We start from the raw sequence: 144179 nt of genomic DNA on the forward strand, positions 1-144179 counted from the left end.
CACCCTATCTAAGCCAGATTCAAATGAGACAGGTAGAATGCACCAGTATACACAGGGTGTTGGATTAGACAGACTTTACCCAGGGTATTGTCACTGGACAGGTCTGTATATATATCTTGCAAAAATTCTGTACAGGTGTATGTAAAGGTATAGAATTCTGTACAGGTGTATGCAAAGGTATAGAATTCTGTATAGGAGTATGTAAAGGTATAGAATTGTGTACAGGTGTATGTAAAGGTATAGAATTGTGTACAGGTGTATGTAAATGTATAGAATTGTGTACAGGGTGTATGTAAAGGTATAGAATTCTGTACGGGTGTATGTAAAGGTATAGAATTCTGTACGGGTGTATGTAAAGGTATAGAATTATGTACGGGTGTATGTAAAGGTATAGAATTCTGTACCGGTGTATGTAAAGGTATAGAATTCTGTACGGGTGTATGTAAAGGTATAGAATTGTGTACAGGTGTATGTATAGGTATAGAATTCTGTTTCTGATGTCACTGAAGTACTACATGAATACCTCATTTCATTCTAGCAGACGGCAGATGAAAGAAATAAGAACTGTTTTATTTAAAGAAACACCCAACACATTTCAACTACGGTTATATAGCTTCAGTCATGTGGTTAACGACCACAGATAATTAGAGAGGAAACCCACTCCATGGGCTAATCTTTTCAATTAATTAGCAGCAAGGGATATTTTATAAACACTATCCCACAGACAGGATAGGACATACCATAGTCTTTGTTAAGCCAGTCATGGCATACTGGCTGGAATGAGAAGTAGCCCACCGATGGTAATCAATTGAAGACTGACCGAAGCAAGTTACAGTTAAAAGTTTGTTTTGTTTGATGACACCACTAAAGCACATTGATTAATTAATCAAATATTTGGTAATTATGACTCATAGTCATCAGAGGAAACCCGCTACATTTTTCCATTAGTAGTAAGGAATCTTTTATATGCACTTTCCCAGTTGTGGTGTACTGGTTGGAACAAGAATAAACCCAATCAGTTTCCACCGTGGTGGTTTGATTCTGTGACACATTCACCTCTAGTGAGCTTTCAACCAAAGAAGGTATACATCATTTTATCTTCCAATCACTATCACGAACTCAAAATATAGCTTTTTGGGACTGAACTACTTTTACACTTGTCATGATTAGCAAAGTACTGTTGTATTGTTCAGACTTACTTTTTTTTAAATTTCCAGTACAGTTTTAATTTTTAGAATCAATTATGAATACAATTTTATTTTAAAAATAAGAAATAAATTGTTATTTGAGAACTATTTTGTTTTGGTGTATAATTATTGTTGGTGACGAGACATTCAACATGTTTAGTCACACTACTATGGAAACCAGTAAAATTGTTTCATGTGGATTGCAGGACAAATAAAATAATTGGCTTTATTCTGCTGTGATCTAGTATCAAATGCCGCTCTGCAGAGTCTTGCTACATTCGCCATTTTAAAGGATAAAGCCGATATCTTAAAGGGACATACCCTAGTTATAAACATTAAGGTGTATTTTTGACTATTAGAGCCGTTTTTGATAACTGAAATCATACTTTACTTAGATTTTATTGTTTAGATTATCCATTTCCGTACATTCGAAGTGTTTTTGGTCATCCTGGTGTTTATAATACTACAAAATGCATTTCTCTTATTTTTAAAAACACACGTGCGTCTGAGTAGTAACAGATATGGAGTCGAGTTTAGTCTATTTTTAGAGGGTATTTCACCATTTCAAAGTCACAGACTCATGTTTCACTTATTGTAACTTTATCCAAATGTGTTACAGGTTTGTAAATTAACTCAACTTAGTGTGCATTTTTGTGGGCTGAAACTAGGGTCTGTCCCTTTAAGACAGTAACCAGTTATTCCATATATATTGTATAGATTATGAGTGGGACCTTCTTGAATGGTCACTGCATTGTCCGTACACAAGTTCTTAAAGCCACATGTTAGTTAGTCCTTGGTCTGACCAGGTCACTTCATTCTGTTTACCAACACTCACATTTGACATTTGCGATGCAGGTAGTATGGAGATCCTGTATGAGAGATAGTGACCCCACACCTGTCGGGCAGATAACCCATCCTCACAGATAACTGCATCTTTATCTTCATCATTCCAACATAATCACGGGGCAGGACATAGCCCAGTGTTCACTTGATGCAGGTAGTATGGAGATCCTGTATGAGAGATAGTGACCCCACACCTGTCGGACAGATAACCCATCCTCACAGATAACTGCATCTTTATCTTCATCATTCCAACATAATCACGGGGCAGGACATAGCCCAGTGTTCACTTGATGCGCGGTTAGTCTAGGATCAATCCCCGTCAGTAGGCCCATTGGGCTATTTTTCATTCCAGCCAGTGCACCACGACTGGCATATGAAAGGCTGTGGTATGTACTACCCTGTCTGTGGGATGGTGCATATAAAAGATCTGTTGCTGCTAATCGAAAAGAGTAGCCCATGAAGTGGCGACAGCGGGTTTCCTCTCTCAATATCTGTGTGGTCCGTAACCATATGTCTGATGCCATATAACCGTAAATAAAATGTGTTCAGTGTATCGTTAAATAAAATATTTCCAACATAATCACATGTTCAATTCACTTATGGATGGTTTTTACAAAACAATTATTAAATATATTTGAGGCTAGTCTTAACAAATAATTTGGTTTGGTGTAATATTTTAGTTTTAGATCAGTCCATTGGTCAAAGCATCTTCAATTTTATGTCTACAATATTACAATAGAAACAAAAGAGGGAAAAAAGAAATAAAATTATAATTGAAACAGAGTTTGGAGGGTGGGATTCTGTTTTGGTGTTGTTTGGGGGTTTTTCAAGTGAACTTTAAAGATACAAAAATTTAAAAATTTCATGTGGGATGTATAAAAGGATCAGATTAAATATGAAACAATGGTATGATAGGATGGATGGATGGATTTATGAATGAATGAATGGGTGGTTTTGTGTGAGTGGGTGGATGATTGAATGGATGGAGGGAGGGAGGGAGGGAGGGAGGGAGGGATGGATTGAGGTATGTGTGGGTGGGTTTATGTGGTTGGTTGGGATGGATGGATGCATGTATGGATGGGTAGATGGGTGCTTGGATGGTGGATAGATGGATGAATAAATGGATGGATGGATGGAAGGATGGATGGAAGGATGGATGGACGGATGGATGGATGGATGGATGGAGGAACTGACAGACAGCCTGGCTGATGGACAGATATTTAAATTTGTATACTAGTATACTGTTGTATATTAAGGCTATCTATTTACAATGCACCGGAAAGCCTAAGTACAGCGTGATGGGCTGGGACATGGAAGTATGGATAATATCCTTAGAATGCCAGCTCATTACTGATCATGACAGATTGCTTACCACAGGGGGTAACTTAAGAATTTAACAAAAGCAGTGCACAAATTTCCATTAGTTTCTCTACACAGATGGATCAAGACATAAGCATCTCTAAATACTGCAGGAGTTTTCAAATCACTGGGGTTAAACTAATAATCTGAGCACATGTGCTTTCAGAGTGTGTGAGTCAATCGCCAATCAGCAACGTACTTTCAAACCAATTTACCATTTCCAGATGAGGAATTAGGCTACCATTTCCAGAGGAGGAATTATGCTACCATTTCCAGAGGAGGTATTACATGTAGACTACCATTTCCAGAGGAGGAATTACATGTAGGCTACCATTTCCAGAGGAGGAATTAGGCTACCATTTCCAGAGGAGGAATTACATGTAGGCTACCATTTCCAGAGGAGGAATTACATGTAGACTACCATTTCCAGAGGAGGAATTACACGTAGGCTACCATTTCCAGAGGAGGAATTACATGTAGGCTACCATTTCCAGAGGAGGAATTACACGTAGGCTACCATTTCCAGAGGAGGAATTAGGCTACCATTTCCAGATGAGGAATTATGCTACCATTTCCAGAGGAGGAATTACATGTAGGCTACCATTTCCAGAGGAGGAATTAGGCTACCATTTCCAGAGGAGGAATTACATGTAGACTACCATTTCCAGAGGAGGAATTAGGCTACCATTTCCAGAGGAGGAATTATGCTACCATTTCCAGAGGAGGAATTACATGTAGGCTACCATTTCCAGAGGAGGAATTACATGTAGGCTACCATTTCCAGAGGAGGAATTACATGTAGACTACCATTTCCAGAGGAGGAATTAGGCTACCATTTCCAGAGGAGGAATTATGCTACCATTTCCAGAGGAGGAATTACATGTAGGCTACCATTTCCAGAGGAGGAATTACATGTAGACTACCATTTCCAGAGGAGGAATTAGGCTACCATTTCCAGAGGAGGAATTAGGCTACCATTTCCAGAGGAGGAATTACACATAGGCTACCATTTCCAGAGGAGGAATTACATGTAGGCTACCATTTCCAGAGGAGGAATTACATGTAGACTACCATTTCCAGAGGAGGAATTACATGTAGGCTACCATTTCCAGAGGAGGAATTAGGCTACCATTTCCAGAGGAGGAATTACATGTAGGCTACCATTTCCAGAGGAGGAATTAGGCTACCATTTCCAGAGGAGGAATTACACGTAGGCTACCATTACCAGAGGAGGAATTACATGTAGGCTACCATTTCCAGAGGAGGAATTAGGCTACCATTTCCAGGAGGAATTAGGCTACCATTTCCAGAGGAGGAATTACATGTAGACTACCATTTCCAGAGGAGGTATTACATGTAGACTACCATTTCCAGAGGAGGAATTAGGCTACCATTTCCAGGAGGAATTAGGCTTTGTAGTTCAATAAAATCTGGGAACACAACAGCAATAAAAGAAGGCAAGACAAAAAAAAACTAAAATAAAAAGATAAAAATTAATACTGGAACACTTATTCCATTCGAAGTAGCGGCATGTGAAAAGCGAAAATCTGTCCATTTTTAAGATCTAGCAAAAATCTTGGAATGTACATGTAACATGAATAAAATAAACTAAGACAAAAACCTCTGAAAAGAAAAAGATAAAATTTAATACCGTAATATTTATTCCATTAACAGGGCTCAAAATAGTGGCCTAGTGAAAAGCAAAAAACAATCCACTTTTGAGACATAGCCGGTAAAACAGAAATTTACCTGCTAAAATCATTGTTAAAAAATCACAGCTCATTTGTCAATGGTCCAAGAGCCAATAGGGTTTATTGGTACTTTTGGGGGAATATGGCTCATAGTAATTTTTAGCAAGGTATGCATATCTAGGGTTAAAAAATAGGTGATAGTTTTTGAGAATTATTACCCTTTTCCTGACCCTACCCTAAAATAATAATTTTTAAAATATGACCAACACACAGTAAAACGACCTATTTCAACCCAGTGCTACTTTATCATTAAGCAGTCCCTGTCAATGACATTTGTCAACCTGTGGTAATGTGAGATAACATTTTAGAAAACATTTAATAACATGTTGAAGTTGACATTTTTAGCATTGGTAATACATACATTCCGGTGCCTAAAGTTTGAATAATGCAGTAATTCAGTTACTTTTTTTTATCTGTCAGTTAGTTTTAAAAAGTCAATCAAGGGTTTGGAATACATACCATTACACATGTTTGTGGTTATTTTATAGAGGAATCCAAATAACTGAATATATTTTATGTAAATTGTATATTACAATCAGTAGAACAAAAAATGTTAGCCCTCCCCCAAACAATTTTTTTTTATTATTTTTAGAAATTGTGTTTCATTTTCCTGTTGCTGTTGAAGCATACTCTTCTGAAATCAACTAGACGTGTATAGTAACATGTTGTAATTATTGTAAACTGGCCTCAGGGGTATAGTGATTAAGCAATCAGACTTATGTCTGGTAGATATTTGGTTCGAATCCCTTTAGCTCCAAGCCAGAGAGAGTTTGACGACTCATTGGGTAGGTAGGTGTAAGGAACTACACTGAATTATCTCTCACCAACTACCATTATTAAAAGAATGTTTTTCGGTATCATCAATATCATATATTAGGAATAAAAATAATGTATTATGCTCGCCAAAGGCTCGCATAATACAATTTTTATTCCTAATATATGATATTGACGATACCGAAAAACACTCTGGTAATAACCTCTATATATATATTATATTCCATTTAAGTCATATAGCCATAGATTTTTTTTCAGTTTTGTCCAATTTGGTTCCATTTTCATTTGAGTCCGTTTTGGTACGTTTTGGTTTTCGCTATAACCCGTTTTCAGAATGTTACGCTTGCACAGTTTGGAACTCTGAATTCGTCAATGCAGTACATGAATTGTCTATTTGAACTATTTCATCATCATTCTGAACAGTTTCTTTCAATGATTTAGAATTTTTGTATGGCTTATGCGGAGTCACGGATTCAATGTTAAAAATACATAAAATAAATTTAAGAGTCAGTCAGAAAAAGACAGATCGCCCATCGGACTGATAGTAAAGTAAAGTAAAGTTTGTTTTATTTAACGATGCCACTAGAGCACATTGGTTTTTTATCTTATCATCGGCTATTGGACGTCAAACATACGGTCATTCTGACACTGCTTTTTAGAGGAAACCTGCTGTCGCCACATAGGCTACTCTTTTATGATAGGCAGCAAGGGATCTTTTATTTGCGCTTCTCACAGGCAGGATAGCACAAACCATGGCCTTTGTTGAACCAGCTATGGATCACTGGTCGGTGCAAGTGGTTTTACACCTACCCATTGAGCCTTGCGGAGCACTCGCTCAGGGTTTGGAGTTGGTATCTGGATTAAAAATCCCATGCCTCGACTGGGATCCGAACCCAGTACCTACCAGCCTGTAGACCGATGGCCAAACCACTACGCCACCGAGGCTGGTCGGACTGATAGTTGCATTTTTCAACTTCAATTTTTACTCGCATTTGGCGAGCATGCGAGTACTTTCTGCAACCAGTAAGAGTTCAAATTTGAAACTGCAAATAAAACACTGAATGTCAAATAACACTTAGTACATTAGTTTTTCACCAAATTATTTTTAATTATTTTAAATTATTTTGATTATATTAAATAAGAATAATCATTAAAAAGCACTACCAGGGCAATGCAAATCAGGAACTAACATGTATAAAAAAGAAACAATTTAAAAGATAACAATTATTGCAAGTGCTCTTTGAAGTTAACCAGACTACGTCTAATTATGTATTATTATCCATATGGTTCAACATAACCGAGTTAATAATAATCATATGAAGCACACGTGTAATAACAAGTGTAATGACGTAATTTTGGGAAGCGACATCATACCATGACATTACTTCTCCAGTCCTAGCTCAGACTGTGCATTTGAAATATGATGTCATTTCGTTGTCTCCTTCTAGTTGTGGCTGAAACACTTTGAGTTGGGTCTTGTTATTCATAAAGATAACAGCAATAATAATATGGATAATAAAGAAATTATTACACTCGCGTGTGAGTCGTACTGATTTTGCGGCAACTCGTATACAAAAATCCTGAAACTCGTTTCGTAAAATCAGTATGACACACAAGCTCGTATAATAATCTCTATTTACGTAGTGAGGCTCTCTGCCATGTATGAACACCGACAACCATACACAAGATCATTTCATTCTGCTTAGTCGGTGATCAATTATTCTGTAACTATCACCGTAATCCTTGACAGTTAGGACCACCCGAGACAGGCGCGCTTCGTCTGATTGACCTGATTGACAATGATTTCATCTTTAAAATACTATCAGCAACAACAATTTGATCAATCCACATGCATCGAGTTTTAGAGGTGCATAATCTATTAAATCTTTATGGCGGGACCAAAGAATTAGGTCAAGAGTATAAGTTTATCGAATGTTCGAAGTTTGAGTTTTCAAAGGCCATCATTACTAGTTTGTATAGCAATCCAGCCAGGCGGTGACGGTGTCAGAGACAATGATTTATCAGAGACATGGCGTGTCAGAGACAATGACGTGTCGGAGACAATGGCGTGTCAGAGACAATGATGTATTAGAGACAATGACGTGTCAGAGACAATGGCATGATGTATCAGAGTTAATTACGTGTCAGAGACAATGGCGTGTCAGAGACAAAGACGTATTAGAGACAATGACATGTCAGAGACAATGGCGTGTCAGAGACAATGACTAGTCAGAGACAATGACATGTCAGAGACAATGGCGTGTCAGAGACAATGGCATGATGTATCAGAGACAATTACGTGTCAGAGACAATGGCGTGTCAGAGACAATGGCATGATGTATCAGAGACAATTACGTGTCAGAGACAATGGCGTGTCAGAGACAATGGCGTGTCAGAGACAATGACGTATTAGAGACAATGACATGTCAGAGACAATGGCGTGTCAGAGACAATGACTAGTCAGAGACAATGACATGTCAGAGACAATGGCGTGTCAGAGACAATGGCATGATGTATCAGAGACAATTACGTGTCAGAGACAATGGCATGTCAGAGACAATGGCGTGTCAGAGACAATGACATGTCAGAGACAATGGCGTGTCAGAGACAATGGCATGATGTATCAGAGACAATTACGTGTCAGAGACAATGGCGTGTCAGAGACAATGGCATGTCAGAGACAATGACGTATTAGAGACAATGACATGTCAGAGACAATGGCGTGTCAGAGACAATGACTAGTCAGAGACAATGACATGTCAGAGACAATGGCGTGTCAGAGACAATGGCATGATGTATCAGAGACAATTACGTGTCAGAGACAATGGCGTGTCAGAGACAATGGCGTGTCAGAGACAATGACTAGTCAGAGACAATGGCGTGTCAGAGACAATGGCATGTCAGAGACAAGGACGTATCAGAGACAATGGTGTGTCAGAGACAATGGGGTGTCAGAGACAATGGCATGTCAGAGACAATGATGTATCATAAACAATGGCGTGTCAGAGACAATGGCATGTCAGAAACAATGACGTGTCAGAGACAATGGCATGTCACAGACAATGGCGGCATCAGAGACAATGGTGTGTCAGAGACAATGGCATGTCAGAGACAATGGCGTGTCAGAGACAATGGCATGTCACAAACAATGGCAGCATCAGAGACAATGGTATGTCAGAGACAATGGCGTGTCACAGACAATGGCTGTCAGAGACAATGGCATGTCAGAGACAATGAGACAATGGCATGTCAGAGACAATGGCGTGTCAGAGACAATGGCAGCATCAGAGACAATGGCGTGTCAGAGACAATGGCGTATCACAGACAATGGCATGTCACAGACAATGGCTGTCAGAGACAATGGCATGTCAGAGACAATGAGACAATGGCATGTCAGAGACAATGGCAGTGTCAGAGACAATGGTGTGTCACAGACAATGGTGGCATCAGAGACAATGGTGTGTCAGAGACAATGGCATGTCACAGACAATGGCATGTCACAGACAATGGCGGCATCAGAGACAATGGCATGTCAGAGACAATGGCATGTCAGAGACAATGGCGTGTCACAGACAATGGCAGCATCAGAGACAATGGCGTGTCACAGACAATGGCTGTCAGAGACAATGGCATGTCAGAGACAATAGCGGTGTCAGAGACAATGCCGTGTCAGAGACAATGGCAGCAATTATTATGTTTAGTTGAATGTTAATGTTTCACATCTATCTCCATTTCTTGAAACTTGATTAATAATTACATTAATGAATTATTTGAATTTTTTTATTATATTAAAAGTTTAATTTTTAAATGAATGCTCGCGCAAGGCTTTTGGCCTGGTATGCATATTCAACGATATATAATGCACATTATTGCTTAATATCAACAAGTATTATCTTATAGTTAATTAATAAAATGGTTAAATATGATGGCTATTATATATAATGGACACAGCCATTTTGTACCATCTCAGTGAATACGCCTTCTGGCAAGCCAATGGTTATGTAATACTTAACGTGTCACATCAGGAATTAGTCTTAGAACTGAAGAAACAAAATGTACCTGATTTTTCCAGATGCATCGCAATGTTCTGTGATAATATCCATACCAGTAAGCCAGCAATAAGTATATATTATTTTTTTATACAAAATAAATTTAAACCACCATTACAAAGTGTAAAAATAGCTGTATTATGTTTTGTCCATACATTAACCAATGTACTGAAATGATAATCAGAGTGTTTGCTTAGTTAATTGATATTTTCTTTCTGTGGCCTGTACCTGTGGTTTCTGATTGGCAGGTGTATAATTGGATGGTCACCAGTGACTCAAGGTGTCTAGACAAAAAAAAAGTGTGCCTGTTTTATTAAGATCACAGGGTATTGTGAAATAACCAGCCACCCCTAAAGTGGTAATGGACAGTATCAGCCGTTCTGCTTTATTACTATAAATAATTCTGTAAAACCCTTGATTAAGTAGACTTTCCCCATCTAAAATCACAAAACTGACTAATTACGTAGTCCCAAAGAAAAGAAAATTATCACTTGGGTATTATGAGTGGTCATTTTTGCTCCAACATACCCATCAATAGGTCTAATAATATGCATTTTTTGTTTGGATTTTTTAAGAGAGAAAAATACTTTAACTCCATTTTGTTCTATTCATGCAAATTGAAATATATTTAGTTAAATAGTTTATTATATTATCAATTCATTTATGTTGTTTAACAAGTCAGGTTGATGAAAGGAATGCTCATGCAAGGCTTTTGAATTGGTATGCATATTCAACGATAAACTTATAATGTCCATTATTGCTTAATATCAACAAGTATAATCATATATTTAATTAATAAAATGGTTAAATGTGACGACTATTATATATTACAGGCCTGTACCTGTGATTCATGATTTGCAGGTGTATATTTGGAAGGTATCCAGTCAAAATAATTAAATACTGCTATCTAGACACACAAAAAATATGTGCCAGTTTTATTAAGATGACAGGGTATTGTGGGATAAACCTGCCACCCCTAAAATGGCAATGGTCATTATCAGCCGTCCTGCTTTATTACTGTAAATAATTCTGTAAAACCCTTTATTAAGTAGACTTTCCCATCACAAAACTGACCAATTACGTAGTCCCAAAGTAAATAAAATTATCACTTGGGTATCGTGAGTGGTCGTTTTTGCTCCAATAGGCCTAATAACATGCTCTCTTTTTTTGTGGATTTTTTTAGATAGAAAAATAAATGAACTCCATTTCATTCTATTGATGCAAATTGAAATATATTTAGTTGAATAGTTTATCATACTATCAAGTCATTTATGTTGTTTCACAAGTCAGGTTGATGAAAGCTTAGTGCCTTGTCATAAATTAGAGCATTTGTTTACACTGTGCATACATGAGTTGGTCGGAGCTGATGTCACTTCACCCCAAGCTAGAATTCCCGACGCAACGAAAACAAAAAATGGCTGCCCCTAGTTAGCCGAAATAATCACTTTTTTTTTATTAACTCTAAAATTACATGTTTTTCATTTGTTAAAGTGTCAGTATGTGTTGGTGGTCCGGGTATGCATCTTTCCAACACATAAGGCTCTTGTTGGAGTTTAGTTTACCTTTAAAGTGTCAGTATGTGTTGGTGGTCCGGGTATGCATCTTTCCAACACATAAGGCTCTTGTTGAAGTTTAGTTTACCTTTACGGTGTCAGTATGTGTTGGTGGTCCGGGTATGCATCTTTCCAACACATAAGGCTCTTGTTGGAGTTTAGTTTACCTTTACGGTGTCAGTATGTGTTGGTGGTCCGGGTATGCATCTTTCCAACACATAAGGCTCATCTTTGAGTTTATTATCCCTTTAAAGGTTTTTGTAATATGCATTGAGATGAATGATGTAATCATGAGTGATACCAAATACGTTTAAGGTAGGTGAAACATTCATTCCACAGAATCCTTGTTTAAACAGACATTGGAGTTCACATACTTCCGATACTATTTATCAATCCGTGTTTAAACAGACATTGGAGTTTACATATCAATCCTTGTTTAAACAGACATTGGAGTTTACATACTTCCAATACTATTTATCAATCCGTGTTTAAACAGACATTGGAGTTTACATACTTCCGATATTATTTATCAATCCTTGTTTAAACAGACATTGGAGTTTATATATTTCCGATACTATTTATCAATCCTTGTTTAAACAGACATTGGAGTTTACATACTTCCAATACTATTTATCAATCCTTGTTTAGACAGACATTGGAGTTCACATACTTCCAATACTATTTATCAATCCTTGTTCAAACAGACAATGGAGTTTACATACTTCCAATACTATTTATCAGTTTCCTAAAATGATACTAATGTAAATCAACTCAGTGACTGAACTAAGTAAACTCCCACTACACCCTTTGTCATAAATGAGTATACAATATCAAAATTGCCCAAAACGTAATTTGGTGGCAGTGTATCATTATCTTAAGGAATTGCTTTCAACCAGAAACATATTCAGTAAGATGAACTCAGTATGGCCAAATCTACCAATTGTCCATTGAATCATATTAGCTAACCCACCCAGCAACCCACAACAGTGATCCAATCCATGCACTCATTCATCCATCCATCCATCCATCCATCCATCCCACACACATATTCATATCATGCATTCCATCCATCCAACAAACCAATTCATCCATCCATCTCACTTCCCCATACACATCCCATCCACCCATTCGTATCACTCAATCCATCCATCCACCATTCTAACTCACACAACTATTCCATCCATGCATCCATTAGTGGTGATGTTTTTAGTAAGTCAATGTTTTGGTGTAAGCCATTGTGTATTATTGTTGTCGAAGGTGGAAAATACACTTTCAAACACAAAGCCAGATTCAGACCTTCTGCTTCTGTAACTAGCCTGAAAGATCTCGCCCAGTTAACCTGCTTGGTAAAGAATTCCATATGCTATGTTTTCTCAAACAAACCTTTTACACCAAACAGCTGGACAGGAAGGAAAAAAATGTGTTAAATATACAAGACTATGTGCATGGTATTTTTACCAGTTAGTCTTAAAATTAGGTCTTAAAGAGAATTGCCAGACATCAGTACCAAGTCATATGTTCTAAGTCACATGTGTGGAGTTCTCAAAAACACAGAAGAAAAACTTTATGGAGACCAGGAATCCCTCAATGTTACTGTGAGATTCATCCTGGCAGCAAATATCTCCCTGTGATATCATTACAAGAAGGAACGAACAGAAGAAGAAGACTGTGAGATTCATCCTGGTAGCAAACATCTCCCTGTGATATCATTACAAGAAGGAACGAACAGAAGAAGAAGACTGTGAGATTCATCCTGGTAGCAAACATCTCCCTGTGATATCATTACAAGAAGGAACGAACAGAAAAAGAAGACTGTGAGATTCATCCTGGTAGCAAACATCTCCCTGTGATATCATTACAAGAAGGAACGAACAGAAGAAGAAGACTGTGAGATTCATCCTGGTAGCAAACATCTCCCTGTGATATCATTACAAGAAGGAACGAACAGGAGAAGAAGACTGTGAGATTCATCCTGGTAGCAAACATCTCCCTGTGATATCATTACAAGAAGGAACGAACAGAAGAAGAAGACTGTGAGATTCATCCTGGTAGCAAACATCTCCCTGTGATATCATTACAAGAAGGAACGAGAAGAAGAAGAAGACTGTGAGATTCATCCTGGTAGCAAACATCTCCCTGTGATATCATTACAAGAAGGAACGAACAGAAAAAGAAGACTGTGAGATTCATCCTGGTAGCAAACATCTCCCTGTGATATCATTACAAGAAGGAACGAACAGAAGAAGACTAGTTCGAATACCAACCACTATTACAAAGTACATTTATAATGTATTAAAGTTGACACCTCATATCTGTAAAGGTAAAATAAACGTTACTGTTACACTCAGACCAATTGTTTACAGACCAAACTTGTATCTTAATCTCCCATCTTACTCTCTGACACATGCTCACTGCCATGTTTAGCTCTATCTGCAATTTGATACAAACTTTTTATCTGTGTGTGTGTGTGTCTGTGTGTCTATGCATGTGTCTGTGTGTCTGTGCGTGTGTGTGTGTGTGTGTGTCTGTGTGTGTCTCTATGTGTGGGGGTGGGGGTGTGGGTGGGGGGTTGTTGTGCTTGAGAATATGGAAGCAAGGGGGTCTGGGGGCACTGGCAACCCGACTCTAAAGATTATTTGTTGGTGCACCACCCTCCAGCTGAAAGGTAAATTAATATACATGTTGTATAAACTTCTGACGCCTATGTGTGTGTATCAAGAAAGCATTAAAAAAAATTATTCAGGTAATTTCAGGTGGCAGCTACTTTTCTTAGAGACATCATATAAGACACTGTCAGTCATTTTGCATCTTTACAATTTCTGACAAATGAGACCTTCAGTCTTTAATCATCATAGATGACTAGTGCACATATCTAAAACTGACCTCTGCTCACACCACACCTAAATAATATTCTAATAATTTCTGTTATCATTTTAATTTATTTTATAACAGTAATTATAATAAAAAATATTTTATCAAAAAAAATAATAATAAAATTACATGTATCTCCAGGAAATAAATGATGTAACGAAGGAAAACAGTTCCACTCCTAAATATAAGTATATGATAAGGCAGCAGATAGGACTGATTACGAAGCCACACAAGATGTTATCAAGGGTACAACAGCCGTCTGTTTGTGGATGAGATGTCATCCTCAGACAAGGCTGTGAGCAGCTGACCAAACTAGCAGCACTGGGACCACAGTAATGTAATTACACAGTCTTAGTAAATTACACTCACTCCATTGTAACGGGAAGGGAAATAATCATTTACAAATTACACCAGCTTCTGCAGATAGTTCTGTACACATTAACAGGTCACTATATATGAACCATTGTTCTGGTTATGTGTAAGTTTTGCAGATTTAAATCTATATCACTTTACCAAAAGTATCAAAGGTAAGATTCAGTAAGGTACACTTATAATGAACATGCCTATAACGAACTACGGCATAGAACGAACTGATCATAAAGTACTTGTTTCCATTGAACTACTCCCTAGAACGAACTGATAGTAAAGTCCCATTTTATCTCCTTATACATTAATAACCAAATTATGCCAATGTGTACAATGAACTACTGCTATAACGAACTGACTATCATGGTCCCTTGTGGTTCGTTATAACAGTACTTTACTGTACTTGTTTCCATTGAACTACTCCCTAGAACGAACTGATAGTAAAGTCCCATTTTATCTCCTTATACATTAATAACCAAATTATGCCAATGTGTACAATGAACTACTGCTATAACGAACTGACTATCATGGTCCCTTGTGGTTCGTTATAACAGTACTTTACTGTACTTGTTTCCATTGAACTACTCCCTAGAACGAACTGATAGTAAAGTCCCATTTTATCTCCTTATACATTAATAACCAAATTATGCCAATGTGTACAATGAACTACTGCTATAACGAACTGACTATCATGGTCCCTTGTGGTTCGTTATAACAGTACTTTACTGTACTTGTTTCCATTGAACTACTCCCTAGAACGAACTGATAGTAAAGTCCCATTTTATCTCCTTATACATTAATAACCAAATTATGCCAATGTGTACAATGAACTACTGCTATAACGAACTGACTATCATGGTCCCTTGTGGTTCGTTATAACAGTACTTTACTGTACTTGTTTCCATTGAACTACTCCCTAGAACGAACTGATAGTAAAGTCCCATTTTATCTCCTTATACATTAATAACCAAATTATGCCAATGTGTACAATGAACTACTGCTATAACGAACTGACTATCATGGTCCCTTGTGGTTCGTTATAACAGTACTTGTTTCCATTGAACTACTCCCTAGAACGAACTGATAGTAAAGTCCCATTTTATCTCCTTATACATTAATAACCAAATTATGCCAATGTGTACAATGAACTACTGCTATAACGAACTGACTATCATGGTCCCTTGTGGTTCATTACAAAAGTACTTTACTGTATAATTTATATGACAGTACAATCAAGCTAGTGTAATTTTAGTTCCCAGCCATAAAGTTGGCTGCTACACTATTTAGGGTCCTCTTAAAAATAACAACAATGATTTTGGGAAACAATTATTATTGTACCATACAAAGCATACATATTGATATATATAGTATGACAGCAATTTATTATTCCACGGTACAGATGTCTGTCATTATCCGACAGGGTTAATTACCCATGACCCGGACTCCACAGCCCTTTCTAGTCTTCCGGCAGATTACACAGGTAATACACCTATACTGTAACGGCAATGACCGGCAGATTACACAGGTAATACACCTATACTGTAACGGCAATGACCGGCAGATTACACAGGTAATACACCTATACTGTAACGGCAATGACCGGCAGATTACACAGGTAATACACCTATACTGTAACGGCAATGACCGGCAGATTACACAGGTAATACACCTATACTGTAACGGCAATGACCGGCAGATTACACAGGTAATACACCTATACTGTAACGGCAATGACCGGCAGATTACACAGGTAATACACCTATACTGTAACGGCAATGACCGGCAGATTACACAGGTAATACACCTATACTTTATCGGCAATGACCGGCAGATTACACAGGTAATACACCTATACTTTATCGGCAATGACCAGCAGATTACACAGGTAATACACCTATACTTTATCGACAATGGCAGATTACACAGGTAATACACCTATACTGTAATGGCAATAATCAGCCGATTACACAGGTAATACACCTATACTGTAACGGCAATGACCGGCCTCCCATAGCTGACATGTGCCTTAATTACAAAATGAACCCCAAAAAATCATAATTACATGTTTTGATATGAATTTTAGCATTATTCATGGTAGAGGTACATGCCAATTCATTGGTTCCCTTTTCATGCAAACGGACTATAAACTTAAATTAAATCTTTTTTTAGTGGGTGTTCATTTTCAAGTGAAAAACTAATTTCCATGAACTGAGATGGGGAGGATTGAACTGATAAACACAAACAAGATACGTGTGCCTATGTTTCACATACCATCAACACATTTAAAAAGAAATCATTTGATATTGTTATCCAGCAGTTGTACAAATGTGAATGTTGGCAAGAGTTTTATCTCTCATCTTCCTGAGTCTGATACTTGGCACCATTCACTATGCTAAAAATAATATGGACAAATTTCCTGTATGAATGTCAAACTTCTGACTTTCTTATTTAAGATTCATGCACTGATGCAATAAATATATACGTACACGTGTGAAGAAGAACATGGCTTGTTATAATTTAATTTATCCTTAATATTTTAATACCAGTATAGACTAATATATATGAAAATTTAAGTGTCTATCTGTATATTAATATGTCTTTCCATTCATCCACCAACCAATCCATCTTCCAAACAACACATCCATCCATCCATCCATCCATCCATCCATCCATCCAATTATCCATCCATCTATCCATCCACCCAGTTAAACAACCCATCCAATGCACCAATCCACCCATCCATCCATCCATTTAAACAACTCATCCATCCATTCATTTAAACCCATCCATCCATCCATCCATGCATCCAATCATCCATCCATCAGTCCATCCATCCATCCATTCATGTATGCATGCATGCATGCATCAATCAATCAATCAATCAATCAATCAATCAATCAATCAATCCATCCATCCATCAAGTCATCTATCCATCCATCAAAAAAATTTTTACATGAAGTTTTAATTTGACCCATTATTTTCATACTGGGATGTTGAGTGTATTTATTATTAATAATACGGTCATTGAAAATAATCATGTTGGCTTGTAACCGACAATATTGTTATTTTTCAACATTCTTCTCAGGCATTAGCACCATTTTCTACTGGTATAAAGTCTTTTATAGACATGTTTGACTTTTTACAGAAATACAATTTTACATATTCAAGTAGTGTGGACAATATATTTGCCAGTAGAATTGTATGTAAGTTGCGTATCTCCCAGCAGAAAGCCATACAACACTACACATATTTTATATCACTGAATCTTAACTCAAACAATAACAACAGTTTCTATTACCCATAACACAATACAAGATAAAACATCTACATTATGTGCATTGCATTCATGAATGAATAAATAAAAACTCCCATTCATTAATAAAGAAAGAAATGTTTTATTTAACGACGCACTCAACACATTTTATTTACGGTTATATGGCGTCAGACATATGGTTAAGGACTACACAGATTTTGAGAGGAAACCCGCTGTCGCCACTACATGGGCTACTCTTTCCGATTAGCAGCAAAGGATCTTTTATTTGCACTTCCCACAGGCAGGATAGCACAAACCATGGCCTTCATTGAACCAGTTATGGATCACTGGTCGGTGCAAGTGGTTTACACCTACCCACTGAGCCTTGCGGAGCACTCACTCAGGGTTTGGAGTCGGTATCTGGATTAAAAATCCCATGCCTCGACTGGGATCCGAACCCAGTACCTACCAGCCTGTAGACCGATGGCCTAACCACGACGCCACCGAGGCCGGTCATTCATTAATAAATAATTAAAAACTCCCATTCATTAATAAATAAATAAAAACATCCTAACTCTAATGATATTATATAATTGTACACTTAAATTTTTTTGACTACCATTCGACTCTTAGTCTGCTCCCTGATTTAAGTAGGGCTTGAGTTTGGGAGGTGGTGCTGGGTATGGGTACTCTTTTAATGTGCCCCTATCCACTTAGGCACGCCCATCTCGGGCTCGACCTCTGACTTCGCCAGTGACCGATCTGGAGATGGGAGGAGGCGGTGCTGGGATGTAAACCTAAAAGCCACCAGCATTAAGACTACACCACCAAGGTCGGTTTAACACACATTCCTTTGTTCCATGATATACCTTCTAGATGGGCCAAAGAAAACCCACTGTTCCTGTGTGAGTAACCTAATCATCGTTATCATGAGAAGACCAATTATAAGCATGTCGAGACAAATTATCAACGGCTGGAGGAAGTGTGACTGACGCGAAACACTCCACAGGTCAAACTGCCACACCAGTTAGTACAGCAAATCAAACTAAACTCAAAATATACAAGGCCATTTGGCTGGTTTACTCAAAACTCAAAATATACACAACCATTCAGCTCTTTTACTCAAAATTGAAAACACACATGGTCATTTGCCAGCTTTACTAAAAAAAACCAGTAAACCAAGCTATTACTTCATTTCCCTCCTGACAGAGACACCACATGTTTTATCTATAGCATAATATGCAAGACCTGTTCAAGTTTCCCCATCAGTCTGATCACTTTATTTGCACTGTCACATACCTACGTTTTACTTATCCAATGCTACACTTCACAAGTATCCTTTTGTGCTCATGTCCAGTCAACTACCATACACACATCATGCTAAATACTGAGTACAAAGATGAATTCCATAAATACAACCTTCATGGATGCAGCCATCTTTATGATGAAAAGTGTTTATATAGCGTCAGCTAATGAGGGCTGTCTATCTACGGTGGTTATAATTCAGGTGAATGGTCATCACATCTGATGGAAATTTTCTTATGCAAAGCATGGGATATATCTAGTTGAATACGCAATGAATATTATCATATATAAATAAACTCTTTTATCATCTATGTGTAAGTTACTCTATCTGTTTTCTACAACAGTTGCATTTCTATTAAAATTTATCTACTCTGCACGGAAAATCTTGAATGATGCCAGCATATGTGTATTTTCCACGCCTAGTCATGAGTTATAACTTTCTGGTATACTTTAAAAAAATATAAAAGCCATTTAGAGCTTGATAAGATAAGTATCCTTTTAAAAAAAATTCCAATTTTTACAAACATGAAAATATTCACTTTCAATAAAGTTCTGATATGCAACAGACCTACACATCTTTCAGTAAGTGATAGGTGTAGAAGTAAATACACACATAATTACATACACATGTATGGATGGATGGAACAATGGAAGGAAGAATAGATGGATGGATGATTGAATGATTGAATGAATGAATGAATGGATGGATGGTTGGATGGAAGAATACAATGAATAATAGATGAATGAATGAATGAATGAATAAATGAATGGATGGATGGATGGATGAATGGATAGAAGGAAGAATGAAAGGAAAAATAGATGAATGAATGAGTGAATGAATGGATGGATGGAAAGAAATGTTTTATTTAACAACGCTCTCAACACATTTTATTTATGATTATATGGCGTCAGAGAAAGGAAACCCGCTGTCGCCACTACATGGGCTACTCTTTCCGATTAGCAGCAAGGGATCTTTTATTTGCACTTCCCACAGGCAGGACAGCACAAACCATGGCCTTTGTTGAACCAGTTATGGATCACTGGTCGGTGCAAGTGGTTTACACCTACCCATTGAACCTTGCGGAGCACTCACTTAGGGTTTGGAGTTGATATCTGGATTAAAAATCCCATGCCTCGACTGGGATCTGAACCCAGTACCTACCATTACGCCACCAAGGCCGGTGGATGGATGGATGGATGGATGGATGGATAATGGATGGATGGATGGATGGAAGGAAGGAAGAATGGAAGAAAGAATAGATGGATGAATGAATGAATGAATAAATGGATGGATAAATAATACTAAACTCTCAATATTGGCCACTGTTGTTTTAATTTACTCAAGCATGTAAACCATCTTATTAATTAGTAGATAGTTAATACTAAATTAAACTCAATATTGATCATTGTTTGAATTTACTCATCCATGTGCTAGTATCATATATCATATCTCATTAATGGATGATTACTAAATATGCACATAATTATTTTTATTATATTAAGCAACACTAATCTTCAAATTCATGAATGAATTACATTTATAGTGCTGTACTTTATTAGAAAATATATATCAGTAGTCTGTTTAAAAACAAATTGTTTTAATATTTAAATTTTGGCGGCAGCATCAAGCCATCATGCATGTTGTAACCATTATTGTGTCAAATATAGACCATGCATGTTGATTTTATTTGGTTGCCATGTGAACCGACATTCAGGGGAAACAATTGAAGAAACTGGCTTACACTGAGCAACCCCACCCATACCTATTGTTTATAATATCTTACTTATTTCAGGTGACCCAGTTCAGTTTCCGCTAAGTTTGAAATGAATCTTGGCCTGTCTGCCCCATTTGGAAGTTATGAAGATATTAGGTAGTTTGAACTGAATCTTGGCCTGTCTGCCCCATTTGGAAGTTATGAAGATATTAGGTAGTTTGAATTGAATCTTGGCCTGTCTGCCCCATTTGGAAGTTATGAAGATATTAGGTAGTTTGAATTGAATCTTGGCCTGTCTGCCCCATTTGGAAGTTATGAAGATATTAGGTAGTTTGAATTGAATCTTGGCCTGTCTGCCCCATTTGGAAGTTATGAAGATATTAGGTAGTTTGAACTGAATCTTGGCCTGTCTGCCCCATTTGGAAGTTATGAAGATATTAGGTAGTTTGAACTGAATCTTGGCCTGTCTGCCCCATTTGGAAGTTATGAAGATATTAGGTAGTTTGAACTGAATCTTGGCCTGTCTGCCCCATTTGGAAGTTATGAAGATATTAGGTAGTTTGAACTGAATCTTGGCCTGTCTGCCCCATTTGGAAGTTATGAAGATATTAGGTAGTTTGAACTGAATCTTGGCCTGTCTGCCCCATTTGGAAGTTATGAAGATATTAGGTAGTTTGAATTGAATCTTGGCCTGTCTGCCCCATTTGGAAGTTATGAAGATATTAGGTAGTTTGAACTGAATCTTGGCCTGTCTGCCCCATTTGGAAGTTATGAAGATATTAGGTAGTTTGAACTGAATCTTGGCCTGTCTGCCCCATTTGGAAGTTATGAAGATATTAGGTAGTTTGAATTGAATCTTGGCCTGTCTGCCCCATTTGGAAGTTATGAAGATATTAGGTAGTTTGAACTGAATCTTGGCCTGTCTGCCCCATTTGGAAGTTATGAAGATATTAGGTAGTTTGAACTGAATCTTGGCCTGTCTGCCCCATTTGGAAGTTATGAAGATATTAGGTAGTTTGAATTGAATCTTGGCCTGTCTGCCCCATTTGGAATTTATGAAGATATTAGGTAGTTTGAATTTTGTTGGAAAGTGACTTCTGATGAAAAGTTCCAAAAAACAATGTTTTATAAAATAAAATATTGTGGACCTAATAACTGATAATACCAATGATGTATACTGACTGTTGTTTTTGATGGTTTGTAAAATAATATCTGTTTGTTAGTCCAAACAATTCAAATTCAACTTTACATTAATCTTGTATTTGACATCAGCACAGTTAAACAACCCAAAGTGTGCAGAAAAAGTCAAATAAATATTATATATCATTAAATAAAATTATATTTTCTAAATACACTTATGTATATTTTCATAATAACTATTTTTTAAAGACAACTCACTCTTAAAATACTTTTGTTTACACATTAATTGTTATATATTCTAGATTTCACTCTGTTTAACTTTAATGTTGACATGTTTTGTGAAATAATTAGGCTATCCTAATTATTTTAAAGTGATATAACTTGAAATTAAACAAACACAAATAAATAAATAAATAAATAAAATTAATAATTACATGGATTTGTTTTCAGATGATTTATGAAAACAAGTTAAAAAGATTATCAAAGAATTTTATTTCTTGTTCCAGCCAGTGCAGCACAACTGGTACATCAAAGGCCATGGTATGTGCTATCCTGTCTATGGAATAGTGCATATAAAAGATCCCTTGCTACTAATAGAAAAAAAATGTAGCGGGTTTCCTCTCTAAAAGTCTAAGACTATATGTCAAATATACCAAATGTTTGACATCCAATAGCCTATGACTAATAAATCAATGTATTCTAGTGGTGTCGTTAAACAAAACAAACAAACAAACAAAGAATTCTCTCACCTTGAGTTTGACCGATCCTTCACCAAAGACTGGGTGGTTTGTGAATGAGAGGTGAAATATTTTGCCCACATAAGCCGTGGAATCAGGTAGTCCTAGATCAACCCTGTCCACTGGAACCTGCTGGACAACTGGAACCTGCTGGACAACTGGAACCTGCTGGACAATCAGGTTCAGAGAGTCCCCATCATGTCTCTGACCACTGTTAGCCATCAAACATAACAACAAACACACACAGACCCCCAACACACGAACCGGTACTCCGTGATCAGACATTGTTCAAGACAGTCACTTTAATCCAGTGGCCATTTTCTTTGTTTTTCTCCCAGACCACATGCCGTTGTCTTTCCAGTGAGTGATCCTGGTTTGAGTTTTGAGTTGGAGCACCTCTAAAACAAAACACATTGGTTTGACCTGAATATATGGTGACAATATGATATTTAATCTTACACTAAGTGTAAATTACATCATGCTGATAAAGATGAAGCTTATATCAGATTATACCAGAAAGGGCACAATGGGGGGGAGGGGGGCTTATCTGTCACAATATTTAATACCAGGAAGGGGAGAATGAGGCTGGTGTACCGTACCCAGAGGCTAGTGTAATGTACCCAGTAACTAGACAAAACAAACTGAAATCCAGACCAAAGCCATTAAGGTGAATATAATTACTTAATATTCTAGTTGATTCAGTGATATTTGTCACCACAACAAAGAAACAACTTACATATAACATACTGGCTGCAACCAAAACCTGTTACAAGTAAACTAGAACACATTAAAAAAAAAAAACTTTCATAGTTGTTATTTATAGCAGCAGATAAAATGATAATAGTTTTACTCTAAAATACAACTTTAACCAACAGAACTGAAAAAGATATGAAGAGAAAGAAAACTGTTTCAAGTAAATTACAAAACTTGTATCAATAAACAAAAATATATCTAAGTAAACTAAATTAGATGTGAAGAGAAAGAAAATGTTCTCACATCTGTTAGATTTAGATGAGTCTCCACCAATATCCTCACTTGTGAATGAAAACCAACAGCTCACCACTGGGATGAGTGTAGAAAGGAGATTTGTGTTGAAAAGTAAAACACATGTGAATCACCGAGTATCTCCTGAGTTTCAATGAGTGAGCACCCACAGCATGGGCAGAAGTGGCACTGAGAACCGATTAAACAGAAAGCATGCCACATACACAGCTAGCGGAAAGCCAGGTCCGAGAAACAGACCGCCCAATCCGTCTTTGATGATGACTATGTGCAAAGCAGCAAGGTAGAGAAAGAGAGAGGGAGAAATGTGCGACACCCTCCTCCAGAGTGGATAATGCCAAGTAATGCAGACCATGTGCTGAAAGTGGGACAATCCACCAACCTGGTACTGCCCAGCCGCTGCCAGCCGTTAGCACTGGATGTGAAACATACACCTCTTGTAGACGGGCTTTCAACAATGAGCCCACTGGTTTCACTTCCTCTTTCATTCCTTCACATTCCACAGGCTTGTTCAATCACCAGACTGGGAGGTACTGGGTTCAAGTACTGCTTCCTACCCAGTCGGAAGGTTTTAACAGTCACTTCAGCAGTTTGGTTCTTACTACTGTCCTTGACAGATATTTCAAATCACTGAGGGATGTGTCCAGGATAGTGTGCTTTAAAAGTAATTAAATATAATCACGATAATAAAGTGAAAAATAAATTCAAAGAAACTGGTTCCATGTTCAAAAACATACTTAAGTCAAAGTATGATATTAATATACTTAAAGTTGTAAACGAACACCGAGATATCTCTAAGTACAGAAATAGTAAACAAATTAGGGCCATAGGTATAGTGGGGCTTGGGGGTGGGCTTTAAGTTGAGAAGTGCAATTTTGTCTAGTTGGAGAAAACATTTTATCACCGAGACCCGATTCTGTTTTTACTGCCCTCGCCCTACACACAACCCACCTACTTGCCTTGTTTGTAACTGCCACATTAGATTCTAACTATGGTATTATTTTCTGCAAACACCAAATAAATACCATATATAATAAAACTAGATATCATGCCCATATGGTGGGGGAGAGGTTCAGATGAACCCCTTAATATCAGAATCATATAAATTTAGGTGTTTTTTTTTATCTAATGTGTGCACACTCAATGCAAAATAATCCTACACACATACAGAAAGGTTGAAGACAGATAACCAAGATGTGAAGACCAAACATTTGCCACCATCAAAGAAACCCCATCTCATGACCCCCCATTTGAAGTACCCTTTTTAATGCTTTTTTTTCAAACTTCATCATCCACAATTGATATACAACACTAAATTAAATTGCCCAGAAAACATGTCTGTGATCATGTTAACAGATTTCTCTTTGTTTGGGAGCTTGTCTCATTTGGCTTGGCCAAACTCAAGCTTGTCCTTTTCAGAATTTTGTAAACCCCCCTTCACAGAATCGTGGATAAATCCTTGGATATGTATTCATCTCTCTGATGGCATATTTATTATCTAGATGAGTTCTTAGCATACTCAGTTTGTGCAGACTTATTTTAATTTGTGTACATTGTAAACAGAGAAGATGATACTCCAAAAATTTGCTGCTCCAAAACTTCGTCAAGTCTTATGTCATTTCACAACTGTGCAAAACAATTCCCACATATATGCAATTATAACATGGCCTACCTCTTGGATTAAGGTTGTGGTTATGGGTTAAGAATGCAGTTTAGACATTTGGAATAACGGATGTATATAGTAATAGACCTTTGAATATGGACATGCCATCATTTATAAGAGGTTTACTCTAAAAGCTGAACTCACCTTCAGATTCCTCCGAGTAAAACTTTCAAACCATCTGTAATTCTTCAGTAAAGTGTAAACAGCATTTGCACATGGCCACGGTTACTCATAACAGCAGATAAAGAAAAACAGTGTGTCATAGGATGGAGAAAACAAAACAATCTACATTACACTGAATACTTTACAAATATTTTTGAGGAAATGAAAGGTATACACCTTTAATGACACCTTGGCACATTCTAAACTCCGACGATTTGATGTGTAACATGTAGTTATTTCAACATTTGATAGAGAGGAGGGGGGGGGGGGAGGATGGAAGGAAGGAACAAAGATTTGTTTAACACCTGAACCAGGTGGGGGGGGGAGAGGGGAGTAGGGGTTGAAAAGAAATCCTCTGCTCTTAAGAAAATGTTCTTTCTCAGTGTATTTTGTGGGGAATATGACCCAACCCTCCTAAACACTTCACTTGCCTATCTAGATCCACCCCCTGGCACATGCACCTGTGAGCCCTTTTTAAACTATGGCTACTTGGTGTCTAACATGGTTATTAGAACAAATAGTCAATGGAGAAAAGAGAGGAAACTCACCGATACCCACAATAGTTGTTAATTTTACTGATAAAACAGCAATGGATCTTTTATTACGCACTTTCTCATAGACAGAACTGAGAAACTCATTACCACCTGTAATATTGGCTATTATAAACTGATGGCGAGTGTGTTCTGTATTGTGATTGGTTAATTACATTCTTTTTCCGGGATCAAATAAAAATAACACCCAGAAAGCTAATGACATCATTAGAAAGTGATGTAATTAGCAATTGGAACAGGCCAAGTTGACGGCTCACGGGTCTACAGTTAGATTGTAGCCAGGTAGTTTTTTCAAGAAATACCAAATATACAGTTAGTATTTGATGCCCACAAATGTTTAATTTTTAACATCAGGCGCATGCCTTTGGTAAAAAATGTCACTTGCAGGATCAGATAAACAATAACACCTGCAAATGTAAAAACTCCATATGGTTATCTCCTAATTTTTACAGATATATCAGAAATGGATCTTATGCACTTTCTCCTAGACATAACAGATGTACGAGTGATGGGGTGGAGAAGAGACGTAACAGATTATCAGTGATGGGGCACTGGTTTGGGTGGAAAAGAGATGTAACAGACTATCAGTGATGGGACACTGGTTTGGGTGGAGAAGAGACGTAACAGATTATCAGTGACGGGACACTGGTTTGGACGGAGAAGAGATGTAACAGATTATCATTGACGTGACACTGGTTTGGGTGGAGAAGAGACGTAACAGATTATCAGTGATGGGACACTGGTTTGGGTGGAGAAGAGACAGTCCACAGAGGTGGTTCGATCCTGTGACCTATCACACCTCAGGTGAACGCTCTACCACTGAGCTACATCCTGCCCCTGAGAGAGGAAATATGCTGCTATCACACAGGCTACTCTTATCAAAAAGGCTGCAAGGGATCTTTCATATGTACTTTCCCCAATAGACTAGACAGTACATACCATAGCCTTTGATATACCAGTCAAGAAACAGTGGTAAATATTTCAAATCTTTTGATGATTATTTTATTGTTTGGATTTTTAGGTTATGTCTTCATTACTGAATAAATTTTGACAAGTTTTGTTGTATTATCACAGACGATGTTTGCGTGGACATGTTGATATGCTGGTAACCTATGCCATTTCCTGATCCAAATTAATAGTGTATGTTCCCACCCTGGGCTGCAGTCGCTGCTCTAACTCTCCTTACCACTGACCCGATCAAGTTGTTTATGGTCCTTTGTGGGATAATTGTCCACTCATGAAGAAGGGCCTGCGTGAGCTGAACGATGTTGTTTAGGACGCCGGCGCACTTCATGACCCTCCTGTCCAGCTTGTCCCACAAATGCTCAATCAGATTCAATCTGGACTGTAGGGTGACCAAATGAGCACTGGAACATTGTTTTGGTTGAGGAAGTTAAGAAAAATCCTCGCAATGTGTGGCCTTGCATTATTCTGCTGCCACGTAAGGTTACACACATGGATAGTTGGAAGGATGGGAGGCCTGGTGACCTAATCCCGATATCTTACGTCTGTAAGATTGCCCTGGTGCATGAAGTGTATTCATACCATAAGAAATTCCCCCCAAACCATAACGGACTCTCCTCCACCTCGCTCACCACGATATCGATAAACACATTGTTGTCCATCTAACCTGTAAAGCGAGAACCGAGACTCGTCAGAGAATAAATAACATCTCCAGTGGGCCAAGTGAAACTGATTTGGTGCATGTGCACGCAGCCATTGCAATTGACGATGACGTCGCCTGGGTGTAAGTTGTGGTCCAACGTAGGGACGTTGTGGCCTTAAGTTGAACTCCCACAACCGATTCGTAACTGTTTGTGGACACACTAGGTGACCATGAGTGCCTACAACCTGACTCACCATCTCCATAGCCATCTGAAATTGATTATGGAGATGTGTGAGACATATGCCTCTATGTGGATGTGGCAACTTAACACGCTAATCTTCCTGTGGCTCTGAGACACCCAATTAAATGAGCTATATTTGACTCTGTACCACAAATTGCTGGGCACTGTGACGTTGCGATTGGCCCTGCATAATTAGAGCAATAGCCCTACCTCTATCAACTTGTAACATTCACAACATTTTGCTTTTAAATTGTGTTGAAATGAAATGTTGTGCACTCGATGTGTATTGTTCAAAACTTTGATTTGGTATGGTGTTCAAGTCCATAGCACGTGGCAGTAGACCAGATTTGCGCTTTCTTGACAAATCAGTAAAAAGCATGCAGCTTTGCATGTGCTCATGGTTGACCCAATTTTAACCAAAGATTCCTTAGACAGTACAATGAGGTAGCTATGTGTCAAATATTACTACATTTGGTATATGAACAAAAAAAGTTATATTACCAAACCTGAACTTGCGGTTGCTTTTTCCATCACTATATGATTTAAAAAATTGGACTGGTCTTAATGATTTAACGATGCACATTATCTAGCTCTGATGACAAAGGCCTGATATTACTACACAGACTTCATTATACTGAAGTGGTCTATAGATGTTGGTTTATTTATGTCACTATTTGAATTTCAGCCAATGAATGACCACTAATTCCATTAAAACAATGTTCCTTGTCTTTTACTCATGTGTGAATACAAGCATTTTTGGAATGACTGATGAATTAACAATAATCAAGCACTAAAAAAACAAAAAACAAACAAACATAACCCACCCTACTTTGTAGCTTTAACAAACAGGACTAACATGTATTCTTTCATGATTTGTTTCAGAGAACAGATTCTGAAATCCTGATTGCTTCACAGATCCAGAGGGGCCCTGAGGGAGTCAATGTGACACCTCCCACCCATCTGTAGTGCCCGTTTTAACACGTTAGGGTGGGGGGGTTTTCAATTAATTATCCACAATATGTACAACACTAAACTGCCCTGAGAATGTTTCTGAGCATCTTTATTTTTAAAGAGAATCCCACCCCACCCCCCACCCCCCCAACTCCGAACCAACCTACTGAGCTCGACTCACTTTCGACAAATTCAAATTATCCTTTAGTTATGTGGACCCCCCCCCCCCCCTTACAAAATCCTAGATCCACCCCTGGTTCATGGCGAAGGGACGTAGAATTTGGTTCATTTTAAATATGCTACATAGAGAGAAGCAACTGGCCGTGCACGTTAAGAAAAGTATTCTTGGAACCGGCGTGACGTCACACGGTCTAGTTACCGATCATCCGGGTCTTTGGAGGTGAAGCAAAGCCTTAGTGATTACTGGTTTACATAGAATAAAGTTATCATATTAACTTTTTACATGCCTTACATATTGTCATTTATTTTCTGTAGCTAACACAGTTCCAATACGTCTTATGTGTATTATAACAGTTTGGGTTGCCATATAAGAGAAAAGAACAACGGGAATCTGAATTAGTATAATCTATATTTAGTACCGATGTGTTTCCGTGTACTTTGAATGTCGAGGGGACAGGGCAGGTTGGGCAGAATATAATTTTTGTTGATGCAATTTTCAGGTAATGTTAATTATAAATTTTAACAATTTTGAAATGATAAGATAATTATTAATATAATAATTATGATGTGGGCTACAAAATATATAAAATGTATTTATAATAAAATTTGTATGCATGATTAAGTTAATTATTTTTATGATTTAATAATTATTTTATTTCCAAATAATATGTAATAATTAAACAATGGTAAAGTTGTTACTTTACAACTTCAAAATTACAATAGTATTATTGTCATATCTTATTATATAGATGTATTGGCAATAGTATAATGTTCCAAAAATACATTCTTTTATTCTTAAAACAAAATACAGTTTCTTGAAATAATGAAATGCTTTTGTTTTTACAGATTGCAAAATTACCACATGATGTTGCCCTTCCTTACCGGTTGAATGCAGGCAACAAAAAATAGCAATAATAAAATATTGCCATCCTCAGACCTTGACGTCTAGGGGGAGCAATATCTCTCTCTACTTACCCATCACACCTGAGATTAGTTCAAGGAGAATAATATATAGTTTCCTTTGGCATGTGAATTTATATACATGTAGTATCAATATGGTAATATTTTAAATTGCCCCCCATAAACTACATTAGGGAGCAAATAATCAGTTTCCTCAGTTATTTTCATGTCGAGGTCTACAACCTAATAAAACATAAGTGTTACCTCATCGAACAAACATGCAAATGTTTTAATAATAGGGTTTAACCTGGTATATTTAGTAATAAAACACAAAAACTTACCTGAGTAAATAATGGTTAATATATATATATATATATACGTGTATATATATATATATATATATATATATATATATATATATATATATATATATATATATATATATAATATTGGTGTTGTTTTATATCTAGTCACAATGGATATTGCAGATATTTTCTTGTTCAGTCATGTGCTGTATTGGAATTGTTATTGCAGTTCAATTTAAGTAATATCTACAAAACTAATTTTTAATAGTATACAATGTACAGCTGGAGAAAGGATGGTTGTTAATAAACTGATCTATATCGGTATGCCTTCTACTAGACTACACATATTTAACCTAAGTTGCTTTTAACCGGTGTTAAATTACCTCATGTAGATGCACTTATGTAGCATATTCAAGGAAAATATATGAATGAGATGGTTAAATGCTATATTCTTCATGTCAAGCAGTGTTTTTAAAATGGAAAAGAAATATCAGATATGACAGTTGACCATTCATTTTATTGCAGGTAATTGCTAAAGCAGATTACACACACAAACACACACACACTGAACTGTAGAATACCATGAAACTACATATATATGTAAAAAGGTAAGTCCTCTAACTTGAACAAGCAAAATGTACCACAACCACCAAATTATATTGATCCACAACAGAATAGATTTTTATGTATTTTTATATTTATGTATATGTATGTGTGTGTGTGTGTACATATATATATATATACATATATATACATATATATATATATATATATATATATATATATATATATATATATATATATATATATATACATATATATATATATATATATATATATATATATATATATACATATATATATATATATATATATATATATATATATATATATATATATATATATACATATATACATATATACACATACACATACACATACACACATACACATACATATATATATATATATATATATATATATATATATATATTGTATGTATGTATATGTATACAAATATATATAGATATACACACACACACACACACACACAATTTATATATATACTGAAACAAAGGCACACACATTATTTACCCTCTGCACCAAAGTAAATACTAAACACACGGAGAGAAGGGGGGGGGGGGGAACGACCTGTATTTTCTTACTGCAGGCCTGCTACAGACACATTTGCACAAAAAAAAAAAAAAAAAATTAAAGTTTAAACAAGAATTTAGGCCTATATTATAATTATTATATGTGTGTAATTTAGCAGTATAAACTTTTATTTTAAAATTAACAAATAAATAAATAAGATGTAGTAGCTGTAGTAGCCTATAGCAAAATAAATACAAGTATAGATAATATCCAAACAACTATGATTAAATGAAAAATAAAGACCACACAAATTTAATAATAAAGGAATATACTCTTTATTCAAGAACTGGATGCATCGTTTTGTTGGGGGGGGGGGGGGGGTTTCATGGAAGACGATGGAATTGTGTATTTTATTTACAGTATAATGTGGGATTTTTATCACTGAACATGCTTGAACTATTTTGTTTGCTAAATTAATCTCTGTTGGTGTCAACAAGCAACAACATTAAAGTCAACGTAGTCACATTCTGTGAGGGAAGCCATGAAAATCCATCAGGTTTGTCGTTTTAATGGGGACCAGACAACTCGGCCCGGGGTACAACTCGGCCCAGACAACTCGGCCCCGTGTCATAGTATGATAGTTGGCCATGTCGTAGTATTGTACTATAGTAATAATAATGTATTATACTGATAGATACCGCTAACTATATGGTCACCATTAAAAATGACAATTGTGCATGTCGTACGCGCATATCGTAGTGTCGGATGGGTTTCTAGAAGTATTGTACTATAGAAATATATATACGTAAAAAACCAACAAAACACATATACATAAATAGTTATAATAATGAAATAAAACACCCATCACCAAAAGAACATAGAAATAAAACGTCCAGCAAGAGATAAAAGTCAGTGCGCAAGAGGGGCGTAGAGCTTTCCACAGGCCGACAGGAATCTAAGTGGACACGTCACCATCTGTGTAGCGTCCCCACAGTTCGAAAATTTCCCCTGTAGATTCCTGAAGGCCTTCCTCTGTCGCCGTCGCATCTTCCTCTCCGAGACAAACCGGCATAACAAATATAAACATAAGTTTAAAGATCCACATATTCGCATAGTCACGTGTCTCAAAGTCTGTTACAAATTCAAGAAATGTATTTTAAATGTTTAATCCCCTAAAATATAAATAGGCTACCTGTCTCAAAATCGTTTCGGGACGTTTAGGTTAAGGTGGGACTAATTCAATACCAACAAAAACACATTCTTTTATTTCAGTGAGAGTACTTTAATTTAAAAAACAACACTTGTCCAACAAGTTGTCTCTGAACTCCGGGTCGAATTGTCTCGCGGTGGGTCGGGTTGTCTCAGAACTCTGGGCCGAGTTGTCCCGACGTGGGCCGAGTTGTCTGGCATTCTTTTTAATGACCCTATCCACAAGCGGCGCCTAGTCTCTTCTTTTGGAAATTTGTAAAACGATATTTTTTTTAACATCATGTTATGGTTTATGCAGCCAACTGCACAACATGTGTTAGGCATCGTGACCGTTAACTGTTGTAAATGATCGACCAAAGTTGCCTCATTTCACTATCAAACCATACGTAACTAAGGAGAAGCTTCACCGCATCACGTAATAAACAATGGCGGCCAGGGGTCGAAGTACCCGTATGTTCGGTTCCGAGAATTGACATAACGGGCCACGTGCACTAGGCGAACACATTGTTAAATTAACTGTTAACGACTGAATCTAGAAGATATCCAGATTAGCGAATTATGTGATGGGGCAATGTGGATTATCTATTATAAATGGTCAAATAACGGGGGGGGGGGGGGGGGGGGGATCGATATTGCAGCCTTAAATATGCCGCCATTTCAACACAGACGGCCTCAGATTACAGTTATCTTCCCATTTGGTTGTCCAAAAATCCGGAAGTTTCACCGCGCAAGTAGTCTGCTGTTTGACTGTGATTATTTCATGGCAGACAGCTATGAAGTGGCAACTGTTTGACTGAAGTGACAGGGGATAGCATGTAGTTTGTAAACATGTGTAACTTGTTGACATTGAAGACTTGTTTGTGGTAATTCCGGCCCATGCAAAAGTAGTGCTTTTTGTGTAAAATGGGTGTACTCCGGCCTGGTTTAGAGGGTGTGTCTGTTTAAACCAATATGCTGGGAGAAAGAGCTGGACAACAGGGGTTGTCCTTTTCAGGGTATGTGTCCCCCATGCAGGCAAAGGTACATACAAAACTTCACGGGCCTGCTGATATTAATAAAAATGTTATAGCCACTAAGGCTATATAGAAACATATAGCGAAATTAATTGTGGTCTGAGGCCAGACGGCTGCAATAGATCACGTGATACAGTAAACGTTCCTCACAAGCGAAAGATTAACATCCGCCAAAACAATAACATGTGCATCTGCCAATCGTACCAAAACCTACGACCACCAGACAATGCAAGAAAGCCAGGACCTGTGTGAGGGAACAGAACGTTTTCCCGTCTTTCTTCATGACAGGCAGCGAGCTAAGATATTGAAGACATTCAAGGTATTTCAAAATCAAGATTGCACATCCCTGGGCACGGTTCAGTGTTCAGTGTCCGTAAGGCTATGTTCATACTAAACACGGACGGACGTCCACGCACGTTTTCCGTGCGTCAGTGGCCGTAAAAGTAGTGCATGCACGAACTGAAATTTTCCGTCAGTGGACGTCCGTGCCGTGCCGTGCTTAGTAAGAAAGACTTTTACGTCTCCCATTAGAATTAAATGTGATTTGCCGTGCACGAGTTTTTTTTTTGGTACCGACGATTTCGGTGGACGTCCGTGTTTAGTATGAACACAGCCTAATAATAATACAGTGCTGTCCGGTGTATCGGCGCACCTAAGCTTTCAAGGACCATTTTCTATGTGAACATTGTGAAATATTTAATAAAATGCGTCTCTCACCAATGAAGAAGTGCATAATCTGAAATACACTACAAACTGTTTTATGTCTGTAGTAAATAAACATTTTAAAATGGTGCATAAATATAGGCACCCCCTTGTATCCAAAACGATTTGCATGTCCGGTGATTCGGCGCAGTAGATGTAGATCGTTGACCCCGCTATTTATAAACCGCCCATGACCTCACTTTTAGCCCATAAACGCTACACTATTGTCCCAGAATTATTTTAGTACTTTTTTTTTTGTTAAAAATATTACTATGAAAATGAACGATCACATATGACACATCTCATGATCAGTTTCGGAATCGTTTTCTTGAGTGGCACAGTACTGCAGATGCATACATGTTCATTGTCATGCATGGCTAAGATGCCTACATGGATTTTATTTTTCTCGGGTAGATTGTGCACACACGTGGATCTTATTTCGCTTTTATTTTTTATAACAATGTGACAATTGTGAACTGGAATGACTGTCAATTAAGGGGTAAAATTTTCGTTTTGTTTGCATTTGCCTGTGTTTTGTTTTTCGTTTTAAATAAAAAAAAATAACCGAACAAAAATAATTACATTTATACTGTTTATTCTAATTTTTAAAATGCGGGAAAGGTGTTTTTAGACTGGTTTTAACATTCTTAATATCAATAAGGATGACCTACTTCGCGTTTATAAACACGAAAACAGATGAATGATTTATTTTGAAATTATTATATAATTACTGATAATTCTATAAAAAAAAAAAATTGCACCCTTAACAAAAAATATGTTGATACTTTATTAACCATTGAAAAAGGAATTGAACTTTAATTCGTTAAAAACTCCGACAACATGACAACTTCCTAAGCATACTCAAGCAAAATACCAAGTGCGCCGATACACCGGACACGGTTGTATACGTCCAACATTTGAGTTACGAGTACTCTACGGTTGCTAGTCAGTTCGTACCATGGTCATTTCGTACCATTGCAAAAAGTCATTTCGTACCATGGTCATTTCGTACCATTGCAAAAAGTCATTTCGTACCCTAGTCTACTAGTCATTTCGTACCTTAGTCATTTCATACCATAACTAAAAGTCATATCGTACCATGGCATAACAATTTATAACAATCACCCGGTAATGTATTTTACAAAATACAAATTACAAATTTCTGGTTAATTTAAGGGATATTTTATCAGGAAAAGACTAAAAATTATTGCCACTTTGTATAAACATTAGCAATTGGCTAATTTGGCAATCAGTAAGGTAGTTAATGTTTTAATGGTTGTTATTGTTTATTTCTTAAACAAATAAGATGCAAATAAGCAAGTTTGAAAAGAAGACCTAATAAATAAATAATATTTGGTTGGTCCATTATATTGTTTTGTTGTTTTTGACTAATTATCTGGAGCCATTTCACACAAAATCAAAGTTGGCAGTTAGTAGTAAATACCATATACGGCTCGTCAGGTAAAATGGAAATAACAGTTGATAGGTATTATGGGTATCAATAACGATATGCTGCACAATAACGTGTTCTGATTTTCAAACTGTCAAAATAAAGTTTTAAAACAAAACCCACTGCTTTTATGCTATAGTCAATTCGTTTTCTATATACTGGTACGAAATGACATGGGTACGAAATGACTTTTTGCAATGGTACGAAATGACCAAGGTACGAAATGACTAGGGTACGAAATGACCAGGCAGCATGGTACGAAATGGATGGTACGATATGACTTGGGTACGAAGTGACTATGATTCGTACTCTGCAGTTCGAGTGCTAGACGGATATTTGGACGGTTATAATCACTTTATGAGGGAATTAATTTTAATTTTAGGGGCGCACGACAAGTGTTACTTTCGGTTTAATAGAAATTAGGGCATCAACTCGAAAATGATTGATGTAAAGGTATTTCACGTCAAACATAGGGTTGTTGTGGTATTAGAGCGGAAATCTTTGCCAACTTTTTGGTGGTCGGGAATTGCCAAAACAATACATAGCTTGGTCTCTGACTGTAATGAGAGCGTATTTATGTCCAAATGTCCGTCTAGCTCTCTTACAGTCAGAGTACTCGGACTACCTAGTTACCTACCTACCTGTGAGAAGGAGGACACAAGTTCAGTGGACAGACAGTGTTTGCTGTCATTGCTGTTCATTAGAATTTTAACCCTAGCTGCTTTCTGCCAACGAAACATAATTTGTTGCATACCACCAAGTTGGCAAAGTGTACCGTTTTACTACAACAACAATCCTATGTTTGACGTTAAATACCTTATTGATCATATTCATGTTGACTTATGAAAAACATCATACATTGTTGTATTAGTGTGGGAATCTTTGCCTACTTGGCAAAAATCACACATTTTCATTACAGTTGTCTCCAACGGCAAAGAGCAAAGAGAGATTACAACCATGAAAATGTATGTCTAGCTCCATGTCTTGATCCAGGATTTCATAAAGGGTAGGGGGTTCCCAAATCCTAAAATTTAAGGCGAGTTTGACTTTGTAAAAAGCAATTGATCTGAGCTCCCAAATGGTGTGGAATATGTATGGGGAGAGCCCAAGGGTTAGGCGTTCTCAGAAGTTTTTGAAATAAAGATGGTTAGATGTGTTTTCAGGGCAATTTAGTGATGTTTTACCATTTTTCTATTTGGATCATGTGCCAGACTATCCTATATTTAGGGATTTATTTATCAGAATGAATACCCAAATGATTTGTTCCGCTTGATAAAGATTCAAACTGTCTTTATTCAGATCAGATTACTATAATATGGTTGAGGCGTTTTAATTGATATTATTATCACTGTTATATTTGTGATTGTGTTCATTACTGAAGTGACTGGCAACTGTGTATTTTATTTGAATTTGAGTATTGTCTGGTATGTCATGGGGTGCTGACAGAAAAACCCAGCTTGTGATTTTTGAGGCCTTCATAGTGTCTATACTACAGTATGGTGCGCTGGCCTTTGGTTGTGCTGTCCAAACCCACTTAAAAAAGCTTGATGGAGTGTACGGTAGAGCCCTCAAGATAATTATTGGGGGCAATATCGGCACCCCATATGATAGCATAATGGTGGAACTTGGAGTATTGCCATTAACTCTGAGGAGAATCAGGCAGGTTTTTAGATATCTAAATAAAGTTAGAAAACTGGTGCCTGACTCTCCAATTAACAAATTGACACGTCAAAAAATCAATACTGTCAGGGATAAGGACGTGTCCATTATATCTTATTTAAATAAATTTGCCACTGACTTAGGGGTGGTCGGATTGACCATGAGTACAGCCAATGATAAGTTGGATGTCCCATGGCGATTCGAACCCCCAGTGGTTTGTTTCCACATTCGAGATGAGATTATTAAATATGAAAACCCAATGTTTAAAAAGATAATTTTTCAAGCAGTGGTGGAGAATTTTTACCCAGATAGTGTACATGTGTACACCGATGGGTCAAAAGACCCCACCACTGGAAAAACAGGTATGGCTTTTATTATTCAAAATATTACTAAACCGATAGCCATTAGGGCCAGGCTTACTGATAATATTTCGGTTTATACGTGTGAACTATTGGCCATACTTTATGGGTTAATGTGGATCCAAAATTACAATAGTAAAAATAAAGGCCCTAGTGGATACGTCATTTTCATTGACAGTTTGAGTGCTTTACAGGCCATAATGAGCCGTGGCAGTGTAAGACCCGAAATAATAAATAAAATATATAAATGTTATAATAATATTATCACCAGTGGAACCTTGGTAAAACTGGAATGGGTACCGGCGCATGTGGGTATACCTGGAAATGAGTTGGCTGACATTAATGCCAAAAATAGTCTGCGTGACGTCAACATAGGCATTAGCGTAGCCTATAATTACAGTGAGGTCAATTTCTTATTGGAGCCACACCTTGGAAGCTTATGGCAAACCGAATGGGACCATCATACCAGGGTGTGGCACTCATATATCAAACCGAAGGCAGCCGGGCCTGGACCAGTTTCTTTTAATATCAGATCTACTAAAATTAATTCAAAATTAAGAATGGGAGTGTGTTTTGGCTTAAATTATAATAAATTTAAAATTAAGAAATCTACCACTCCCAATTGCTTGGTGTGCAACCAGGTTGAGGACGTTAAACATTACCTGATGGTGTGCACCAAGCATTTGTCTAAAAGACTGAAACTGGAATTTTTTTTGGATAAAAATAACATAGTGTTCAGCAGCTATAACTTATTAAATCCACCTGCTGAACACAAAAAAGTAATTGACAGGCTGCTGATTGCCTTTGTGTTTGAAACAAAAACTATTATACGAGTTTTGATAATTAATCACTGTACGGTTGTCCGTTTGTTATTGTAAAATGGCTTCTGTAACAGTCCATATAGCGATATAAACTTATGGCGGTGCCGGGCTGATCGGCTGATAAAGGACGTCCCGAAGTGGCATTCGGTAAGTTCTGGTGATGGTGCGGGGAGCAATACTTCAGTTGTTGCGGCCCCGGCCTAGCTGGAACTCCCCCTGTTAAATGCACATTAGTCCATTAGGGTATGCGCTTTGGGATGATCGTCTTGCTGCAGTCCGGTGCTGGACGAAATTAAACATAATAACAATAATAATTTTGATTTTTTCCACCCCTTATCTATATATCAATTGAATTATTGGTTTAATTATTTATATTGTTCTTAAGGCATTTAGTTACTATATCACTGATCTATTGTTATAGGACACTGAATTGGTTCCTAATAATTTATGCTGATCTAATTATAATTTATAGACTTCTCCCACTCGGGGTTAGTGCGTGTACGGCCCTATCTCACCACATGTTGTGTATTATCCTTCTGTGGTGAGTGATGGGCCCAATATATAGTCTATTTTAAACTACTTTAATTCAATTTGCCTGAAGACAAGACGTCCTTTTGCGGTGATGGACTTAAGGTATCAGCAATAGTTATAGATTTATTAATACCTTATTATAACTTTAATAATCATTTTATGGAGTGAGTTGAATTCGTCTGCCGCTGTTTGCGCTTGTCAGGCTAATATAAGGCTAAAAGTACGACTTTTTAAGATTTACGGGTTTTTAACTAATTTTAAAATTAACATGTATATAAATTGGTCAGTAGACCTTTTTTTTTTTTTTTAATATATATATTTTTTCTTTTATATGTTGTGGTGTGGTGTAAATGATATGTAAGTGTCAGCTTCGGGTAAGTAGAAGGGGGGTTCTATTACCTGGCAGTAATATGCTAGGGGATAGGACGCTTAGGCGTAGGCAGTTTCGGCCATAGAGAGAGTTAGGTATGTCCGGGGGGCTGCCGCCCCCCCCTCTCCTTGGGTTACCAATACGAGTGCTGCACCTCCTTCCAACTACTAAATAATTCCTGAGATGGATACCCCAACCTTTCCTACCAACCTCCCCTTCCTCCTCTAGTAGGGCTAATTTTAAAATTATATTGTTTTAATTTAGACCGCCCGATCTAAAATGGGCCTAAATTATTAAATAAAGAATAGATATAAAATATAATATTAGGAATGCGCATTAAAACTGGTAAAAGTCCCATGTTTATTTTTGGGTGTAAAGTTCAAAATTGTCCCTTATATTTCTGCCCTGGACCAATTTACTGGCTATCCAGAGATCGGGCCTGGGACAGACATGCTTGAAAACCTAGTGGTATATGAGCATGTAAGTAAATATTGGAATGGAATGTGTTCAAACTGTCTTTATTCAGATCAGATTACTATAATATGGTTGAGGCATTTTAATTGATGTTATTATCACTGTTATATTTGTGATTATGTTCAAACTGTCTTTATTCAGATCAGATTACTATGGTATGGTTGAGGCGTTTCAATTGCTGTTGCTATCACTGTTATATATGTGATTATGTTCAAACTGTCTTTATTCAGATCAGATTACTATGGTATGGTTGAGGCATTTCAATTGCTGTTGCTATCACTGTTATATATGTGATTATGTTCAAACTGTCTTTATTCAGATCAGCAAGGCTCAATGGGTAGGTGTAAACCACTTGCACCGACCAGTGATCCATAACTGGTTCAACAAAGGCCATGGTTTGTGCTATCCTGCCTGTGGGAAGCGCAAATAAAAGATCCCTTGCTGCTAATCGGAAGAGTAGCCCATGTAGTGGCGACAGCGGGTTTCCTCTCAAAATATGTGTGGTCCTTAACCATATGTCTGACACCATATAACCATAAATAAAATGTGTTGAGTGCATCGTTAAATAAAAAACACTTCTTTCTTTCTTTTATTCAGATCAGATAACTATGGTATGGTTGAGGCGTTTCAATTGATGTTGCTATCACTGTTATATATGTGATTATGTTCAAACTGTCTTTATTCAGATCAGATTACTATAGTATGGTTGAGGCGTTTCAATTGATGTTGCTATCACTGTTATATATGTGATTATGTTCAAACTGTCTTTATTCAGATTAGATTACTATGATATGGGTTGAGGCGTTTTAATTGCTGTTGCTATCACTGTTATATACAGTCGAACCTGTCTATGGCGGCCACTCGTGGGACATGACAGAAGTGGCCTCCATAGAGAGGTGGCCGCCGTATGCAGGTCATATATAAGTCCAAATTTTTAAAAACAATTACAGGCGGCCAACTCTTGAAATGTACAGTTGAACAGCTGCTTTGACTTGGCCAATATAACTAGAGGCAAGTCATCGTCGACGTCACTGGCTGCACTAATAGCTACTTCAGAATCTTTGAACCCACATTTTGCGAAGCACTTCTGGATGGTGGATGCTTCCACGTGTTTCCATGCATTGTGGATCCAGTAGATGGCCTGCAGAATGTTGATTTCTTTCAGAAGCTGTGAACCACACTTGCTTGTATCCTTTTCCATGGCAGAGATCACGTGCTGTAGTTGTCTTTTCCGGTATTTGAGCTGCATTGTTTGTATGATGCCTTGGTCCATCGGTTGCAATTTGGAAATGGTATTTGCTGGCAGAAATACTAATTTCACATTACTGAGTTGAGTTGCAGGGTGAGATGGGGCGTTATCGACAAACAGTAACACTTTTCTTCCTTGTCTCATCTTGCGGTTAAATCTCTGCAGCCACCACTCAAACAATCCGGTGTTCATCCATGCTTTCTTGTTGTTGGTGTTTGTTACTGGTAGAGATTCTGGTGTTATGTTTTTAAAACAGCATGGTTTCTTGTTGTTGGTGTAAGTTACTGGTAGAGATTCTGGTGTTATGTTTTTAAAAAAGCGTGGTTTCTTGTTGTTGGTGTAAGTTACTGGTAGAGATTCTGGTGTTATGTTTTAAAACAGCGTGGTTTCTTGTTGTTGGTGTATGTTACTGGTAGAGATTCTGGTGTTATGTTTTTAAAACAGCGTGGTTTCTTGTTGTTGGTGTAAGTTACTGGTAGAGATTCTGGTGTTATGTTTTTAAAACAGCGTGGTTTCTTGTTGTTGGTGTATGTTACTGGTAGAGATTCTGGTGTTATGTTTTTAAAACAGCGTGGTTTCTTGTTGTTGGTGTATGTTACTGGTAGAGATTCTGGTGTTATGTTTTAAAACAGCGTGGTTTCTTGTTGTTGGTGTATGTTACTGGTAGAGATTCTGGTGTTATGTTTTTAAAACAGCGTGGTTTCTTGTTGTTGGTGTATGTTACTGGTAGAGATTCTGGTGTTATGTTTTTAAAACAGCGTGGTTTCTTGTTGTTGGTGTATGTTACTGGTAGAGATTCTGGTGTTATGTTTTTAAAACAGCGTGGTTTCTTGCACTTTCCTATGACTAGAGGAACACATTTTTCTCCGGTCATACTTGCACATAGTGTCACGGTCAGTCTCTCCTTCGAGCGCTTACCGCCAGCACATTCATCACCTTTCACTTTAAGGGTTGCCTTTGTTGTATCCCTGTAAAACAGACCGGTCTCGTCCATATTGAAAATGTCCTTAGGAGCATACCCGTCACACACCACTGGCAACTTTGACTTCCAGTCCTCAACTGCAGTGTCACTTACGTCACCTCGCTCCCCACTTAGTGTACCTGTGACGATGTTGTGCCTATGCCTGAATGAATCCAGCCACCCATTTGAGGCTTTGAAACTCGCTATTCCCAAATCTTCGGCAAATTTTAACGCCTTCTCCTTAATCAGTGGACCGCTGACATTTATTCTACGAGCAGTGGCATCTTGGAACCATTTCCAAACCAACATGTTAATATCCTCACTGCCTGTAAGTTTTCTCTGCCTTTTTCTGTCAGAGGGCTGGTTGTTATCATAATCTGCCAACACCTCCGCTTTTCTCTTTAAAATGCCATCAATCTGAGTTCTACCCACCCCAAAATGTTCAGCAATTTTTCTAGCTCTCAATTTGTCTTTCTCTGATTTTTTAATGACCTCTACTCTCTGTTCCAACGTTAACGTGATCAGCTTACTGGGTTTAGGTGGCATTTTGAAAATAAATATCAGAAATAAACTGCAGCAGTATTTAATTCCTTCTAGAGTTGACACGTTTAACTCCAGTTGTTTTAGGCTAGATACCCTCTTATCAACTGTGTTTAATGACCACTGCCGATGACTAGTACATCGCACCATTAATCCAGATTAAAAACACTTGTTAATTAACGAAAACAACTAAGCGACAGACGACCTTTAAAGGACCGCTGTTTATCAAGCCAATTGGTTATATCAACAAAAACATCTTACGTTTATTTTTACGATTGCCGACATTTCTTTATAACTTGCACTAAAAAACAATTGTGGCCGCGATAGCAGGTTCATTTTTGCTTTTTTATGACAAAAGTGTGGCCGCTGGCCGCGTTGAGCAGGTGGTTGCCATATAGAGGTAAAATATATAGTAAAATTCATTGGGGGGACCTCAGGGTGGTCACCATGGACAGGTGGCTGCCATATGAAGGTGGCCACGAAGGCAGGTTTGACTGTATGTGATTATGTTCAAACTGTCTTTATTCAGATTAGATTACTATGATATGGTTGAGGCGTTTTAATTGATGTTATTATCACTGTTATATATGTGATTATGTTCAAACTGTCTTTATTCAGATGAGATTACTATATGGTTGAGGCATTTCAATTGCTGTTACTATCACTGTTATATATGTGATTATGTTCAAACTGTCTTTATTCAGATCAGATTACTATGATATGGTTGAGGCGTTTTAATTGATGTTATTATCACTGTTATATATGTGATTATGTTCAAGTTTAACCAAATTGCAACTCCAGTTAATACAATAATAAAAGTATGCATGTATACCATTACAACATTTTGTTTTATTGTTTCAAACATCAACCTTGATGTGGCATGTTTCACAAATGAATAAACACAAAGTAAAAATTCTAGGCATACCTTTTTTGAAAGTGAAAATCAGCCTAATATATCCAATGTCCATTGAACCACCAGCCAAGTAAACAAAAACACTGCCAGCCAGTGTTTCTGCCAGAAAGAAATGTTTGGGTATGGTGCTATGGAATTGAATATTTACAATGTGTATGCTGAATGCAACTGCAGTTAACAGGGGGAATGGGGGGGCCTGCCCCAGAAAGAAAATTGGTTACGTTTAGGGTTAAGAAAATCATTCAACAATGATAAGTAATTTTGTAAAAATCTGCAAACAGTTTTGGACATGGTGCCATACCTGTTTTACCCTCTGGCAGAAATCCTGCCAGCAGAAAAGCAAATATTCAGCTGTTAAATAAATATGAAAAGGAATATGTTCATGGCTCTACTACAGTACCGTATCTGCAAACTGTGTGAAATGTTTGTACTAGACAGACGAGTTGACATGTTTTCTTCAGTTGTGGAGATACACCAGGAGAACACCGGACAAACCAAGAACACCAACACTGTGGTATTCATACTGCCTCAGTGGAAAGACAAGAGGAATTTCATTCAACAATCATTAATGCTTATAGATGTGACAAACTACAAAAAAAGTAGAATCCAATCAGATAGACAGACATTTTAGAAATAGATTTTGAAATAATTCATAAAGTGTGCTTATGTGACTTTAGAAGAAACACAATGTTCATAGTTAAAATTTTGCAGATTTGCCATTTTTGTAGCAGATGTTGGGGAGCCCATACATGTAAAGCAGTACAATGAAGAATAAACAACTTTGTTGAAAATCAAACTTCTGGAGCAAACTGCAAACTCTGTTCCTGTCTCGTTGATGGCAGATGATTGATGAAGGCAATATGGAACAAATGGAAATTTTTGGAAAGTTTGTAAGCAGCCATGGGCATGTATCTGAACATTATCTTGGAATTCCTAGCATTGACCACACAGATGCAGAATCATTAGTTAAGTACATCAAGAACTTTTTAGAATCCAAACAAACTGACATTGAAAAGGTTCAGTTCACAGTTTGTGATCACTACAACACAATGTCAGGCCAAAAACCCAGACTGAACAAAGATTCACTTTGAATCTCCATTTACATTATACATAAACTGTTTTAAACCATTTCAAACACTCAGTAGCTGCCCAAAGTTGAAGATGTACAAGAAGTAGATTCTTGTTTAGTTTCCATAGCAATACTATTTTGCTATGATGCTGGGACAAAATGCTGTGCAGAAGAATGTACAGGAGATAAACAATGAAACCCGGAACTTTGAATGTAGTATTTCCTTCAGTCAGGAGGTGGCCTTCTCACAAAGAAGCATGTGTTACAGTGTTCAACAGGTGCCAGACTATTTTGATACTCTTGACCAAAGAAACAGAACGGGCCAGATGTGGATTAAAATGAAGCAGTGAAGGTCAAAGTCATAGCTCTTTGTGATATTTTGACAGACTATTATTATGATACTCTTGACCAAACCTGTGGGCAAACAGTTAGGGCCAAAATGATTTATGTGAAAAGGAAGCACACTTGGAAAGTCATCGGAATAGCTCTTTATGTGATATTTTGACAATAATCTTTCATTATTATGATCTTGGTGCACTGTGGGCAAAGAGTTAGGAGCAAAATTGTATTTTTGTCACTCTAAAAGAATTAACCACACTTTGTCATGAAAAATTACATCACAAACAATTAAATGGCCACCAAAGACCACTTAAAATAGTCTAATGAAATTTAGTGCTGCATTAAGTAGCCAATATGGTATTCTGATATTAATCTCACAACAAAACATATTTCAACACATTGACCAAAATACAGAACTTTATTTAAAATTTAAAAATTGCATGTTTTGTAAAATCATTCACTGTGCAATTGGCCAGATGATTATATTGTGCTAAAGTGATGTCATGTATGTTGATTGATGTTCCATGTGGTTCAGTTTGCAAGCATCTGTTTAGATATTTTGTTTATCGAAACATTTTAATGTTATCAAATGCATTATTGTGGGTGCATATTGCTCTCAGGTTAGAACATGCACAACTGGATTTATTATAATGACTATTGATGATGTCCCTTTATTTGAAGATTTATGTCTTCACAAAAATCTTTAATTTAATAAAAAGTTTGTTTTGTTTAACAACACACTAGAGCTCACTGATTTATTAATTGGATGTCAAACATTTGGTAATTTTGACATATATAGTCTTAGAGAGGAAACCCACTACATTTTTCCATTAGTAGCGATGGATATTTTATATGCACCATCCCACAGGCAGGATAGCACATACCATGGCCTTTGATATACCAGTCATGGTGCACTGGCTGGAACGAGAAATAGCACAATGGGCCCACTGACAGGGATCGATACCAAACGAACCGCACATCAAGTGATTGCTTTACCACTGGGCTAATTCCCGCTCCATAATTTAATTTTTAAAAACCCACTGGGCCATTAGTTTCCACTTGGTTAGAAATTGTGTTTTGATTGTATTTGACAGAGTATCATTTTATTTGGAAACCAATGGATTTCACAGGGTTGTCAACATAAGACAGAATACTAATAAATCCATCTGTTTTCAATAAAAAATAATACCTCCTATCCCCACACACACACTGACAGATGGCAGAAATGTATTTAAAATAATACCTCCTATCCCCACACACACACTGACAGATGGCAGAAATGTATTTAAAATAATTTCATCAGATTTGTATGCATACATGTATATTAAATTAATAATAGGATGTTTTTTAGTACTTTTACACATCAAACAAACAACCACCAGGCACTGAGAGAGAGTATCATCATGTGTTTAACAATATATAACGTATACTTGTCACTAAATGGTTGCTAATTTGAGCCCTGAACACGTACGTTTAATACCAGAAGTAATCTTGAAATTAAATGACATAAGATTTAGACTCATTACTTAGCATCTGGTCATTGGAATTGTTTTAATTGAGTTTTCAAGACTACACGTAAGTGTGCTCATGCTCAATACTCACATATAAACAGGCCTACCTTCATCTGGCCATTTTTCATTAAATGTTTGTAATATTTTTTGACTGGATCCTGAACTGGTCATATGGTTTAATGTGTAGCATAAAAACCAGTCCAGCAACAAAAGGCTGGTTGAACTTACCCAAGAATATCTCGAGCTAGAAAACACTGTTTGTAGGTGAGATGCATTTTCAAAGTTATACCACAACATTCGTACAACACAACAAATAATGCATGCATATGAAACTGTTAGTTTGTTTTATTTAACTACACCATTATAGGGCTTATTCATTCATTACTGTACATCAAACAATTAATCATTCTGATGAATTGGCGTAGAGGAAACCTGCTACATTTTTTTAATTAGTAGCAAAAGAACTTTTATAAGGACTTTCAAATAGACTGGCCAGCACATCTTTCATATACCAGTTGTGAAGCATTGGTTGGGATAGGGGGGAAAAACAATCAAAGAATGGATCCACTGAGGTGGTTCTATCCCATGATGCAAACACCTCAGACAGGTGCTCTGAAGACCGAGCTGGATCCTGCCCACTACGTGTATATGAATGACAAGTATTGTGGGTCTAATGCATATTTTCTCCCAAGTTAGATGACAAATGTTCTTTCCTCCCTTCTTTTCCGTTCCCTAGTATGTGTTAAGATTAATACACGTCACCAGAGCAGCTTGGTTACATTCTCAATTCAGTTTCTAACTGTTGGAGGTTCATATGCAAGTGCTAGTTGCAGGGAGGGTGGAGTAGAATTTATTTCAACTTTGATGTCCACAGACAGATTATAAAGTATTGCCATCTAGTTTTGTTATGAAGTAGTGAGTACACTGTCTAGATTCAATAGTAACTTGAAGTAAGATTGTTCATTTGTGTTCCAAAAACCTATTATATGTGTACATAATGTACTCAGACATGAATGTTTTTCAGATATTTAATCATCTGTACAGTGTTATCGGGTTTTCAGTGGTTGATTTCTTCAAAGTTTTCCATATTCTTTGTCCAAAACATACGATGTGGTCTAACTAGTGCTTTATATAGAGAATGCTACATGAGTGACCATTACAAGTTGTTTCAAAATGTATCTAACGAGTGAAAGCAGTTGGATACGTTTTTAAATGAGTTGTAAGATAAATTGTATCTAACAGACACAAATGTATTCTATTCGCAAAAATTAGGTTTTAAGCAAAAAAAAATTTTTTTACTAGAAATTATTTACAGCCCTTGCACTTGTAGCTAACTTACACATCACAGACAAATGATTGTCAGGTTAACAATATGTCACAGTGTAATCAATTTCAATCGTGCTGTTTTTTCATTGGATGTATGGTATTGGTGACCTGGTCATCACCAACAGGTGTGTAAGAAATATATTCTGACTTGGAGCCTCCAGTTTAGACCATGGTGAAACCCTACCCCTAGGGCCAATCTCGGTACCACTATTAAAATTTCCTGATTTCTTTTGTAACCTATTTTATCTCTGTGTACTGTACATGTATTAATAAGTGATTAGTTTTTTTTTAGAAAATGCAATTGATTTACAAATTATGGTCAGCTGGTTAAACAGTTCCTAATGTTGGCTTTCATTTTTCACTTGGAATGGGATGTAGCTATGGGTTACAGGCTCACTTTAGAACCATAACAAGTTTACCATGATGCGGATTCGTGTAGGCCAATATATAGCAAAGTCGATAGCCTTGTTGCTTTTTGGTAAGAGTTACCCATGTGGCAGCAGTAGGTTTCCTCTCTAACTATCTAGATCAAGTGTCAAAATAACCATATATCTAGCTATAGGTTTTGCATTTTGTGAGATTACTTGTCAAAATGTTTTAATCACCCAGAGCTGGCCCTGCATTCCTTTGTTTTTTTCTTTTCAGTATGTTCCTTGTAACATCCCTGGGCCTGGCACCAGTTATGAAGATTTCCAGACATTGCTGGCTGGGTGTGAGTGCATGGACACCTGCACAGACTGTGCCTGTGTCTCGAGGTTTGGACCAAACTACGACCAGAGTGGCGGGATTCTTCCTCCGCTCCTGTCTCCAGACAGCAACAAGCTGGTGGTAGAATGCAATACAAACTGTTCTTGTCCTCGCACCTGCTGTAACAGAGTCGTTCAAAACGGCATTCCAGTTCAGCTGAAACTTTTTGAAACAGAATCAAAAGGTTTCGGTCTGTGCACACAAGAAAGTATTCCTGCGTTTAATTTTGTTTGTGAGTATGCTGGGGAGGTGTTGACAGAGCATGAAGCCAGTCAAAGAGTCCAACATAAAACACGGCAGGAAATGAATTACTTGCTTGTATTACAGGAATTCTGTTCAACAGGTGTAATCAGGACTTTGGTCGATCCAGAAATAATTGGCAACATTGGGCGTTTTATCAACCATTCATGTGACCCTAATTTGATAATGGTTCCAGTACGAGTGTCCAACAATGTCCCCAAGCTTGCCCTGTTTGCATGCAGGGATATCGGCCCAGGGGAGGAGCTGTGTTATGACTATAGTGGTCGAAACTGTGGCCAGACAGATGTAAGGGAAGAGAGCAGTAAGCACAGGTGGAAGAAAGTTTGTAAATGTGGATCAGCCAAGTGTCGTGGACTTTTACCAATTGATGAATCCTTGTTTAAATGAACAGTCTGGTCTTTTTTAAGAGATCACTCGTTGGACATCAATTTCGTCTCCAGCATATGTTGCAGATCATTTTTGAGACACAGAGTCGCCACAGCCATATTGTTCAATGAAATAAGCAGGACTGAAATTGATTGCTTTATTCTGAAACTGACTGTGAAACTAATTGTCACACAAGTTGGCTGCAGGCACAAGCAAAGTCAATAAGTTTTAAAAATAGAAAAACTACACTTTGTCAGTTAAAATACCATTTACCTTACAACTTGTTATACGGCCATCTATGATGGGTCGTATTATGCTAAGGTGTTGTCTGTCTGTTAACGTTTTCCTGTCCGGACCATATCTTACAGTTGCATACAGAGCCATCAAATGTCACATGTAGGAACAACTTGGGATGGCCATGTGTCACATACTATTACTAGGTCACTGTGACATACTTTTACGGTCTACTGCACATAACGGTAAATCCTTGTCCAGATCATATTTTGCATACATGCAGATGCATACAGGACCATCAAACCTCACATGTAGGAACAACTTGGAATGGTGGATGGTCCAAAACAAACTGTTCATCCATCCCATTGCAAAAATTTCACATAACTGCAACTGAATCATACCCATAACATATTCATTAATATCTATTGTTTCCCATCAAACTCCTGACGGGCATATCATGTACCTCACCAGTACTCGTGTTTTTAAAATGTATCTTTTGCTTGGTAGATACATTCTGAAACAACTCGTAAGATAACTGGTATCTAACAGTCACTCATGTAGTATTCTGAATATCTTTGAAATAGTTTGGGTGTCACAATACCATCGCATTCTCAAGAAAACATACTCATTAAAATCATTCTGCATAATAAGATAACATTTTATTTCAGACAAACTTTTCACTTGTAGAATGGATACAAAACATGCATACAGGTTTACGTGTGTGTGTTTGTGTTTGTGTGTAAACAAGACAAAAACAGCTAAATACCATCTAATTATTGGTTTATAAATGTATAATCATTTAACCAGTTTTCACATCACGCCTGCACTGGCTGGATTCTGGGTTGGGTTTCTTGGGGTGTTTTATATTTTTGTGCATAGATCTTTGTAAATGAATAAAAAGTTATACGGTCAATGTATTTAGAATGTTGAGCAATTTGTTTATTATATATTTAATACTATGGTAATTATCTGCCATCAGATAGCTGCATTATTAAGAATTCCTGCTGAGGCTAGCTGGAGATGAGCATGGAAGACGTAGACTGGACAAGCAATTGTCAGTGAACAGAATCAATGTTGTATATCACCTCTAGACTTGAACATGACTAGCATATCTGATATGTAAAAATGGTTTTAAAAATCAACACATAAATATAATACAATAACACAAAAAAGAACTGATATTGATAATGATATAGTATATTTATTTGGAAGTTCTTTGATATTTAGTCTGAATAAACGTACAATCAGCATGTACGGTTTCCCAACCTTTTCTCCAATTACATGTACATGTACACATAATAAATTCTTTTTTAACATCAATGTAAATCAACACAAATATATCACATGCATGTAAAGAGTCAAAAGCATGGTAAATTATGGTATATATTTTAGTAAATGCAGTCCACATATTTACATTAAGAAGTGGCTATCATATTTGATTTTATTTAGTGTTTTAACACCGTATTAAACAATTACAAATGACTATCAAAAGTGCTTGTTAAAATTACAAAGTAGCCTAACTAAAACATCTGTAACATTTATGATTTAACAAGAGTACATCTCAGCTGTTATGACTAAAGACTAGCTATTTCTTGATGAATATTTTGTTTCAGGTTCAAAGACGGGATCTATGCAAGCTTACATTAAATCTTGATGACTTTTCAATGTGCCAGAGGTTCTTTGACAAAAGACAAAGGCTGTATATCCAACAGCTGTTTTCAGCCTCACCTTACAGTGCGTCCGATAAACTACTCACCAGTCAGAGGTGTTCAACATGTCACTTTTATTACCTCAGTAACGTATTTCAGATTTGCTTGTGTTGAATTCACTTCTTTTCTACATGTTTTGATGGATGAAATATTCTACTATGAACACACGAATGAAAGATTTAAGAATTAAAAAACACAATGGGTTCTTTAGATTTTTTTTATGTTACTAAACATTTATGTTATTAAAAAAACAAAAACATTCTTTACAATGTATTTCATGTTCCTCAAAAAAATGTGGATCTAGGATTTCAAAGAATAACAATTCCAGAAAAAACAATTATCTGGATTTTTCAGGTTGAAGCAATTTTTACATAAATGGAGAAAATATTACAGAATGTTTTTTTTTTATTGTAGCAACTATCTGACATTTTGGTTACCTATTTGGATAAAACATCATTTATCACTTACTAAATTATCTTTACCATGTTGCTGCCATATGCAATTCTCATTGAGTATTTATTTTAGATCTTCGTGCATTAAGGCACTGTTGTTGGTTTTTTCAGTGTTGAAATATACGCACTAACAACTAAATAATAAACTTTTTTCAGTGTTGAAATATACGCACTAACAACTAAATAATAAACTTTTTTAACAACTAAGATGTCTTTGTTGTTACATCAGGTTTGTAGTTAAAAAGATTCCCCCCATCCCACTCTCACATGCCACTTGATCATAAACATGGCTAAATAAACAATCAATGACTATTGTCTGTACAAAAAGTAAGGCATACTCAAAATGTGGTTATTGTTTTTAAGCTCAGCATCTTATTACAAGGACGCAATACTGCGAGTGAAACACTTGCATATGCGAGTGAAATTCTGTTATGGCAATTTAAATTTGCAAAACACTTGCCTTTTGGCGAGTAGATTATTTTGTCAACAACAAGCTGTCATTGTAACACATTTTAGTTTACTGTATCAGTCAGATGACACGTATTGATGATTGAAACTGTAAATTAAAATTTCTGTTTTGGATAGCCGAAGTCTGTCAAAGTATTCTGATATCACACTCGGAGCTCTTCGGTCGATTTGCCGATCGATCGAGGTGTTCCGAATGCTTTATTAACCACAATCGGAAAGCTTCATGACACATCGGGATATTCCAATTGTAAATGAGCTCTCACAAAGCCTTAGACCAATCTCTTAGTAGCCAGTTTGTTTGCGCCTAATGTTATATGGCGGGAACATGTTAAATAAATAAAAAGCACTTGAGATTTTTGTTTACCGTATTGTTGGTAATGATAGCATACATTCAACAAAAATAAATAAATAAAATATGTCTTAATTTCAATAAACGTAGCTGTCAGTACACTTGTCGGAATCGCATAACAAAATTAAAAAACTGTTTATGGTAGCTGAAAATGAAAGTAGAATAAAAAAAAAGTATCGATAATAAAAAATGATGCTGTTTTAATGGTTATGTCGACTATAATCCCATATTTCCATATTGATTCTGTTACGCCTGTAATTCTGTAAACGCATTTCAGACAATGATTCTGGTGATCAAACAGACGCGAAGAAGAAAACAAAAACAGTTCAACCAAAGCGTTCATTTCGGGAATCCTAATTATTAGATTTCGAATTTATAACGTACGATAAAAATGCTAATCACATGTATTGTGAATACTGTCATAAAGCGGGTGTCAGTTAAGCAGGTACTACCGATTTTCTTGGTGGATCTAACAAATGTAAATGTGAAAATATTTGTTCACACAGTGAAAGTCATCACATAAGGTGTCGTGACCATTATCTGAATTTAACACTGAAGCCACCAGTTCAGTCTACAATTGCAAAACAATTTAATGCCATTGAGACAAAGTCAGACAAAAATACTGTCACAGAATTAAAGGTTAAACTTAACACAGGTTGGTGTTCTTAAATATTAATACATGTACTTGATATGTTGCCTGGTGAGTACCAATCTCAAGTTGGCTAGTGGGTTTGTCATTCACTAGCCAGTTTGCGAGTACATATAAAACACTACTTTGTGCCTTGTATTAGTACAAATACAATTTAAATAAAAGAAATATTTGAGTAAATTATCTATAGAACAATTACAAATAAGGTATGTTCATTGATAAAATTATTTTAAAAAATGGTTGACGACGTATCAACATTAAATGTTCGATCTTTCTGCCAATTTTCTTTCATACCAACTTTTCAAGGTTTTTTTTAAGTTAGTTCCACAAATCACAAAACAAAGTTCTAGATCCATGAAATGGATCACATTTGTATCTTAGGATATGGATGTACAAGATGATGAAATACCACCCAGAATATTTGTGCTTAAGTGTTTTTGTTTTTTTCATTTCGAACAAGCAAATATGCTGTGACAACAGAAATATAGTGACACACAATGAAAATGCAAAACAGATATTTTTCAATATTTTGTTGTGATTAATGAAAAATATATTTATTGGACTTAAAATAACAATTTATGAGAGGAAGATGATGGATGATTACCATTCTGGAGAGAAAACTAGTCTCGCAGCACGATGTCGCAGTGTCATGATGTTACCGTTGTACGGGCATCTGCATCCAAGTCCAGCCATTCTGAGTCGACGGATAACCGTCATCGGATGGATAGGCCTTCCATGACGTCCTATCACGTTGCTTGCTGTCATCGTCGCAGTTGTGAACCGGTCACGGAAGGTGGTGTCGTCGAATCTGCCGATCTTGGCGTGGGATCGTAACGGGACGTTGACCAGGTCGAGGTCGATCACGGACACTCCCAGTCTGTTGATGACGTTCAGCAAGTCGTCCAATAGTTGATGGATGGACTCTGAAGGTCCTAGCAACTTGGCTTTTGCGAAGTCCCCCCTTGAACCATTCCCAACACTCGCTCACTTTGTTCTTCTCCGAGTCGTGGCATTCTTAATGTAACGAGGAATATGACACCGTTACGTGACTTTTATGTGTCCACATACTGGCATTTCACGTGCATTGCATGCAGCATGATTGAGCATGTAGTGAACGCATTTCACACCATTTTGTGTTTCTGCTATTGTATGTGTAACGAGAACAAAACCAGGATTAAAACCCAGACAAAAGTACCAATCAATGGCTTCCTCTCATAAATTGTTATTTTAAGTCCAATATATATATTTTTCATTAATCACAACAAAATATTGAAAAATATCTGTTTTGCGTTTTCATTGTGTCAGTATAGATATTGATTAATATGGAAACTTGCTATAGTGATGGAACTGACTTATGGCAGAGACCAACTTGTTCAGTCAGCAGTGTTTGAAACAGATATGGGCTTTACGAATCATCCTATTCAAAAAGTTTATCCTTTAAAAGTTTGTTTTCACATTTTCACTTGAGATGACAATTCCTTGAAGAGTAACAGAAAATGATGCCCAACTTTAGAAACTGAAATAGAATTCATCTCTTTAGTGGAACATAGGACTTATTATCAATTGAATTACAAGTTAAGTGTAAACTGAATAATTATTTACTTGCTGAAGAAGGATATCCTATATACTCTATATAACAACAAATATGACAATTTATGCCAAATTTACATCAGGAGCAGATCCAAGGAGAGGGTGCTAGCCAGTGATTCAAAGAGCCCCCCCAAAATTGAATGATACAGTTAGCAGATGAATACAATGCATTTTTTGTTTTTTAGTGGGGAACTTGCAATTATCTTCGTCAGCTTGATATTTCTGAGGAAGCTTACCATAAAAATAAGATATGTTAGCAACCTTTCAATACTGTAATTATTCTTTTAAACCTTGCATCCTCTCTCTGAATACCATACCTCCCCTTTTTAAATGTTGCACCTTCTCCCTCGAAAAGCTCTACATCTGCCCATAACCAAGTGGTCTAGGTATATTGAATGTTTTCACCAAAACACAGATATCACACATAACTGATATAGTTGGCAACTGTAAGACTTGACAAAAGCACCACCAAGAGATCCAGATATGAAAGAATGGAAAAATGAAGTTGAAAGAAAATGATACACAAGGGGAGACAACTACTGTTTTATGTATCCTGATGCTCTAGATATTTTGGCAGTTTGTCAGCAGCACATCTAAAACCTAGGTTGGCTGAGGAACTGTCTGGTGTGTTTTGACTTCTCGCATCACACCGGTACCGATAACAATAAGACTGAAAACAAAACATGTACCGTTTGAAAAAAAAGAAAAAGAAGACAAATTGAGTTCATGAGTAACAAGGATTAACTTCAGATGATACCTATTTTCAATCATAATCAAGAGGGTTTATAAAACTTTTTACGTCCAACAAAACTGGTGAACATAGATGACCACATAAATTGCTTGTATTGTACACTTTGCAACAATACATGTACAATGTTTATCCCAAGTTGTTTAAATTCACATATGATTGGTATAAACCACTGGTATATAGTTATGTGTAGTGGTAATTTTTTAATACATCAAACCTTGTTTTTCTTAAATTGACATCTTGGGGACGTAATTTCAATTATTCTACATTTTCCCTGCATCTGGTATACAGAAAGTACTATTCAAAGATCAACAAGAAAACTTACACTAAATATTCTAGTGTATTTACAATTAAAGTGACAACTATGCTAGTCTACAAATGAGTTAAACCATTAAACACTACCCCTCAATACGTCATGCATTATTCACGAAGACTACTTACTTTATGACACTGGTAAGAACCACCTTTCTTAACTTTATCTGTACCAGTTGCAGGTCCTTTCTATAATAAAAACAAAACACTGCAGTTAGTAGGGTCTCACTGGGTTAAAGGCTCATCCATTTTTATCTAAATGCAACAGATTCTCTTATTTTAACTACAGTATAAGACTGTTGGAAGAGTAGCAGGATTTAAAATATTAGTCTTTTTTTTTTTTTATATCCCACTGCCCTCTTTCCTTTCTCTTCTTTGAATTCCATCTCATTTCTTCCTGATCTGGCAACTCTTCCTATCTTTCAACTTCTTTCGCAGTCCACCTCCACATCCCAGTCCACCTCCACATCCCAGTCCTTATCTCTCCAACCACGATAGGTGTTTGTCTCTTGCGGCTATCCGTGCCACACACCTGCCATTTCCCCATCAGCTTTTAGCTGTGGGCTTAGTCTGACCACTTCAGGGAGTGTTCAGTAGTTACTTCTGGCATTGTTATGAGGAACTTGTAACCACCTACTAATGTACTATGCACCCCTACTACCGGCGGTCGTTAGTTAGTGCCGTGGGTCAGACCAGCTTTATTAGCAGCAGAGGACGAGGATGCCAGGTGGGTGCAGGGAAATACAAAGAGACTGCACCCGTGGTGGAAGTTGAGACAGGTAGGTGATAGTGTGGACAGCTCAGAAGACAGAGTCGGAGGAAACTGACAGAAAGGGTCGAAACAGATTGAAATCGTAGGAGAAATTGGAAAGGTTTTTTTATATTAAGATAATGAGAATGATAGGCAGAGGGTGATAGATGAGAAAGATGAATGAATGTGTGAGCCAGCTTTGATGGGATTTGAACCACTGTCGTTAGCTTGATTGTCCAGCAGCTTATCCACTAGACCACAGAGTCTTTGTATAGAATCCATATTACAATTTTTTGTTTTGTAGAAAACCAGGGGTGAAAATTAAATTTAAAGTCATGGTGGCCAGCATGGCCAATTAAATTTATCTCGTCCTCAAATCATCACATTAAACATTTTCCTAATTTAATATGATAAATGTATTAGATATTAAGGAAGTACTGACAGGATTATCAAGTGGTTTCCGGGTGAATTTCACCTGCCACCAATCAGACGTCCATTCCCAGGCATTACCAACTATGTTCTTCAGTCCAAACTTGTTTTGATCTGGAAATGACGTCACCTGAAAAAGGCAAAAACTCAAACTTTAATACGGACTGCATAAAAATAACCATGAATATCATGATAGTGATTCAGTGAACATTTATTATGTAATAATCAAATTGGACTGGAATCTGTTGTATTATGTTACACAAATGTATCTGTTAAATGATGCATGCTAAGTGTGTATATTTACAGTCTTTATTACAGTTATAATAAAAGAATTTGTCATATTAAGACAAAAAAGGACGAGTTTTTAACCCTTTGAGGCCCACAGAAGCAAATGTGCAAAACTACTTCAAATGGTTAGGGGGTTACCCCCATGGACCTCCATATAATGTATAAAATCAACTCTGATTTACAATCACTGAAGCTCAGTCAGGGAACATTTTGTTCAGGTTTTCATCACGATTTGCTACACAAGTTTCAGAGATCGCTACACAATTTTAAAACATTAAACAGTAGATGTTAATCAATTTCCAATTGACTAGAAATATTGCTAATCAATATTTAGGAATTTTATCAATAAAAGGAATGTACCATGGTACAAGCTATTTGATCATCTTGGCATGAACAGTAACACCAATCTCACTGTCAAATGGTCATGAACGGTAACACCAATCTCACTGTCAAAAAGTCATGAAAGGTAACACCCATCTCACTGTCAAATGGTCATGAACGGTAACACCAATCTCACTGTCAAATGGTCATGAACGGTAACACCAATCTCACTGTCAAATGGTCATGAACAGTAACACCAATCTCACTGTCAAATGATCATGAACGGTAACACCAATCTCACTGTCAAATGATCATGAATGGCAACACCAATCTCACTGTCAAATGGTCCTGGGAATGACTTTATGAAACTTTCAAGTCTTGGACTCAAAACTAATTTGTATGTCACATGCATGTAATTTGAAAGCATTGCCATTAAGTTAAAGTCTCAAAAGTCTACATGTTAATCTTAGGAACATGCTAACAGTTATAAAATCAGGATATACTAATTAGGGAATAACTATACTGATGGAAAGAAATAATGGAACACATAAACAAAACCAGCAAACAATGACAGCAACCAGAACCTTCATCCATAGTATCAGGAAAATAACTGTGTTCCTTACATTCAATTCACATTACAGACAGTCAATCCCATATGACATTAATGTTATTCTTAGGAACACACAAACAGGCTTTGTCATGAAATCTGGGTCTGACAGTTGTTAAGGAGATACTAATAAATGTTAATCACAAGAACACACTAACAGGCTTTGTCGTGAAATCTGGGTCTGACAGTGTTACGGATATACTAATATATATTATTCTTAGGAACATACAAACAGGCTTTGTCGTGAAATCTGTGTCTGACAGTGTTACGGATATACTAATATATATTATTCTTAGGAACATACAGACTGGCTTTGTCGTGAAATCTGTGTCTGACAGTGTTATGGATATACTAATATATATTATTCTTAGGAACATACAGACAGGCTTTGTCGTGAAATCTGTGTCTGACAGTGTTACGGAGATACTAATAAATGTTAATCACAGGAACACACTAACAGGCTTTGTCATGAAATCTGTGTCTGATAGTGTTACGGATATACTAATATATATTATTCTTAGGAACATACAAACAGGCTTTGTCGTGAAATCTGGGTCTGACAGTGTTAAGGGTATACTGATAAATGTTAATCTTGGAAACACACTAACAGGACATGTCATGAATTCTGTGTCTGACAGTGTTACGGATATACTAATAAATGCTAATCTTAGGAACACACTAACAGGACTTGTCATGAAATATCCATCTTCAGCTGTGTTTTCCTTAGGGAACTCTCCTTGCCATATGTTCATCCAGTGCTTTTCTTTGGGCATCATCTTGTTACCCCATGGATACAGTCTGCGAAGAAAACAAACCAAAGTTTAAAACATGAACAAACAAAAGAAGCGTCCCTGTTGTCTAGCTCAAAAAGACTGCTCCCATCACCATCAGCCCCCTTCACTACCACCCGGTTATTTTATAGCTGACACATAATTATATCCATTATATCTGAAATCATTTCATAAATTTTGAATCTAAATCTCAAAGACTTAAAGGTGCATTCCAGGGAACATTTTGTTAGGTATCATATAGTGATTTGCTATGTAAGTTTCATAAACATCCGTTTCTTCAAAAATGTTTAGCAAAAGATACAAACTGTATTAAAAAAAATATTCATCCTGTATCCATTAAAACAGCAACCTTGTTTTTATCAATATGAAAACTTCAAATTCAAACTGTGACTTCACATGTTAGCCATTAATGGATTTTGCATAGGTAATATAAATGTATAATTTAATATTAGTAAATGTAATTATTTGGATGTAATTTTTTGTAGGCATTTATTTCAATGTATAATCTTTACATTTCACTAGAAAAATTAATCTATTCAGTAAATATTGACATTGTAAAAGTTACCTGTATAGCATTTAAAACAGAAAGATTAATAATAAAGCTATTCCAGGGGGGTTAAATATTTGTTTACACTTGACCCAACTTAAAGGAGGGGACAATTAAGGCATTTGGCCTGGTATGCTTATTCAACGATATATAATGCACATTATTGCTCAATATCAACAAGTATAATCGTATAGTTAATTAATAAAACGGTTAAATGTGACGGCTATCCCAGTGAATACGCCCTCTGGTGAGCTGGTGGTTGTGTAATACCTAACATGTCACATCAGGAATTAGTCTTCGAACTGAAGAAACAAAACATACCTGATTTTTGCGAATGCATCGCAATGTTCTGTAATAATAGCCATCGCAGTAAGCCAGCAACAATTATATATTATTTTTCAATACAAAATAAACCACCATTGTCAAAATGTTGAAATAACTGTATTATGTTTTGTACATAAATTAATTCATGTACTGAAATAATAATTGGAGTGTTTTCTTGGTTAATTGGTCTTTTCTTTCCATGGCCTGTACCTGTGGTTCCTGATTGGCAGGTGTATATTTAGACGGTCCACAGACACTGTGTCTAAACACACTAAAAACACATGCCTCTTTTATTAAGATCACAGGGTACTGTATGTTAACCGTAGGGATACCCCTTCAATCGTAATGGGCATTAGCAGCTGCCCTGCTTTATTACTGTAAATAATTCTGTAAAACCCTTGATTAAGTAGACTTTCCCATCTAAAATCACAAAACTGACCAATTACGTCGTCCCAAAGAAAAGAAAAGTATCACTTGGGTATCATGAGTGGTAGTTTTTGCTCGAACATACCCTACCAATAGGCCTAATAATATGCATTTGTTTCTTTGGATTTAAAAAACCAAAACAAAACTAACTCCATTTCATTCTATTGATGCAAATTGAAATATATTTCGTTAAATAGTTTATTATACTATCAAGTCATTTATGTTGTTTTACAAGCCAGGTTGATGAAAGCGAAGCGCCTTGTTATAAAACGAAACAAAATGGCTGCCCCCAGTTAGCAGGAATAATCATGTTTTTTTATTAACTATAAAATTACGCATTTTTTCATTTGTTAAAGTGTCAGTATGTTGGTGATCTGGGTATGCATCTTTCCAACAAATAAGGCTCTTGTTTGAGTTGACCCTACCTTTAAGTTATTCTTAGAAATTAAGAATTATTATTTTTACAGATAATTGATTAGTACACTTATTTATTATATACATTATAGTATTATATATGAAGTGACAAGTTAGTGGATGTGTTTATTATATTAATGATATGTTCTTCATACTAAAATGTTTTATACAATTTACTTTAATGGGAAGGCTTCTACCATTCTCAATAAAGACTGCATGACTGCAGGGATTAGCACCAGCAATAGATTTTACCTGAAATAATACTGCAACAGGTGTTTGGCTATTGAGATACATTAGTACCTGGCAATATTTATTACTGTGTGTTATTGTAATATTAATTAACTACAGGAAGACAATCAATAGTTGTTTAATATCAATACACACAAACACACACACACACACATACAATCTATGCCATTGTAATATGTAATATAATATGTCAATATAGTTAAATCATCCAAATATCTGCATAATAAAAAAGTGCAAAATATATTACTTGTTTGTGCACCAGAGCATAAATCTAATTTGACCAATACTTTCATGTGATTGTAACATGATAACACTGTCAGTTTTATTAAACTATATTCTTAAACAGCTGTGCTGAAAATGTACAAATTTAGAAACTGTAAATTATTATATTATTAGAGTTAGACCTACTAATGGCTACTTTAATATCAGGCATAGTTTATATTTATTTTATTTGTGTTTGGCAAGGCATGGGAGACTAAACAATTTTGTGGCATTTTAACCATTTTCAGGGCACTTTTTTTTAATTAAAGAAAAATATTTATAGAAATAAAAACAAATATAATGTGCTTGCTTTAATAAATGAATAACAAAATATATAACAGGGATATTTTATAATAAGGAAGGAAATGTTTTATTTAACGTGCACTCAACAAATTTTATTTAGTTATATGGCGACAGACATATGGTTACGGACCACACAGATATTGAGAGAGGAAACCCGCTGTCCCCACTTCATGGGCTACTCTTTTCGATTAGCAGCAAGGGATCTTTTATATGCACCATCCCATAGACAGGATAGCACATACCATGGCCTTTAATGTACCAGTCGTGGTGCACTGGCTGGAGATATTTTATAATAAAGGCAATTTTTTAATTAATTATTGAAAAAGGCTTGTTTAATCTCAGGACAGCATGGTACTGGTTAAAGTAATAATTATGGTGCTAGACTATTGAGGCATGGTGTCGCAACATGCTAAAACAAGCTAGGGAAAACACTATTTATATTACATGATTAGCATACATTTTGTAAAATTACAAATACAGTGCTGGTAACTTAAAAAGCTGAACTCCAAAATGTCAATTCTAAATCTAAAATTTACCCTCACCCGAAACTTTACAACCTTTACAAAACGCTAATGTTTGCACTGAACAAATAATAGGGACCCAGTATTTCATCTGCAATGACATTACATTGCACCCTGAATACAGTTATGTAGTAAATGACCAGACCTGCCTTCCAAGCCTCCTTTACAAGCAAACTCAAACTCGGCCTCTGTAGGTAGGCGTTTCCTCGCCCACTTGCAAAATGCTACAGCATCATTCCAAGAAACATGAAGAACAGGATGATCCATTCTTGAAAAAGAAAACACGTATTATTTTACAGACAACAGCAAAATCCTAGGCTCTTTGACACACTTCAGCAAGCGAAAATCCCATCCATGGCCAAATCCACTGAAAGTAATATCAATTTAATCAATTTAAGACACTACCTTGATGAATAAAATAGTTTTCAACAATACTCCAGCACACATTTTTCTTTTCCTTTCATATATAATGATTTTGAATCTTTATTGTACATCCACTATTAATGAAGCCCTTGCTCAAATTATGATTATAATATCACCATGTCCATTCTGAATCGAGCATATACCATAGGCATTATCATTTCAGTGTTTTGAAAATTTATAATCTTTAAAATAATCTTGACGATCATTAATATAAAGAAGGCTACGTTATGTGCTGCTAAGTTCTATTAATATGTACCTAAGTAAATAAAGATATTAGATAAATAATAATAACGTAATTATTTTCTTTTAAGTATTTTACCTTTCTGTGATGGAGGAATCTCCATAGTTTACCTGGACATACTTGTAAGTGAGTATTTTAGATTTATACACTTTAGTGATTGATGAATCTAGGCCTTGTGGGGGTCTCCAGTAATAATAATTTAGCTAGATCACCTGAACATACATTATACATAAGTATTTTAGGTTTTTACCTTTCTTTGATTGATGAATCTAGACCTTGTGGGTGTTTCCAGTCGGCACCATTAACAGGTAACCACCATGGAGCTGCAGCTACCTGAAATAAATATATTTTTATATATGTACTAATTAAGTTACCATGTTATAAGAAAATTGTATCAATTTCTATTCAAGGCAGATGCAGGGCTAAAATAAGTTGTAAATGCTAGATTACCTAGAGAGTGCTATAAAAGAAATCCACTATTACCACCATATAGGCTACTCTTTGCCCTTGACAGAAGTAAATGCGATGGTTTTGATACATCAGTAGTTAGGCACTAAATGTAATGAGAAAAAGTTAATAAATCTGAACATAATGCAATTGATCATACATAACATGAACACTTCAGGATGATACTATAACACTGAGCTAAATCACACATACTGAGAATCAAACATGTAATGCAGATGTGACAAATATATAACCCACCCACCCACCCCCAAAAACAAATCCCCCAAAACATCAGATAAGAGAGATTAAATCATATTTCTTCAAGATTAGTAATTTTGACGAGGAAAATCCACATTTTCTACCAAATAAAAACTAAAAACTTACTGCCTGTGTAATGTTTTTCAGTGCATCTTCACTCAGGTATTTTTCCATCACAAATGAATTACCAAACTTTTCTGCCTATAAATACATTCAAATCAATATATTCAAAAGCAATTAAACTTACTGGATACCGGTATATGGTGAACAACAAAATCTTATTTGCTTGTATATAATATTTTGAAATATTATACAAATTACTTACTTCCAAATTTCAATCACAGATATTTAAGTTTTACTTGTAACGCAATGTGGAATAAATGTTATCAAGAACATACCTGGTAACATTTTGTTTTTAACATTTTTATTAGCGACAGTTAGTGATAATTGAAAATTGAGTGGTAACTATTATTTAATGTTTAAGAATTGTGTAGTTATCTCAGAATTTGTGTACCAAATCACGTCATGGGATGCAGTCGATTCGTCCACTGGACAATTTGTCCACTGAGGAACTCGAGACGATTCGTCCACTACAAAAAATCAGTACCGGACGATTCGTCCCCATATTTTTTTTGCTGTGTCATAAATTTACAAAGGTGAAAATAAATTATATTGCATTAGATTACGCTTGGTTGATGTTTTTGTAACAATGCTCTGCAGACATAATTCTTTGGCGTTTCTATTTATTAGGTTATTGTTTGTTTCTATAATGTACGCCTTTCACGCTACATGTCGTAGGATGTTTTTAGTAAATGTGCCCAGTAAAGATAATCTTTAGTCCTTCCCTTTCAACGTGGTAAGTGTACAGGTGTCCTCTATTGTGATATTGTGAAGTAATTAGCAATGCAGGCTCATTACTGCTTAAGCTTGTTTCACCAATTTGGATCCAGTAGCGTCTAAAACAACACGCCTTATTTCAAAGCTGCACCGCTAACTACCTGTATGGACGGAATGAATGAATGAATGAATGAATGAATGTTTAATGACACCCCAGCACGAAAAATACATCGGCTATTGGGTGTCAAACTATGGTTTGTTGAATTGTTTTTTAATGTACATTTAATTAAATTGGAATTGAAGACAACACGTTTTTATTTTATTTTGAGGTTATTAGGCATAACGTGACGAGGGAGGGTACAGTGGATACAATTTACGCCATTGAAGGAGAACATGACGGGGGGGGGGGGTAATAAAGTCTTCCGACGCGGAGGCTTGCATTACCTATTTACCACATTGTGTACGAGCGAGTGGACGAATTATCCGCATGATAATGAATACAAACAGTTAATAAAAACTGGATAGTAATGTTGAATTCTAACTCTATTTTACTTTTTTGGTTATAGTATACACAAAATAATGTTAAGAAACGATTACAATGTCAAAGAAATAACTATTAATATGTTTGAAAAAAATGCAGTCATCGAGTGGACGAATTGTCCGAGGTGAGTGGACGAATCGTCCGTGGACGAATCGTCCGGTGGACGAATCATCTGTGGACGAATTGTCCAGTGGACGAATCGACTGGAAAGCCACATCATGATATTGAATAAAATATTCCCTGTATACATGTTTAATCACTTGCCAAAGATAGATTTCATCAGTTCAAACCATAGTTATTATCCATAAAGCACAAATATTATGACTAATGCTTAAGGTATCACATAAAAACTTGCAAATAATAAAATAAACTGACAGAAGTAGTTAATGAATACATTTGGTTATTACAAAAAGAAAGCAAACATGCATTAACTCTTGACATTCTAATTCTATTTGAAAAATTTAAGCAAAGGTTACAAATAACACATGCACTCAGATGACAACACTGATCCATTAGTAATTAAAAATCTATAAAAATGTGAAGCATCAATCATTGACAAATAAAATTAGGTGAGCTTATCCCTTCTGTATCTATGATTCAAAAGTGAGTTGGTAAATGACTAAAATAAATTCCATTTGATCTGCATTCTTGTTTTCATTTATGTTTATTGCTCCTCAGTTCAAGATTGTATCTCATTCGATCAAGTGTAGTGTATGATAACCAAATGTAAAATAATAATTGTTATGCAACAGTTACATTACCCTGTCATTTCTGACACATTATGGTTCTAAACTAATCCTATGTCAAATAACTGAAAACAAAATCCTTTGAATGACAACCTCAGTTTTATATCCAGTCTGGTTGACAAAATATTCAAATTCAGAATTGCTGACTTCATATTTGTCCATATAGAACGAATCAACTGTTACTTTCCGTGCTGGTCCTTCGCCATCTGCAACAAACACAGGATTGTCTGTTCCCATTTGAAATGTACCACCTGGAATATATACCATCTCATTTGTTCTGGCGTACGGACTTTGAACACTGATAAGTGGGTGGTATTTCTTACTGTGGGAATTGTCACCTGGCTCCGCTTTTGGTTGTTTTTCTGTGTGTTCGCGATTTGCCTTACAGCCACAGTCAGTATCCTTAGCCTCCTTGCATGTTTCTTTTTTCTTGGAACTACATACTTCTGGTGAACAAGTCACGGTTAAAACATGGATAATACAAATAACAACAGTTGTAAACTTCACAGAATCAACAAAAACACTTGCAGACGACGCCATGATCACTTTTCCGTCTTCTGTGGTTGAAGAGTACTTACTAAGGGATCAATCATTAACAGCGATATAGTTTACAAGAGCATTAATTGGTTAATTAAAATTAATATCGTCCTAACCACACGATAATGACAGTTGTGAAAAAAAAGGAATAAATAATGATTCTTAATTAAAAAGATTACGGATAAATAAGCTCAAATATATAATAGTTAATTATTATTTTTCATATTACTTCTCCCCATAGTGTCTTGCATTGAACTTGTAACACGTCACTGACGTGCACCACGAGTCCACCACTAGTAATACACAGTCACTGGTATTTCCTAGTTGCTGTAGTTGGACGATGAACACACTGCTATAATCAAACTACTTTATTGATCAATATGGCAGATGTAGGCTGGGGATGGTTGGAACAATATGAACAATTTGGTCGTCTTGGTGATCACAAACATGATTTTGAAACCATAACATTTGTGGAAGCAAAGACTAAATATTCATCATTCATGCATGCATCTCATGGTATGATATTTGCCAAAGATGATAGAATATTGTGGAAGCTATATAAAGCAAAAGCTGCAGTTTTGGTGTGTATTTATTAACCCAGACATTGTTTAAAGTTGCCGCTTAGCAATGTTTAAAAGTTACGGCTTAATTTTTTTGAACAGATCATCAAGTTCTGTTTTGCACCTACAACTCATTAAAATTAATTTTCGATCATGTTTTCTCTCCCCGAGTTCCTACTTGTGTGTGAGCTAACAAACCACTGTGTATTCATCTCATCCACGTACATAGAACGTTAGGGTGTAGCTTAGTGGTAGAGCACTCACCTGGGGTCCAATAGGTAACCATTCACTCTCGTCCATGCTTCTTGATCCAGTAGCAACAGAGATGTTATATATATATTTATATATACTCTTTAAAAAAAAGTAGGGGAACTCTAATAAGAATTTACTATTTCCAAAATTCTAAGGTATATTAGCTGTGGGGAATGATTATATGATAATGGTGAATTAATTGGGCAAACATTACAACCGGTAGTTCAGTACTACAGTAGGTTTTATGACCACCAAAGATCTTGGAAGAATGTTTGAGGTCAAAAGTGAAATTTGAAAGTTGGCGTTTTTTTATCAGTAAATTGCAAATTAAAACTAAAAATGACTAAAAACAAAACAATAACAACTGTATGATCAAAAGAATGAAAAAAGATTGACAGAAATAATGTTCCACAGTGATTAATGGACCTACCTGGAATTGTCAAAATTGAGAATGACACCCCACGCACGTGTACGGGGCAACTGCGTGATGCATGTACAATCTATGGAATGTGTTTCTGTGTATTGATAAACAGACCTGAAAGTTCTTAAAGGAGAGGACAATTAAGGCATTTGGCCTGGTATGCATATTCAACGATATATAATGCACATTATTGCTTAATATCAACACGTATAATCGTATAGTTAATTAATAAAACGGTTAAATGTGACGGCTATAATATATAACGGGCGCAGCCATTTTGTACCATCTCAGTGAGTACGCCCTTTGGCGAGCTGGTGGTTACGTAATACTTAACGCGTCACGTCAGGAATGAGCCTTAAACTAGAGAAACACAATCTACCTGGTTTTTGCGGGATAATAAATAGTCATACATTGCAATATTCTGTAATAATACACATCCCAGTAAGCCAGCAATAAGTATATCCAGCACTATATATATTTGTTTTTAATACAAAATAAAATACCATTGTTAAAGTGGCTACACAACAAGTCGAAACAATTAACAATGTTTTGCCCATGCATTAACCTACGTACTGAAATGATACACGGAGTGTTTTCTTAGTTAATTGGTCTATGCTGTTAGTTGCTTCTACCTGTAATTCCTGATTGGCAGGTGTGTATTTGACTAGACAAGCCAATTAACTGATGCTGTCTAGACACAAGTGACCGCTTAAACGGGTGGCCGCTGATTACAGGTTGCCACATATATAGTCTTTAAAACATTTGTTTGTTGTTTCTTGTTTTATCATCTGTACTGCTAATCAACGGATGTATGCTTCACAGTTGACTATAAATTAACTTTTGACATGTCGTCTCCTTCAGAAATATTCTGACGCCATATAACCATAAATAAAATGTGTTGAGTGCGTCGTTAAATAAAACATTTCCTTCTTTCTTAAATTAACCATTCTTAAGTTTATTTTCTTTTTTCCATTTAATTCCTACTTCATGCGGTGTATTGTCATAGTAAGTGAATCTACAAATGTCAATTGTATCCTGCCCAGAGGCAATTAGATGCAGTCATACTTTCTTAATTGATACACAGTAGGGATGTCGGGACTGAATGGGAATTATATAGTATTCCTGAAGCTGTGAAGATCGGTTATTTGTTGCACCTTATCGCTGTTGTTAAATATCCCTTTAATATAATAGTAAACATTTACTGTGGCCGCTTAAAACAAGTATTTTAGCGATTTGGGATCCGATTTAAGTGGCCGCTGGCCGTGTTAGACAGGTGACTGCTTATTACAGGTGCATTTACATTATAAATCGTTTGGGAAGGAAAAAAGTGGCTGCTTAAGGCAGGTGACCACTGATTACAGGTGACCGCTAGGACAGGTTTGACTGTATTGTAAAACAAACCGTTATCTACATGAAAAAAATCTAAAACGGTTATCAAGCATTGTGTATTTATGTGCCATTTTATACTAAATTTGTTAATTATACAATGGTAAATGCACACAAAAACGTAAAAACACCTCTTGATTACAAACATCACAACTCATAGTTACAAATATACATATATCAGATTCTTTCATTCTTGTCATATAATCTTTTTTTACGTGATGACGTCCCATTTTTATATAATGTTTTGCATTTTATTGAAGGATAAGGTTCAGTTAGAATCAACTTAGTTATATGACCACAGAACATTTTTAATTATGTAGAAATTACATTCCAGATGCAGCTGCGATTTGACGGAGTGTTTGGTTTTCCTGGGGGCCTCGTTGAGCCAGGGGAGGATCCAGTTGATGGGTTGAACCGAGAAATGGAGGAAGAAATTGGTCTGGATTTGAAAAAACACAGTTTCTTGGACAGTGACCACATCGCTTCGTTTGTTAATTCAGAAAAATCTTTGGTGCTGCATTTCTTTTTGAAAGAGGTGACATTGGAGGACTTCTGTGTCCTGGAGATGAACAACTTAAGGGCACCAGAATATGGCACTGAGGTAATGATTGTCATATTTAATTTCCTTATGTATTATTTTTACATAGTGAATTATTTCAATACAGCAAGAAAGTGACCTGTTTTGAGCAATTCAAAAGTGTCATTTTGGGGGTTTTCTGTTTACAAATATTCATAATTACACTGGGACCTTTGATAACAATTATTTGGCATTTTGGGTATAAAACCCTATTTGATTGCACATTTCACTTACATAAACCAGCTACCTGTGCTTGGTTAGGATCTCTCTGTACACCTAAAAAAATTTGGAATGTCCATGCCAGAAAATATTTTCAAGGTACGTAATAAAACAAAACAGATCATAAGTGTCCCTACTATAGATGGTTATGGGTTTGAAATATTTTGAAATTGGACACTGCATTTCATGTGCTATACAAATTGTAAACAGCAGTTCTCTTACTGTCATCTATCAACAAACTATTAAAATACATAATTTTACCCGCTGTACTCCAGGGAACATTTTATTTTCAAAATCTTGATTAGCAATATTTCCAGTCGGTTGAAAATTGAAAATTGATTAGCAAATACTGTTTAATATTTTAAAATTGTGTATCGATCTCTGAAACTTATGTAGTGAATCGCGCCGCGATACTGAACAAACTGTTCCCTGTACCTCCCTGGCAGAAACCCTGCAACCCTGTCCTCTCTTAGCTACCAGTCTATAACAATAAGACTTAAACAACAAAGAAAACAGTTTAATTAACAAGATACATTTTCTCTTGCAGACATATGGTGTAGTTCGTGTTCCCCTATTCACCATGGGTGATGGTGTGCGAGGATTTCCAGCATTTTTAGCCAACCATTTCGCAGGCAATGCCCGGGAGGAGCTGTTGATGGCACTAAAACATTGTAACATTTTAACAGTACAGGAAATACAGACTGCACTTGTTTCTTCAGAAGAGTTTGTGACGAGTGTTCGATCTTGAAAGAGTTAACAACTGATTGTTAGGCTGATAGTAACATGTTCAATATAACTGAGAATGAACATGTTTATGTTTGAGTTCATAAAAACTATGAATATTGTTTACTGATTTTACTGATTATGTATTATAGACCGTAATAAAATAAATACTTGATTTTCATACAGATATTTTTCAAAATGGTTGAAAATCAGGGATTTATTTCATTATGGACTTAAAGGCCAACTTGTAATAAATTTTTAACTTTTAAGTTATACAGTTTAAGTCTATTTTACTATCTACTTTGTATTCCCAATAATCAGTAAAACGTGTTATTCCAATATTTGCTTTTATGTAAGCATTGTAAATCGTCTTACAAAATAATTACGCTAAATGTTCCAAACTTTATTCAGCTACAAGGTTGACATTATTATTCATTATGTCACATCATTCGTGATTGTTTTTCTCACTGTTCTAGGATTGTCTTTCCCTTTTAGCCAAAAAGAAGGAAGGAAGGAAATGTTTTATATAATGACGCACTCAATACATTTTATTTATTGTTATATGGCATCGGACATATGGTTAAACACCACACAGATATTGAGAGAGGAAACCTGCTTTCGCCACTTCATGGGCTACTCTTTTTGATTAGCAGCAAGGAATCCTTTATATGCACCATCCCATAGCGAAGGATAGCACATACCATGGCCTTTGATGTCCCAGTCATGGTGCACTGGCTGGAGCAAGAAATAACCCAATGTGCCCACTGATAGGGATCGATCCCAAACTGACCACGCTTTACCACTGGGCTACGTCTCGCCCCCTTTTAGCCAAAAAGCATTTTCAGTTATTTTTATATCATTAAATTAGACTATTGGACTAAAACATTTCTTGTCTTCTTGGTTTATAAAGTTACCTTTTAAAGGTGCAATCTCAGCTCTTCATCGTCATACAGAAATCAACCACAACTAGTGTTTTAATGGGACTGCCATCACTTTGTTGCCACTGCAACATAATCCATGCAACAGAGCCTTTTTAATAACTAAAATCAAATAACTATTAGTGTATATTCAGTGCATTTCATGTCATCCTAATGTTTGTATTAACCCAAACTGAATTTTACACCTTAATAAGATATGTACAAAACAATATATATTATGTAATTAAATGAAGGTTGAGCTACAGTAAACACTGTGATGATCAGAAACACATTGAATACAGACACTGATATTCTAAACAAGAAAATGTATTTACTTTGTAATTATAGTCTTTAACAAATCTCTGTTAGTTGATAAAATCAACAAAACCAGTACATACTTGCAGGATAGCAACAGCCTGTTTTGAAGCAATATTAAACATCTTTTTTATACAGTGTATAACAGTATTACTCATTTAAAGAGCTCCGAAGCAGATAACTTCCACTTTCATACTGGCCAACAAAGTCTTTTTATGTGACTGATTAGAAATAGAAAACATTGTAAATAAACAAAATTTAAAAATGGTGTCATGCAATGAAACGTAACATGAATGATCCATTCTATATAATGAAATATTTAAGATATACTCAACACTACCCCCCCCCCCCCCACCATCACGCACACCAACGCCATACCTAGAGTCTATTCCATGTGGAAAGCCTTTTTTCATGAAATGTGCTACCAGTTATCTATTTCTGAATCGATTATTTTCTAAATTGTACATAAAAATTGTATTTTTTTGGTTATTTCCAAACCACTTTTACTTTTCTTCTTGCATCAAACCAAACTAAAATTATTTACAAAGAACATTTTTGTTGGAAGATGGGAGGGACTATAATTATATGTCTATATTATACAATTAATGAATCATGATCCAGTACCTCGCACAAATTGACACACACACCCCCATCATGACCCATGCAATATATAATGTGTTCTGATGCCGATGTGTGTGTTACAAAGTACATATAAAGTACGTTAGGTCACCTAATAGCCACTTATTAAATCATGTTCATGTTCAGTAAGTATTCCTTTTTTTAAAGTTAACTCCCCTTGACTGCTTTGATTTCATCGTATATTAACGTGAAGATTTTAAGGTTGTCCGGTTTTTCGTCTTAACTCGATACTATGCAGAAACATTCAAATTGGCAAAGCCATTTGGGCCATTCTTCTGGTTTAGAGAATGGAAATAATTCTGAAGATTTAACTTGAAAAGATGCCATTATTCATTTATATATCATACATGGACAGTGAAATGTTATTCAGTGTTAAACTACTAGGCATTTTGTAAAAGGCACAAACTGTACTTGACAATTACGTATTTTTTTCAAAGCATTTTTTCATATGTTAATTTGACTCCATAACTTGTTTTTATACAAATCCTAAGGCATACGTCACATCTGACACCATGTTTGATATGTTGTTATCATTTCAAGATGTTCAATTTCTATAAACTTATATATATATATATATATAAGCGGCCATGATGATAGAGGGGGTGGCAGCTACATCACAGGAACCTGTCATGATAACTACTGTCATATTGCTAGTAAGCTAACACTATGGCCTCCTGTCTAAATGGACATGTTGCTTACAATTATTTGTTCTTTGTAATCAAAGAAAGAAAGAAATGTTTTATTTAACGACACTCAACACATTTTATTTACGGTTATATGGCGTCAGACATATGGTTACTGACTACACAGATTTTGAGAGGAAACCCGCTGTCGCGACTACATGGGCTACTCTTTCCGATTAGCAGCAAGGGATCTTTTATTTGTGCTTCCCACAGGCAGGATAGCACAAACCATGGCCTTTGTTGAACCAGTTATGGATCACTGGTCGGTGTAAGTGGTTTACACCTACCCATTGGTAGGTGTAGCCTTGCGGAGCACTCACTCAGGGTTTGGTGTCGGTATCTGGATTAAAAATCCCATGCCTCGACTGGGATCCGAACCCAGTACCTACCAGCCTGTATACTGATGGCCTAACCACGACGCCACCGAGGCCGGTTCTTTGTAATCGGTGTAGGGCATAGATATAAAGAATAATAAATGAGTGTCCGCTAGATACCATTTATCTTATGAGTTGTAAGATAAATGGTATCTAACGGACACAAATGTATTACTCTATTTCTTACATATTCTCAAAAACAAGGTATTAAGCAAATTTTGACATCTTTTTCGACTCAACGTTATTTACACCCCTTGCACATATGCATCACAGACAAATGATTGTAATGTTAACTATACGTCACAGTGTAATCGATTCCGATCGTTCTGTTTTTTCATTGGTGATGTAATCATCATCTAGGAGCAGCCAGTCGTATGTATTGAAATTGTTAACACATGTACATGTGTAAACAAGTATGTGTTATCAAAAATAACAAATGATGTTCTTACCAACGGGGTGTAAGAAAACAGGGTCATTTTGTTTTGAATAAGAAATCTGGATAAATACATACTTTCCTGATTCTAATACAACTTTCCTTTAGTTTGCTAAGGACTGCCTACTTGAATCATAATTTGATATTTAAAGCTTGAATATAAGTGCAAGTTCACCAAAAGGTAATAAGCTTAATATTAATTTAAAAAAGATCACACACCTCAGCAATCTGGGCTGTCTGTGCAGGACAGTGGTTTAGTGGTTAGTGAGAAAGAAGTCGATTTAGTGGCTTTACACCTACACATTGAGTCGTTAAACTCATTCTGGGTGGGAGCCGGTACCGGGGTGTGAATGGCTTACCTGCTAGAGATGCATGTTATAACCAGTATACTGGTACACATGTAGTCATTAAACATTCATTAATTCATTCGGTATACTGGTATACCTCAATATAAATTTTTAATGATATGTATTGCAATATTTTTCTATCCTATTAGTATCTTACACTTATATATTTTGTACATGTGTTAGTGCACAAGTATTGTATTTTCAAATAAAAACTTCCAGTTTAAGAAAAGAAACAATAGTTTCACATGTTTGGAATGAATTTTGATTGACTGGTGTATTATTGTATTAAATTATACATGAAATTAGAGCACTTTGTAAATTGTAATAATTGAGAATTGGTCTTCACAATATGTCATGGTACGTATCACAATTGAGGTTCCTATGTCGCAGTATTTTGCAATAAGAACATTTTGGCAATACCCATCTGTATTAACCACTACACTACCAAGGTTAGGTATAATCCATTTGTTATTTATACTTCCAACCAGTGCACCACGATCAGTATATCAACGGCCTTGGTATGTACTGTACTGTCTGTGGGAAATGACTTATAACAGATCACTTGTTGCTGATGGAAAAATGTAGCAGGTTTTCTCTAATGTCCTGTTCTCCTGCAGAAATTTACTCATGTAAGTATATTTGTGTATGGATTATAAATATTCATGTGAGCAAAAGTATATTTACTTTGTGTTGACAGGTGGTGATAGTGACAGGTGTAGTTGGTTAACAGCATCCAACATGAGCAGTCTACTTATTGCAAAGAGAAGGAGAGGTTTTCAGTATTACTAAAGCACAGGTCTTGTTCTTGGATTAGCTCAAGAAAAGATAATTTGGTGTTGTTTAACTTGTATATCAGTACTGATATGTTGTTATATGTTGTTAAGTATGGATTTTGAGAGGTGTTTGTTGTTGTTGCTGTTTTTGTTAATTGGTGACATTCTCAAACATATCATTTTTATTATATACATTGTCTATTTTACAAGTCATAGTTCCCTGTCGGTGGACCCATTAGGCTATTTCTCATTCCAGCCAATGCTCCACAACTGGTATATCAAAGGCTGTAGTATGTACTATTCTGTCTGTGGGATAATGCATATAAAAGATCCCTTGCTACTTACTGAAAATTGTAGTGGGTTTCCACTCTTAAGACTAAATGTTACAATTACCAACTGTTTGACATCCAGTAGCTGATGATTGAATAAATCAGTGTGCTCTAGTGGTGTCATTAAACAAAACAAACTTTTTATTTTCTTTCAGCAATATCAATAATATATAATACATACATGTCTGTGCCAAAACACCCCAAAATGTTAGTGCCATAAATTGAACAAGAATGCATGGATATCTATCTCATGGCAGTTGCAATTAAAAAATATGTTGTGTTGATATTAATTGTTTAATTTTTGTAGGGAATATAGGTATATCATGCTTATGACACAATATATGGATTATAAGCAGTTAAATTCATCATATTGGTCATTGTTTTAATATCTTTATTTTTGTATCAAAGAAGTTGGATTTTTAATTGTGGTTTGTATTTGTCATTTGTATGGGTCATAACCGGTTTAATTTATTTTATCTGGCCATTGTTTTAATATCTTTATTTTTGTATTAAAGAAGTGGGATTTTTAATTATGGTTTGTATTTGTTGTTTGTTGTATGTCTGTTGTTACTTGAACTTGGATACAAGCAGTTTTTCAAAAACAAATTGATTTATGAAGATCAAATGTATTCCTCTACATACTGACATTTTAAAGCTAAATTTCTGTTACTTTCGACCTGTAGATATTCATGGCATGTTCATGTACAAATGTCTGGCCACATTGTAAATTTAAGAGTTCATTAAAAAAAGAAGTGGACATACCTCACAGTTTCAGCTTTGGACTTGTCTGCTGGAAATACACATTGTTTAGGTCCAATGTTAATGTTTTGCTGTATTGGTAATATATAATTATAATTAATAATGTGCTTTATAGCTGGCTTAAAAAAAAAACACCTGAATTATCTTATTTGTTTTTTAACAACTTAATATCCCATAATATATATATATTAGATGTACTGAAGGAAACAAATAAGGGAACATGAAATTTTAGATGAAATGTAGTTATGGCTGTATAAAATACAAAGATGTAATGTGGGGTTGAATATCAGTAGTATTTAGTGGAATGTCAATAACATGGTTACCTACCCACACTATGGATGAGGGTTTTGGGTATTTCTTGTTACTACTTGTGTGGTCTCTCATTTCTTTCTGTTAGTATATTTAGTTTTATTATCTAATATTTTTGGGTAGACTCAGGCTTTTAAGAGTCTTAGTAACAATGGACTCAGTCTTTTGTGTACATTCGTAAATCATACTTAGTCTTATTTGATTTTCATCATATGTTAAACTAATCTTACAAATACATGTGTGTATGCACACAGGGAAGCACGTGCTTATGCACAAACAAAAATACACAATAATCTGTTCCTCTTCTATTCTATTTTTTATAAAAACAAAATGGAGTAAAACATTATGTAGCTCGGTGGTAGAGTACGTGCAAGTTAGTTTGAGGTTTGATGGGTTTCAAGATCGATCTCCTGCCATGGGCGGCACAGTGTAAAAAATAGTGGTATGGCTCGTGGTTGCCAGACTCTCCTTTCAAGTTACTTGTAAGGACATTTTCACAGATATAACAAATATAACCCACACACACAAAAGTGGTATGGCCATTACCGTACCGGCTGTACCGTCTGCACCACCCCTGATTTGGTGGGGGTTTTCCAATCCTAGCTATTGTGTAATAACTTGTACATCAAAGGCCATGGTATGTACTACACTAAAGGTAATGTCCTGTCTTGTCTATGGGGATATAGAGGATTTCTGGCTGTGTTTTAGAGGGATGGCCTGTGTGACAACAATGGCTTTTCTCTCTTTTGTTACCCCGGCCTCGGTGGCGTCATGGTTAGGCCATCGGTCTACAGGCTGGTAGATACTGGGTTCGGATCCCAGTCGAGGCATGGGATTTTTATTCCAGATACCGACTCCAAACCCTGAGTGAGTGCTCCGTAAGGCTCAATGGGTAGGTGTAAACCACTTGCACCGACCAGTGATCCATAACTGGTTCAACAAAGGCCATGGTTTGTGCTATTCTGCTTGTGGGAAGCGCAAATAAAAGATCCCTTGCTGTTAATCGGAAGAGTAGCCCATGTAGTGGCGACAGCGGGTTTCCTCTCAAAATCTATGTGGTCCTTAACCATATGTCTGACGCCATATAACCGTAAATAAAAAGTGTTGAGTGCGTCGTTAAATAAGTCATTTCTTTCTTTCTTTCTCTTTTGTTACCCAAAATTTTAAATAACAAATGGAGTAAAAGTTAAAGTTTGTTTTGTTTATTGACACCACTAGAGCATTGTTTATTTATCATTGTCAAACATTTGGTAATTCTGACATGTAGTCATCAGAGGAAACTTGCTTCATTTTTCCCAATATAGCAATGAATCTTTTATATGCACTTTCGCACAGACAGGAAAGCATGTACCACAGACTTGGACCAGTTGTGGTGCACTGGTCGGAATAAGAAAAAAAAAACAATCAGTTGAAGTGGTTTGATCCTGCGACATAAGCACCTCAAGCGAGCACTCAACCAACTGTGCTAAGACCTTTGATTATCTTTATTTAAAATTATGGGTAGGATCAAGTTAATTCTTACTATATGCATTTATTTATTTATTTTATTTTAAATCATGTTCCTGTGTAAAAAAAAAAAAAAAAAAAATACCTTTTTTAAAAATATATTTCGTCTTTGTGTAGAAAGAAAAGGTTTGTTTTACTGTGAACTAGCATACATTTATTAAATTGTCTTGAGCAACTTGTTTTTTTATTGATTTATTTTATTATTTTATTTTATTTATTTCATTTTATTTTATTTCATTTTTTATTTGACTATTAAATTAGTATTCTGAATGGAAAAAAAAATCAAAAATTATTTATATCCAGTATTTGTTGGTATGGTATGGGAAATGTTTGAAGAGCCTCCATCAGAAAACTGTGAATCCGGCCTCGGTGATGCAGTGGTTAAGCCATCAGATAACAGGCTGGCAGGTACAGGGTTCGCAGCCAGATACCGACTCCAACCCTGAGCAAGTTCTCAAGGGCTCAATTGGTAGGTGTATGGCCACTACACACTCTTCTCTCTCACTAACCAATTAATAACTAACCCACAGTCCTGGACAGAGAGCCCGGGTAGCTGAGGTGTGTGCCCAGGACAGCGTGCTTGAACCTTAATTGGATATAAGCATGAAAATAAGTTGAAATGAAAAAATAAACTTGAAATATTTGGTGTGAGCACAACCTGTTATCAACAGAGTTCTGTCCACACAGTATTTCTATTAGTTTGATTAACTAGTTAACATATCATATAAAAAAATTCGTTAACTAAAAAAATAAAGCAAAAATATTTACTATTATTATTATTTTTATTGTCAATTCCCTCTCCATCATAATATTACTACTCATCCTAAAGTCGTAACGTAACAAGAACGATAACCCTTCCAACACAGTTGTAAAATATCGCCAGTGATAATTTAGGAGGTCACGTGACCAAATCTCTCAAAGAAAACATGGCGGTGCTGCATCATTCGACAATGAACGGGGATATTGTAAATTTTAATATAGGACCGCGAGCGGAGGATGCTTTTTCCTCTGGGAATTTGCAAGATGAGGTAAGATATTTTATTATTCCTTCCTGCAACGTCTGGAGTGCTGTTGTTTTCCACTGATGCATAAATGCGACGGAATGCTGCCATAACATCTTGAATTTTTGTGATTCGAGCACCTGCTTCGTTCTAAATCCAAAATTGTCGCCAATAAATCCTTTATGTGTCTTTTTTTATTATCTGATCTCACACATAGCATTGTTTTGACAATGTCTTTATTACTGCTGGCGTGTCTATTTTTAATGAAAAGAGTAACCAAACGTTTATCTAAAAATATTTTCTCCAATATTTCTATTCTAAAAATAGATACCACAGGTGCACTAATAACAATGCAAATTGTTCGTTGTATGTAAACAGTTTTTCATTAAATTTTTACTAATGATAAACACATCTCAGTCTGGCCTAGTTTATTAATAGTTAAAGACATTTGGTACTGTTCATCTTAAGTTATTAAATGACATTTGATTTGTTGTATTTTGACATATATATCACAACTCTGTGCTAAAACTAAAGCAGCTAGGTCTGTTTTTATTTACACCGTCTGACATTTGCCAACCAATATTACACAACTTAGTCAGGATCACAGCCAGCCCAGTGGCTGATAAATATATCTAAGAAAATCATATTAATTAGAACAATAATAGTTTTGAATAGTGGTTTACAGTTTTCTTCTAACCATGATTGCAACAGGGCATTGTGCCAACATAGCATCAGAAAATAAAAGAAAAAGATGTGACCTTTAAAAAAATAATGCTAATCATACGGCTTGTTCTAAAAAATTTAATAATAAAAAAAATATATATATACTTGAGATTGCAGCCTCTATTTTTGTAATCTGGATTAATGTACAAATAGTTCTAAGGATACATGTATGTCAAAACATACCCATACTGAAACATATAGTCCGTCCCGTCATTCTATAAAAATGTTTTTTGTAAATAATATCAGTTTGGTTTGACGTCAGAAGAAAATTAAAAGTGTTTTAGAAATAACAAAAATACAATTTTTGTATGCAATTTACAAATCATTCGGCTGAGAAATAAATAACTTGTAATAAATCCCATAGTAATAAAAAGGCGTTCCATGTGGGATGGACTATAAGATTTTTGGTCAGAACATAGTTTTTAAAAATGTTATTTTTATTCATCAGTTTAAAATATATTGTGATAATGTATATTTGTACTAAATTTAATAACAATTTTAAAAAATAAGCACCATATATATGGAAGTAAATGTCATATCTGTATTTGTTGTTTCCTTGTAATATTTTTAAAATTAAAAACAAAATAGAAGTGGTAGTATGTCGAATGAGAATAAAATCCAACCATTGAGACTAAATTATCAATAATAGGAATGGGATCAGGGATGTCATTAATAGGCGGCTTCCCGGCCATTTTTTGCCGGCTATCGAATCACTTCTCGCTAGATGTCGAACTTCCAATAAACAGTGAGCACTACTCGACCTTTCGTCGAGTACAGCCAGCCGTTTGTCGCAAAGCCATGTTTATAAAATATTCTTCTCTAGTTCCATTTATACATGTTATTTATAATTGAATAGTCTTCATACATGTACAAGTCATTAGATGATTTATTAAAGTTGTGAATTTCATTAATGTTGTCAGTGTTCTCACTGCTCCATTTATGCTTGTCGGGCCGCACCACTAATGCGTTTTGCCGCCTCAGACTGAACATGTATCAAAGACAACAAGCCGCTGTATGTACATAAACACAACTGACAAAAACCTTTAGTAGCTTATGACAGTTATCGTTACGTAACTTTTAACAGCCACTATTGTGTCCAATACCAGTATCCATTTGTATGTTTAATACACACAAAAAAAGTTATTTATTATTTGAGCAATGAGAACATTTTATTTTTACGTTTTGTCAATCTCCTTATGAGATGCCAGTTTATCACGTGATCAGAACAGTTATTCTGTCTTTTGTGTCCACTGACTCTCGTTAGGTACTTTAACCTCAGTTGCATATTTAATTTGCCATAACTTATTATTTTTATTTACTGTCATTTGTTTATTCAGGTATGTAGGTATTTCCACAAAGTAATTGTTGTTTTTTGCTTTTCTGTGGGGGGTTTTAATAGTTTATTCCTTCCTTTTTGTTTTTTGAAGGATGGGGGGAGTGGGTCGTGCAGCTGACCCCTTTTAATTTTCATCCAGTGAGAACACTGCATTGTGTTCCCTTTCAAGGCTTTACATCTCATTAGTTTGGACACAGCAGGCTTTTTGTCTGAGCACACTTAGGTCTTTTTAGTGAAGTAATGTTACTAATAGCTAGTAAAGAGTTGCACATATTCAAACATGCATTTAAAGTTGTTTCAATCAAATACAGTGTAACACTCCATTGGTTTTCTTGTGAAATGTTTTGAACTTAAAATGTTTGTACTTAATTTGGGCATATCCTAAACCGCCTCAGTTTTGGTGCAATATAAAGTCCTGCCTGTTGTGCCTGAGGAGGGGTGATGTTTAGGAGTTGTATTTAAAAATACATTTATACTGTAATTTTTTCACAACTACTAGGCCATTTCCAACTAAATTTGGTGGCAATCTTCCTTGACCTATGGAGGAACAAAGTGATGAATTTGGTAATTCCGACACACATACCTCTCCCCCCACCCCCACCCCCCCCCACCCCCTCCTTTCTGCCTGGAAAATAGGTATTGTGTTTAGGTGAGGTTATTAATTAGTCAGGTGGTCGTTTAGGCCCATGGTCTCTTGTTGGTATAACAAATCATATAAATCAACTTGTAAGACTAAAATATTTTGTACGTTGGTGGGTCAAAGAACAAAACTGTAATGGAAATTTATTCATGACTCTTAAGTTGTAAAACATGATTGAAAATGCATATCTGAGCACAGAACATGGTGTTAAATTGTTCTGGAAAGGACTCTAACCAGTACCCTTGTCACTTGACCCCCACAAAAAGAACCTAAACACTAACTATTCACTGGCCGGCACATGCGTCCATGACAGGCGTGTGCTAAAACAGCATGCTCTGAACGTACACATTAAGCCCCATGATCTGACCTGACATAATTATTCACCATTGGATTGTGATTAATGGCCGCTTATAATTTGAATTGCACCTGCTGTTTTTATTCTTAACACTGGGGATGATTCATTTTTTAAATTTTCATTTTCGATATTTGGTGCAGCTAGGGCCTATTAAACACGTACACACATAAAAACTGTTTTAAGGACAAAACATTTTATTTTTAATGATCACTTGTAAAATAATTGTAAGTAAATGGAATCAATCATTTCGTACCATACTGCCTGGTCATTGTGACAAATGAAAATATGATCAGACTACGTTTATTTGATGGATAAGTAAAAAAAAGAAGAAAAAATTGTTTTATTTTAAGAAATTATAAATAATTTTGGACCAGGAAAATACTAACTGATATGTCGATCTTTTGCTGTCCTTGTCTGGGGGACTGATGAAAAATTCTGCTTATTTTTATCACTGCAGTAGGTAGGGGTGCAATCAATATTTGTTGTTAAATAAATTTATAACCGTTTTTAAGAATTCTGTACATGAAAAACAATTAAACAACATTTTATAAAATGAATCAAGGAAATTTTTTTAAAATTATATTAGTAATTTATTGCTAAGATTTTTTACTTTTTCTTGTGTTTTAAGTCACAATTTGTATAGCAAACTAAAGTTATACTTTTATACATGTATCCATTAATCGTGTGATGTGTGGTTGATCTGTGATTGATCCCCATCAATGGGTCTATTGTGCTATTTCTCATTCCATCTAGTGCATCATGACTTGTATATCAAATTCAAAGTAGTATTTTCCCTAGATATTTGGCAAGGCATGATAGACAAAACACTTTTGAGGGCATTTTCACCATTTTCAGGGCATTTTTTTTGCATTAAAAACAAAAAAATAAATTGAAACAAACGTAAATGTAATTAATGTTTTGCTTTAATAAATTAATGGCAAAATATATAACAGATATTTTTATTAATTAATAATAAATTTTTTTAGTGTTTCATCAAGCAATTTTAGAATTAATTATTGAAAAAGTCCTGTTTAATCTGAGGGCAGCATGGCACTGATTAAGGCAATATGGTGCTGGACTACTGAGGCATGGTGCTGCACCATGCTAAAACAAGCTAGGGAAAACACTATCAAAAGCTGTGGTATGTGCTATCCTGTTTGGGATGGTGTATATAAAAGATTCGCTGCTACCAATGGAAAAAATGTAGTGGGTGTCCTCTCTAAGACAATATAGACCGGCCTCGGTGGCGTTGTGGTTAGGCCATCAGTATACAGGCTGGTACTGGTAGATACTGGGTTTGAATCCCAGTCGAGGCATGGGATTTTTAATCCAGATACCGACTCCAAACCCTGAGTGAGTGCTCCACAAGGCTCAATGGGTAGGTGTAAACCACTTGCACCGACCAGTGATCCATAACTGGTTCAACAAAGGCCATGGTTTGTGCTATCCTGCCTGTGGGAAGTGCAAATAAAAGATCCCTTGCTGCTAATCGGAAAGAGTAGCCCATGTAGTGACGACAGTGGGTTTCCTCTCAAAATCTGTGTGGTCCTTAACCATATGTCTGACGCCATATAACCGTAAATAAAAATGTGTTGAGTGCGTCGTTAAAGTTCGTTCTCTAAGACAATGTCAAATTTACCAAATATTTGATACCCAATAGCCGATATAAATCAATATGTTCAGGTGGTGTCATTATACAAAATAAACTTTGTCTTTACATCAACTAATCACACAAAAAAGGGAGAAAAACAATGGACCAGAGCATAAAAGTTTATTTATACAATAAATAAATAAATACATTTCTTGATATACATTGTACTACATTATATATTGGTGAAATGTTATGACTAGATAAATTTTATTTTTATGTTATGGTGGGAAATGACTTTTTGCAGTAGTATGAATTTTTTTATCACTTTTATTGTGTGCATTAAAATTACAAATGGATACAAGTATGGGACAAAATAGAGGCTGTTAAAAATACTGTTAAATTACGTTACGATAACTGTCGTAAATGTTTCGTCAATTGCTTTTTTGTAAACCATGCAGGTTGTTTCCTTTGATGTCCAGTGTGCAGACTGATCATTGTGTTTTCTTGTGTGGAAAAAAGTGTACATTTGGAAATAGTGGAGATAGGTGCTGGAAAATATAGTATGGTGCTGGAAAATAAAGAGGGGTGCAGAAAAATAAAGGATGGGGAGAACACGAAAGAAAGGCGGCAAAATGCAATAGCGGAGCAGGCCGCCCCACTTAAATGGAGTAAATGTTGACTAGAAAACAGCATAGTTTTTACCATTTTACCACACCATAATAGCATATTGGGTCTGCGATAATCCTTGCAAATGTGTCATGTGCAGAGGAATCAAGCATTGTGATTGGCAGACATGTCTTACCATGTTTGAGATTCTCAGCAGAGTGCAAGATACAGAAATACTCTGAGAATTTAAAAAAAAAATAAACTGATAAACAAATTGAAAAATAGTGCATCAAACTGTGATCCTAAAACTGAATATCATGCACCACGATGAATCATCATGCCCTTAATCATGTACTTTCCATGGAATAGAAATAAGAGATGAAAATGAAATGATGTAGGTGGCTAGTACATTCTACTACCAAGAGTGTGACTTAAAACAAGTTAATAGCTAAAAATAATTGGTTGATTTTAAATATGCTCTTCAAAAAAAGAAACTTGACATTAGTAAAAATAATGCTATCGGATTATTTTGACAAAATCAAAGACATCATAAAGACAATCAAGTAAGTGAGCGAATGGTGATTATTCAAAAACACTATAAAACGTTCAATTTGCATAAACGTAGCCATAGTCAACGTTTGTACTAAAACGCAAAATCGCAATCCTCAGAGAAGCACGTGCATCTTGAAGTTCTGTAACTTTGCATGCCGAACCCTCCGTTGGTGGGGCATAAAAGGCCACATCAGCAGTGATTCAAACAGACCGCATAACAACACTGTAGGTAACGCAACAATGTCAAGATTGACGTCAGCTCAACGCAATAATGCCATTGGAAGAATGCAAGCAGGGGCAACTCAACAAGCTGTGGCAAGGCACTTTGGCGTCTCCAGACAGACCATCTCTGCTTTATGGGCACGGTACAACACCACTCAAAGTGTTAATGAAAGGCCAAGGTCAGGTCGTTCCAGAGTTACCACTGCCGCTCAAGATCGATACATCTGGGTGTGCCATCTTCAAAATCGAACCACAACAGCAACAACTACAGCGACACAAATCTCTGGACTATGCAGAATTTCTGACCAGACAGTTCGTAATCGGCTGAGGGAGGCAGGAATTTTCCCTACAAGACTAGTGTGATGTAACGTTTTGACCCCATGTCTTGACCACATGTCACTTAGCAGAGCATCTGCAGAGATGCCAGCAGAGGGTGAGATGGACAAGTACCAGGTGGAGGACTGTTTTGTTCTCAGATGAGTCTCGTTTTCTCTTTATCTTTTAGATTGAGAATATTCAGAGAGTTATCCAAGTCACCCGGCGCAAGCTGGAGAAGATGAATGCCGAGTTTGGCAGACATCAACATCCACCTCCCATGTATATTCAGGTGGGTTACGGATATTATTATCTGGTACAAAATGGTTAGTATAATGTATAAGCCAACTCAACTTTTTTGTAATTGAAACATGCAGAAATATAGATATATCCGATCGAGATAATGTCGTGTGTATTTGTTTTGATAAACCGATCAAAGTACAATGTACAAAAACTCTTTTAATAAAGATTTCAAAATAGCTAAAAAAAAGAATAAAGGTTTATAAAAAATCCCCTAAGGTAGGATAACATTGTTCTTCACTTTTGTTTCTTGATTGACTCGATCACATGGACATCGCTAGCTGATAAATGAAGTTTTACCTTTATACGGCGGTGTAAATATTATTTAGCACCCACGATAGATAATTGCAATGATGAACACTACCTCTTCCGTTCTTTTTATAAGTGGTGATGTCTCTAATAAAACATAGTTTCTAATGATATATTAGGAATTGCAGAATCAACAATGATCATTAGTTCTGACCAATTACATTTGCAACTGAGGACAAAATATCAGTGGTCATGAAAGACTTAATTACCGTTCCGATCATGTGACACATTTGGCGCCAAATACTGGTAGTACTTGTCAGTGTTTTTTTCCAGAAATTGTAGACACAATACAAATTAAATAAATTTGATTTCATTTCTCAAATAAAATATAACGTTTATTGTGTGTATCAAGGTATCAGTGTGTATCGGTGGCTTTTCCCGGAAATTGTAGACAGATAAAAATTAAATAAATTTGATTTCATTTGTCAAATAAAATATAACTTTTATTGTGTGTATCAAACAATCAAATGGACACTTGTATGGAACTTAATGGAGGCTGTTAAAAATACTGGTTAAATAACGCATTGGTAATGTTTTGAAGCCTAGATTGACCAATTTTTTTTCGTTAGTATCGTATTTCCATACATGCCGATATTTTGTTGTATTTTCTTAGACATTTTTTTGTTGACTACGTGCACTGTCCGACCCCTCTTCTCATGATCGTATTTAGAGGCTTGTAAAGTCAGCTAATACACAGCGATATACGGTACATGTACCTGTGGGCCAAATGATTGTACTACCTGTAATAAAAGAATATGATTGGGATTACTAATTAGTGATTAAGGCTACAAACATCTTTTAGAATATGATTGGGATTACTAATTAGTGATTACGGCTACAAACATCTTTTAGAATATTCATAGCTTTTGCATCTTTTGCAAGCAAAAATATATTGTCGATATATATGTTTCATCTCCATCCTTCTGTGCAAGATTCAGAAATTGCTACACAATTTTAAACATTAAATAATATTTGCTAATCAATTTTCAATTATTTAAGAACTGTTGTTAACCAGCGTTTTGAAAACAAAATATTCCATCCATGTCAACTTTGCATTTAGATCCAAGATTGTGTCTTTAATTCCATTGTTCACAAACTGCAAGTCCTAGATCACTGAAACTTGGTTTATAGTTGTCCCTACAGGTTATGTATTTTCAGCCAAAGTCTGAAGTGACTCTTCCTTCTAGTAAAAAATGGGACAAGTTTGATAAAAATAGACAAGTGATTATTTATCAGCACATTTTGTAATGTTTTGTCATGTTCTTTATTTTTTTGGAAAGGTTCCGAATTATACACTTGGTTCAAATTCTAATATATTGTTCTACTTTCAGTAATAAAATGTAAGAAAAACACTTAACAATTTTCATGACCTGTAACTGATAATTAATGTGTCGTATTAAAGTGAAAGTAATAATTAGTATTTTCTGGCATTACTAAAATGAATCTGATCAAGAGCCAAAGAATGCTTGACTGTTCAACTTCCAAGTGAAAAACAACACACTGTTTTGGAAATCGAATTAGTTCCAATATATTACGACAACTTCACCTTCTCACTACTTCTAATAACTCAGCCACTTGAGCTGGTGTTCTGTGAAAACATCATTTTGCCAGTTAGATTAGTGTGTTATTAATAGTAAAATTGGTATTTTTACGTTTACCTGGTTGAACTGGATACATGTATATTAACAAAAAACAACAGTGGTGACTAACAAGTACCGGTAGTTATTATTACACAGACAAAGTAGATAAGTCTAATATATCCGCCACCAACAGAGCAAATTAGGAACATATGTGCATCTGATGTCTGAAAACACCTGTTTACAACAACATTACATAATCACACATGCCGTAGCACATTGGCAGTACACACAGTCATTTGGCATCCTTGATCTGACTGCAAGCCGACTGTGTCACATGATGTCCAAATTACTGTAGACATGTATTTTTTTTTTTTAATAAGCCTTAGTTATTCAATTAAAGGATTAACTTTGAACAATCAAGTTCTACTAATTAGTTTTATGGCATTTTGTAAATGAAGTAGGTACCAATCATAGATGGCTTTACCAAGGAATGGCAGTGAATGCACCTTGATTAATAATAATATATTTAAGAATGGTCTCTGATCAATCCCGGTTGGTGGGCTATTTCTCATTCCAGCTAGTGCACCACGACTGGTATATCAAATGCTGTGGTATGTGCTATCCTGTCTGTGGGATGGTGGATAAAAAAAGATCCCTTGCTACTAATAGAACAATGTGTCAGGTTTCCTCTGTAAGACTATATGTAAAAATTACAAAATGTTTGACACCCAATAGCCGATGATTAATAAATCATTGTGTTCTAGTGGTTATGTTAAACAAAACACATTTTTATAACGGCAATTACGATATAACAACAATTTCTATATACTGAAAAAGTTACCTTGGGATAAACTAGGTCGTTGTAATGAGGTCTGACTGTGTGTGTGTGTGTGTGTATATATATGTATGTATATATATATATATATATAAGTGGCTGTTGATGCAGCTTACCAAATTTGCCATTTAAAGGCAGCAATCACTCTTGGTCTCGACATTGCCCAGGGTAAAGCACTCGACTGATGCACAGTTGGTCTGGGATCGATCCCAGTTTGTGAACCTATTGGGCTATTTCTCGTCAAGTAGGTGTGTTAACTAACTCAGTACAGTCCTGTGACATGTACATGACTACCGAGGTTCCTGTATCAGTAAGTCTTTCCTCTCCACATGGTACATGCTTCCTGAAAATGTTATTAATTTTCATAAAAATGTCATTGCTATCAAATAATGACAATCAGTGTATATTGACTCTACAAGTGGTCTGTTGTCATATGAATGCGTATAAATATGATTTTTAGCATGTGTTACTAACAACAAGTAACCTGCTATATGTGTACATGCAGAGATAAAAACCTGCCAGTTTTTCCTCTATCTGAACACTCACTCACTCTGTCCATTGCCAAATTATCCCATTGCTAATTTTTATACAAAGTGGCTACAACATACATCTTTGGCAAATACATTTTCCTTTTAATTAACTATTTTCAATCATAACAAGGAAGTACTCTACATACATGTATCTCAAAATTGGCTGGAACTAAATTTGCTCCAGTGTGAGCCCTGGCTCGGTTTAAAAACATAAAGCAAAGTTTTCTGAATCTTTTACCCAATGTCATTGTTATCACTCGTGTTAGATTTCTGAATCTTTTACCCAATGTCATTGTTATCCCTCATGTTAGTTTTCTGAATCTTTTACCCAATGTCATTGTTATCACTCATGTTAGATTTCTGAATCTTTTACCCAATGTCATTGTTATCACTCATGTAAGATTTCTGAATCTTTAACCCAATGTCATTGTTATCCCTCGTAAGTTTTCTGAATCTTTTACCCAATGTCATTGTTATCCCTCATGTTAGTTTTCTGAATCTTTTACCCAATGTCATTGTTATCACTCATGTTAGATTTCTGAATCTTTTACCCAATGTCATTGTTATCACTCATGTAAGATTTCTGAATCTTTTACCCAATGTCATTGTTATCCCTCATGTAAGATTTTTGAATCTTTTACCCAATGTCATTGTTATCACTCGTAAGTTTTCTGAATCTTTAACCCAATGTCATTGTTATCCCTCGTAAGTTTTCTGAATCTTTTACCCAATGTCATTGTTATCCCTCATGTTAGTTTTCTTTCTGTCACATCTTGTACAGTTGACATATTTTACTTGGATCTCATATTGTTTTTTAAACTACTTGTATGTGTTCATGTTACATTAAGCATGTTCCTTAGATCCATTTGAACACCACACATTTTTTACCTCCACAGGATAACAGCCACCTATACATTAGGGTGGCTTTAGGAGTTTCAGATGAAATATACAATTTTTAAAAAGATTTGTTGGGGGGAGGGGGGGGGGGGGGGTTTGAAATAAATAAAAAGAAATCTATTTAAGGAAGATTCTTAGCGATGTCCATGTCACTGTTCTAGAGAAAGGTTTTGTAATTACTTTTTTTTTGTACATTTTAGAAATATATTATAAAATTATAAATTTGTAAAGTGAATGCATATGATAATGCAAGATGACAGAAATGTAAGAGAATTTGTTTTTGTTTTCAGGAATATGAGGAACTAGCAAACAAGATTCACGAATATCAGACGCGTGAGGCCAAGCTTCTGGAGCAGATGAGTATTGGGCGGGGATCACCCCCTGCTAGTCCCACCCCGGAGTCCATCTCCGACCCGGAACTGCCGCTGCTGTCCCCCGGCCCACTCACCCCCAATAGCACCTCGAGCACTGCATGGTCTCAGACCCCAGTTTGCCAGCGCAGTCCACAGCTACCCCTGAGGTCGCCAGGGGGTCACACATGTATCAAGGCTCACTTGCCAAACAGCATGGTCACCACAGTAAGTCCTTTCTTTAGAATATTGTATTGCAGAGATGCCAACCATTCTGGATTTGACGGAATTATCTAGAATTTTTTTTATTTTATTACGCAATACGATCGAGACCAAACAATTACGGAAAAATTGACGAAATCGGTCTTGAAATTTTTAGAGGGAACATTTCAAATGAACACTGGCAGAAAATGGATTTTTTCATAGGGGCATTTGTAAACAGTTACATCGGGACAAAATGACGTCTTGTACAAAAAGACTGTGTTTTACAAAAGTACAAAAACGAATATGCAGAACTGGCTTATCATCTTACTATTTAGTTTACATGTAGTGGCACAGAATTTTGAGATTTTTAGTTTTAATTTTAAATTACTTGTGTATACTGTAATATTGTAACCTTTTTGATGCCGTATAAATTTTGAAGCGGAACATTCATATAACGTCTTAATGACCAATATTCAAGAAAAATAACTCAAACAAATGGAAATGTGTGGTGGTCCATAAATTCAATATTAATAATACACATAAAAAATAACACCATTGAAATAAATTTTAACCCTATTGTCACATGTATGTAAACCATATAATCAAGTGCCAACATAGTCACTATTTGTACATTGATAGGGTGGGGTAAATGCGAGGTGTTTTATTTGTGGATTACTATTACTATTATTCAAAACAGTGTCCACTACACATTTCATGTTGAATAGATATTATTTTAAGATGTAATATGCACTTAAATGTCGTTTAATCCTGACCGAATATAATCGTATGCAGTGCATGTAAAATAAGGACAGGGGACACATTCAGACGTCCATAGAAATAGATTGACGTAGTGGTGGTATAATTATCTTGTTTATTTCACTAGTAGCAGACGACAATGTCTCGTGCAACAGGTGAGTAAAATTCATTGTGAAAATTTGAAGTTTATGTATGTTAAAAATGTGCCTTACAGAAAATAGTACTTTTAGTTACATGGTATTTTTAATTGTTTATACCTACTGCAAACTAGCAAATTGTAAACACTGCTTTATTTTTTATCAATAAAAAATACTTACGTCAAAAAATAATTCTGCATTTGACGTCATAACTTTTCAATGATGATACACAATTGCTATTTAAAGATAGCGTGCCAAAATACATACCGAGACGGTACTATCATATTCCTGAAAATGGCTTTTAAGATTCCTGAAAACTGTTTCAAGGTGTTGGCATCTCTGCTGTATTGCAGAATAGCTTTAAAATATTTTATGGGTTTTTTTTTTTTTTCAAATGTTGAAAAATAAAACCAGCATAATGCATAAAACTTAAAAAAGATATGTGATTTTTGTGGGTTGCATCATTTGAATTACTAAGACTCAATTAAGATTATGAATGGATTTTTTGAAAATCTGGTCAGTAAGTAATTCATGGCTAGCCCTGTCATTCGCTAAATTCGCCAGTTGCAAATTTTAAGAACAATTATTGAATTTTATTTTAATTTGGTGAAAAAGAATGGTGTAATGATTGATATTTTGTTAGAAAATAACCACATGGTTTGCATTTTTAATAATCATTTGGCAAAATCTTCTCACCATAGCTAGTGCTGTAATTAGTAATAATAAATATAATTATTTGGTCATGGAAATAAATATTTTCTAATAGTTGTAGATGTTTCTTGGATTGCTAATGGATCTTGGTAAAATTTAATGAAAAATAAAAGATGGTAACTTTGTCATCAGTAATTAATACAACACTGTACTGATTGTGTCTTGTATTGTAGGTTATAGCAATTCCCGGTGTTAATTTACGAGATGGTCTTGCAAAATCCATGAGGAGAAGGGGACTGGATCCCAACAAGTGTCTGGTGTTCCGACACAAAACAAGGTAGGCAGTTAGACGTCTTACCAATATGTAGAAGATTTCTAAATTTAGGCTGTTTCTCCCGTGTATACATGGTTGGCTTTGTTCGGCCGAGCTGTATCTTGCATCAACAATGTAATTAATATGTGGTGAAATCAGAACATGGTTTTTTATAGACATCACACTAGCTGAGCTTATGAAATATGTCGCTGGCTGTCATGTTGTCACCAGTAATACGTTGATTCATTCAGTCTGGTGACAAGAGCCTCATGAAGCAACATGCTTTGTCTGTCACAAAATTTATCTTCAGTTACTGTAGTCCAAAGAATTTCTGTCCTGGATGCAAATGTGACAAAAATTTAGTTTGAGACTTGATACAAAACTAGTTTTTTCACAATATAAAACAAGTTGAAAACCCCCAATGCTAACGGTGATAAATGCGGACATAACATAATTGCTTTACAATGATATGACCATTAAAATGTTGATTTTTTGTTTTGTTTTTTCCCCCAGAATTCCACTCACTTGGAATACGGACATGGCCGAGCTCTTGGGTCAAGAAGTGTCCGTGGAACTCATCGAGAATGATGAGGAGAGCATCCTCACCAGCCGGTCTATGCCGCGCGCCGTTATTCTATCACACAACTTCGTAAGTATCCATCTGGTCTATGCCGCGTGCCGTCATTCTGTCGCACAACTTCGTAAGTAACCAGCCGCTCTATGCCACGTGCTGTTATTCTATAACACAACTTCGTAAGTAACCAGCCGGTCTATGCCTTGAGCCCTCATTCTATCACACAACTTCATAAGTAATCATCCGGTCTATGCCGCACACCGTCATTTTATCACACAACTTTGTTAGTAACCAGCCGCTCTATGTCGTGCGCTGTCATTCTATAACACAACTTCGTAAGTAACCATCCGGTCTATGCCACACGCTGACATTCTATCACAGAACTTTGTTAGTAACCAGCCGCTCTTTGTCGCGCTCTGTCATTCTATAACACCACTTCGTAAGTAACCATCCGGGGTATGCCACGCGCCGTCATTCTAACACACAACTTTGTTAGTAACCAGCCAGTCTATGGCGCACCCCATCATTCTATCACACAACTTTGTTAGTAACTAGCCAGTCTATGCCCTGCGCTGTCATTCTATCATACAACTTCATAAGTAACCATCCAGTCTATGCTGCACACCATCATTCTATCACACAATTTTGTTAGTAACCAGCCGGTCTATGTCATGCGCCGTCATTCTATCACACAACTTCATAAGTAACCAGCCAATCTATGCTGCATGCTGTCAGTGTTTCATGACTTCTTAAGTAACCAGCTGATTTATAGCACTATGACTATGTAAGTAACCAGCCAATCTATGCTGCATGCTGTCACTGTTTCATGACTTCTTAAGTAACCAGCTGATTTATAGCACTATGACTATGTAAGTAACCAACCCATCTATGCTGCATGTTGTCACTGTTTCATGACTTCTTAAGTAACCAGCTGATTTATAGCACTATGACTATGTAAGTAACCAACCCATCTATGCTGCATGTTGTCACTGTTTCATGACTTCTTAAGTAACCAGCTGATTTATAGCACTATGACTATGTAAGTAACCAACCCATCTATGCTGCATGTTGTCGTGTTCCCTCATAGTGGAATTCTTTCATAATAACTAATATTTTTCTCACTAACTTTAATTGTTATATGTAGTAACTTCATGTGAGGTGTGTTCTGATTTCAGGGTAGGAAGACATTTTTCTCACTCACGTTCTGTGATATGTGCAGAAACCTGTTGTTTCAAGGCTTTCGCTGTCAAACATGCGGACTCAAGTTCCACCAGCGCTGCGAAGACAAAGTCCCGCGCACGTGTCAGGGCGACCTTGAAATTTACTTCAGAGCACGGAGGGACAATTCTCGCGAACAGATCAGACAGTAAGTTGAAGATGACTGGGAATAGAGAAAGTAATCTTGTTAATCATAATTGCCAGGATTGGGTGGGATGTAACTCACTGGTTGAGCACTCGCTGGTTGACTACGCACTCACTGGTTGAGCACTTACATGTCACTTGTGGTGCGATAGGTTGTAAGATTGATTGCCATGTATATATGTATGGTATGAGGGATTTCTCTACCCCATCCATTCATCAAAGGCTATGCTTTAAATATTCTCCTGTTTATGGTAAAGTGCATATAACATCCCTTGCTGCTTGAAAAGAATTTGCTGGTAACAAAATATTGTAAAAGTATTGAGAATGATCATTTTTAAATTGAATTGTTTAACAAAAAAATATTATTTAATCATTTTGGATGACAATTTTGAAGTTGAATGTTTTTCTTGTTGCAGGTTACTGGCAGACCAGATGGCCGCGGGTAAGAGTCAGGGTTTGCCATCTCCGAGGACGGGTCACAGAAGCCGACCTCCTGCTCCGCAACTGGGCCAGAGAGAGCGATCGACATCAGCACCTAACGTTTGTTCAAACATGATTGACAACGGAGAGATGACACAGCAGGTAGCAATTAATTACACTGCTTATATACTGAACAAAATAAGAAACTTCCGCTAACTTTGCTTGAACCTTACTTGATGAAAACAAACCAGGGGAATAATTGTTATATATGCATTTAAAGAGTGTTCCATGATGCATCGTTTGGTGCAAAAATCATGGCCATAGGTTATCAGAAACTGGGAGAAATTTTGACCAAGTGTGGTAGAGGTTTAAAAAAAACCCCACCCACTTAATAACGGGTATGACGACCTCTTGAATTGACCACTGCAGTGCATCGCAGGCGCATAGAATTGACTAAAGTGTTGATTTCTGCCTGTGGAATATTGTTCCATTCCTGAATGAGCACTTGACGAAGTTCGTTGACATTAGCGGGTGGGTTGGGACGATGCCTCAATCGTCTGTCCAGACTATCCCAGACATGCTCGATGGGGTTGAGATCAGGACTTTTAGTGGGCCAGTCATCAATGAAATCAATGTTATTTGTCCTAAGAAAATTTATAGTGTCTCTAGCTGTATTTGAGGTGGCATTATCATGCTGAAAAATCGAGATGTTGGCGTTGTTATGGAACAGAGGAATGACGTGATGAACGAGAATGTCATCGCGGTAACGTTGAGCATTTAAATTGCCATCAATGACGACTAGTGGTGAACGATAACCATGGGCAATGGCTGCCCAGACCATGTCACAACCCCCACCCCCGAAACGATCTCGTTCAAGAACACAACAGTCAGCATAGCGTTCATTTCTCCTACAGTAGACGCGCACCCTGCCATTGCCACATTGTAAAGAAAATCTGGATTCATCCGAAAAAAGAACGGTATTCCAGCGTCGCCGTATCCAACGAGTGTGTACACATGCCCAATTAAGATGATTTAGACGATGATGTTGCGTTAAAACGCATCCGACGTAAGGACATCGTGCATGTAAACCGTTGTCCCACAGACGATTACGAACAGTTTGCCCACTGATTCGGTTATTATGAAGGGTGTATTAGCAGCAGTAGCAGTGGCAGTTTGGAATCGATTGTGCAAATGCGTGTTTATGATATAGTGGTCTTGACCACGCGTTGTAACACGCGGACATCCACGATGTGGCAAGTCGTTGGTGCTTCCTGTCGTTCGAAATCTTACACGAAGATTTCGTATTGCACGACTAGAACTCCCAACATGCCTTGCAACGTCTTCTGTCGACATGCCAGCATCAAGCATGCCAATCACCCGTTTGCGTAAATTATTGGGTATTCTTGGCATACTAAAAATGCTACAATGTAAAAAAACATTAATTTTTTTACAAATTTTGAAGCGTTTTCGTTCACTTGACAACATTGTCAATAAGACAAGTAAAACAAATTTACTGAATACTACACGGGACATGTCGAACCATGCATGCACGTGCAAATTGAATTTCACGTTGTCGACGATTAACTGCAAAAATAATCGATAAAATTCATGAATCCTGATAATACAGCTCAAGGCTAATACTACCTATATAATTTCATTACACAATGAATTCTTTAACACAACAAATGTACAAATCGGAAGTTTCTTTTTTTTTTCATTATAGTAGCTGTTGTTATTGGTAGCTGTAGTTACCAGTAGCTGTAATTAATGGTAGCTGTAGTTGCCGATAGCAGTAGTTACCGATAGCTGTAGTTATTGGTAGCTGTAGTTACCGATAGCTGTAGTTATTAGTAGCTGTAGTTACTGGTAGCTGTAGTTACTGGTAGCTGTAGTTACTGGTAGCTGTAGTTACCGGTAGCTGTAGTTATTGGTAGCTGTAGTTACTGGTAGCTGTAGTTACCGGTAGCTGTAGTTATTGGTAGCTGTAGTTACTGGTAGCTGTAGTTACTGGTAGCTGTAGTTACCGGTAGCTGTAGTTACCAGTAGCTGTAGTTAATGGTAACTGTAGTTACCAGTAGCTGTAGTTAATGGTAGCTGTAGTTAATGGTAGCTGTAGTTACCAGTAGTTATAGTTAATGGTAGCTGTATTTATTGGTAGCTGGAGTTAATGGTAGCTGTAGTTATTGGTAGCTGTAGTTACTGGTAGTTGTAGTTACTGGTAGCTGTAGTTACTGGTCGCTGTAGTTAATGGTAGCTGTAGTTACCAGTAGCTGTAGTTACCAGTAGCTGTAGTTACCAGTAGCTGTAGTTACCAGTAGCTGTAGTTAATGATAGCTGTAGTTATCGGTAGCTGTAGTTATCGGTAGCTGTAGTTACCGGTAGCTGTAGTTACCGGTAGCTGTAGTTACCGGTAGCTGTAGTTATTGGTAGCTGTAGTTAATGGTAGCTGTAGTTAATGGTTAATGGTAGCTGTAGTTACCGGTAGCTGTAGGTATTGGTAGCTGTAGTTATTGGTAGCTGTAGTTATTGGTAGCTGTAGTTAATGGTTAATGGTAGCTGTAGTTACCGGTAGCTGTAGTTATGGTAGCTGCAGTTAATGGTAGCTGCAGTTAATGGTAGTTGTAGTTATTGGTAGCTGTAGTTATTGGTAGCTGTAGTTACTGTTAGTTGTAGTTTCTTTTAGCTGTACTTAATGGTAGCTGTAGTTACCAGTAGCTGTAGTTACCAGTAGCTGTAGTAACCAGTAGCTGTAGTTAATGGTAGCTGTAGTTATCGGTAGCTGTAGTTATCGGTAGCTGTAGTTATCGGTAGCTGTAGTTACCGGTAGCTGTAGTTACCGGTAGCTGTAGTTAATGGTAGCTGTAGTTACCGGTAGCTGTAGTTATTGGTAGCTGTAGTTACCGGTAGCTGTAGTTATTGGTAGCTGTAGTTAATGGTAGCTGTAGTTAATGGTTAATGGTAGCTGTAGTTATCGGTAGCTGTAGTTATCGGTAGCTGTAGTTATCGGTAGCTGTAGTTATCGGTAGCTGTAGTTACCGGTAGCTGTAGTTACCGGTAGCTGTAGTTAATGGTAGCTGTAGTTACCGGTAGCTGTAGTTATTGGTAGCTGTAGTTACCGGTAGCTGTAGTTATTGGTAGCTGTAGTTAATGGTAGCTGTAGTTAATGGTTAATGGTAGTTGTAGTTACCGGTAGCTGTAGTTATTGGTAGCTGTAGTTAATGGTAGCTGTAGTTAATGGTTAATGGTAGCTGTAGTTACCGGTAGCTGTAGTTATTGGTAGCTGTAGTTACCGGTAGCTGTAGTTATTGGTAGCTGTAGTTACCGGTAGCTGTAGTTATTGGTAGCTGTAGTTAATGGTAGCTGTAGTTAATGGTTAATGGTAGTTGTAGTTACCGGTAGCTGTAGTTATTGGTAGCTGTAGTTAATTGTAGCTGTAGTTAATGGTTAATGGTAGCTGTAGTTACCGGTAGCTGTAGTTATGGTAGCTGCAGTTAATGGTAGCTGCAGTTAATGGTAGTTGTAGTTATTGGTAGCTGTAGTTATTGGTAGCTGTAGTTACTGTTAGTTGTAGTTTCTTTTAGCTGTACTTAATGGTAGCTGTAGTTACCGGTAGCTGTAGTTATTGGTAGTTGTAGTTACCGGTAGCTGTAGTTATTGGTAGCTGTAGTTATTGTTAACTGTAGTTGTTAATTATTCTGTTAAAATGTGATGGGAAGTCGTGAAATTTGGTTACTTAAAAAGCATATGAACCCTCCTTTAGTTTACGTTAGCAGTAGTGGCATAGTCGATCATTTCAACTTGGATTCTGACATTAATCATCAGTAAACAACAATCATCAACATCGTTTTAGCATTTATTATTCTGGAGTGGTGTCGTTCAGTTAAATTGTATGATATATACTACTCAAAAGAATTTAAGGGTCAGACGATATTTTCAACATTATTTTCTGAATGTCAATTATATTAGCTAGACCATAATGTCACGCATGGTATTGTTCCATTTTGACGAAAGTGGGTCTAAGCAACCCATAAATGAATTAAAATCCACTGTCATTGACACTGTCGACTAGTTCTAATGGTGAAAACATGCTTACATTTGCACGTAAATTAGGGCAAAAGCGAAAGGTCTGCTAAGTGCCCATAACTTGCTTTTTCACAAAGCGCTTCATTTGCACGCTTTGCATGTGTATTCCATGTTCCCAATGCTGAATTTCCGTATAATTGGAGCTTGCGTTCGTGTACGGTGCACACTCCAAATTCGACAATGGTACGACTTCAACTGACTATTGAAGATCAAGGAAGGGCTATTGCTTGGCTTCAGGATGGCAATACGCAAAGAAATGTTGCTCTGAGACTTGTTGTCAGTCAGAGTGTCGTTGGCCGACTGTGGCAACGGTACCAAGCAACGAATTCTGTTCGGGAAGACCCCGAAGCACTACAAATAGAGAGGACCGCTACATCACCAATATGGCTCTACGTCAATGCACAACCACTGCACGCCGATTACGTGACAATCTGCGGACTGCGACTGGAATTCGAGTGTCTGATCAAACCATACGCAATCGTCTGAGAGCCAATAATCTACGCTGCCGTCGCCAGGCTGTTCGACCACCACTCCTACCACGTCACAGAACGGCCAGACGTCACTGGTGCACGCTTCATCTGCAGTGGCAATGTGTTCAGTGGGGTCGAGTGATGTTCACTGATGAGTCCAGGTTTAGTCTCCAGTTCAACGACGGTCGGGTTCGTGTCTACAGACGTCCTGGGGAGCGCTTCGATGACGTTAACGTTAGACAACGTCACCGGTTCGGTGGTGGCAGCGTCATGGTGTGGGGCGGCATCTCTATCCACCACAAGACCCCCCTCTATGTGGTGGATGGCAATCTGAATGGAATCCGCTATCTGAATGAGATTATCCGGCCGTTGGTTCTCCCAGGCCTTCAGCAGATTGGCGGCGGGGCAGTTCTGCAGGATGACAATGCCAGACCCCACCGCGCCAGGGTGGTAACGGACTTTCTCAGACAACAAGGTATCGCCAGGATGGATTGGCCAGCATATTCGCCTGACTTGGCACCAATAGAGAACGCCTGGGATGAATTAGGCAGGAGAATTCGGGATAACCATGCCCCTCCGGCCAACCTTCATGATCTGGGTCAACTTCTTATGGCAGAGTGGCAGGCCATTCCCCAAGAGTTCTTCAGACGTCTGATCAACAGCATGAGGCAACGATGTGTCGAGTGTATTCGCGCCAGGGGTGGATTCACACACTATTAAACGAATGTTCTAAATCCATGTTTGACAACCTTCAACTTTGACAGCATGTCATGTGACTTTCTTGTATACAGTGACGTTTATTTGTGGGTTTTTGTAAATATGGAACAATAAATAAAAAATTTGGTGTAGTTTACATCATCAATCTAATACACTCTGAAACTTATTTGGTTATAAATTTTTGACCCTTAAATTCTTTTGAGTAGTATACTTTAAATAGATTGCAGGTGATGTTTTTGTTGTTATTACAAAAAAAAATTAACTAACGTTTTTGTTGTTATTACAACAGAATTTTAACTGATGTTTTCATTGTTATGACAATAGGATTTTGACTGATGTTTTCGTTGTTATTACAACAAGAATTTAACTGATGTTTTTGTTGTTATTACAACTGGAATTAAACTGATGTTATCATTGTTATCTCAACTGGGATTTAACTGATGTTATCATTGTTATTTCAACAGGAATTTAACTGATGTTTTTGGTGTTATCACAACTGGAATTTAACTGATGTTATCATTGTTATTTCAACAGGAATTTAGTCGGAGGTTCAGAGACCTGGGTAGAAACACTCGAGGTTTAGGTGAGTAATGTGGTATGTCTTTGAGTGACATCAGTCAACCCAGTCATTGATGACTAACAAGATGTTTTAAGTTCACATCATTTCTTGTTCACAAGCACTGTCCAGTGGATTTGGTGTTCTGTTTTACAAACAACAGTTTTATGCATTGGGATATTGGATTTGGTTGATATAAATGTCATTTATGGCTGTATTGTATATATTATATATGTGTAATATGTTTTTAAATATTGCTGGGGGGGGGGGGGGGTATTTTAAAATCTGGTTTATTTATTATTATTAGCATTAATTTTCTTCTTCTTTTTTTATGATTAGGGTGGGGGTGGAGAGGTTAGTTTTACAGTACAAAATCATAATTGCCTTTGGTGCAAGGGTGTAGGGGTGAGAGATTCTGAAATCGTATTACCCAGAGATAAACAACCACAGCTGAAAATATTCTTCAGTTTTCTGGAATTCTTCATTTTAGTGTTACCCGTAAATATGTTCTTTGAGGAAAATCTTGCAGTAAACATGCTCACATGTGCTTTTCAAGACCTTTCAAATTCCCCCGGATTTCTTGTGCAAGATAATTTTCATCTCTATTATTGGTCATGTCTGTAACAAGAGATTGGTTGCTCATCTGAGTGTATTCTTAACGCTTCATTCATTCATTCTTTCAAGCCAATGACTGATTAATCAGTTTGCTCTTGTGGTATTGTCAAACAAAACAAACTTGAACGTTTTTCATTCATTCACTTCCACTAGTAGAAAAGACACATCGGATACCCATACTTGCAACCTGTCATGTTCTGGGATTATTAAGTATTCTTTTCATAGTCTTTAGTCGGAATTGGACATCCATTAATTTATGCAAATGGTTTTTAACTTCCTTCTTACTGATAATAAACCAGATATGTTAAGTTAATTGAAGTGTTAAATTTTCGACATGGAGAACAGAAACAGGGTATACAGTTTGAGTTGTCTATTCAGGCCTCCACAAATTGCAGGAATGATCGAGCCCTTCATGCATGATCAGTCAGGCAATTTCATTTGGCAGAACCAATTTAATGTCTGTATAAAAAGTATTCCTAAAAATATATCTTCTTCTTTTTTCAATAATAAAAAAATGTTTTACAAATTTTGAACTTGTGGAGGCCTGTGTATTTTGGTTTAGCCTTTTTATGTTATATTTGCCTCACTTCCAGGAGTTCCGGTGGCCTCGAGTAATCGCTATAGCATGTACAAAGATAAGAGACATGCTAGCGATAGTAGTGCTCCGTCTCCCTCTAAGCCCTTCTTTGGGCCCAGTCAAAGGGGACCGTTGGGTGAGACAGGCATGAGTTATCTCCCCTTGGTGGGAGATTTAAAACTTTAGCTAATCAGTCTAACAAAGTGGTATTAAGACTTGACATTCTTATGGTGGAGATTTTGGCTTTTCTCTTTCTAATGCTTGAAAGAAGTGTATATATATATTTATTGCTAAGTTAATAAATACATTTTATGCTGCTTTGTTATTTTTATTTTTATGTTGGGAATTGTGACTTGTAAAATACAAAGTTTAATTGGCTTAAAATATATTTTAAAATATTAAATGGGTCCTATATTTACTTATACCTTGCCAATAATAAATTGAATATAGAAAGATAAATATTATTTGTTGAAATTTAAATAACATAATTTATTATGAATTAGATGAAATTTGGGGGGGGGGGGGGGAACTTTACTTATAAAATATATATTTCAAGACCTGTAAAATTATATGCCTGAACATTTTTTTTAAATTTTAATTTATTATCCCCACAAATTGCTATTTTGTTACTCAAGATATCAGCATTTTTGTCAAATTTTTTGCAAAAGGGAAATAACTGATAAGAGAAAAGATTATTGCAATTAGTGTATTATTACATAATTTGTTCAATCTTGAAAAGTTTTAGTTGGCTTGTTTGATCCATCTTTAATTTAATTTTATATTGATATATTAATTTTACTGTGAACAATAGTTACAATATATAATGATTATTTACTACATGTTTATCATAATAAACATATCTTTCCAACATTGATCAGACTGAATTTATTTTCCATAACACTCAAATTTTTTTAATAATTTCATCTTAGGACAAAGTGTTATTGTAATTCTCTCAAAATCCAGATTAGTTTTATTTAATTAATCTTTATTTACTGAATAACGTTTTTTGGTTGTAACGAAATGAATCCACCGTAAGTTGTCTAAGTCCCTTTGTTCATTACACCCCTGGAGTGGCAGCCCGCATGGAGTTGTATCCAGTCTAACAACATAACACCCATCATTGAGACGTTTTCCCCAGTTTTCTACTGTCATAGTGAAAATATTCATTGAGAAATCCTTTTTTACTTTGGTTAATCATTGCTGTATTACATTATGACCATAAAAATGTATCATTTGTATGTTGTACTATTTCCAAAACGTTACTGAGAAATAATTTATATGCTTATGTTGGTTTAAAAAACAAAACAAAAAACCATTAACTTTGTCGAAACAGTTGTTTTTGTCATCTAATTTTTTATACTATTTGTAATGCATTCCAGAACGTATTAGAATAAAATTGTGATTATTAAAAATAATATAAACATTACACATGGATTTTACGATGCTGCTGATTTTGGTGGGTTGGTTCTAAAGTATGTCATCACAATTACTGATATTAATGTACCGGTAGTTTGACGTCACGCAATTTAAATAAATCTCATGAAAACGTTATGTTCAGGTGTAGGGGTCTTGTTGGCTTGTAAACAAATGACTTATTGATCCCAAAATATCAGATGGGTTTATGGCATGGATAATAATTGTAAGTGTAGGATAAATCAAGATATCATATATTTTAACAGTTTAAGCATTTTGATTAATTTTGTGCTTGTGAATATTTCATTAAATGTTTTTGTATATATTTAGAATGCCCTGATGCCAAGCACATATATGTGATTATATATATATATATAAGCATTTCTTAATGCTACATTTATGCAAGTGGGTGTAAGAATATCCTAATGAAATTTAAAAAAAGTTTCATTGGCTTAAAATATATTTAAAAAATAAAACATACATGTATATGGTATTTTAAACTTTAACAAAATAAAATGAAGTTATCTTAGTTGTCCTGACATAATTTGCTTGAATATTTTCACTATTACAGTAATTGGACATTTGAATGGTTTGGAATATATTTTCATTCTATTGTTTGGATTTATTTTTATTTTGTAATAATTGTATTTGCTTCTTTGATTCCTTTTTGCAGATTTAATGTTTTACGTGAACTGAATGTTAAAGTTTTGGGGGTTTTATGCTGTATTAATATGTGGAAGATGTTTTTAGTGTGTTAGTGTGTGTGTGTGTGTGTGTGTGTGTGTGTGTGTGTGTGTGTGTGTGTGTGTGTGTGTGTGTGTGTGTGTGTGTGTGTGTGTGTGTGTGTGTGTGTGTGTGTTCAGCAATGAGTTAATAATAATAATTTTGTTAATTTGCCTGTTCCTTGTTCTTTAATGCATGATGTGTTTTTTTCTAAATACTATACTTACTGTTTGCTTTGTTGCTTAGTCGTGTTTGAGATTTTGGGATTTTATTTATTTTATTTTAGTCATTGTTTATAGTTATAATTATCAAGGTATAGGTTTTAATCTTTTATTATTATTTTTAAAGGTATAGGTTTTTTTTTGGTTTTTTTAATGAACCAAATAAACCTGCAATAAATATTACCGGTAATGTATTTTAAAACCAACAACAATAATAACAACATTCAAGTTTAATGAGCATGACGATATATATTTAAAAATTATTATTATTATTTATGCACCAAACATGATAAACTATTAGCATATTTTTATAAGCATGATTAACATATTTTTTTGCAATGGAAATTCAATGATGAATGATTTATCCTTTGTATAAAAGGTAAAAGTGTAATTTGCTATATACAGGACATGTATACATGTAAATATACTAACATGCTAAATAAATTTAACACCATTTTCAGACAATATTTTTTTTATTAATAACTTCCATCAGTATTATAGCATTTTTGTTATTTAAATTCCTATAAAATCACCATTGACAGTTGGCAGTAAAATAACATTTTCTTGATTTATTTAAATGGCTTCATATTCAAAGTTTTGAAAGAAATGACTAATGAGTAAAGAGTTTTCCTGAAAATGGTGTTTCATTTTGTTAATGTTTCGCTGACACATCAGTATACATTCGTCTCTCTTATTTACACAGGGTGGAAACAAATCTTTAGAGAAGTCTTATGACTCTTGTTGTTCCTTTACCACAGATACTAGAGTGTAGTTGATTTATGATTGTAACATTTCTATTGTTGTGTATTTGAAGGCAATGTCTCGAACACCCTGACCCTGCCGGGCAGTTTGGCTGGTGCCAGTGGCAGTCCTACGAAGAGTGCCCAATCCTCACCCACGAGTCAAGCCAAATATGTTCGACCACGAGCAAAATCAGTGGAAACTGAACCAGGCAAACGGGTATGACAGACCGACCATCATAATTAGTTTGGCAGATAATAAATGTTATTTATTCTTAATAGGGGCTGGAGGTAGCCCAGTGGTCAATTTTGTCCTCACACTGATAATACTCACTAAATTAATTAATTTCAGCATTTTGTTTTTATTGTCTTCCCATACTTGTCCATTAATTATGCACAACCTATGAATCTCTGAGTGACATAAAACTGGAGGTCTCGAAGCTATTTATAAGCTATTTATGGGTTTATGCCAAAAACATTTTGCATAACCTTTACAAGCACCTTAAAGATGTCGTAAACCTAATAAGATGTTGTTTGTGTTTCAGCGCGCGCGCCGTGATTCCAACGAGGACTGGGAGATTCAGAGCTCAGAGATTGTGTATGACCAGCGAATTGGCTCCGGTTCATTCGGGACCGTCTACAAGGCTCACTGGCACGGACCCGTGGCCGTCAAGAAGCTGAACGTTACCGATCCAACTCCAGCTCAAATGCACGCCTTTAAAAATGAGGTGGCAGTCTTGAGGTAATACATTCTTGACTTGATTTGAATATAATTTGAGAAATATAGAACTTTCAGTGAATGTAAACTTCAGTTTAATTTGTATGTAAAATTCTTGCATCTTTCAGTTCTCAGTTAAAATTGTAATTTATGATTTGTGTATTTCTTTGTCGCAGACTCTTGTCTTTCAGACTCTCTTGCTCTCTCTCCTTCTCATACTCTATCTCACTCTTTGTCTCTGTTTTTCCTGTTCCCTCACTTTCTCACATTCTGTTTTTCCTGCTCCCTTACTTTCTCACATTCTGTTTTTCCTCTTCCCTCACTTTCTCACATTCTGTTTTTCCTTTTCCCTCACTTTCTCACATTCTGTTTTTCTTGCTCCCTTACTTTCTCACATTCTGTTTCTCCTGCTCCCTTACTTTCTCACTCTATTTCCTTTTCTGTCTTTCTCACTATTTCCCTTTCTGTCTTTCCTACTCCCTCACTTTCTCACTCTGTCTATCTCCCTTTCTGTCTTTCCTTCTGTCTTTCCCACTCCCTCACTTTTTCACTCTATCTCCCTTTCTGTTTTTCCTACTCCCTTATTTTTTCACTCTATCTCCCTTTCTGTTTTTCCTACTCCCTCACTTTCTCACTCTATCTCCCTTTCTGTCTTTCCCACTCCCTCACTTTTTCACTCTATCTCCCTTTCTGTTTTTCCTACTCCCTTATTTTTTCACTCTGTCTCCCTTTCTGTCTTTCCCTCTCCCTCACTTTCTCACTCTGTCTATCTCTCTTTCTGTCTTTCCCACTCCCTCACTTTCTCACTCTATCTCCCTTTCTGTCTTTCCCACTCCCTCACTTTTTCACTCTATCTCACTTTCTGTTTTTCCTACTGCCTTATTTTTTCACTCTATCTCCCTTTCTGTCTTTCCCGCTCCCTCACATTCTCACTCTGTCTATCTCTCTTTCTGTCTTTCCCACTCCCTCACTTTCTCACTCTATTTCCCTTTCTGTCTTTCCTTCTCCATTACTTTCTCACTCTATCTCCCTTTCTGTCTTTCCTGCTCCTTTACTTTCTCACTCTATCTCCCTTTCTGTCTTTCCTTCTCCATTACTTTCTCACTCTATCTCCCTTTCTGTCTTTCCTTCTCCATTACTTTCTCACTCTATCTCCCTTTCTGTCTTTCCTTCTCCATTACTTTCTCACTCTATCTCCCTTTCTGTCTTTCCTTCTCCATTACTTTCTCACTATCTCCCTTTCTGTCTTTCCTTCTCCATTACTTTCTCACTATATCTCCCTTTCTGTCTTTCCTTCTCCATTACTTTCTCACTCTATCTCCCTTTCTGTCTTTCCTTCTCCATTACTTTCTCACTCTATCTCCCTTTCTGTCTTTCCTACTCCTTTACTTTCTCACTCTATTTCCCTTTCTGACTTTCCCGCTCCCTTACATTCTCACTCTATTTCCCTTTGTGTCTTTCCCGCTCCCTTACATTCTTACTCTGTCTTTCTCCCTTTTGGTCTTTCCTGCTCCCTCACTTTCTCACTGTCTATTTCCTCCCTTTCTGTTTTTCCTTTTCCCTTACTTTCTCACTCTCTCTCCCTTTCTGTCTTTCCCACTCCCTCACTTTCTCACTCTATCTCCCTTTCTGTCTTTCCTTCTCCATTACTTTCTCACTCTATCTCCCTTTCTGTCTTTCCTTCTCCATTACTTTCTCACTCTATCTCCCTTTCTGTCTTTCCTTCTCCTTTACTTTCTCTCTCTCTCTCCCTTTCTGTCTCCTTCTCCTTTACTTTCTCACTCTATCTCCCTTTCTGTCTTTCCTTCTCCATTACTTTCTCACTCTCACTCCCTTTCTGTCTTTCCTTCTCCATTACTTTCTCACTCTCACCCTTTCTGTCTTTCCTTCTCCATTACTTTCTCACTCTGTCTCCCTTTCTGTCTTTCCTTCTCCATTACTTTCTCACTCTCTCTCCCTTTCTGTCTTTCCTTCTCCATTACTTTCTCACTCTATCTCCCTTTCTGCTTCCAGCTTCCTCTCTCTCTTTGTCTTTTGTCTTTTACTGTCACTGACAGAAATGCTTGTAAAAATAAACTGACAACTCGCAGACTTTACACCTCAACCTTATTTCATGTCCAGTGAACATACCAATCATTGGCTTCAATCTTCTATCTAGGTGTCTTACATACGGTCACATGACTGCCTCTTACTTCATTCTCCTTTCCTCTCACTGTCTGAATGCTGTTTGTTACAGGAAGACAAGACACTGTAATATATTGCTGTTCATGGGCTGTTTGTCGAAGCCGCACCTCGAAATTGTCACCCAGTGGTGCGACGGTCACAGCCTCTACAAACATCTGCACGTGAAGGAGACGAAGTTCCGCATGGATCAGCTGATTCTCATCGCCAAGCAGACCGCTCAAGGCATGGAGTAAGTACCCAGGGATGGGCTGGGGGTGTGTGTAAATTCTTCACCTCACTCATAGTAATTTTATTTGTGCTGCCAGCAGGGAATCCTGCCCTATGTTGCATCTTCCTGGCCCACTGTCAACAAGATTTGCTGCCCAGTGGAACACCCTGACTTCAATCCACAGTTAAATCAGTGTCTCAATACCTAATAATTATAAACATTGAAACTCACACAAAATATTTAAAATAATTCTTCCATCGACTAAGGATAGTATCTCTGACCAGTAACAAGTAGAGAGTAATACTTTTCAAACAAATAGAGCCTTTTTGACAATTGAAATGACATATTCGTTACATTAGTCATTACATTTTCTCGCTTAAAATAAAGTATATATCTAATATGATTCCGGTTGTCATAATGGTAAGGTAGATCAAACTAAATTTCATCTATAAAAAAATTGTGTGTGTATTAAAAACATTACTCCACTGGTCACTCACAACAGGGAAAATATTGGTTATGATTTCTCATGGAGAAACATCACTATACATTGGTGTGACGTTAAATATTATTGGATGATTTGATGCTTACAAACTGATGACCATGTCGGTACTAAATATGTCATCAAGATTTGACGAACATACAAAATGATGTTTAATAGTTTAAAGAGCTTATCCTCTCTTAAATTGTACAACCCCCTCCCCCCCCCCCCCCCCCCCCCCCCCCCAAGAAAATAGTTTTATTACAACAAATCAGAAATCAGAAAAAGGGATCCAAGTAAATATGAAAGCGAATACAATTTATCCCAGAGTTATGATTACTGTGCCAATAAAGTATCTTTTGTAGATTATGGTGTTTGTTAAACTTTCATTGTTTTTGCTTTGGTGAGTCTAACGATTATATTTCTTTGTTTCAGCTACCTTCATGCAAAGAACATCATCCACAGAGATCTCAAGTCAAACAGTATCCTTTCCCTGGCCCTTCCAGCTCACCCAGGGCCTTCACTGTGAGATTTAGTGGAGGGACCGTGTTGAAAAAGCTAGGGTAGCAGTCAACAAAATAAAGAATTGGGGTACACCAACTGGACAAAGCGGCTACTTTTAAACTACAAGCACTTGTATTTATATATATATATATAGGTGCAACTACCCCCTTGTTTATATACCGAGGTGTCGCTAATTAAATATTCCTTTCTTTTTCTTTCTGTCTTTCCTTCCTTACTGTCTTTCATTCTGAATACTATAATTGTAAAGTGTTATTTATGCTTCCGATTGTTGATGTTTTCTTCTGGAATATCTGAACCCTACAGATAAAAGATGCCTGGCTGCTTCTCACAATAAGTAGGCTGTGTGTTGTCAGCAGGGTTTTTTCCTCTCGATTAAACCATATGTTAGACACCAAATAGTCATAGTTTAAAATGTACAGATATTGTCACGGCTTTAGATTGCATCAAAGTCACATGGGTAAAGGGTGGGCCCAAAATAAATATGCCCCAAAAAAGGTGTCCAAAATAATAACAACTATATCGACTACTAAACAATTTCAAGTCAAAAACTACGGAAATCTTACTCCTAAATTAGCTTGAAATAACAATAACTATATCGACTACTGAACAATTTCAAGTCAAAAACTACGGAAATCTTACTCCTAAATTAGCTTGAAATAACAACTATATCGACTACTAAACAATTTCAAGTCAAAAACTACGGAAATCTTACTCCTAAATTAGCTTGAAATAACAACAACTATATCGACTACTGAACAATTTCAAGTCAAAAACTACGGAAATCTTACTCCTAAATTAGCTTGAAATAACAACAACTATATCGACTACTGAACAATTTCAAGTCAAAAACTACGGAAATCTTACTCCTAAATTAGCTTGAAATAACAACTATATCGACTACTGAACAATTTCAAGTCAAAAACTACGGAAATCTTACTCCTAAATTAGCTTGAAATAACAACTATATCGACTACTAAACAATTTCAAGTCAAAAACTACGGAAATCTTACTCCTAAATTAGCTTGAAATAACAATAACTATATCGACTACTGAACAATTTCAAGTCAAAAACTACGGAAATCTTACTCCTAAATTAGCTTGAAATAACAACAACTATATCGACTACTGAACAATTTCAAGTCAAAAACCGGAAATCTTACTCCTAAATTAGCTTGAAATAACAATAACTATATCGACTACTGAACAATTTCAAGTCAAAAACCGGAAATCTTACTCCTAAATTAGCTTGAAATAACAATAACTATATCGACTACTGAACAATTTCAAGTCAAAAACCGGAAATCTTACTCCTAAATTAGCTTGAAATAACAATAACTATATCGACTACTGAACAATTTCAAGTCAAAAACTACGGAAATTTTACTCCTAAACTAGCTTGAAATAACAATAACTATATCGACTACTAAACAATTTCAAGTCAAAAACTACGGAAATATTACTCCTAAATTAGCTTGAAATAACTCAAACTGAATTTCGGAATATCTAAAACCCTTCAAATCACTTCCTTTTGATATCCTCATTTAATTAGATTGATGTGCTCCATAAAGATCTCGCTATACTCGGAACAATAAATATTGTGCCCAAATTAGTGCAATCTAAAGCCCTGATTGTTGACATGTGTGTCTGAGGCGTGTTATTGCCTTCACTCTGACAAGACATATTTTTGACGGAAGTGATGACGGAGAACATGATGGTTAAGATCGGAGATTTTGGATTGGCGACCGTGAAAACACGATGGAGTGGATCCCACCAGTTTCAGCAGCCTTCGGGGTCCATATTGTGGATGGTAGGGTTTCTACTGCTTTAGGAATGATTTGTAATTGTCACTGCCACATTTAAATGGTTACATGCACATTCATGTTGTTTTCTAACACTGGCAGCAAGTTTGCTTTATAACCATGTAAACTGAAGATAAAGAGCTGGGCCCCTATTTGGGAAATGATCTTAGTGCTACAAAATTGTAACACCATTGTAAGCTAGGACATCACTTGGTGTATGCTGTGGTGACGTCATAGCCAACGATGGTGTTACAAGAGCTTCGGAAAAATGGGCCCTGTATTTTAAAATGTACTGAGGTGCCTTTAAATAAATATTCCTTTCTTTCTTGTTTCTTTCTGAATAAGTATGTTGTACTTCTCAATGGTTACTTAACGTATGATTGTTGACAATTCTTTTCTGGAATACTTGAACCTGCAATAACAAGTGGGTGGCATCAATAAGGGCTTGTTATAATCCTATTTCACTATACTTGCGTAACATTGCATTCTCAATGCAATGCTAAAAGACTTGCAAAGACAATGCGATTTTGCTTAAGAGAGCCTAAACTTTGTATTAATAATAAGATATCTTTCTATGTTATTCCCTCCAGGCTCCGGAAGTTATCCAGATGAAAGACCCAAATCCGTACACCTTCCAATCGGATGTGTATGCATTTGGTATTGTGTTGTACGAGCTAGTGACCCAGGAGTTGCCTTACAAACACATCAACAACAAAGATCAGGTAAAGAACTAACTCATTAATAGTACAATGAGCTGCAATCACAGGGCAGCGAAACTTGAACTATAATTGGATATAAGCATAGAAGTAAGATGTCATCAAATTGTACATCACTTTTGAAATACTTCATTTGGACCAGTAATATGATAAGTTGTGTTTAATGTTTGCAGATCACATTGTACATCACTATTGACCGGCTTGTGGACCAGTAATATTGTAAGTTGTGTTTAATGTTTGCAGATCCTGTTTATGGTTGGGAAAGGCTACTTGAGGATTGATATCGCCAAGTCGAGGAACGACACACCCAAGATCTACAAACGACTGATGCAGGATTGTGTCCAATACGACTGGAACAACAGGCCACTGTTCCCACAGGTGAGAAATCTAACACATTAACAGTTAATACCTTGACTACTAGAGGTACGTTAAGGTAGGCAAGCAATCGGGTTGCTCGCTTGACTGGTTTTTGTACCTAACATCTGAAGAATCTATTGTGATAGAAGACCAGAGTACTTGGACCACTTGTCTGTGCATGGCATATACTTAATATTTGGTATAAATTACCCCGCCATCTTGAAGTAATCATTCTTTACTTAAAACCCCCAAGAAACCCCAAACTTTTCTTACGTTGACTCAGATTTCTTGTGATGTTATTACTAATGTGCAGAACTGATCTGTTAAGCCTTATTTGAAAGGACAGGACAGGAAATGTTTTATTTAATGAGGCACTCAACACATTTCATTTACGGTTATATGGCGTCAGACATATGGTTAAGGACCACACCCACTGTTGCCACTTCATGGGATACTCTTTTCGATTAGCAGCAAGGGATCTTTTATATGCACCATCACACAGACAGGCTAGTACATACCACAGCCTTTGATATGCCAGTCATGGTGCACTGGCTGGAACAAGAAATGGCCTGATGGGCCCACCAACGGGGATCGATCCCAGACTGACCGTGCATCGAGTAAGCACTTTACCACTGGGCTACGTCCCGCCCCTATTTGAAAGCGAACACATTGAATGTTGATGAACAGAAAAACAGCTTCCCCTTTTATTTCATCATCTTCATCTATATATGTTTGTGACGTCCTTAACAAAAATGTCTTGGTCTCCTGATACATATCTATGGAGACTTTCTTTGTTTTTTCTATGGAGACTTTCTTTGTTTTTTCTTTTTTTAATGGACGTTTATACTCGACATATATCTATAATAGTAATAGATGTAAAGGGTATTGTAACTGTGATCAATTAGTTTTAATTTTTTACACATATTTTGTGGTAAGCTGCCTATAGGTTACCAAATACTATGCTTATTTCAGTGCCTACATAACATAACTTGTTTACTTCTACACCAAGAGTCATTATGGTAAACATAATGCATTGTATTTTATTTCAGATTCTAGCCATCTTGGAGAATTTATATGTGTCGATACCGAAAATAAAAAGGAGCAAGTCTGAACCAGCAATTCACCGGACTGACTCGTTTGATTTAGACTTCAAGTACATGTGTGCGTCCCCGAAGACGCCTATCAACAGTCAGTTCGCATACTTCTCGTTTCTAACGGGCGGCATTTATTGATGACACTGATGCTGCTGGGAATTCGTCTACGCCGGTCTCTCATTTACCAAGTCTTTCCTCATTGCTGCAGTAGCCTCGTTCCAGGTGCTTGTCGTCGTGTGCTAGGAGGATCCATGTCAGCGGCTTCACACGGACTGCTGTCTTCTCGTCTCTACAGACTCGGGGATAGGGAGTTGGTACAGGACTAGACAGACCACTAGGTCTGCACACTTCAAACACTGTTTGTGAGTGTGGGTTAACAGTGACACAAACTAATGTCAGGATGTTGAGACAGTCTGCATACCGGAAACACGGTTTGTGAGTGTGGGTTGACAGTGACACAAACTAATGTCAGGATGTTGAGACAGTCTGCATACTGGAAACACTGTTTGTGTGTGTGGGTTGACAGTGACACAAACTAATGTCAGGATGTTGAGACAGTCTGCATACTGGAAACATGGTTTGTGAGTGTGGGTTGACAGTGACACAAACTAATGTCAGGATGTTGAGACAGTCTGCATACTGGAAACATGGTTTGTGTGTGTGGGTTGACAGTGACACAAACTAATGTCAGGATGTTGAGACCGTCTGCATACTGGAAACATGGTTTGTGTGTGTGGGTTGACAGTGACACAAACTAATGTCAGGATGTTGAGACAGTCTGCATACTGGAAACATGGTTTGTGTGTGTGGGTTGACAGTGACACAAACTAATGTCAGGATGTTGAGACAGTCTGCATACTGGAAACATGGTTTGTGAGTGTGGGTTGACAGTGACACAAACTAATGTCAGGATGTTGAGACAGTCTGCATACTGGAAAGATTTCATCATAGGTTCAGACAAACTAGTGTTTCTATACTGACAGACTACAGACTTCAAAAATGTTCTGTGTAGGTTCAGACAAACAAACTAAATGTCAGTAAACTGACAGTTTGCAGACAAACGATTCTGTGTGTAGGATCAGGCAAGCTATTGTGACAGAATCTGGACATATTGTTAATTGCAGGTAGACCTGGAGGTTTTTAAAAAAAAAGAGTTTTATTCAGCTTCTGGTAGGCTACAGTATACAAGTGTGTTTAAATATGCTGGACACAGGTTTGTCTGTTCAATGCTTCTGGTAGGCTACAGTATACAAGTGCGTTTAAATAGGCTGGATACAGGTTTGTCTGTTCAATGCTTCTGGTAGGCTACAGTATACAAGTGTGTTTAAATAGGCTGGATACAGGTTTGTCTGTTCAGTGCTTCTGGTAGGCCACTTTATGAAATGGAGGTTTCAATATTTTTTAAGGCAAATAACTATTTTGGGTTTTGGGGAATGATTTGTAGATTGTGGTAAGCAACTGTATTCCACTTTATGGAATAGTCTGCAGAGTTTGGTAGGTCATTGATTAGAGGTTTGGGGAAGGGTCTGTTTTCTACAGATTTGGTTTGTATGCTGCTGCTAGTAGGCTGCAGTATAATTATTATACCATTAAATTGTGAATTGGTCTAATGCAGATTTAAGTAGGCCATTGAATAAACATTTGGGATTGGTATTGGTCTGTAAGCATAATATGTAAAATAGTCTGTATGCAATTTCTTCATTCAGGTTTGGGGAATATGTTCAGGTTAGCATTAGTGAAAATAGTTAAGTGAAGATTTTGGGATGTCATTGAATAAAGTTTGGAAAAATATTTGAAAGTAGTGTTTGGTAGACATTTGTCTTCCAGATTGAAAATGGTTTAGCAAATGGCTACAGACAAATTTTTAAAATATCTGGATTCAGTTGCTGGAAGATTATGGTCTGTCTATATATTGGACTTCTAGTTTTTATATTTCATTTGTAGATTTGGCTGATGGTCCTTGAGCAACCTTTGGAAGACCAATATCTGTATGTTTGGCTAATGATCTGTTAGCAGCTTTTGATAAACTATTGTCTACAGGTTTGGCTCATGTTCTGAATGCAGCTTCTGATGAGCTACAGTGCAAGTGTGGTGTGTGTGCTGCTGGTAGACAAAGGTATCCAGGTTTGAGGAGTAGGTTTCAGCTTCTGACAGGTCACTGTATGCAGCTACCATTTACTATCTACATCCAGAATCAGACAAGTGCCACTGGATCTTGATAATTACATGCATGTGTATTCAAACACCAACATACACAGACACAGGGATTCACATATACAGATAAAATTCAAATGGTTTCTTCAGGTATAGCTAATAAAATCGGGCAAAAGCATAGGGTATGGTATTTGTCATAGTGCAACAATGTATTGCAGAAGTTAAGTATGATGGTAGTATTCGGGGGTTTTTTTCAGGGTTTTATAAATATGGTAAATCTTAGACTGATAGATGGATGCAAATGTTACTTTGGAGATATCGAGGGTTTATGAACAACTGCTACAGATGTGTACAGTTTGTGATTAAAGTGAACCAGCGACTGAGAACAAGTCCTCATGTGCTTGGTTATCGGCCGATTGTTTACGTACCACTGTACAGTTTATGATTAAAGTGAACCAGCGACTGAGAACAAGTCATGATGTGCTTGGTTATCGGCCGATCGTTTACGTACCACTGTACAGTTTGTGATTAAAGTGAACCAGCAACTGAGAACAAGTCCATGTGCTTGGTTATCGGCCAATCGTTTACATACAACTGGACAGTTGGTGATTAAAGTGAACCGGCGACTGAGAACAAGTCGTGATGTGCTTGGTTATCGGCCGATCGTTTACGTACAACTGTACAGTTTGTGATTAAAGTGAACCGGCGACTGAGAACAAGTCGTGATGTGCTTGGTTATCGGCCGATCGTTTACGTTACCACTGTACAGTTTGTGATTAAAGTGAACCGGCGACTGAGAACAAGTCGTGATGTGCTTGGTTATCGGCCGATCGTTTACGTACAACTGTACAGTTTGTGATTAAAGTGAACCGGCGACTGAGAACAAGTCGTGATGTGCTTGGTTATCGGCCGATCGTTTACGTACAACTGTACAGTTTGTGATTAAAGTGAACCGGCGACTGAGAACAAGTCGTGATGTGCTTGGTTATCGGCCGATCGTTTACGTACAACTGTACAGTTTGTGATTAAAGTGAACCGGCGACTGAGAACAAGTCGTGATGTGCTTGGTTATCGGCCGATCGTTTACGTTAGGACCTGGGTCTTTCTTGCACGTGATACAAGCAAACTGAGTGATACGTTTATGAAGAGAGTTTTACAAGAGACTGTTATTTTTAATAGTGTGGTTAACAGACGAACATTAAACATTGTCTGTCCTGTTTGTGATGAACTTAATTGCTTAAGAGACACTAGACTTTTGTGCATGTGTGGCTCAAGCTGCTGCAAACCAATGGAAGTGATCTCTACCAATGAAACTGCTTGTAACATATCCTGAAGTGATCATTTAGAAGTGATCACAGTGTATAGCTTAATGACATTAGTTTGCCACTGAGAGCGACACACAAGAAAATTCTGTCCTTTTTTTTGTCATTTCTCAAATATGGAAAAGGATAGTTTGTTGACTGACTTTGACTATTTGTTCCTGAAAAACTTGGTCCTGACAAACATTGCAAAACTGCAGCAACAGTTTGTTGGTGTAAAAAACAAACAGAGAAATGCTGGCACAGTTGGTGCATATGTAGTGCACATTTCTCTCGGAAACATTTTCAACAAACGTGCAGTTTGCAAAGAACACAACTTTAAAAAAATAGTTTTATGTATTGTCACAATGCAAAGTGTTAACTATTTATTGGCACAGTTGATCACATCAGCTGAATGTATATATACAATTTGTAGGTTTAGTAAACAGATAAAAGGGTACAAAACAACAGTGGGCAGGAAGACTCTATAGTTCTTAACATATAAATGGCATTATGGTGATTACAACATCCTAAAATGGCAAACGGTGACTCTCTAAGTCTTAGCTTTTGGTCCACTTAATATGCCAATATTTTTAACTGAATCCAGTTGACGTTTTACTCATTGACTGGCATGATGTGCATTGTGTATTATGGCGCTTTGATGTGTTAGCCTAGCTAACTGATCAAAGCTTAGTTATTCACCCAATTATTTATCATTGTAAATTTTGTACATATTTTGAGCTTCTGTACATATATGAATTTTTTTTTAATGGGGCCGGGCGAAATGAACTGGGTAGTGAGACCGTGATCACTGCTACATGTGTGTTTTGAATGCTTTTACAAGACTGAACCTGTGTGTGGGACCTGGGGAGCATTTTTATTTGCTTGTTGTACAATGATGTGTACATTGTTTTCTTAGGGGTGGGGTGGTCACTGTGTGTGAATTTTTTGCCTTAATTTATTTCAAATGTTGTCTTTGTTGATGTTTTGACCCAATGGGCACTAGCGCCAGTTTTGTATGTCGTTAGTATTTATGCAAGCCTTCAATCTGTATAGTGTATACATGTAGATAACTGAAAATATTGGCTTCCTTCTGTAGTTGTTTACTCTGTCAATTTTCCCCTGATGTACTCGCCTGCAACTCAACATCTTCCCCATTAAAATATTGGCTAGGGATTTTGGAAGCAATCCTTTTGCTGAGAAATCGTAAAACCATCATAGGTTGTGACGTCACTACAGCAGACGCCATAGTGATGTCCTACCTTATGATGGTTTTACAATTTGGTAGGCTAAGATTGCTTCCAAAATGTGGGCCCAGTTTACTGCATGATAATAAATTGAAAGTTGAAATTAATATTATGGGTTATAGGTTAAAAATAAGTTCCCAGTGTTATGATTGGTTCAAATAGACCTGTATTGGCTTTGATAAAATATTATAACTTTAAACCCATCTAATGTATTCTACGGTTTGTTTGTCATCCGTCCATAAGACTTGGCTTTCTTGAAGATGCTGTTGATACCAAATCTGCATTCGGTGGACATGAATGCTTCTTAACATTACAAAACACCTGTAACGTAGGTTTTGCACTCAACTTTAAATAAATGTGACAGGACTGGCAACTAAAGAAACTAAAAGTTAAATATTAAACTCCAAATTATGCTATGCAGGGCTTGAACTTAACGACTGCATCAATGGCAATTGCAGACATTGAAATAGAAATAGCTGCCATCAGTAAAATTCCTCAAACACAGCTATTATTTAACATTTGTAAATTTGAAATATGTCTACATGCAACAAAATAATCTTTCAGTCTCTTCACCATCGGCAATTATAAAAATAGTTGCCACGGGTGACAAATTCTTAAGTTCAAGTCCTGCTATGGGTGGTTGTGTGTCCACTATGTCTGTTTCCTTAAAATTATTAATGTTTTATAAACAGATGATCTTATCAGTCATCAAATTTGATCATACGACTTTCCAGCATTTGAAATAAGCACTTGTCTGTCCTGACAAGTGAAAATCTGCTCAAACAAGCAAAATGTACCTGGGTGATTGTCCAGTAGGCTAGTAAAAATTTATGATGCAGTTTCATTTTGAACAATCAAAAACATTGTCCTTACATGTGAATAAAATAAACAACTTATTTGGACAAGTGAAAATATTGGTGGACAGTTAATTTCTAGATGTGGTTGTCTGATGGACTAGTGAAACATTCTGGTTATTTTTACGACTTGGTCATCACAGCAACATTCTTGAAAAGAAACAATTTGTTGAACCATTTTGGCCAAGATATTTTAAAACTGATTTTCTATGGGAATCACTAGTGGGAATGTATGAGAGTCCTAAGGTTTACAATAGATGTGTTGAACCATAATATTTTAATTTTAACTTGACATCACCTTTTGATGTTGGCCACGATACTTTCACAAATGAATGTTGTGGTTGCCTCATCAGTGGCCATCTGTAGAACTAGTAGGTGATGTCTAGTGCTAGTTGAGCTGGAAGTTAGGTGTATATGGCCATCATCTGCTTTCATCATCAACTCTTTGTTCTAATTGAGATGGAAGTTCAGGTGTATATGGCCATCATCTGCTTTCATCATCAACTCTTTGTTCTTGTTGAGATGGAAGTTCAGGTGTATATGGCCATCATCTGCTTTCATCATCAACTCTTTGTTCTAGTTGAGATGGAAGTTCAGGTGTATATGGCCATCATCTGCTTTCATCATCAACTCTTTGTTCTAGTTGAGATGGAAGTTCAGGTGTATATGGCCATCATCTGCTTTCGTCATCAACTCTTTTGTTCTAGTTGAGATGGAAGTTTATGGTTATTCTCAGCTTTCATCGTCAACTCTTTGTTCTAGTTGAGATGGAAGTTTATGGTTATTCTCAGCTTTCATCATCAACTCTTTGTTCTAGTTGAGATGGAAGTTCAGGTGTACATGGCCATCATCTGCTTTCATCGTCAACTCTTTTGTTTCAGGCATCACATGTACATGGGTATTGTATTGACAAACCAACAGATGTAGGACAGCTGCTCACTACACATTGGCTCACCAAGGAAACATAAACATGGACATTTGCTCATTAAGGAAACACAAACAGCTCTCTATTTTTTGGTTTTATTTAGGGAGGGCATATAAATGGCTGACCAAGCAGATATGTGCAATGAGTTGTTTATATATATATTTTGTCATTAACAAGATCATGGCAGATCTTGTACCACAAGAAGTCGTGTGATACTGTGATGAAGAGTGGAAAGTTACAGAATTATAATTATTAGTCCGACAAGGTTTTTGTCATTCTTGGCCTAGTGTTAGAAAATATGTCTTGTCATAAAATAAGCTATCCCTTCCAGTTTATTTTATTGGGGGGATGGGGGTTGAAGGGTTCTTGGTTATATTCACTAAAGCATATGCTACCGGGTAGTACCATGGCCATATATCAGTCATGTGCTGTCCAGGGTGGGTTAATGGTCAGTGGGAGAGGTCTAGTAGCCTCATCTCTCCTCACAGAAACGGGGGTGCAGTCAGCTGTGGGATTTCAACCCAACACGTTCCAGTTCAAGGCCAATGGCTTAAATCACTGTTACCAGACTGGTATCTTTCAATTATCAGCAACATACTTCTATACCAGTTAAGATATATCAGGTAAGTTTTGTCCTTGCAGATTACAGCAATTGTCAAACTTTAGGTCATTGAATTAACAAATGACATAACACTTGTACATTTTTAGGTGATATTGGGGAATGTTTTATTCCAGTGCGAGTTCCAACCAAGAACCAGGTTTCACCCACTTCACGTTATGATTGTGGTTGTTTCGCCCGAGTGCATTTTGATTATGGGAGACTATTACCCAGCAGGCACGGTGGGTTCCATGTTCTCAGGCTCAGGTGATACAGAGTTCGCTCAACTGATGGCGTGGATCATGGCCCTGTAGAGTAGTCCCACGCAGAATGGGAAATGCTGCCACTCGACTATTTATCTCATTAACATCATCTCTTTAGGTTTGTGATTTCCTTCTCTTTGTTAAATATTTATGACATGTTTGTAAAACTATGTATGTTAAAACACAATTGGTCATGACTGTTCTGAAAGAAGGTATAGATGTCTCGGTAAAACTGGATGTACATGAGCACTTGTCCTGGTGAGCGAGTCTGGCGAGCAGCTGTCTGCACCCTGCTGGTACATGGCTGAAAACTGTTTTCACGTGTTTGTGCAGAAATGATAACAATTAAATATTTCAAGAAAAATATGATTGTTCGACTTGTAATTACTGCTGGTGGGTGGCTGAAACATTTCAAGCATGGATTGCAGAACTGCATCAGCTAGTCTATTCTACAAGAACCTTTTGTTTGCTGAACAGTATTAATAATTTGATTAATATTGCACACAATATACTTGACTTTTCAGGAGTGATCTCGAACACTTGTCTCGAGCATGCAACATTTATGTTGGATTAATTAATGTTTTCACCTCTGATGCACTTGAAGAACTAATTTAAAAACTGTTAGCAGAAGTTTTTCCTACTACGCCAACGAGCATGGCATTTGATAGTCCAGGGCCTCGTGCATTATTGTGATCATCAGGCATGCAACTTGGCTCCGTCACTTGGGTTATAGGTTCAAATCACCTCAGTGGAACCATTCTCTGATTGGGTTTTTCCTGCCTTAACCAGTGCACCATGACTGTTGTGGGAAAGTGCATTTAAAACATCCCTTGAATGAAAAAATATACCAGATTTCCTCTCTAGGACTCAGAATTACCCAATGTTTGATTTATCATCGACTTTTGGATGTCAATGTGCTTTAGAGGAAAGAAAGGTTTTATTTAATGACGCACTCAACACATTTTATTTATGGTTATATGGGGTCAGACATATGGTTAAAGACCATACAGATATTTAGAGAGGAAACCTGCTTTCGCCATGAGCTACTCTTTGATTAGCAGCAAGGAATCCTTTTCACCATCCCACAGAAAGGGTAGTACATACCATGGCCTTTGATATACCAGTCGTAGTGCACTGGCTGGAATGAGAAATAGTGCAATGGGGCCACTATAATTATCATTTTGAATCCTATATGCTTGATGGTAACAAATTCAGATCTAAAAACCCCAAAGACCTGCAATTCAATGTATGTATGATTGCCATATTTTCTCTGGAGGGGAGGGTGGGGCAATGTGCATTTTATTGTGATGTAATAGATGATAGAACTTGGCTGGAACTTTGTAGCGGAATGGAGATAATATCGTTTATTGATTGGTTTATTTTTTTTTTTTTTTTTTTTTTTTTTTTTTTTTTTTTTTTTTTTTTTTTTTTTTTTTCTTCAAACGACGTCATGTTATGGTATTTTTTTACATAAATGACAAAATTTTCATCCGGTGCGCATTGACTGATCTTCGTAGTAGAAACAATGAAAATCATGTACGAGCCTGTGGACATATGCACCTGTGGACGAAATGTGTACGGTAATACAGCAATTGCAATGTAGAAATGGAGTTTAGTTACTAGCTTTATTTTCTAAATACATGTAGTATGTCATTGTCAGAATTATAGGTGTAATTGAAGAGCAATTTGAATAACAACATATCAATAAAGTATTCAAGTACTATAATGGACACAGACGGACAGTAACAAGTTGATGGTGCCACTAAAATTTAGTTTGGTTTCATATACCAGTTGTTTACCACAAAACAAAAATAATTAACCATTTCAATGGCTAAGAAATAACATTTTAGATTTATTGGTTTAAATGTTGTAATCGAGTGGACGAATTGTACGGTGGACAAATTGTCCAAGGTAGGTGGATGAACCATCTGGAAAACGGGTCTATACTGGCAAGCAAAGTTTCAGAGGGTGTCTAGTCATGGTCCCCCAGAAAACACATAAAACAAATACAATATGTTAGGAGCAAGGGGAGAGCTTCAGACCCCAACATGGCATTTGTCCAAGTTCATAACAGAATATACTGAAAGGAAGACTTAACTGGATCAACATGCTGCTAGCACATACAAAGATTTTCTCTCCAATTCAAGTTTGTTTTGTTTAATGACACCACTAGAGCACATTAATTAATCATTGGCTATTGGATGTCAAACCTGATAATTCTGACTCGTCAGCAGCAGAGGATCGTTTATATGCATTTTCTCACAGATAGGAAAACACATACCTCGGTCTTTGTGGTGCACTAGATGGAACAAGACAAACCCCATCAGATGAATGGATCCACTGAGGTGGTTCGAACCTTTGACGCAACCACCTCAGGCAAGCGTTCAACCGACCGAGTTAAATCTTGCCGCCCCCTCCAATTGAAGATCAAATCTAAATATTTTAATAACTTCTCTAACTACTGAGGTACTCACCGATTTATTTACAGGCATTTCTTTAGACAGGAAATGACAACAATACACTGATTTACAACAGATATTTTGATTGCCCATTATTTACACAATGACATTTATATATGGGTGTGATTTTTCAAACACTGTCAAGGATGTTTCCAGTACAGCATCTCTTCAGCAGAGCTTATATTTGTTAAGTATGAACAAGTGATAATATTGTGTAAATCTTGAATTACTGACAATCTTTAAATTACATCAGTTAACAGCCATTGCATTTATAACGCATGAAAAAAAAAGAAGAGAAGTTTATCACATTAGTTAAATATCCTTTTCAGATCACATACTGAAACCGTGTACGTGTTAATAATGAAAAAACTAAAATTCTTTCTGTTAACCATTATTTATAGTATATTTCAATTTTAAAAGTCTAGATAAATTTGGTTTTGTACAGTAGGCAAGAAATTCTGTTGATGCATCTTTCGTGAACACGAAGGGACATAGCCTAATGGTAAAGTGCTTTGTTGTTGCGTGATCATTATAGGATTCATCCATCTGTGGACCCAATGGGCTATTTCTCATTACAGCCAGTGCACCACAACTGGTATACTAAAGGCGGTGGTATGTGCTATCCTGTCTGGGATGGTGCATATAAAAGATCCCTTGCTACTAATGGAAAATTGTAGCGACTTTCCTCTTAAGAATATATATCAAAATTACCAAATGTTTGACATCGAAAAGCCGATGATTGATAAATCAATGTGCTCTAGTGGTATCATTAAACAAAACAAACTTAACTTTTAACTTTCGTGAGCACAGACTTGCCAGAATGCTGGAACTGCAATTTATAAATATGGCATTAAATGGGAGATAATTAAAACTGCACTATTCTTCTGTGTCTACACAGATGCCCAGTGTATTAGTAATGTGACATGTGATAATTGTACATTAATACTACATCTGTTATATACACCAGTGTGCAAGTGAAAGTTACCAATTCAAACTATGGAAGGTGCAGGAACCAATTTAAACAGATTTGCAAACACTTGTCTTTTTCAAAGTTACAGAACTAATCATCACAAATTCAATTCCACACTTTGGACAACTAAGCATAAAAGTAGTTTTTATTGTAAGTTTGAAATATTTAAATACATGCATAACGATATGAATAGGATATTTCAAAGATAAAACATGCATGTACGAAACTATGAATTTGATTTTGGAACTGTAAAATAAAAACATTGTCATATATATCTGCTCGTCTTGTAGTTCAGACAACTTTTTAATACAGGGACTAAAATCTTAATTTTGTCCGTCTCAATTTAAAAAGAAAGAACTAAAACTAAATTATTTTTATCTTACCTGTTTTACTGTAGTTTAAACAAGTGTACGTCCATACATAACTCAGGTTTAAACGGTACTGGCTGTTGTTGCTATCATTCAGTATTTGACAACTACAGTAAAACTTGCAACTCAATTAAGCTATAACAAAGGTTTCTTTTTAAATACTGTGCTTGACAAAAATACAAAGGTAAAATGATAATACTAGTGCAAATCCCACACATGCATGTTTCATTGTTAACTTGCTAGACTATTCTAACAAATATACATGTTTCCAAGTTCTTAATTTCCTTTTTTTTTTTCAAATCTCAAATAATTGCATAAAATAAATGACAGTACAAGTAAGAAGAGGTAACGACCATGGTAAAATGGCATGTGTAATACCAGTTTATGTTGACTGCCAACTGAAGAGTATATAAATTTAAAATAAGCATTACCAATTATGAGGCACGTCTGGGGGGGGGGGGGGATAATGTTTTATAACGATTAAAACAGATTTTTAAAAATGGCAGTGACTTATATGTTGCACCGGCCTCGGTGGCGTCGTGGCAGGCCATCGGTCTACAGGCTGGTAGGTACTGGGTTCTGATCCCAGTCGAGGCATGGGATTTTTAATCCAGATACCGACTCCAAACCCTGAGTGAGTGCTCCGCAAGGCTCAATGGGTAGGTGTAAACCACTTGCACCGACCAGTGATCCATAACTGGTTCAACAAAGGCCATGGTTTGTGCTATCCTGCCTGTGGGAAGCGCAAATAAAAGATCCCTTGCTGCCTGTCGTAAAAGAGTAGCCTATGTGGCGACAGCGGGTTTCCTCTAAAAACAGTGTCAGAATGACCATATGTTTGACGTCCAATAGCCGATGATAAGATAAAAAATCAATGTGCTCTAGCGGCGTCGTTAAATAAAACAAACTTTACTTTTTTATATGTTGCATCAAAATGCTTATTAAAACTACAGGTGTTTTTGTTTTGTATTAATATACTTACATGGTTGCACCTTTTAGAGATAAAACAAATTCCTTTACACAGTATAATATCACTATAACCTTTTATATTTTACATTATGGTATGATAAATACATCAATATCTTATATTGTTTTAAAAACACACAAAGATAATACCGGAAAATGCCCACAATCACCAAGGACAATGCTATTCATGGTGCAGCACAATCAAAGGCTATATATCTTCCACGGTTTCACCTTCATTAAAATGTTTTTATAAGATGTTTTATTTCTAATTCCATGCTAATTCATACACTTACACATGAATTCTTTTGTATTTTTCACCTTCATTAAAACGTTTTTATAAGATGGTTTATTTCTAATTCCATGCTAATTCATACACTTTTACACATGAATTTTCTTGTATTTTTCACCTTCATTAAAACATTTTTATAAGATATTTTATTTCTAATTCCATGCTAATTCATACACGTACACATGAATTCTCTTGTATTTTTCGGTCAATTTACATGTGATTTTATTTATTTATTTTTTATAGGTCAATTTATTCTTTTGAATTAAAATATTTTTGGATCTACCAAATGAAATTGTACTGAGGGTGTGTAAAAAGGGCTCTCAACCCTGGCTATTAACCACAGCAATCGGCAATGCTGTGGAAATCGCTGCAGTGTTTTCAAATTCTCACAGCTTTATTTTGACGTGGAGCTTTCATTTTTCTGTCACTTTTCTTAGTAAATAATTTATTTTGTTATACCAGCTCCTCCTCTACACATTAACCACAAAACTGCCATGTAAAAAGCTGGGAACACTTCTTTTTCCACAGACTAGTTTTTGTTATACTAACTCCTCCTCTACACATTAACCACAAAACTGCCATGTAAAAAGCTGGGAACACTTCTTTTTCCACAGACTAGTTTTTGTTATGGCCATGTTCTTACTTGCCAGGCTTGGACTCTCAGTATCAAACTGATTCAGAAGACGTGAGCATTACACCGAGGTGATGGATTGAGACAAGGTTTAGAAGAGATTGTTGCCGATTCCAAGGGGGAAGAGATAGTTTCTCTTGAGGTCGGCCGTGGAGAGGCGGTTGTAGCAGACGTTGTCCTTCTGGTTGAAGTGGAAGTGAGTCTTGTTGAACGACGCTGTTGTCGTCAACACTTCACCCTGCTCGTCTTTATACGCGGCTATAAAGTTTGTGGAAAATTCCTCGTGCCGTATTTCCAGCGTTTCTTCCACCCACGTAATTTTTATATCTGACAAAAGCCTTGTTTGTCGTGGCGTTTTCACCTCCTTCATTCGGCGTTTTGTCTTGTCCATTATTTTTGAAAACTTTTCACCATCTGCAGTTTTTGTTGGGGTCACCAGTGTCAATTTGAAGCCTGTACCTTTGTTCCGGATCATCAACAACATGATCTGGAAGAGTCTTTCCGAGTCTATTTTGGGCGTGACTATGAAGACGGCTGCACCGACCCCACACCAGTCGTCGATCAGACTCTTCCACACCCGCATGATGTAGTCGTGAGCCATGATTCCTCCACCTTCTGGTATCATGTCCAGCAGATCCTGAACCTGAAACAATGTAGCAAACTGTTAGTTCACACTGTAATACATAAAATAGTACTTTACACTGTATTATACAAAATGTTATTTTACACAGTAATACAATTTTTTATTTTTTTTTACACAGTATGTTATTTTACACTGTAATAGGCAAAATGTTATTTTACACTGTAATAGGCAAAATGTTATTTTACACAATAATACACAAAATGTTATTTTATACAAATACGCAAAATGTTATTTTACACAGTAATACACAAAATTTTATTTTGTACTGTACTACATAAAATATAATTTTACACTATAATACAGTGTTATATTACATAATATACAAAATATTAATTTCACTGTATTACATAAAATGTTACTATTTAGCCTACAATTTATGCATTAAGTATTGCTATTTAGCCTATAATTAATAGTGTGTGTCAATGGTAAATGTATGAATGAATTAATTATCAACATCAATTTAAAAAAATCAAGTTAAATTACAAGACAAAACTATAAATATCACAGGTAAGTATATTAAAACTTGAAGTTACAATCAGCATCTGATACAAACTTCAAAATAAGTTGAGGGTAGAGTCGAAATAATTCCTTTGAATTTTCATAGCCAAATATATTTTTTCTTATCGGTCCAAGATGATTACACTCCACCAAAATGTGTTTAAAATAGCCTTTTGTGTTACACTATAAAACACATGATGAAACAAAACAAGCATATACTGGTAGCTGTATCTCAAATGTCAGCCAGATGTTAATAATGAGGTTTCCTAAACGGATTGGTTCAAATGGTTACTAATCTACTACTAACAAGCGGAACTTGGAGAATCTCAATCTCTAAAACTGGATCCACACATACCAACAACCTTAACAAACTGAGTAATCAATACAAATTCGTTCAACAGACTGAACTGACAGTCAAGATTCAAACATCAATCTTGGGGAAGTGAAATGGATGTTGGCGAGTGGCCTTCAATATTTAAACTATTCATTTGGATTACTGACTGAATGGATCCACTGAGGGGGACTGATCCTATGACAGAAGATGCTTCAGGTGAGTAGTCTACCAAATAGCTGGATATAAAAACATAAATTACTAACTTTCAAATAAATAAATAAGGTACATCCCCATACAATTTGGTCTGTCAGTTATGCAAAACCAATAGCAACATAAATGATGAACCGTTAATGCAAAAGTTGAAATCATTCGTCAGAAATTCTAAAAGACGTGTTGGGTAATTTTATCAGTTTTTGAAAGATAATAATAGATAATTACTGTGGCCCATTAACATTTTCATTTGTATCTGAATTACCATCATTCTGTAAACACTAAAACTACATATCGGTTGTCTGAATACTAAGAAATTTCCCCAAGGCATGGCAGTACAAGGAGATGAATATAGAAAATAACTGGTCACTGTCCAAGATATATCCGATTTTCCTGCAGAGGTTAGAATGGCGAAGGACACGAGGCTTTGCCGAGAAGCTAACACCATTCAACCTCAGCAGGATAAATCCAACATCTCAAGACAGTAACTGGTTTTATATTTATCCTACAATCATTAATAAGGCATACAAAATAAATTAATCACTTTATATCATAACTTTACCGTTTTAATTAGTAGGTCAATGCATATTGGTTGTGTTGTAACCTATAACCACGTCAGGTATGGATCCATAATTTTTTGCAGGGTGGTTCATATGCAACTAATTAAATGAAAAATATTTAAGAGTGCCTATATATTCATTAAAATAAGTGGGAAAAAATGGGCTGTCCTTAGTAGGGGGATCTGGACTGCCTCGCACCTCCCCCCCCCCCCCCCCCCCCTCCGGATCCGCGCCTGTGTAGTTCTTATTCAAATGTTATATTTTATAATACTAAATATTTTGTTATTATTAAACACTGCGTCATTTGTTTACACTATAGGGTCAAAGGACATGTCTTTGCTGATAATAGCTCAAGGTAAAAATTCCATCCCAAAACGCTGAATTTTGCTCAGCGACTGAAAATATAGAAATTTATCATCATATCTTGCCTATATGTGTAGTGATTGCAGGATAAATGTGTTTAACAACACTTCAGCACCTCGATATTTGGTTTCTAACTTATTATTTTGACCCTTGGTCAAAAGAAAAAAACCCTGTTACAATCGCATAGGATACTCTTTCAGATAAAGGGTTCTTTTATATACTTTCCCATAGATAGGCAAGAGGGCAATTGATCCTGCAACCTATAGTACCTTTGAATAAAAGACTCGCTAAACTTGTTCACTATTATAGTTTATACCCACTTCTTCATCTTCACTAGCGTAGAAAACGGGGGGCATATCTCCACCCAAACTTTGTAGTAGCAGCGATGGTTTTTATAATATATTTTTACATGTATAATATATATATATATATATATATGTGTGTGTGTGCACACACACACACACATACATGTCTGTGCACACACACACCTTTCTGGCACCTTCCTACGCCCGTGATCTTTGTCGAGCTGTAAAAAGTAACCGATGCGTCTGACAGGCTTTCGGCACCCTCTCACTTACTAACTCACTATTATTATACACACCTCTTCATCATCTTTGTCGAGCTGTAAGAAGCGAGTGACTGAATTCTCTGATGCATCTGACAGGCTTTCAGCACCCTCGTTGCCCTGCTCCATGAGACAGGAGAAATTCTCGACAAACCATGGCCAGTGATTCTTCCCCGAAACCCTCAGCACCCCAGTGGCCTTGTTGAGCTTGAGGACCACTCCTGGTACGGGTTTCAGCTTGAGGACCTCCTTCTTCTCCCTGTATGAGATGTCCGGGTACACCGACTGGAGGATCCTCAGCCACCAGGGCACGATGTCTTTGTAGGACGACGTGATGACGATCTCCTTCCCTTCGTCAAAGAAGTCAATGTCGTGTCGGGTCGGCGTGCTCCAAATCTGAGCTAGAATCCTTTTCCTGTCTTTCTTGGGGAGCGACATTTTGTTGTTGGAGGGACTGTTGTCTTGTAAATAATTTCTAGACTTCCGGGATGTTCAACAGATTAATTCCAATATAATGAATATTTTTTCACTTTTCAAATTGATTTTACGTCATATTTGACAACCAAGTGTCTTTACAAAAGTCACTGTGTCAAACAGTATGTTTTTAAAACCATTTGTTGTGTAATAATGTTGTAGATATGTGCCCAAAATATCTAACTCGTAATTCCACTCACTTTACCTGTGTTTACCTGTAATGGCGACATATATCGCTTGTATGACTCAGTCATCATGATTGGTCATTGAGTTTGGCTCGACCAATGAAAACAACGTTAATGATCAAAGGCAAAATTTGGTCTTGACAAGGTGACGGTCATTGTTTATTGTGGTTATCAATGTTTTGTGTTAGTGGCTGTTAGGACTGAGCCGTGATAGGTCTTAAGATCTATTCCTGTCAGTGATTCGTTTGATTTTCCTTGTGTTACTGTTAGTCACTCTACGATAATACATTATCATTTGGAATGAAATTGAATGAAGACTTTACAAGCTGCCTTTACAGTGCCACAATTAGTAGACCGAATAATGATGTCTTTATAAAATGTATACTATAGGCGTGTGATTTAACTCAGTCGATTAAGTGCTCGCTTGAGGTGCTTGCGTCGCAGGATCGAACCACCTCGGTGGATCCAATCAACTGATTGTTTTTTGTCGTTCCAACCAGTACCCCCCACAACTGGTCAAAGGCTGTGGTATGTGGTTTCCTGTTTATCGGAACGCGCGCATAAAAGATCTCTTGCTGTATTTAAACATGTATCGTGTTTCCTCTGATGACCACGCGTCAGAACTACCAAATGTTTGACATCCAATAGCCGATGATTAATTAATGTGATCTGGTGGTGCCGTTAAACAAAACTAACTTTCTATAAAATTTATGTTTCATATTTTGGATTCATGTTTTATTATTTGGATATTTTATAGCTTTTTTTCCTTTTTTTTTTTTTTTTGGTCAATGAAAATAGAAAAATAAATAAATATACAACACCTAATGTGCATCAGGCGCATGTGTACAGGGGGAGGTGATCTCAAAGCAAATTTGTTTTTGTCAATGGCGAGCATGACCCGACTCCCCCCCCCCCCCCCCCCCAAAAAAAAAACCCCTTGACTTCGGTGTGTGTTAGGCAGTGACCTAGGTGTGCAGGTGTGCGACCTTGGTGTGAGTCTGACCTTGGTGTGCAGGTGTGTGACAGACTTCTGTCCTGGTTGACCTTGGTGTTGGGATGCAGTAATCATCGGCTATTTGATGTCAAACATACTTTTGACAGTTTTAGAGAGGAATCCCGCTACACTTTCCCATTAGTATCAAGGGATCGTTTATATACAGACAGGTTAGCACGTACGGTCCCTCTAACTAGGTCAGGGACACGGGCGGGTGTTGTTCAAGTCGGTCACGCACCTGAACATCAATGATACCAAGGTCACTGACTCCCAACACCAAGGTCAACCAGGCCAGAAGTCTGTCACACACCTGCACACCAAGATCAGGCTCACACCAAGGTTGCACTTGCACACCTGCACACCAAGGTCGGTGCCTAACACACACCAAGGTCAAGGTCGCGGAAAAGTAGATCATGTGGCGATACAGGCCTCCCTAAAAGTGCGCCTACAAATCCTGACAATATAATGAAACATATTTTTACAAATCTTTTTTTTTTCTTTTTTTTTTAAACCCAGATTGAGAAAAGACAACTTTTAACTGACAGTTATAACATACCTCTCTCCTTTGACATCATCGTTTTGATGAGAAACCATAAAGGTATTTAAATTAAATCGATATATTTCTAAGAGTGATGTTATAAAGAACGTATTTACACCGAAGAACATTCGTTTTCGACTAAACTCTGCAAGAACCTAATTTTACTGTACAGTTATAGCGAGTGATGTTACAACGAGAGTCAGGTGTAATTAAACGCACAAAAACCGACAATTTACAACCTTGACGAGATCTGTTTATTTACAACATTATTCAGTTACCAGGTGAACAAGATACAAAGACAGCACCGCGGTGCTACCTCACAAAACAGCTTACAGCACAAAGGGATTGTTCCTCAGTTTATGTTTGTAATGTACGCCAAAGTAATAGCATGCATCACGCACTGTGCAGATAATTACTTTCCATTTACTTAGTTCCAGAAACGCTAACAGGATAGCGGACCGAAATGAGGAGCACGTCTAAAGATGAATGGTCATGCGCTGCGTAAAAATGACAGTAAATCTTACAGGTTACTGGAAATCCGAATTTTGACATGGTATAAAATTAGAAATAATATCAGTGATGGTCTTTCTCATTCTGAGTACAGTTTCTGGCTGTTGTCAGAGTTTGTGCTTAGAACGAGCGTGCTTGAATATTAACTTGATGTAAGTCTGAACAACAAAACCACATGGTCAAAGCCATACCTCTGCACAATGCAGAGTCAAATGGGAATTTAGAAAAATAGCTGTTGATTCCATGAATCTCTATCTAATGCCTCATTTATATGAGTATAGCCACTCCCGAGGAAATTCTTTTTTGGAGGGTTTTTTTTTATCTTTGAAGCGCCATAAAGAAGACTACTACTCCCAAACTAGTTTACTGAATCAAAACTAGCACCGGACAAAATTCATTTGAATAAGTACAGCTGTGATGACATACACTCATGAATCACTATCAAAACAGTAGTGATATCAGATGTTCGCGAAAGATGAGCAGATTCTTCCCCACCGGTGGCATCCGACACTAGTAGGCCTACTGACATCACAGTCGTCAAGTCTGCCACTTCATCTAAAACGATGAGATGAAAAGGTATACGTAGGCAGGGGTCAGCTCTATGTTCCCTCAGCTCCATGTTCCCTCAGCTCCATGTTCCCTCAGCTCTATGTTCCTTCAACTCTATGTTCCCTCGGCTCCATGTTCCCTCAACTCCATGTTCCCTCGGGAAGGAAGGAAATGTTTTATTTAACGACGCACTCAACACATTTGATTTATTTACGGTTATATGGCATAGGACATATGGTTAACGACCACACATATATTAAGAGAGGAAACCCGCTGTTGCCACTTCATGGCCTACTCTTTTCGATTAGCAGCAAGGGATCTTTTATATGCATTATCTCACAGACAGTATAGCACATACCACGGCCTTTGTTACATCAATTGTGGAGCACTGGCTGAAACGAGAAATAGCCCAATGTTCCCTCAGATGAATGCTTTAAAGTTAGGGTTAGGTTAGTGCCCGTAGGCACGACTATAAAATATAGAATAGCATCGACCAGCCACCATCTGGTCAGTGAAGTATTTACTAGATATAGCCTCCCGATGTCTGTCATAAAGCCATGAGAACGTTAATTCCCGACACATTTGTGGACATGTACATATAAGATATAATACATCAGTCATGGAAATTGGTTTTAGGAACTTAAAGTTAAAGTTCGTTTTGTTTAACACATTGATTTACTAATCATCGGCGACTGGATGTCAAACATTTGGTAATTTTGACATATAGACTTAGAGAGGAAACCCGCTACATTTCCCCATTTATAGCAAGGGATCTTTGATATGCACAATCACATAGACAGGGTAGTACATACCACGGACTTTGATATACCAGTCGTGGTGCACTGGCTTGAACAAGAAATTGTCCAATGGGCCCACCGACGGGGATTGATCCCAAACTGACCGCGCATCAAGCGATTGATTTACTGGGCTACGTCCCGCCCCATTTAGCAACTTAATGCACGCCATGAAAAAGAAGAAATATTGCACTGAGTAACGACTGAAATGAGAAGAGTTTATAACTGGGAGGATGGAGAATAAAATAAAACAAAACGTATTGAATTTTTTACCTATCGATTGTAACAGACGTTCAAACACACAGACGGGAATAACGAAAATATTTTTAACAAATTATTTTATCTTTGTTTAGGAAAAAAAGATACACAGATGTTGTAAGGGGAATATAATGGTGAGATATCGTAAAACACAGCCTAAATCTGAACGACAAAACCGTATTCCGATATGAAAATCGTATCTCTGCACAAAGCCGAGTGGAAAGGATGTTAGGCAAAGTCGTAATTGCTTCCATGACCCACTATCAGGTGTTCGTCCTTAAGAGGACCGCCACTCCCCAAGGAGATGTTATAAAAGCCTACCCGAGAGCCCTCCGGCCAGTGAATTGTTATATATGTACCGGCAGCGGTGCGGTAAATAACATGCTCATGTACCACGAAGGTTTCGAGCATGTCCGCCCCAGGGTTCGATCTCTGGGAAGCCAGGGTAGAAGTGTACCGGCAGCACGTATTTGTTTTGTCGTGTGATGGTCTGAATCTGTCTGTAAGATGTAAAGCAGATGGCTGAAGGCTTTTAGTGAAATTAAAGGTTTATGAAATGATAATGTTAACTCTGGTCGGTCGATACACACGGAAACAAAGTAGGTCTATGGATTTTGTAGACGACACTCACATTGGTTATTGTCATGCTTCTGGACCCTGAGCAAGGATATAAATCTTGTACAGTAACATTGGGTAAACCAACCACCTGAATATGTATTAAAACGGGGGCCTGTTCAGGGGTATAGAGTAGTCTCGACGTAAGGGTAAGGGTGCCAATATGAACATAGTGTCGTCTTTAAGACAGGTGGCCGTTAAACACAGTTGGACGCTTAAGTAGGTTTGTCTGTAGTTGTTTGATCAGTGAGATCATAAATCAAACGCTAGTGACTAGATGCAAGTTCGTTAGTTAATTGAACATTTGTTTGCATTATTTTCCACGTTTTCGTTCAGCTGCTTAACAATAACTTCATTTCATTAACAGGCCTAATGTACTTTTGATTAATAGTACTAATGTACTCTGGGTACGGTACCATTTCTATTTTGGCAACTAAGCATTCAAAACGATGGGCAGAGCAATGAGTAAAAATAACAGGAGAAAATTATTGAAACATATAATGGTGAACTTTGTCCTCAGTATTACAGCTGTAATCTTGAGTGTGTGTGGTGTGTGTGTGTGTGTGTGTGTGTGTGAGAGAGAGAGAGAGGGGGCAGTGATAGAGTGTGTTTGTGTGTGTGTGTGTGTGTGTGTGAGAGAGAGGGAGAGAGAGAGAGAGAGAGAGAGAGAGAGAGAGAGAGAGAGAGAGAGAGAGAGAGAGAATGTTGTATCGTGTTTTTAATGTTACAAACTTAATTTAATAGTGAAAAATATTTTAAATGCTATGATAATAAATACATTTAATTGATATTTGGTATTATTTTACCACGTTTTGTCTTGGAATTATTTTACTACGTTTCCCTAAAGAAACCATACCACCACCACCAGACCCCGGAGAAACCACTTCCCAACCACCCCCATCCCCACCCCACCCCCACCCCACCCCCACCCCACCCCCGAATCAATGTTAGCTACTCGGCCCTGTTCATCATTTCGAAGCATGTAGACGGACTGTCACAACCATCATCGGAAGCACTATCAATATTAACATATGTAGGCATACGTAAAAATAATCTTACAATTAGGTTATTAAAAGTAACAAACAGTATCTCCAACTAACTATTATGCATGTGTACCATATCTGTTTATGACTCCCCCACCCCTCCCGCCACTACAGCTTCAAAGGATGTGAAAACACAACACACATGGCATTCTCTATCTCTGTATATATTTTTTCTTGAGTAGAACCTGGAGAAATCAATGTAAGTATTATGTTCACATTACTCTTTTAATCAGCCAGCGGTTGTAATTAGAGTGAAGCACAGATGAGAAAATGGGAGCCAGCAGGAGTCATAGAAAAGATGATAATATCCTCATTAGTTGATGTCTGGCTAAAATGGTTAAGAGCATTTTGATTCTTCTCATATTCTAATTGCTTTCTGTACCACCACAGAAAGCCTTGTTAAGGCGAATCTTCCGTTTCCGTGACACGCGGGTAAGTGATAGGCCTACAGAGCTTTTAAATCTATGTCCATCACGACATTAGACACTATCTTGGACATTCGAGGGAAAGTGCACATAAAACATACCTTACTGAAAATCCGGACTCCGTGGCGTTGACTTTATAAGTATTAGGTGCTGGAGTCGCATTCCAGATTATAGGGCCTACTGTATTCTTGCTTATATCCAGTAATACTCAGAATGAGTTTTGAAGACTGTCTACACGGGGTAAACCCTAACAAGTCAAGTTTGACTTGGAATTTATTATTATTAACCATGACTACCATCCTCGGTGGCGCAGTGGTTAAGCCATCGGACTACAGGCTGGCAGATACAGGTTCGCAGCCCGGTACCAGGCTACCAGTTCCAACCCAGAGCGAGTTCTTAAGGGCACATTTGGTAGGTGTAAGGCCACTACACCCTCGTCTCTCTCACTAACCACTAACCAACTAACAACTAACCTACTGTCCTGAACAGACAGTCCAGATAGCTGAGGTGTGTGCCCAGGACAGCGTGCTTGAACCTTAATTGGATATAAGCACGAAAAGAAGTTGAAATGAAATAAACATGACTTGCTAGGTTTTACAATAACTAGTGTCGAGAGCATTCTTGAATCATAAATGGTCATAAACAAGACCATAAGTGAAAATAATAGGCAAGTTCTTTATGGTATCAGCGTGATTCATCTTTAACACTACTCAAGTGACAGTTGTTATGAACCGTCAGTGTTCTTAATTGAATATATAAGTTACAAACTTAGAATAATTATATATTCATATATATTGCTGCGTCGGTGTTGCCCTTAAATCTGCATGACAGAACCGTTATATCCGCGATCAAGTCGAGTTAAATGGGTATTTTGTAAAATAGTGGATGATTCCATGAATCTCTATCTAGTGCCTCGTCTCTCACGAATAGACCCTTTACTGGACAATTATATCCTTCTTACTAGTTTCAGACTAGTTTACTAAGTCAAAACTAGCACAGGACAGAGCTTAATGGAATAAACAATATACAGCTGTGATTACATGCACTCGTGAATCACTGTCAAAAGTGTCCCACTCTGCATCGGGTAGATATGTGAGAAAATCGCACCCAACTCCTGTTCAGTTCTGTTTTAAAACGTTGGTTTAATTTGTGCATGTAGTTGTTTATTTTTGCACATTTCAGTTACTGCTTCGATTATCATGACAACGTATCAAGTAAAATAATATCGTGTGTATCTTTTTGACACTGACAGCTTCTGCTTTTGTTACATATTATCCAGTTCAAACAAGATTTCATTTGTTACACTTTCACCCTAACATTTTTCAAACTACTTGCATCTTGTGTTAACAAATTAATCAAGTTGAAATTAGCATATTTGTCACAACGATTTTCTCATTAGTACTTATTGTCATGTTGGCTAATTATGCACCACAGCGTATTGTTCCGCCAATTAAGTTGTTTATCAGCGTGACAGACGCCAGTGATTTCTGCTGTGAGTGAAGTCTGCCCGTTATGATTCGACCAGTGTCATCTGCTTTTTGGAAACGTCCATTGTTAGCTCGGTCAGATCGAACTGTGATTCATAGTGTACAAAAATCTCATGAAACGTTCAGCAATTATAATTATAACATCAAAGTACAGACTATACTGATTTTGTGATTCGATAATAAATCAGTGTCATCTCTGCTTGCTTTTCATGAATCTAATCTACGGAGCAGTCCACTAAGACGATCTTCCACCCCTGCGGATTATTCCATTAATTATATATCAAAAGCCTACTCCAGGTTTCCATGCCATATCCTTCAGCTGGTGTAAAAACATACCTTTATAATCGGTTCAAAATGGAGAGACACCAAAGTTCATTGCCAGTTGGAAGACAGGTATGATTATATACAATTTGAAATTGAAAATACATGTATTTATTGTTTTAATTAATTTAAATATTTTTATTTTGAACAAGCGCATTTTTACAGATTTTAAGATACAAATGATTTTCTGAAGTGAGACTTCAGAAGTATTACGCCTCCCTACTATAATAGTAGTTACTTATGCGTTCTTAATGGAATTCATTACTAGGTCTAGTATAATTAGATAGCAAATAACCTTACTATGTGTTTATATTGGCCAATTCGCTTCTCTAAAAGGAAGGGACACTTTTGTAGGTTCTAACTACTTTCTTGAAGGACTCGGTATTTTTTGGGGATGTTCCACAAAAATAAAAGTGGGGAGCACTTCATTGATTCGACTTAAATGTTGTTGTTGATGTTTTTAAGGTGGTTTTATTGTTTTGTGTTGTTTTTGTTTTACTGTTTGTATTAAAAGACACTATTCTGAGCTTGCTACATATAACATATTTCCGACATAGAGCACTTTTAGCAACTAAAATTACATATTAAATACATTCAATATTTCTATATTTCTGGTCGTCCGAATTTTTTAGTAACCCAAATAGGATTTTTAAGAAATAAAATGACGATTTTAAGATGACCCAAAACACATTGAATATACACACACTGTTATTATGAACACCCCCCCCCCCCCCCCAAAAAAAAAAAAAAAACACACCAAAAAACCCAAAACAAAACAAAACAAAAAAACATTTAACATATAATTTTAGTCAGAAATACCATATCAATGTCAGCAAAATTAGAGTAGTCTTTAAAACGTTTATTTTATGTTTAAAAAAACCCCCAACAACATTACATTATATAAACATAATTAATATATATAGGATTGGTAGGAACTTAATCCCTTTGGCTTCCCGATCCAATTATTGTCCAAAGACCATGGTTATTTTATGAGTGATAAAACTTCTTGCTTAAATTATAAATTTCGACGAATCAGATGCGTCCTTGTATAGTAAAATGAATGAATGAATGAATGTTTAACGACACCCCAGCACGAAAAATGCATCGGCTATTTGGTAAAGCAAACAAATAAATTCCAGATTTAAATAAAACAAAAACAAAAAAACACCCCAAAACAAAACAAAAACAAAAAACAAAAAACCACCTAAACCCAACGGAACAAAACAAAACAAAAACCAAATAGACCAAGAAAATGAAAAAAGGTGAAAGTTTGTTTATCGACTAGAGCACATTGATTTATTAATCATCGGCTATTAGACGTCAAACATGGTAATTTAAAAAATATAATCCTATTGAGGAAACCCGCTAAATTTGTTCATTAGTAGTAAGAGATTTTTTATATGCACCATCCCAAAGACCACCTCGGTGGATCCATTCAGCTGATTGTTTTTTTCTCTCGCCCCAACCAGTGCACCACAACTGGACAAAGGCCGTGGTGTGTGCTTTCTTGTCTGTGGGAAAGTGCATATAAAAGATCCCTTGCTGCATTAGAAAAAATGTAGCGGGTTTCCTCTGATGACTACGAGTCATAATTACGAAATGTTTGATATCCAATAGCCGATGATTAATTAATCAATGTGCTCCAATCGTGTCGTTAAGCAAAACAAACTTTCATCCCAAAGGTAGAATAGCACATACCATGGCCTTTTATATATCAGTCGTGATGCACTGGCTGGAACGAGAAATAGCCCAATGGGCCCACCGACGGAGATCGATCCCAAATCGACCGCGCATCAAGCAAGCGCTTTAACACTGGGCTTCGTCCCGCCCCCCCCCCCCCCCCACCAACCCCCAAAAAGAGCATAAAACAACAGAAACATAAACTATTTTTCGATTCTACAATAAAACAATAAAATAAAGACACTAATTATACTGAAATTAATACTCCAAGCAAGAAAGTGTATTAAGTATTTATTTATTTCCATAAAAGTCGCTGTTAACATGTTGGCCTAGTTTGATACAATATTTAGCATTGGAACATCCGTATGAAACTTCTACTGATGAAAAGGGGTCATTTAAAACAGATAGCCTTAGGTTGGAAGGCTATAATCGTCGCGTTAGTTATACCAGGCTTTTGCTCTAGGCCATGTAGATACATAACCTTTAAATTTATACCTTTAATCTCACATAATATCTAACACTGTGCTGAGGAAATCCAGTGTGTTCTTTATAGCCTCGGTATATTCGTGCCTCATAAAACTTCAGTTCCAGATTAACAGTGTTCCTCTCAGTGCACGTGTACAGAGGTTCAAGCACACTGTTCTGGGCAAAAAACTCAGCTGTCTTGACTGTCTGTCCAGGTCAGTGATTTAGTGTACTGGCCGTGATATATATCTGGTAATAAAACAAAACAACGACGACGACGTCTCCCTGTTTGAAGGTGAATATAGTAAAAACGTATTCAGCATTTACGGTATTGTAAATTGTAGGCCATAGGTCAAATATTGCTAAAATAGCAACAAATTCAAAATTGCGACGCCAAAAGTTAAAAGTGAAATTTTATCTTCCTTAAAGTTTGTTTACGGTTTGGCTGTATTCACGGAGAATGAACCAAAGGAAAAAATAAGACAGAAATGTGAAGAAACAAAATCCCGTTGGAAGGAATCAGTAAACCAATTTCCTCGTGGTAAAAATACGTTTGAGGCCAGTCTATGCTTCAAATAAACGAAATTCCACTTACCTTTTAGCGGCGATTTTTTTACTTTTTATCTGTTGCTATATTAGCAATATTTGACCTATGACCTACAATTTTCACTGAATGTGGTAAATATCCATGTAGCAATGAGTGTCCCTATACTTTATCGGTTTTTGTGCTCCACCCGATAGGCCTATATTGCAAAACCTGCATTTGTTCGCTACTCAGATTACACCCTTTTTATCACAGAAAATTATTTTGTATATAATAAACGTTGAAAAAAGTGTACTTTAATTCTTATCTTAATACTTTATTGATATACAGTACTTGTAAATTTAAATAGCTATTCTTAATACTAAGAGCTAAAAAGATATATAAATTAACACACACACACACACACACACACACACACACACACACACACACACACACACAGGGATATGATTTTCTATGTACGTTTTTAAATCGATTATTATTTGGAATATTTTGTCCTTTTTTAACATGTATATTATTTACTGAATATTAGACGCTCGTGCACACGTTATTAGCTAATTAGCACAATGGTCCTGAAGTATTTGAAATGAACCAGCAGGTACCCCATAGCATGGCATTGAAACAAACACTAATTACGGGTATTGATTTCACGCATCTATGACATGCACAGGTGGCAAGCCACTGTGGTCACTGTGAGGAAAAAGTCATTAAGCCATCTATTGCCAAGTCGTCGCTTTTCGGCTGTCGATATATCAATTATTAAAGAAAGCAACGTTATCAACATGACTACATTATCATAAGGCGATTCCAAGGACTTGCGTTCCTAAGATGAACGCCAAAGACATGTAACGGCATCGATAATACTACAATATCAAGTTCCAAGTCAAACCCCCAGCAATATGGCTTTGGTTTTAAATAGTTTAAGCATGCAACAAAGAAGAAATCTGTTTCCCATATATAAAAGAACATCACCTTTTCCAGGGCTAGTAAACACATCGACGATGAAGGTAAGAATTGTAGGGGGGGTTTTCTTGGTAATATTTGTTTTTACCTCATGAGGCAGTACCATATACAGTATTGGAGATAATGGCTGTATACTACCAAATCAAACCCCAGGGATGACAATAGTAACATATATGTGGCTAAAGCTGCTACATGCAACGTTTCAATCAACATGTTGGAAGACGACCACCATTGAGGGACCTGTTATTTGTGTATAATTTGATTTTCTAACACCCGATTCCGGCGCCCTGTATATACACTGTAGATAAAAATACTACAACCCCTCACACTTACAGTATATTGAGAAACAAGAAAATGTGCTTGAGCAGGGACCCCCCGAAACCCACCCCATGTACACATATTTTATAATTCTCAAACATATAGTCTTTGAAGGAAACCCAATAAACTTTTGCATTTGCAATAAAGATTTTTTTATATAGATACATCGATAACAGACATACCACAACCTCTGATATATAGATACATCGATCTTCCTACAGATAACAGACATACCACAACCTCTGATATATAGATACATCGATAACAGACATACCACAACCTCTGATATATAGATACATCGATCTTCCTACAGATAACAGACATACCACAACCTCTGATATATAGATACATCGATCTTCCTACACATAACAGACATACCACAACCTCTGATATATAGATACATCGATCTTCCTACAGATAACAGACATACCACAACCTCTGATATATAGATACATCGATCTTCCTACAGATAACAGACATACCACAACCTCTGATATATAAGTCGTGGAGCCCTGGTTAGGGTGGGGGAATCCAACTAAGACTCCTGTCATCGGAAATGCATATTTCTATTGCATTTCTTCACTTTTCAGATCTAATATTAAAATATACAATTTGTATGAATTCAGAAACCTATTTTCCCTTAAGATGAAGCTGGAAAACACACACACACACACACACACACACACACACACACACACACACTCTCTCTCTCTCTCTCTCTCTCTCTCTCTCTCTCTCTCTCTCTCTCTCTCTCTCTCTCTCTCTCTCATGGGGTCTAGTTCAGTTGGTAGAGCGCTCACCTGAGATGATTGTGTGGTCGAATCGAACCACATCATCAAGGTTTTTCGCCATCCCCACCAGTGCACCATGACTGGTATATCAAAGGTTGTGGATTGTGCTGCCCAGTCTGTGGGAAAGTGGGGTTTTATATAAGACTACGAGTAAAAAATTACCAAATGTTTGACATCCAATAGACGATGATTAATAAATCAGTTTGCTCTAGTGGTGTCGTTAAACAAACTTTAATTTTCTCTCTCTCTCTCTCTCTCTCTCTCTCTCTCTCTCTCTCTCTCTCTCTCTCTCAAGAAATAAATAAAAAATAAAAATAAATAAAAATAAAGTAGGATCTATTCTCGTCGGTGGTCTCATTGGGCTATTTCTCATTCCAGCTAGTGCACCACGATGGGTATGTCAAAGGTCGTGGTATGTACTATCCTGTCTGTGGAATGGTGCATATAAAATACCCCTTGCTACTAATGGAAACGTATTGGGTTTCCTCTCTAAGACTATATGTCAAATGTATCAAATATTTCACATCCAATAGCCGATGATTAATAAATCAGTGTGCTCCAGTGGTGTCGTTAAACAGACTTTTTCAAATGTACCGAAGATGAAAAAACACTCGGAACTGCTCGTCCGACCCACGAATCATACCGGAGAATCTACAAGTGCAAGGTATCACTACACAGATGTCCTCTGCCATTGAAACCCGTGTTAAATTGCCCAACTTCAAATGAACGGGTTCTCGTTGGCACTAACAACATACACCATTGCGAACATACATTATGTAAGCATTTATTTTCACTCCACAATTAAGAACATTTCCGTCTCAGTTTTTTGCTGTACGACCGCATCTGGCTGTAATACCGGTCCGAACAGGTGGTTTATTAACCGATTCACTCCGGCTGTCTCTTGCACTATACACCCATGTCCCAAAAGGTCTATGCACAATATTACAAAATAGCATGGGCAAAATACAGCCAGAAGGCTTACCATTAAACATACATATTGGGTACGGTTATAGAATATGTACAACTATTTACTCAATCTAAATAAAATTACCTCCACTGGTTAATTACTATTATCTGTGGATCTAACAGCAACCCGTTGGAGCTCATGTCCAGTTGACCTTTCATTCGATCAATCAAAACCTTACTTGCAAAATCATGCCAGTGATTTGAAAAGAATTTGAAAACATTCGGGATTATGCCGAGTGTATACGAAATGATTTGGATGAATTACGAAGTAAAAAGAAAAGAAAGAAATGTTTTATTTAACGATGCACTCAACACATTTTATTTACGATTATATGGCATCAAACATATGGTTAAGGACCACATAGATTTTGAGAAAAAAACCCGCTGTCACCACTACATGGGCTACTCTTTCCGATTAGCAGCAAGGGATCTTTTATTTGCACTTCCCACAGGCAGGATAGCACAAACCATGGCCTTTGTTGAACCAGTTATGGATCACTGGTCGGTGCAAGTGGTTTACACCTACCCATTGAGCCTTGCGGAGCACTCACTCAGGGTTTGGAGTCGGTATCTGGATTAAAAACCCCATGCCTCGACTGGGATCTGAACCCAGTACCTACCAGCCTGTAGACCGATGGCCTAACCACGACGCCACCGAGGCCGGTAAAAATTACGAAGTATGCCCGAAACTAATTTCAATATAAAATTATAAAAAAAACCCGTGATGGTATAGCCGTAAAATCTGTTTATACTAGTATACAAACCAAAGTTTAATACTGCACTCCCATTTTTTTAAATGTTGAAATAGACCAACACGTTCGCCTATTGCATAAACAGTCTCGCCCGATATTTTTAGAATTTTTATGCTCCCGAATAACGCTATAGCCTCTATTAGAAATTCGAATTTAAAAAAATAATAATTAATAAGCAGAGTTACGTCCCCTAACCACTCTCTACTTCTGGCGCGTTTCAGTTTGAACAAACATGGACGATCATGATATAAATTCCTGGATCAGCGATGAAAATGTGCCACCAAAAAAGATTACAAAGGTTAGGTTGCAGGAATATTTACGAAAAAGGGAGCTTCCAACAACGGGAACAAAACCACAACTGGAAAAACGATGGTCACAGTTGTTTGTGAATCTTCAGCTGAGATTTATGCATCATAAATGTCCCCACCTATACTTTAAAAATAAAGAATGATACAGGTAAAAATTAAGCAATCTAATTAAAATTAGCTCCACTATTACATGTAATAGTGGAGCTAATTTTAATTAGATTGAAAATTAAGTTCATGAAATTGCGTTTTGTTATAACTGATCATGTGTTAAATATAGGAGATGCATGGAATTTTTCTTTTTTTTTGTTTTGTTTTTTATTTTGCGTCAAAGCTGCAATTTCGCCTCACATTAAATTAATTATCATAATTTCATTTAAACATACAAACACCTGCAATTGTAATGAATTGTGTGTGACAGTAACGAAGGCGAAGTGTAATTGGTCGATATTTAAATTGTTATTTATAGGTGAAATATCACCTGAACATGGGAGTCCACGCAATACTGTTAGATCTACTGGTAGACCAGT

At 36.6% G+C, this 144179-nt stretch overlaps 6 protein-coding genes across 7 annotated transcripts in view; 4 read left to right on the forward strand and 2 right to left on the reverse strand.

The window, feature by feature from the left end:
* Positions 1-33788: 33788 nt before the first annotated feature.
* On the forward strand, positions 33789-49941 carry LOC121369431 (histone-lysine N-methyltransferase SETMAR-like). The gene is made up of 2 exons (XM_041494528.1): positions 33789-34100; positions 48701-49941. The coding sequence occupies exons 1-2, from the start codon at positions 34008-34010 to the stop codon at positions 49448-49450; spliced, it is 843 nt and encodes a 280-aa protein (XP_041350462.1). The 5' UTR covers positions 33789-34007; the 3' UTR covers positions 49451-49941.
* Positions 49942-54544: 4603 nt separating this feature from the next.
* On the reverse strand, positions 54545-66211 carry LOC121369432 (formylglycine-generating enzyme-like). The gene is made up of 8 exons (XM_041494529.1): positions 65759-66211; positions 63668-63742; positions 63087-63169; positions 62318-62440; positions 59020-59134; positions 57134-57250; positions 56070-56129; positions 54545-55550 (listed from the first exon to the last, which is right to left on the reverse strand). The coding sequence occupies exons 1-8, from the start codon at positions 66203-66205 to the stop codon at positions 55425-55427; spliced, it is 1146 nt and encodes a 381-aa protein (XP_041350463.1). The 5' UTR covers positions 66206-66211; the 3' UTR covers positions 54545-55424.
* Positions 66212-66463: 252 nt separating this feature from the next.
* On the forward strand, positions 66464-70462 carry LOC121369433 (U8 snoRNA-decapping enzyme-like). The gene is made up of 3 exons (XM_041494530.1): positions 66464-66783; positions 69156-69422; positions 70165-70462. The coding sequence occupies exons 1-3, from the start codon at positions 66583-66585 to the stop codon at positions 70363-70365; spliced, it is 669 nt and encodes a 222-aa protein (XP_041350464.1). The 5' UTR covers positions 66464-66582; the 3' UTR covers positions 70366-70462.
* Positions 70463-78650: 8188 nt separating this feature from the next.
* LOC121367399 (serine/threonine-protein kinase A-Raf-like) lies at positions 78651-120180 on the forward strand. Of its 2 annotated transcripts, XM_041491552.1 has the most exons (17): positions 78651-78752; positions 85256-85357; positions 89807-90094; positions 91848-91951; positions 92441-92576; positions 93677-93867; positions 94280-94445; positions 100088-100136; positions 101318-101437; positions 104473-104618; positions 104944-105140; positions 107353-107529; positions 108422-108468; positions 110188-110318; positions 110901-111032; positions 111270-111404; positions 112433-120180. In XM_041491552.1, exons 1-17 carry the CDS (start codon positions 78651-78653, stop codon positions 112613-112615), a joined length of 2406 nt encoding a protein of 801 aa, XP_041347486.1. In that variant the 3' UTR covers positions 112616-120180. The 2 variants fall into 2 exon arrangements, with proteins under 2 accessions (XP_041347486.1, XP_041347487.1); XM_041491553.1 differs by lacking the exon at positions 101318-101437.
* A 4641-nt stretch (positions 120181-124821) lies between these two features.
* Positions 124822-129368, reverse strand: LOC121369434. The gene is made up of 2 exons (XM_041494532.1): positions 128709-129368; positions 124822-126142 (listed from the first exon to the last, which is right to left on the reverse strand). Exons 1-2 carry the CDS (start codon positions 129108-129110, stop codon positions 125591-125593), a joined length of 954 nt encoding a protein of 317 aa, XP_041350466.1. The 5' UTR covers positions 129111-129368; the 3' UTR covers positions 124822-125590.
* Positions 129369-143680: 14312 nt separating this feature from the next.
* The window catches only part of LOC121369435 (centrosomal protein of 83 kDa-like), a 23863-nt gene continuing 23364 nt past the window's right edge, over positions 143681-144179 (forward strand). The window contains exon 1 of the mRNA XM_041494534.1: positions 143681-143800. Coding sequence (XP_041350468.1) covers positions 143792-143800 — 9 coding nt within the window. The 5' untranslated portion in view covers positions 143681-143791. The remainder of the gene's footprint in view (positions 143801-144179) is intronic.

Source organism: Gigantopelta aegis, chromosome 3 (genome assembly GCF_016097555.1).
Source record: "Gigantopelta aegis isolate Gae_Host chromosome 3, Gae_host_genome, whole genome shotgun sequence".
In the NCBI taxonomy this organism is placed as follows: Eukaryota; Metazoa; Mollusca; class Gastropoda; order Neomphalida; family Peltospiridae; genus Gigantopelta; species Gigantopelta aegis.

Coding starts and splice junctions, on each gene's coding strand:
- LOC121369431 (XM_041494528.1), top strand. CDS start 34,008: ATGCAAGAAAGCCAGGACCTGTGTGAGGGAACAGAACGTTTTCCCGTC. Junction 34,101..48,700: donor AGATATTGAAGACATTCAAG/GTATTTCAAAAT, acceptor TTTTCTTTTCAG/TATGTTCCTTGTAACATCCC.
- LOC121369432 (XM_041494529.1), bottom strand. CDS start 66,205: ATGGCGTCGTCTGCAAGTGTTTTTGTTGATTCTGTGAAGTTTACAACT. Junction 57,251..59,019: donor GATATTTCATGACAAGTCCT/GTTAGTGTGTTC, acceptor TGCCTTTTTCAG/GTGACGTCATTTCCAGATCA. Junction 56,130..57,133: donor GGAAACCACTTGATAATCCT/GTCAGTACTTCC, acceptor TTTTTATTATAG/AAAGGACCTGCAACTGGTAC.
- LOC121369433 (XM_041494530.1), top strand. CDS start 66,583: ATGGCAGATGTAGGCTGGGGATGGTTGGAACAATATGAACAATTTGGT. Junction 66,784..69,155: donor AAGCAAAAGCTGCAGTTTTG/GTGTGTATTTAT, acceptor ATTACATTCCAG/ATGCAGCTGCGATTTGACGG. Junction 69,423..70,164: donor CACCAGAATATGGCACTGAG/GTAATGATTGTC, acceptor TTTCTCTTGCAG/ACATATGGTGTAGTTCGTGT.
- LOC121367399 (XM_041491552.1), top strand. CDS start 78,651: ATGGCGGTGCTGCATCATTCGACAATGAACGGGGATATTGTAAATTTT. Junction 92,577..93,676: donor TTATTCTATCACACAACTTC/GTAAGTATCCAT, acceptor TTCTGATTTCAG/GGTAGGAAGACATTTTTCTC. Junction 100,137..101,317: donor TAGAAACACTCGAGGTTTAG/GTGAGTAATGTG, acceptor CCTCACTTCCAG/GAGTTCCGGTGGCCTCGAGT.
- LOC121369434 (XM_041494532.1), bottom strand. CDS start 129,110: ATGTCGCTCCCCAAGAAAGACAGGAAAAGGATTCTAGCTCAGATTTGG. Junction 126,143..128,708: donor TCGACAAAGATGATGAAGAG/GTGTGTATAATA, acceptor ACATTGTTTCAG/GTTCAGGATCTGCTGGACAT.